The 144179-nt window shown below is 39.7% G+C and overlaps 1 protein-coding gene across 1 annotated transcript; it reads right to left on the bottom strand.

The window, feature by feature from the left end:
- Positions 1-18180: 18180 nt before the first annotated feature.
- On the bottom strand, positions 18181-19031 carry LOC110602081 (cathepsin L-like). The gene is made up of 4 exons (XM_043951398.1): positions 18849-19031; positions 18585-18680; positions 18298-18495; positions 18181-18201 (listed from the first exon to the last, which is right to left on the bottom strand). Exons 1-4 carry the CDS (start codon positions 19029-19031, stop codon positions 18181-18183), a joined length of 498 nt encoding a protein of 165 aa, XP_043807333.1.
- Between the last annotated feature and the right edge of the window lie 125148 nt (positions 19032-144179).

Below are 144179 nucleotides of genomic sequence, written 5' to 3'. Positions count from 1 at the left end.
TACAACCGGTCTTTCCCTTAACATAACATATCATACAGTCCAACTGTGCCAGGGACGTAGAATGGGTACAACCTGGACTTCCTCTTACATCGTGCCAGGGACGTAGAATGGGTACAACCTGGACTTCCATACCATATCATGCCATAACATCATCATATCATATGAGGACTAAATGATCATCCAATAACCAATCCACATCAACATTAATATCATAAATGCAATGCGACATATTCGTGAATACTAATGCAAACAACCTACTATATCTCATGGCATTCATGATGCATGGATCATGCTCAAAATTTACATTTCATTTAATTTAAAACTTAAGGTTTATTCCACTCACCTCTGGCTAGCTCTGACAAACTCTGTAGCAGCTGGCTCACTGCTGGGGTCCTCGGTTCCTTGGGTCCGAACCTACACAGGTGGACTCCAATGAGGGACCAAACATCGTGAACATAACTCTAATCTACTTCCCAAAAACCCCCTAAAACATCATGAAATAATCATAGAAACACATGCATGAAATGGCTGGACAGGGCACTTTCGGCGGCAGGTTCGGCGGCCGAAAGTCCCTCCAGAGCCGAAAGTCAGGCAGGTTCGGCGGCACCTTCGGCGGCCGAAATTTCCAGACAGAGACGAAAGTCTCCTTTCGGGGGCAACTTCGGCAGCCGAAAGGCCTGCCTCACCAGCCATGTTCGGCGGCCGAAAGTTCCTTCGGCTGCCGAACTTGGTTTCTGCCAAAGGGCAGAAACTTGGCTCCCTTATGCATTTTTGCCTCCAACTCACCAATCATGCATAAACTTGTTCTAAAACATGCATACATACTATACATTACACCTAGGGGTCTCAAACTAGCATATACCCCAACTACAACACTTCAAACACACAAAAATCAACATACATTGTTCATCAAAACATCAAAACCCATAAACTCATCAACAAGCCTAAACATGCATCTCTACCCATAAAACAACTTAAATGTTTGTTTAAAACACATAACAAGGGTGGATCCGAGCTTACCTCTTGAAGAAACGAGAGGAAAGGCGATCCTAGCTTGGAGATGGAGAGATTGAGCTCTTTGAACCTCCAAGTACCCAAAATTTGCTCTTTACTCACAGATCTTCAAAAAAGAAGTTAAAACCCGTGAAAATCATGGAAGATCTAAGGAAAACACTCAAGATCGAGGGAGGGGTGGCAGAGACTCACCTTGGCCGACAACGGGGGAGAAAAAGCTCGCCCGTGCGGACCTAAGGGACCCTTTTATAGTGGCTGGCCAGGCCACGTTCGGGGGCCGAAAGTGCCTCCGCATGCATGCCATGTTCGGCGGCCGAACTTGGGTTTCGGCGGCCGAACCTGAACTTCCCTCACTCATGCTTTCGGGGGCCTAACATGCCTCCAAAACGCATGCATGTTCGGCGGCCGAACCTGGGTTTTCCTCCAAAGACTTTTCATGCAAAAACTCATTAAATTTTTATACTTAAAACCATGAAATACCTTAAAACATTTTATGAAAACATGTTTCTACCCTACTAGAGGCTTCCGACATCCGAGATTCCACCGGACGGTAGGAATTCCGATACCGGAGTCTAGCCGGGTATTACAAATCCAGTCAAAGGCAGAAACAGCAACCTATGGAGAAATTCAAGGTACCTCCTCCCTTCCCAAAGAGATTTGCAAGGTCCCAAAAAGAGAAAGAGGAAAAAGAGATATTGGAGACACTTTGCAAAGTGGAAATCAACATACCCTTACTTGATGCTGCAAAGCAAATTCCAAGGTATGCCAAGTTTCTCAAAGAGCTATGCACCAACCGAAGGAAACTTGCTGAACGTGAAAAGGTAAGTGTGGGGGAGTGTGTTTCAGCTGTCATCCAAAGGAAACTTCCAGTCAAATGCAAGGATAGAGGGATGTTTGCAGTTTCATGCAAGATAGGCAATGTGGGAATAAAGAAGGCCATGTGTGACCTTGGAGCTTCAATTAATGTCATGCCCCTTTCTATTTTTAACTTGTTAAATGCAGGTACACTCAAGGGCACCAGCATCATAATCCAATTGGCTGACCGATCCATTGTCTACCCTAACGGAGTGCTTGAAGATGTGTTAGTGCAAGTGGACCAACTAGTCTTCCCAGCTGATTTTTATGTCATTGACATGGAGGAAGATAAGAGCAACATCACCTCTGATATCTTACTTGGGAGACCATTCTTGAGCACAGCAAGAACAAAAATTGATGTGCATGATGGCACATTGACCATGGAGTTTGAAGGGGAAATTATAAAATTTAATGTTTATGATGCCATGAAATTCCCCAATGATGTTTCTCCTGTTTATGGCCTTAATATAATTGATGATTTAAGTCAAGAAATTTTTGATTTTGATCAAGAAAACTTACTTTATGAAGGTCTTTGCAGGAGAGAAGAAGTGGACAGCAACACCAAGACAGACCAGATGGAGTACTGTTCACAGCTGGTTACAGGTGATTTGCCCAGCGATCTGCCCAAATCACCCAGACAATCTGTCCAAATCAGTGAGCAGACAGACTTAACAGAAAGTGATTTGACCAGTGATTTGCCCAAATCACTGGGCAAATCAGACAGCAAGCAGACAGAAAACCAGCAGACAGAGAAAGCACCAGATCTGAAACCCTTGCCTAGCCACCTCAAATATGCCTACTTGGGGGCTGGAAATACACTTCCAATAATTATTTCCAACCAGCTCAGCCAAGAAGAAGAGGAAAAGCTCCTGGATGTGTTGAGGAAGCACAAGAAGGCAATTGGGTGGACATTGGAGGACATAAAGGGTATCTCACCCTCAACATGCATGCATCGGATACTTATGGAGGATGAGTGCAAACCTATTCGTGAGGCACAAAGAAGGCTGAATCCACCAATGATGGAGGTTGTGAAGAAGGAGATAGTGAAGCTCCTAGACATTGGAGTAATCTACCCCATTTCTGACAGTAAGTGGGTGAGTCCCATCCATGTGGTACCAAAGAAGACCAGGATTACCATTATCCCTAATTCTGAAGGAGAGCTAGTACCCACTCGTGTGCAAAATGGGTGGAGAGTTTGCATGGACTACAGGAAGCTCAACACAACCACAAGGAAGGACCATTTTCCCTTGCCCTTCATGGACCAAATGCTTGAGAGACTTGCTGGAAAAAGTCATTACTGCCTCTTCGATGGATATTCGGGATTTATCAAATCCCCGTTGCACCTGAAGATCAAGAGAAGACCACTTTCACTTGCCCATTTGGCACCTTCGCATTTAGGAGGATGCCCTTCGGTCTTTGCAATGCACCAGCCACTTTCCAAAGGTGCATGATGAGCATTTTTTCTGACTATGTGGAGAAGATCATTGAAGTCTTCATGGATGACTTTACGGTGTATGGCAACTCATTCCATGAATGCCTAGCCAACTTGGAGAAGATACTTCAAAGGTGTTTAGAGACAAACTTGGTTCTCAACTATGAGAAGTGCCACTTCATGGTCAGCCATGGCTTAATCTTAGGCCATATTGTTTCAGCAAAAGGGATTGAGGTGGACAAAGCCAAAATTGACACCATCAAAAATCTGCCCTACCCAACCAGCATTAGGGAGATTAGATCATTCCTTGGACATGCTGGTTTTTATAGGAGGTTCATCAAGGATTTTTCCAAAATAACTCAGCCTTTGTGCAGGTTGTTACAGCAGGAGGTACCATTCAACTTTGATGGCAGCTGCAAAACAGCTTTTGATTTGATCAAATCACTGCTGATTTCTGCCCCAGTCATCCAGCCACCTGATTGGACTCTTCCATTTGAGATCATGTGTGATGCCAGCAACTTTGTTGTAGGTGCAGTATTGGGACAACGTAAAGGTAACTCTCCTCATGTTATTCACTATGCTTCACGCACCCTAGATGCTGCACAATGCAATTATTCAACCACGGAAAAAGAATTGCTGGCTGTTGTGTTTGCATTGGAGAAGTTTCGGTCCTATCTACTTGGGACAAAGGTGATTATATACTCAGATCATGCTGCACTAAGATATTTAATCAAGAAAAAGGAGTCCAAACCTAGGCTGGTGCGATGGATATTGCTGTTGCAAGAATTTGACTTGGAAATCCGCGACAAGAAAGGAAAGGAGAACCTTATGGCTGATCACCTCAGCAGAATTCTGACCGAGATGGAGACATGCCCCATCAATGAGACCTTCCCTGATGAGCACCTCTTTGCTGTCTAAGAAGAGGAACCATGGTATGCTGATATTGTTAATTACCTTGCCATAGGTGATTTGCCCACTGATTTGCCCAAACATATGAGAGACAAGATCAAGAAAGAGGCAAGGTATTATGTGTGGGATGAGCCTTACCTATGGAAGCATTGTGCAGACCAAGTCATAAGGAGATGCATCCTAAACCATGAGATCACTTCTGTCCTAACTTTCTGCCACTCTTACAGCTGTGGAGGTCACTTTGGGCCACACAAGACAGCCTTGAAAGTTCTTGAAAGTGGGTTATTTTGGCCTAACATATTTAGAGATGCTTATTTATTTTGTAGGTCATGTGCAAGATGCCAACAAACAGGAAACCTTGGCAATAGAAGTGAAATGCCACAAGCCCCCATCATGGTGTGTGAAATCTTTGACATATGGGGCATTGACTTCATGGGACCATTCCCACCTTCCTTTGGCAATACCTACATACTTCTTGCTGTAGATTATGTGTCCAAGTGGATTGAGGCCAAAGCAACAAGGGCTGATGATGCAAAAACAGTGTGTGATTTTGTAAAATCCCACATTTTCTCAAGATTTGGACTGCCCAAGGCCATAATCAGTGATCGAGGCACCCATTTTTTCAACAAGGTGGTAGAAACTCTCCTAAAGAAGCACCATGTCATCCATAGAACCTCTACCGCCTATCATCCTCAAACAAATGGGCTGGCTGAAGTGTCAAATAGGGAGATCAAGTCAATCTTGGAGAAAACAGTCTGCCCAAATCGCAAGGACTGGAGTGTGCGCCTAAATGATGCCTTATGGGCATATAGAACAGCATATAAAACTCCAATTGAGATGTCTCCATCTAGGCTGATTTATGGGAAAGCATGCCATCTACCTGTTGAACTTGAACACAAAGCCTATTGGGCTGTGAAGAGCTGCAATCTTGATGAAAAAGAGGCTGGAGTTCACAGAAAATTGCAAATCCAAGAGCTTGAGGAGATTCGGCGTGATGCATATGAAGCTTCATGGGATTATAAAGCAAGGACCAAAGCCTTCCATGACAAAAACATCTCCAGAAAACACTTCCAGGTTGGTGATAAGGTTTTGCTTTTTGATTCAAGGTTCAAATTATTCCCTGGAAAGCTTCGGTCTAGGTGGATTGGGCCATTCTTGGTTGAGCATGTCTATCCACATGGAGCTGTTAACATACGGAGCCCACAAACAAGCAAAGTTTTCAAAGTTAATGGGCATCGTTTGAAGAGATTCTATGAAGGTTTTACTGTTCATGTTGTGGAGGAGGTTCCCTTGGATCCCCCTTCCCAAGACTGCTGAGCAAGACACTGAAGTCCAACCCAAGACAAAAAAACAGGGCGCTACTGGGAGGCAGCCCAGATGTGGTGATTTGCCCAAATCACCGGAGTGATTTGCCCAAATCACTGGGCATATCACCTGACTGTAGAGTAGTATCAAGTGATTGGGGCAGTGATTTGCCCAAATCGACAGGCCACATCGACAGGAACAAAACACGATCAATCAGGCAGTTGCACCAAAGAAGTGATTTGCCCAGGTGATTTGACCAAATTACCGGCCAAATCACCAAATCAAGCACATCATCAGGAAAGGCGTGAACAGTCACGTGAACAGTACCAGCCAAGCAACAGCAAGGAAGAAAGTGATCGGGGCAGTGATTTGCCCAAATCACTGCTCAAATCACCCTGTCAAGAATCCAAAGAGCCAACATTGAATGATCAGGGCAGTTCACCTACCCAAATCACTTTAAGTAATTTTTCTCTTATTTTTTACTTTTTACGCAATTTACTGTTTTCATCTCTTCTTCTTCAAGATTTTCTTCTCCAACCACCACTCACCCACCGGCGAACTCAAGACCACCATGGTCCGAATCAAGATGAAGGCCACCGGCGGACCATTCATGTGGAAGAAATTAGGGCTACCGAGACCACCCAGTCCCTCTGACAGTGATGACGAAGCATGGGACGCACCACCAGTCCACACCAGCACCGAAACGCCACCGGCTACGGAAACAGCATCAGGACGCACCGACTCACCGGCCGTCCAGACATATCGCCGGCTAAAGAAACGGCCAAGGACGCCGACACCACCTCCACCATCCACATCCCCAATAGCAAACCTTGCAGGCGAAACGCCACCAGAAGCCACCACTTCATCCGGCCACGGAAAGAAACGGCCAAGAACGCCGTCACCACCCTCACCGTCACACCCAGAACAAGAAACAGAGACTGCCATTGCCATACATCCCGTAGGACACAAAGAAAGTGGTGCGCCCAGTGATTTGACCAGCAATGTGCCCAGCACTATGCCCAGCAATATGCCAAGCACTATGCCCAGAAATGTGCCCACTGATGCGCCCAGCGATTTGCCCACTGATACGCCCAGCACTATGCCCAGCAATGTGCCAAACGCTATGCCCAGAAATGTGCCCACTGATGCGCCCAGTGATTTACCCACTGATACGCCCACTGACTTGCCCGCTGACTTGCCAACTGATGCGCCCAGCGATATGCCGAGTGATTTGCCCAGCGATCTGCCCAGACCAACATGCCCTGATCACATCACTCAGGCCCTGAAATTCAACAAAATTTCTGAGCAGACCGGGCTGGCCAAAATATCATCTCTTCCATATCATCCAGGTAAGTACATCCATCATGGCACCCTTCGTGCACTGAGACTCCAGAATCAGGTATGCTCCCTCATTTCTGCTGTTGGTTGGGAGAAATTCTTCTTCCTTCGCATGCCCTCATTCCTTGAACTCACACAGGAGTTCTTCACCACATTTTATTTTAACAGACCTGCCATGCACAACCTGCACACACAAAGCACAGTGGGGTTCAGATTATTGGGACAGCGATTTCGCTTGTCCCTGCAGGAATTTAGCAATGCCATGGGCTGTGAATACCCCCAGTCTACTTGGGACTTCCCTGCTGAGTTCAAACCAAGTTCTGCATACTTGGAGTTAAGTGATAATCCCCCAGACACATACTCACCCACTAGGTCCAAGGACTTATACCTCAGCAACCCCAGCCTGAAATACATCCACAGATTTCTGGCTTACACATTTTCTGGGAGGAAGGATGCTTCCAACATCCTGACCAAAACTGAGTTATATATTCTTTGGTGCATGCACACTCACAGAAAAATCCATCTTGGATATTGGGTTGCCACCCAAATATCCAACAGCATACAATACCACAGGCCTCTGATTTTTGGCCCTTTGATCACTGCCATTGCAGTGAATCTCAAATTATTGCACTCAGAACATACTGACCTTTCCCCCACCCCCAAAACAACCCCCTTAGACCTATGCACATTAGATGACATGGGGTTGCTTTGCAAAGTGGGGGATATTTTTTCCATTGCACCTGCAGGTCCAGTAACACCACGCCACGAGCGTATTTTCAGAAGAAAGAAAGCCAACAATACCACCACCTAACAGCCAGCCTCCATCGCTGCCCTAGCAGATGGGACAACACAGGAAACAGGGCAGGAACCAGCACCAGCACAGGAAGCACCCCCAGCAGCCCCCCAGCAGGATGCCCATCAGCCAACTGAAGACGAAGCCCCCAACCAGACAATAGAGGCTCGTCTCACTAGAATTGAGGACCGAATGCAACGGATGGAGCACCTATTGGACCTACTGGTAGACCATTTTCTGCCCCAGTACCGTGACAGACAGTGATTTGACCAGTGATTTGCCCAAATCACTGGCCAAATCACCCACAGGCCAGGAAATCCCTTTCCCTTTCCTCATTCATTCTTTATATATATATGCTTATACATTGAGGACAATGTTTGCCATAGGTGTGGGGGTATTGTTAGGTTATTTTTGCATTGATTCCATCATCTATTTGTTTCTTTTTGTTCCTTTTTGTTTCTTTTTGCATTGTTTTTACCCCTTTTTGCACACACCAAAATTTTTTTTCACACTTCTTGCACACACACACAGAATTTTGTCTTAGCTAATTGCTCTACTTAACATAGATAACAAGGTTAAAAGAGCTTCCTTATCTCATGACCCCATTGATTTGCCACCCCTTTAAGCCTAAATTGAATCATTCACAGTATGTTACCTTCACTTAGGGAGTTTTTTTCTCTTGAACTAAATCCTTAAATTTGCTATGGTCAAGGGAAATAAAAATACAAATACATGCAAACAAAAAGTTAGTGTAACTCCCTATGAGCTGATTTGCCCAAACTATCATGAAAAACCAGCACAAAGCACAAATCATAAACCTGTTCCAATGGTCTAAGACTATGAACTGAGCCTAATAGCCACTTGGAGAAGTGACTGACTGAGTAACCGGGGGTGTATCACCCATGTACACAATCGCGTAAAAAGGACAGTGATTTTTTTCAAGCAAATAAGTTTCGATGGTCTAGACTATGAACAGAGCTAGTAGCCACTTGAACAAGTGACTAACTGATTAACCGGGGGTGTATCACCCATGTACACAATCGCGTAAAAAGGTTAGTGACTTTTTCAGGCAAGGATAAGAATAAGTGCTGCTGAAAATAAAAATAAAAATAAAAAGAAAGAGAGAAAAAAAGGGGCAAGTCACTCCTAGGGGTTGCATTAAAACTAACATAAAGGAATAAGCATGATTGAGCCATAAACCTTTCTCTTGACCATGGTAGGTGAAGGGAAACAAGGAAAGGAGAGGATGACCTTGGTGCATGTACTATATACTGTGATACTTCAGTTTAGGAGTCTGGGGGGGCTGATTAAGTGGTATTTAGGATCAAAAGAAAAGGGGGGCTTGATTAGCTAAGTTATTGTTTGCTTGAGGACAAGCAAAAAGCTAGGTGTGGGGGTATTTGATCAAGCATAATTTAACCATGTCTTTAATATATTATTTACTGTTTATTTACACATTTTTCTAGCTTAAATTGTGTTTTTGTTATGGTTTTGTAGAAAAGGAAGAAATTGAAAAGATTGGAGAAAAAGTGCAGAAAAGGACAGCAAAAGTGATTGGACCAGTGATTTGCCCAAATCACTGCCCCGATCACAATGACAGCAGAAAATACAGCAGAGCGGGAAATTGTTCAGGAAACCGAATTTTGAGTTTTCAGAAGTCCAAATCCAACTCAATCACTACCAAAATAATTCCAAGAGCCACGAAAGAGTTTCTCACTTAAGGAATTCCAGTTGCAATTAAATTCAACATCAAAAGAGGAATCACAAGCCAAATTAAAAAGGGATTTCAAAACCCTAGAAGGATGGAATTCTTCAGCTATAAAAGAGCAACCTCCAAACCAGCAAGGGGCATCTTCTGATAAGCTACTCAGCATCTTCTCACCTCGCCAGAAACTCTGCCGCCTCTTTTCTTCTTTCTTTTCTTTTCTTTTCATCTTTTTGTGTATTTAGTCCACCATGAGTGGCTAAATTCCTTCTTTTCTAGTTGAAGTTGGTGAATTTCAGATTTTTGTGATGAATTGGGAGATTTAAATCTCTATTGTTAAACTTCTATTTATTTTCAATATTTATGCAATTTGAGCTTTCCATAATTATTACTTTGCTTTTAGAATCAATAAGGGCCCATTGCTTTTAAATTGCTTAAGTAATATTGTTTGAATGATTTAGGTCCGTAATTGCTTAGGTTGTTCAAATACACATTTAATCAAATTGCATAATCTAAACTTGACCACGCGGTTGGCAAGGATAGAATTAGGTTTCTCTAAGTCTTAATGCAGTTGACAGTTGTTCGATGCCAAAGGCTCCAAGGACGTTCCTTGGCAACTTGTTAAATAGTGTTTGATTAGCGAACGTTTCCTAATCAAACTAGAACTAAGGAGGAATTTGGATTGTGAGAAGCGTCTTCCACATCCTAAACTAATTTATTGGAATAAATAGGAGTGTTAAAAAATCAATGATCAATTCTAAACAATCTGAAATAAATCCATACTTCAACTAGAAGCTTTTCTCTTATTGATTTACTCATCTTTAAATTATTGCTTTCTTTTGCTATTTAGTTTTAATTCATCAAATCAAACCCCCCTCTTTTAATTACTTGTTATTTACTTGATCTAGTCATTATTAGGAAAATCATTGGTGTCAATTCCCTGTGGTTCGACCCTATTGCCACTATCTACAAGTTTATTGTTGATTGTTTAATAGGTTTATTTTTGACGGCTTCGATAACCGCTTATCAATAACCTAAGCAATTACGGACTTAAATTATTCAAACAATATATTACTCAAGCAATTAAAAGCAACAGGCCTTAATTGATTTTAAAAGCAAAACAATAATTATAGAAAGATCAAGTTGCATAAATATTGAAAATAAACAAGAGTTAATAATGGAGTATTAAATCTCCCAACTCATCACAAATCTGAAATTTTCAACTTCAACTAGAAAGGAAAAGTGTTTAGCCACTCATGGTGGACAAAATACACAAAAAGAGAAGAAGAAAGAAAAGAAGAAAAGCTGCTGTGTTTTTGCAGAATTTTCGAAGGTGAAGAGATGATTCTGCTGGTGTAGATGCTGTCCTCTTTTATAGCTAGAGAATCCAAATTCAATTAGGGTTAGGAGATCCCAATTTTGACTTGGTCTTTGTGGTCTTTAATTCCTCTTTTCTCTTTGAATTTTATTGTGGATGGAATTCCTTTGGTGAAAGATATTCCCGTGGCTCTTGGGACTGGTCTGGTGGTGTTTGAAATGGATTTGGACTTCTTTGCTTTTGAATTTCAGTTTTCTGCACTTTTCTCGCTTCTGCTGTCTCTCTGCGTCAATGTGATTTGGGCGGGTGATTTGAGCAGATCACTTGCCCAAATCGTTTCTGTGTGTTGCCTCCAGATTTCTGCTTTAGCTTTCTGCTTCTGATTTCTGCGGGTGATTTGGCCAAATCGCTTTGACCCAATCACGTTTCCAGCTTTTTCTGCACTTTTTCTCAAACTTTCCATTTTCTTCTTTTTCTACAAAAACATAACAAAAACATAAATTAAGCTAGAAAAATGTGTAATTAATCAGTGATAAATATAATAAAAATGTGGCTAAATTATGTTTGATCAGCAGCCTTGGGGAGCTGCATCTTTATGTCCTTTTTGGGGGTTGGACCTAGCTCCTTCTGTTGAATCGAAGCGCTGGTGAAGAATGGGAAGAATAGAACCCTGCAAGCCATTTAGTTGGAGAGTGGCATTGGTCACCAATGGCGTCTTTGGAAATGGGCTCCCTATTGTGCAGCAGAGGTTAGGTTCAATGGAGGAGATCAAAACTCAGAACGCTTTCCTGCATCTTACGCTCAGATCTAACACGTTCTAGACCAATTTCTTTTCCCAATGCATAAAATCCTTTTTTTCATTACTACATTTAATTATTCCACGCGGATTTTTTAATTTATCCAAATTTCTTCACTGAGAATTTCCAAAATGCACCTTTTCTTTTTGCGAACATAGTGATTTTTTGTTCTTTTTTCACCAGAACTTTTACCCCAGTACAGAATCATGAATTCTTTACCTTAATAGAATAATGTGTTGCAAGTTTGTAGTGTTATCTTTCATTATTTACACAAATAGTTCAATTAATTTCTCAGAGTTGACCATTTTGTGCTCGTCCCCTCGTCTCGAAGAAAATTGCAGAACAAAATGGTGGATGAAGTTGCTGTATATGCAGTGCAATGAACTTGAACACATGCTTCCATTGCACAGATTGGGGAGGTATGCATGTTCTATATATATATATTTGCAGTTGATGCAAATTCCTGGAATTGCCCCATTTGTCTTAATCTTATATATAATGAGTATTACAGATTTTGTTGTGTTCTTAGAATATTTTGGTCCTGCAGCTGATTATGTTGTGGGATCAGGACCTTTTTCTCATTTTCTTGCTTTGTTCTAATGTTACTTATTCTCTAATCAATTGTGATGCACCAAGAGCAGTAGTTCATGAATTGAGAACTTCCATGAATTTCACTGACCTTTGTAGTATGCTTTTAATTGGTTGCATCTAATTGTGATATTTCTTAACTATGTATCAATTTCGCTCAATTTTTTTTCCACAAAATGTTAGCCTGATGCAGATTATCTTGAATAAATAAGTTATAAGTGTGAAGTCCATGAGTAATTACCTTACATGAAGCAAGCATTTATATGGAGATGTATATACTTGGTCGGTAGGCAAGAAGTCAATGAAGCTGATATATGTGTAAAGATTTTTAAATTTGCCAGCGTCGAAAATTCTTACAGGTTCGAGATTATTGCAAGTGTATTTCTTTGCAAAAGACTAATATTCCATTTGGAGAATATAGTAAAGTATATCCCAATAATCTCAGATGATTCCTGGACTTATGGTGATTTGATGGCAGGTGTCATTTAACAAATATCTTCCTTGGAAATTGATTGTTTTATCAATACTGTAGAAAGTGGAATCCTGGAGATTGAAAGCCTAGGAACCAACAACTTTTTCTAGACCCTACTCCCAAATTGCACAGGCTTTGTAATGATGCAACTCCCATAGCTCAATTCGGGTATGTGTGGCTTGCGGAGGAAAAGATTGAGACAGACGCCTGAAACAAGATATTGTAACATCTAGTAGTAGAATCCATAGGAAAAAAGTTTGTATAGATCGAATACCAAAGAGTCAAGCAGCAGGTTAGGAGATCCTATAATTATTTCTGGCAATGCAATAATAGAGACTGTCAGGGAGGATCTAACAGCTCGAAACCTTGCTCAAGCAACATATGTTTTGCTATTTACAAAATTTTTTTAGTAATCTCAATAACAATTGCAACAGACTCATATGCACCTATGGGTGAAGGTAGCAGGAATAGTATTTCGAACGAGAACATTCAAAACGAAAATAAAATTGTTTCTTAAGTGGAAGCAGAAAAGATAATTGACATGTATCTACCACAAGCATCTAACTATAAGCAAGAATTGGAGAGTAAATAATAATAGACAATTTCCTAGTCCACCATATAGTCTACGATAGTTTAGAATGGTTCATTCTAAAATTATAAAAGGACTACTTGATACTAATGTGCTAATATATCGAGTTTAAAATAAAGAAGCCATCAGTATAAAGAATTGCTTTGGCTAGAAATAAAGGAGCAAGAGGATCAAATGCTGACAATAAAAAGTGATGCCCAAAAAAAAATTTCATATATCACTTTAGCCAAGTTTATTAGAATTTGAACTCGAAGACAATTATTTTTTTGTTGAGAGATAAGTAATGTTATGAATAATAAATATATCAAATTCATTAGCCTCTAAATATTGAGGAAGTCTTTTCAAAATGTTGTTCAGATTTGGATGAATGTTTTTTTTTATTATCAATATTTATTATTATTTAGATAGGATAAACATTTTAGTTATATTAATATTTGTTATTTTATTATTATTTAAATTAGAATAAATTTTCTAGTTATTAGTAAGGAGGGTAGTACTTTTAATTTATTAGAATTCTTTTGCTATTGTAAACCTTTCGTCATATATATGATATTAATTTATGAGTAATAAAACAAGTTAAAGAGCTCCTCATCACGTGATGCAATCCACCATTAAAACTTATTAAAGAATGGATAGAGAAGGAGTTTATCCGAAGGGAGCTCTTTAACGCCTCATATTGATTAATGGAGAGTTTTAAATATCAAATTTGATTTAAATTATTAAATTTTTTTAATCGTCATTGCTCTCATATTTTAATTTTAATTAATATTATGAAATATCTTATTAAGAAAGTAGGATTAGAATACATATATTTCTTTTATTATTATTATTAGTATGTGTTTATGTTTTCTTAGAGAGTGATTGCAATATTCGATATGTTTTGCATTGAACATTTATGCATGGGTACTGTAAATATTGTTTCTACGGCATCGCAGGGTAAGTTTCTAGTGATAGTATATATAAAATAATAATAATAATAAAGTGTACATGTCTTCCTGCACAGTGGAGGAAGTTGCTTCCACGCCATTCGATTCTTTCAATTATATGTATTTTCCTCTTGGTAGGATCTTTCTTGTTTGTTTAAAATAAAATGCTAACATACTTGGAAGCTCTAGTGATGTTACTTTTAGTATTTTTCTTTGAAATGAATATCTCAAAGCAGTTATAATTAATTACATAATTTAACCCAATAATCATAATAACGGATTTATAAGTATTACATTCATAAATTGTATATAAAAAATTAAAATAAATATAATATAAAATTAATTTTTATATGAAAATGAGTAGAAATTATTTAAAAGTCTTAACAAAAGTTTTAGTTAATGTGACTAAGAATTTTAAACCTCCTATCAAAGATGGTGTAGGACCTTCACTTTGAATTGGATGTGGAATTGAAATCCTATGTCGGCAATTCAGTGGAATTAAGTGTAATATATATATCCAACAATAACTTTGATAAGCTTCTGTTTAATTTTATATCAAACAAATTAATAAAATGGGGCTAAATGGATTGGCAAAGTCATAAATTGAGTGATTTCACTTTTCATCTCCCCTCCATGTATTACATCATCCTAGCTGCTTAGAATATCCTCCCTTACGCCACCATCATAAGGAAGCCTTGCTGTTGGAGAAGATTTGATTAGCTCTGTTTTATCGAGTCTTGAGCAATATTAAGAATAAAATGACAAAGCACAGTTCATGGAAGATGATTATGTGTACTGGGGCATAGGTAATTATTAAACCTGGAAATGTTGATAAATTCCCCATTTTAAGAATATAAAATAAAATTGAAAGAAAATCTAATGTTGTGATTTAGTATTGTGCTTGGCCCTAATGTTAGTTGTAATCCCTTTTTACATGATCTTTATGTAAATGTTTTACTGATGAGTTATGATGGAACCAAACTTGAGGCATGTGATGTTTACCATGCTAGAGTATTTGATGAGGACTCTAGTGTGGGTTTTATGTATACAGTTGATGCATGCACAGGTCAGGTTTTGGTTCGTTAAATGTTCAAAGTTTTATGAAAATGTATGATCATGTATGGAATTTTATCAGGTACACAGGATGCATAGTAGGCTTGCTACGGGTCCCGATGACCTTAAGTCGATCTGGATCCTAGCGCCGGTAGCGGTCCGATTTCCGGGTCGTTACACGATCTCTCCCATTCGGCCATATAAGGGCAGTCGCACCTCTCCATCTTCTCCAAGGCTTCGGCCTCTTCTCTTTTTCTTCTTTTCTTCTTTTTTTTAGTTTTATTTCAGCCATGAGTGGCTGAAACTTTTTATTCTAGTTGACGATTTGTTGAAACTTTAGTTGTTTTATGGATTGGGAGATCTGAACATACATTGTTTAACTTTTGTTTATTCAATATTTATGCAATTTCATACTTGATTCCATTATTGCTTTATTATTTTGATCAATGTGGCCAGCTGATTCTTGATTGCAAGGTGATATATTGTTAGTTTGAATAGTTTTAAGTCCGTAATTGCTTGGATTATTCAAACACAAAAACACTTGGTGTAAAACTAAGGAAATTGCATGATCTAGTGATATCTCCATGCGTTTGGGTAGCTAGAATTAGATCTCTCTATTTCTTAATACAATTGACAGTTGTTTTGATGCCTAAGGCCTAAGGACGTTCCTTGACAACTTGTTGATTAGTGATTGGTTAGAGGACGTTCCCTAATTAATTTATGCTTAAGGAGAGACATGGTGGTGAGAAGCGTCTTCCATCTCCATAACTAATTTATTGAATCAAACAAAAGACCTAAGTATCAATGATCAATCCCAACAACTGAAGTGGATTCAATTCTTCAATTAGACCTTTCTCATATTTGATTATCTTTATTTTAATTATTTGCTTTATTTTATTGCTTTCATCGTTAGATTAACGGAATCAATCTCAAAACCCCTCCCTTTTACTTAACTTGCAGTTTATTTTATTTTATTTTCAGTTTGTTCTCTTGGTCTTGATAAGAAAGATAAGTGAGTATCAATTCCCTGTGGATTCGATTCTTTCACCACTATCTACAATTGTAAGATTGTTGATAACCAGAAAGGTTATTTTTGACCGGTCTCGACAACCGCACAGTCAGCGGTCGAACTTGAAGGTTTGGCAGCCGAACCTTAGAACTCCTCTCTCTTCTTTTTTTTTTCTTTTTTTTAACACATTTTAAAAAATGCTTTAAAATCGTTTTATAGAAACCCTATTTTACCCTTCTAAGGATTTCAGTTTCGATATTATGAATTTCAACAGAAATTCAGTTGAAAAGTTAGAATTTCGACACTGGATTTTAGCCCGGTATTACAAAAGCGATAATTAAAAGAGAGTAAAATCAATGTAAGTAAATTCTAGTTGAAGATTAGGATCTATTTTAGCTTTGGAAATTGATCATAGAAACAAAAATACCTTTATTCGTTCTAATAAATTAGTTTTAATTATGAAAGACGCTCCTCATAATCAGTCTCTCCTTATGTATAAATTAACTAGGAAATGTTCGCTAATTAACTATAGTTAACAAATCGCCCAAAGAATGACTTTGGAATTTTAATTTATCAACTACCTTAAGAAATAGAGAGACTAGATTCTAACCAATATAACAAACCGCGTGGTGAGTTCAAACTAGATGATGCAATTTCTTAGTGGGTTACACTAATTGTTACTTGTTGAATAACCTAAGTAACTACGGACTTCAAGTATTCAAACTAATACTATATTACTTTGAAAATATGAACAATGAGCCCAACTGATCAAATAACAAAGCAATAATAATATGAAGAACTGAATTTGCATAAATATTTGAAGAATAAAAAATGAAAAATTATATTTAGATCTCACAATCCAAGTATAAAGTGAAATTTGAACCTAACTCCAACTAGAAATAGAGAGTTTAACCACTCATGGTTTTGAAAGAAAATACAAAAGAAGAAGAGAGAGTTGGTCGTTGAGAGAGGCAGAAGATCGGTGTTGATGATAGATGTTGCGACTGTCCACAATGGTGGGTTTAAATAGGTGCTCAACCCTAATAGAATCCTTTTGGAAATAGGAAATTTTCATTGCTTCAATTTAAAAATCCTACTTTAATATGTTTCCATTCATGAGAGGACTCATTGATGTAAGGAGAATATTATGCTGCATTTAAGAAGGAAAAAAATCGTGTGAGATCCCATGGCTTGAATGAGGAGATTTGATATTTTATTTCAAATTTAAATTAATTTCTCGCTCACTGTTAGGTCTGTCTCTGCTGCTATTGTTCGGTAGTTTGCCCAACGACTTGGGAAAATCATTGATCAAATCGGTTCAGTCACTGCACATAATCAACTCCTTTTCTCGTGATTTGCTCATCTTTTCTATTCTTTGCTTTTTGTTAAGTCTTTATGCAGACTGCTGATTAGGCCATTGGTTTGAGCAAACAGCTGCTCCAATCTTTCAACTGGAATATGGTGAACTCAGCTCGAGAATTTGGACAGTTCTTGATTCTGTAAAACACGATCATCTAGTCGGTTTGGCCAAATCGTTGATCAAGTCAATTTCATCACTTTTTACCACATTTTTATTAAATTCACTTCTCTTTTGTTTTTTTTGAAATATCACCAAAAAATTTAAAATTAATTAAAAAAAACTCAATTTAATGCTAAAAGTAGTATGAAAAATGTGTTGAAATTACGTTCGATCATAGGGCATCTAGTATGCTATCAATGATTGAAATATTCAACTTGGTAGCTTTACTACAAAGAAAAAGATATATATAGTCGACCTCAATCACTAATTTTAAAGAAAGCTAATGAGAGAAGGAGGCCTTTTATTTCAAAGTTTCATTACGATGAACGTATGATCCAAAAGCGCGCACACAATAGTAATTTCAAATGTGGACTAAGGTTTCAAGCTTTGAAGTATAGATGTATTGTGTCCACTTTTCTCCGTAAAGTGAAATTTGAGGCCGCAATTTCCATTATGCAGTCAAATGGTTGAACATCCTGAGTTATGATGGTCTATGTTTTTAGATGTGAAGACCACTTCTCACCAGCCAAGATTCTAAACATTACTTGATTCTCCGGCTTAATCCACCAACTCAATTCCCTTCAATTATTAAAGATATAGCAAATTAGAATGACTAAACATAAAATTAAAACTACAATTACATGAAATGATTGTAAATAAATAATATTTTCCAACCTCAGGATACCATATATAGACAAAGATTGATTTCCCTGATACTCTTATTATTCTTCCATGTCCTTCATTACCCCAATTTCTTCCATGAGAATTTATGAACTTCCAATATTTGGTATCATCTTTATCAACTCCAAATCCAACAATAACTACGAAATGCAGTAGACCTTCCTCTGATGTTTCATATCCTCTATATATATCCTACATTATTGTAATATGTATAATTAATTAGTTATTTTAAAATAAAATGATAGTCAATAAAAGCAAAATTTAATTGTAATTATAGTTACCTCTTTTTTCAATTTTGCAAAAATATTTGAAATACGAATGACACCCATTATAGGTCCTTCAGTAACAATTTTCTCCAATTGTGCTTCATTTATCTCCTTCTTTATCAACCGAGTTTCACCAATTGTGCTTCATTTATCTCCTTCTTTATCAACCGAGTTTCAGTGATTTTGGCTGTTATACCTCTTCGTATCTGAATAAATGAAGCATAATTTTAGTGTTATTTAATTTGGCTTGAATTAATGAGAGACATGTTAGACACTTACCTGTCTTATATGACAAGGCTTTTTTCCTATGTAAGGACATTCCTCTTCCATATATAGCCCATCGTTGACTAATACTTCATGTAGGGATTTAAAATTAGTAAGGGTAAGATCACCTAGTAGGTTAATTAACATCTGAGTAGATAAAGAGAGCCAAGAATTTTTGTTCTCTTCTGTAAGAACCATGTTACATCATGCTTCAATTACAGCCGCTACTGAAATAGCCCAACATGTATCTGGATTCAAAAAAAACTTTAATAATCACATAAAAATTAAATTAACACCTATAATAATTCAAAAAAAAAAAACTTTAATAATCACATAAAAATTAAATTAACACTTATAATAAAAAAATTTGATACTTGTAGCCTGTGACCGGATTGGAGATATTATATATTTACTCCAATCAACGCCTCGTGCTTTTCCTAATATATAAATTTCTAAAATGTTATATTAATAAAATCTAAAATCAATCTATATAAATAAACACACATTACCTTGTTGTCACGTGACCGTTTATCATGATCATGTTTACTACTTTGACCATATTCTCATTTAGGTGCCATTTATATTATGATAAAACTAGAAAAATATCATGTGTAAATTAAAAGTAAAATATAAATAATAATATGTCAATAAACATGCCTACATGATAAACAATAAGTTGAGAATTTGAGGATAACTCTAAATAAATACCTAAGAAAAATAAAATATTAGCAGTATCAATAATATATCAAACTATAGCTAAAAAAAGTTAATGTATCAACAAAATATACTAAAATAAGACGGCCTCTTGAATATATCCCTTACACTTATAAAATAATAAATAAATTAAAGGAGTTAATTAATATTACTATTGACTCACATATCTACATTGTAAACCATTGCTGTAATACCCGGCTAGAGTCCGGCACCGGAATTCCTGTTGTTTGGTGGAATCCGGGGTGTCGAAATTCTAGAAAAAGGTAGAATTTATTTTTACTATGTGGTATGATTTGTAGTGATGTTTTACGGTTAATGGAAGTGAGTTTTGAGTTGAAATAACCTAAGGCAGTTGAGCCAAGTTCGGCCGCCGAAGGTAAGTTCGGCCGCCGAAGGTGTTCGGCTTCCGAAGGTGAGTTCGGCCCCCGAATGTTGCATGGTTTTGCATGCGTTTGGGCAGCCGAAACTGAGTTGGCCAGCTAGCTTTTGGGCATCCTTAGTCAGCATTTTGGACAGGTGTTATGTCCCCTTTGTTGCCAGAAGTTTGGCCACGTCTCCCTTGGTTTATTTGCTGAGTTTGAGCAGCTCATGCAGGAGTTTGCTCATTTACCAAGTGTTGAAGATTGTGAAGCAAAAAGTGAGTTTGAGAGAGTTTAAGAGTGTGAGAGGAGGTGATCCGTTTTCCCTTGTTCAGAGTGTGTAGCTTCTTACTACAGGAGGTAAGTGATGTTCTTGAATATGTTTTCTGAAGGTTTTAGGGGGATTTGTGGAAGGAGATGCATGTTTAGGTTCTTAATGATAGTTTTGATGAGTTATGCATGTATACATGTTTATGTGTTATGTTGGATTTGTTGTTTGGGGTTATTAGATAGTTTTGGACCCCTGTGATCATATACTTATGTATATGTGTGTTGAGGAGTTGGTATATGCATGTATGGAGAGCTTGAAGGGAAGGAGGAGATGTTTTGCCGTTGAAGCTGAGTTCTGGATGAACTCAGGTTCGGCAGCCGAAGGTTCATTCGGCCGCCGAACCTCTTGCATGGTAGCTTAGGCTGCCACAGCTTGCCCCCGCGAGTTGTGCATGTTCGGCTCCGTTTGGGGGATTCGGCCGCCGAAGGTGCTTGAGTTTCGTCTCTGGAGAGGACTTTCGGCCGCCGAACCTGCCGCCGAAAGTGTTCTGTCCAGCTTTCCTTTGCATGCTTTGCATGGATATTAGAGTGAGTGTAAGGGGATTCTTGGGGAGTTTAATAGAGTTGGTCATAAGCTTGTTTGGTCCCTCATTTGAGTCTTTATGTGCTTATACAGACCAGAGGAACCAGAGAGAGCAGCAGTGAGTACTGCTCCAGAGGTTCAGAACCTGCAGAGTCAGTCAGTCCAGACAGCCAGAGGTGAGTGGAACTAAACTTAAGACTGATGATTTTTAATTGAACCACAAACTGCTTTTAGCATATCTCATGCATCATGATTATGCCATAGGTTGATTGCATTAGTATACACGAATATGTTGCATTGCATTGTTATTTGGTGATGTGAGTGAATGCTGAATGATCCAATAGTCTCAGACAGGAAGTCCAGGAGCCTTTGACTACGCCCTGGCAATGATAGCAAAGTCCAGGAGCCTTTGACTACGCCCTGGCAGGTATAGCAAAGTTCAGGAGCCTTTGACTACGCCCTGGCAATGGTAAGTACAATGGTGTTATATACACATATACATATATGACAGGAAGTCCAGGAGCCTTTGACTACGCCCTGGCACAGAGTTACTGGGACTATGTGGTGACAGGTTTACTCTTGATGTGGCTTGTCTGTGATATGGTGCATTCCATGAGATCATATTTTACTGAGATGTTTTACTGTTCTACTCACTGGGCTATAGAGCTCATCCCACTCCCTTAACCCCAGTTTTGCAGGTTCAGTGTACAGTGTACAGGGACAGTCCAGCAGAGTACAGGAAAAGTGAAGAGATCTGTAATAGCTTAGAGTGGACATGTAATATTAAAGAGATGTAATAGTTGTTGCTTGACCTAGACCTAGTGATGTATGTTGTGTACATGATCTGTATATGTATATATGTTTTCCTGTATGTGAAATCCAGGCTTAACAGGTATGAGTTAACCCATCTAGAGCAAGCTCTAGTCAGGGATACAGAGTACAGAGTACATGAGTACAGAGTACAGAGATAGTGCATGCACAGGTTGAGCCTTGGTTCAGAAAAGAGTTTTATTTTCACATAAAATGTATGATCATGTATGAGGTTTACAGGTACACAGAGAGTATAGCAGGCTTGCTATGGGTTCTGGCGGCCTTAAGCCGACCTGAATCCTAGCGCCGGTGACGGTCCATTTTGGGGTCGTTACAGATTGGTATCAGAGCCCTAGGTTCACATGATCGGACCTATAGAGACAGTGTTGGGCTCAGACAGGTTAGAAGTGGTCAAGCACAATAGGAAATCATGTCCACTAGGATAGGGTCTTGAGTCCTATCTGCTATGATATGCCATGAGTGTTGTATGTGTATGATATGTGATGTTTAAATGCTAAAGTGGTATGTTATATGTTGTGTTTCCAGAGAGTAAAGATGCGAGGAACTCGTCGATCAGCTCGATTGACTGGAGTCCCACCAGAGAGTGAAAGACCAGCTGCTCGTCCTCCTGCATTGCCAAGGGCAAGGTCTCAGAGATCTAGCAGGGAAGGCATGTCAATAGACCCTAGAAGGTCTGTAGACGAGAGCAGAAGAGGAGTGGTTAGAGGAGGAAGATCAGAGGAAGAGAGGGAGGCTATGGAAATTGATCAGTCTAGAGATGATAGCATGGGTATAGGCAGTTTTGAGGAAGGTATGGGAGAGTCGCAGGGAGGTGCTCAGACCTCAGGTTTTGGTTATCCAGAGTATCCGATGGGAGGTATGTCGGAATACTCTCGTTTTGACCCATATCCTACATACATGCCATATATGCCATATCCTCACTACTATCCACCATATCCTATGTATCCATCTTCCCCTACCCGTCCAAGTGCAGCACACCTAGAGCTAAATGACCCAGTATTACCACCAGAACCAGTAGCCCCTGTTGTTGATAGACATGAACCTAGCTCATCTGGAGGTAAAGTCCAAATGACGGAATACTTGAAATTGGATGCTCCTAAATACAACACGGGAGATGATCCATTTGATTACCTCAGAGCAGTTAGGATGATCACCAGTGAATTGGGAGCAGATGATAGGAGAGCCATTGAGATGGCAGGTTTCACAATAAAGTGCAGGAAAGCCAGAGAATGGTTTAAGAATTATGTGGAGCCTAGAATGGACAGCATGTCATGGGGAGAGTTCGCCAATGAGTTTGCAGGGTGGGCTTTTCCTGATAGTTCCAGAGAGATGAAGATAATTGAATTTGAACAGTTGCGACAAACAGATGAGATGAGTGTTGATGAATTCACAGATAAGTTCCTGGATCTGCTTCAGTACGTGGGTCAAGCCTATTGTAACGACCCGAAAATCGGACCGCTACCGGCGCTAGGATCCGGGTCGACTTAAGGCCGCCGGGACCCTTAGCAAGCCTGTCATATAACCTGTAAACCTGTATAATCCCATACATGATCAACAACATGCATAAAAATTTAAACTTTTCTTTCATTTCTCATACACCAACTCAACCTGAACATACATGTACATAGTCATGATCATAATCATGATCCCTCTGTGGGATCTCATCAATGCCCCAACGGGCGATACCACATAAGATGAGTTGGCTTAAACATAAACATTATAAAACATTTCTATAGATCATGTATCAAGGGATTACAATACTCATAGGGTCAAGCACATCTATAACCTCAATATACCTCATTACATAACATTCTGAATATTTTTACATTACATCATAGTACAATCGTCATGTCCACAATCTAGCTATTACAACATAAGACATACTTCAAAAACTCTGGCTAACCTTCTGATCTACCCTGTACCTGCACATCTGGGGTTAGGGGAGAGGGGTGAGCTACAAAGCCCAGTGAGCAGAATAGTATAAAACAATATATTAAAATTTCATGCTTTCATGGAATGCAACAAATCACATCTCGGATGGTATTGTCACCTATAGTCCTCTACATAGGTCCAACTGTGCCGGGACGTAGAATGGGTCAACCGGTCTTTCCCTTATCATAACATATCATGTGGACCAACTGTGCCAGGGACGTAGAATGGGTACAACCTGGACTTTCTCTTACATCGTGCCAGGGACGTAGAATGGGTACAACCTGGACTTCCATACCATAACATGCCATAACATCAATCATATCATATGAGGACTAAAGGATCATCCAATAACCAATCCACATCAACATTAACATCATAAATGCAATGCAACATATTCGTGAATACTAATGCAAGCAACCTATTATATCTCATGGCATTCATGATGCATGGATCATGCTCAAAATTTATATTTCATTTATTTAAAACTTAAGGTTTATTCCACTCACCTCTGGCTAGCTCTGACAAACTCTGTAGCAGCTGGCTCACTGCTGGGGTCCTCGGTTCCTCGGGTCCGAACCTACACAGGTGGACTCCAATGAGGGACCAAACATACATGAACATAACTCTAATATACTCCCCAAAAACCCCCTAAAACATCATGAAACAATCCCATAACAACATGCAAGAAATGGCTGGACAGGGCACTTTCGGCGGCAGGTTCGGCGGCCGAAAGTCCCTCCAGAGCCGAAAGTCAGGCAGGTTCGGCGGCACCTTCGGCGGCCGAAACTCCCAGACAGAGACGAAACTCATGCATGTTCGGCGGCACCTTCGGCGGCCGAAAGTCCCAGACAGAGACGAAAGTCTCCCTTCGGGGGCAACTTCGGCAGCCGAAAGGCCTGCCTCACCAGCCATGTTCGGCGGCCGAAAGTGCCTTCGGCTGCCGAACCTGGTTTCTGCCGAAGGGCAGAAACTTGGCTCCCAAATGCATTTTCGCCTCCAAACTCACCAATCATGCATATACCTCAGTTAAAACATGCATACAAGTTCCTAGGGGCCTCAAAACATCAAATACCCCAACTACAACACTTCAAACACACAAAAACAACATACATTGTCCAAGACATCAAGATTAACCCATAACTCCACATATAACCTAACATGCATTTCTACCCATAGATCTAGCATAAAACTTACTTAAAACATATGAGGAGCTTAAGATCGGCTCTTACCTCTTGAAGATCGAGAGGGAGACGACCTAAACTTGGAGATCCACGAAGATGAGCTCCTGAGTTCCCAAGGCTCCAAAACTTGGTTTAAAAGCTCAAAACTTGCAATGTGAGTTTAAAACTCAAGAAAAATGGTGGAGATTTGGAGGAAGAACACTAGGTTTGCAAAGGGAAAGTCGGAAGCTTGCTGTGGCCGAAAATGGGAGAAAGCTCGCCCATTTCGACTAAGTGCCCCTTATATAGTGGCTGGCCAGGCCACGTTCGGGGGCCGAATGTGCCTCCGCATCCATGCAAATGTTCGGCGGCCGAACTTGACTTTCGGCGGCCGAACCTGAACTTCCCTAACTCATGCTTTCGGGGGCCTAACGTGCCTCCAAAACGCATGCATGTTCGGCGGCCGAACTTGGCTTTCGGCGGCCGAACCTGGGTTTTCCTCCAATCCTATTTTCATGCAAAAACTCATTTAGTTTCATACTTTAAAACATTAAAATTCATGAAAACATTTTATAAAACATGTCTTTACCCTTCTAGAAGTTCCCGACATCCGAAATTCCACCGGACGGTAGGAATTCCGATACCGGAGTCTAGCCGGGTGTTACATTCTCCCCCCCTTAAGAACATTCGTCCCCGAATGTTCCTCAACTAGCACATGCATAGCAAACAACACAACATATATAAGCACATAAACACATAGGGATCTAACCTTAAAAGAGATGAGGGTATTGCTGGAGCATGGACTCCCGTGTCTCCCAAGTGCATTCCTCCAAATTGTGGTGGTTCCACAGGACTTTCACCATCGGGATTTCCTTGTTTCTTAACTTTCTAATCTGGGTGTCTAAGATCCGCACTGGCTGTTCAACATAGGTGAGATCCTCTTGGACCTCCACATCAGGCTCACTAAGAACCTTGCTCGGATCTGACACAAACTTCCTCAACATTGAAACATGGAAAACCGGATGGATTCTCGCCATTGAAGCAGGTAAATCCAGCTTGTACGACACATTCCCAATCTTTTGCAAGATTTCAAAGGGTCCGATGTATCGTGGGGCTAGTTTACCTTTCTTCCCGAAGCGAACCACTCCCTTCATTGGAGACACCTTGAGCAATACCAGATCCCCCTCCTGAAACTCTAACTGTCTTCTGCGGACGTCTGCATAGCTCTTCTGTCTGCTTGAAGCAGTCTTGATTCTCTCTCTGATTATGGGTACCACCCTGCTAGTGATCTCTACTAACTCAGGCCCTGCCAAGGCCTTTTCTCCTACTTCCTCCCAGCAAACAGGTGATCTGCACTTCCTTCCGTACAAAGCTTCATATGGAGCCATCCCGATGCTAGCATGATGGCTGTTGTTGTAGGCAAACTCCACCAAAGGTAGATGCTGCCTCCAAGAACCGCCAAAGTCCAGCACACACATTCTGAGCATATCCTCGATAGTCTGGATGGTCCTTTCTGACTGTCCGTCGGTCTGGGGGTGGAAGGCAGTACTGAAATCCAACCTAGTACCCATGGCATTCTGCAGACTCCGCCAAAATCTGGAGGTGAACTGGGGCCCTCTATCTGACACTATCGAAACAGGAACCCCATGCAACCTGACGATCTCATCCACATATACCTGCGCCAACTTGTCCACAGAGTAGCCACTCCTGACAGGGATGAAGTGAGCAGATTTGGTGAGTCTGTCCACAATCACCCATATGGAGTCCAATCTGTTGGACGTCGCCGGTAACCCCACTACGAAGTCCATAGCTATATTCTCCCATTTCCACTCTGGAATAAGTAGCGGGTTAAGCATTCCAGCCGGCTTCTGATGTTCCAGCTTCACCCTCTGACACACTTCGCAGGCGGACACAAACTGTGCCACTTCTTTCTTCATGGCTGGCCACCAATAAACTTTCTTCAAATCTTGATACATCTTGGTGGCTCCGGGGTGAATGCTGTATCTCGCATTATGAGCTTCTCTCATAATGTCTCCTTTTAGCCCAATGTCATCTGGTACACATAGTCTGCTCCCATAGCGGAGGATCCCCTTACTGTCGAATCTATACTCGCTATCATTGCCTGACTGAACAGTCCTGGCAATCTTTACTAACTCCGGGTCCTCATGCTGTTTCTGAGCCACCTGCTCTAGAAACACGGGTGCCACTCTCATCTGGGCCACCAAGGCACCTGTACCAGATAACTCCATCTGTAGACCTTCCTCAATAAGCTTATAGAACTCCTTCACCACTGGCCTCCTCTCTGCCGATATGTGGGATAAACTACCGAGTGATTTCCGGCTTAAGGCGTCTGCCACAACATTCGCCTTACCCGGATGGTACTGAATCTTGCAATCATAGTCACTCAGCAGCTCCACCCATCTCCTCTGTCTCAAATTCAAATCCCTCTGACTCAAGATGTACTGCAGGCTCTTATGATCTGTAAAGATCTCACATTTCACTCCATAGAGGTAATGCCTCCACATCTTGAGTGCAAAGATTACTGCTGCCATCTCAAGGTCGTGTGTGGGGTAATTCAACTCATGCTTCTTCAGCTGCCTAGAAGCATAAGCAATCACCTTCTCATTCTGCATCAGTACACAACCCAGTCCCACACGGGACGCATCACAAAAGACTGCAAAGTCCTCTCCACTAGATGGCAGAGCTAACACTGGTGCTGAAGTCAACTTCTTCTTAAGCTCTTCGAAACTCTCCTCGCACTGGTCGGTCCACAGAAACTTCTGACTCTTCCTGGTTAGTCTGGTTAGAGGAGCTGCTATTTTTGAGAAGTCCTGAACGAACCTCCTGTAGTAACCTGCCAAACCCAAGAAACTTCTAATCTCTGTCACTGATGTGGGTCTAGGCCAGTTAGCCACAGTTTCTGTCTTCTTGGGGTCCACCTCAATCCCATTCTCTGACACTACATGCCCCAAGAACGAAATGCTCCTCAGCCAGAACTCACATTTAGAGAACTTGGCATACAGGCCATGTTCCCTCAAAGTCTGCAAGACCAACCGCAGATGATGGGCATGCTCCTCTGCATTTCTGGAATACACTAAGATATCATCTATGAAGACAATAACAAAGTGATCCAGGTATTGACTAAATACTCTGTTCATGAGATCCATGAATGCTGCAGGGGCGTTGGTTAACCCGAACGGCATTACAAGGAACTCAAAATGCCCATATCTGGTCCTGAAGGCTGTCTTCGGCACATCCTCATCCCTTATCCTTAGCTGATGGTACCCCGATCTTAGATCTATTTTGGAGAAACAACCTGCTCCGGCTAGCTGGTCGAATAGATCATCGATCCTTGGCAATGGGTACCTATTCTTGGTAGTGACTTTGTTCAACTGCCTGTAGTCGATACAAAGTCTAAGGGATCCATCCTTCTTCCTCACAAACAAGACCGGAGCACCCCAAGGTGAGGTACTCTGTCGGATGAAACCCTTTTCTACCAGCTCCTGCAATTGCTCTTTTAACTCCTTTAACTCTGCTGGGGCCATCCTGTAGGGAGGGATAGAGATCGGTCTAGTTCCAGGCACCAACTCTATCTCGAACTCTATCTCCCTAGCAGGTGGTAAACCTGGAAGCTCATTCGGAAAAACATCCTGAAACTCTCTGACAACTGGCACCGAGGCCGGCTCCCTGACCTGACTGTCTAGCTCTCTCACGTGAGCTAAGTACCCCTGACATCCCTTCCTAAGCAACCTACGAGCCTGAAGAGCTGATATCAGACCTCTAGGTGTGCCCCTCTTGTCTCCTCTGAAGATGACCTCTGACCCGTCCTGATCTCTAAACCTGACTACCTTGTCCCTGCAATCCAAGGTAGCACCATGGGTAGATAGCCAATCCATCCCTAGAATGACGTCAAAGTCTGTCAAATCTAGAACCACAAGGTCGGCGGAGAGGCATCTTCCCTCAACAAAAACTGGACTGTACTGGCAGACTGACACTGCCACTGACGGGTCACACTTGGGTCCACTGACCCATAGGGGACACTCTAACCCAGAGACTATCAAACCCAACCTCTCAACGGCTCTCGGAGCAATAAATGAATGAGATGCACCCGGGTCCATTAATGCATACACATCAGAACACCCAATGACGATATTACCTGACACCACGGTGTTGGATGTGTTAGCCTCCTGCTGTGTCATGGTGAAGATCCTGGCTGGAGCTGATGGACCTTCACCTCGGGAACCAGAAGAAGAGGCTGCCCCTCTCCCTCTACCTCTGCCACTGCCCTGAGTTGTGGCTGGAACTGCTGGCTGTGCCACACTACCAGAAGCTGTCTGCTGGGGCTGGCCCATAAAAGGTGCTCTAGGACAATCCCGAGCCATGTGTCCCTCCTGTCCACATCTGAAACATGTGTTAGTCCCAGCTCGACACACTCCCCTGTGCGGTCTTCCACATCTCTGACATTCTGTACCATCTGAGCCTGAGCTCGAGCCACCGCCGAATCCCAAACCAGATTTCAACTTGTTCCAAAACTTATTCTTCTTCGACTTCCTGGTGGTGTTATCCCACCTCTTCTTGCCTGAACTCTGAGAAGAGAACCCTGGTCCTCCTCTGCCTGGGGTCTTAACCCCTGAAGACTGGGTCACTGACTGCTTCACTGACCCCTCAACTATAGCACTTGCCTCCATTCTTCGAGCCATATCCACCACAGTGTGGAAACTTTCTCTCTCAGCTGACTGAACCAACGAGGAGTACCTGGAATGCAGCTTCATAACATATTTCTTGGCTTTCTTCGTATCTGAATCTAGAGCTTGCCCTGAAAAAGGCAATAGCTCCAAGAATTTATCTGTGAACTCCTCTACACTCATGTGCTCTGACTGCCTCAGTTGCTCAAACTCAATCATTTTCAGTTCTCTAGAACTGTCTGGAAAAGCCCATCCAGCGAACTCATTCGCAAATTCTTCCCACGTCATACCGTCTAGTCTCGGGTCCACATAACACTTGAACCATTCCCGTGCCTTCTTGCACTTTAAAGTGAACCCTGCCATCTGAATGGCCCTACTGTCACTTGCCCCTAGCTCATCAGTTATCGTCTTCACCACTCTCAGATACTCAAAGGGGTCATCCCCTGACTTGTATTTGGGAGCATCTAACTTGAGGTAGTCTGTCATCTTTACCTTGCTCCCATCAACTGAGCTAGGTCTAGGAGGTTGAGTAACTGGGGCTGCTGGTTCTGTAGGTGGTGGAGGTGGAGGTGCAGCATTCCCCGAGGTGGGGTTTGCCGGGTTTGGATAGAAGGGTGAGGGTGGATAAGCTGGGTACTGTGTGTAGGGTGGATAGAAAGGTGGATAAGGCATGTAGGTAGGGTAGGGGTGAAAGCTGGAGTAATCCGATGTACCTCCCATCGGATATCCTGAACCCTGTGGGAAGGGTGGATAATGGGGTGGAAAACCATACCCCGAGGCCTGAACGCCTCCGTGTGACTCCCCTGTCCCTTCTTCCTGCATGCTCACATCCAGGTTCCCATCCCTCCTCTGATCCTCTTCCATAACCTCCCTCACATCTGAAGAACTTCCTCCTCTATCAGTCCCCCTTCTGCTAGCATCAAAAGACCTTCTAGGGTCCCTTGACACTCTTTCTCTGTTGGCTCTACAAGACATTGCCCTAGGCAATGTAGGAGGACGGGCGCTCGTGCCCTCATCCTCAGGTGGCACTCCAGTCAACCGTGCAGATCGACGAGTTCCTCTCATCCTGTTTTCTGAAAACAGTACACAACATACAAACATTAGCATCATATGGTTCATGTGAGCACACATGAACCCTCATCACATACATCACATAGTATATCATATCATTAATGCACATGCATAAAGTCATGGCATTTCACATCATCATGCAAGACAGGACTCAACATCCTATCCTAGTGGACATGACTTTCCTATTGTGCTTGACCTTCTATAACATCCATGAGCCCGACACTCTAGGTCCGACCATATGAACCTAGGGCTCTGATACCATTCTGTAACGACCCGAAAATCGGACCGCTACCGGCGCTAGGATCCGGGTCGACTTAAGGCCGCCGGGACCCTTAGCAAGCCTGTCATATAACCTGTAAACCTGTATAATCCCATACATGATCAACAACATGCATAAAAATTTAAACTTTTCTTTCATTTCTCATACACCAACTCAACCTGAACATACATGTACATAGTCATGATCATAATCATGATCCCTCTGTGGGATCTCATCAATGCCCCAACGGGCGATACCACATAAGATGAGTTGGCTTAAACATAAACATTATAAAACATTTCTATAGATCATGTATCAAGGGATTACAATACTCATAGGGTCAAGCACATCTATAACCTCAATATACCTCATTACATAACATTCTGAATATTTTTACATTACATCATAGTACAATCGTCATGTCCACAATCTAGCTATTACAACATAAGACATACTTCAAAAACTCTGGCTAACCTTCTGATCTACCCTGTACCTGCACATCTGGGGTTAGGGGAGAGGGGTGAGCTACAAAGCCCAGTGAGCAGAATAGTATAAAACGATATATTAAAATTTCATGCTTTCATGGAATGCAACACATCACAACAAATCACATCTCGGATGGTATTGTCACCTATAGTCCTCTACATAGGTCCAACTGTGCCGGGACGTAGAATGGGTCAACCGGTCTTTCCCTTATCATAACATATCATGTGGACCAACTGTGCCAGGGACGTAGAATGGGTACAACCTGGACTTTCTCTTACATCGTGCCAGGGACGTAGAATGGGTACAACCTGGACTTCCATACCATAACATGCCATAACATCAATCATATCATATGAGGACTAAAGGATCATCCAATAACCAATCCACATCAACATTAACATCATAAATGCAATGCAACATATTCGTGAATACTAATGCAAGCAACCTATTATATCTCATGGCATTCATGATGCATGGATCATGCTCAAAATTTATATTTCATTTATTTAAAACTTAAGGTTTATTCCACTCACCTCTGGCTAGCTCTGACAAACTCTGTAGCAGTTGGCTCACTGCTGGGGTCCTCGGTTCCTCGGGTCCGAACCTACACAGGTGGACTCCAATGAGGGACCAAACATACATGAACATAACTCTAATATACTCCCCAAAAACCCCCTAAAACATCATGAAACAATCCCATAACAACATGCAAGAAATGGCTGGACAGGGCACTTTCGGCGGCAGGTTCGGCGGCCGAAAGTCCCTCCAGAGCCGAAAGTCAGGCAGGTTCGGCGGCACCTTCGGCGGCCGAAACTCCCAGACAGAGACGAAACTCATGCATGTTCGGCGGCACCTTCGGCGGCCGAAAGTCCCAGACAGAGACGAAAGTCTCCCTTCGGGGGCAACTTCGGCAGCCGAAAGGCCTGCCTCACCAGCCATGTTCGGCGGCCGAAAGTGCCTTCGGCTGCCGAACCTGGTTTCTGCCGAAGGGCAGAAACTTGGCTCCCAAATGCATTTTCGCCTCCAAACTCACCAATCATGCATATACCTCAGTTAAAACATGCATACAAGTTCCTAGGGGCCTCAAAACATCAAATACCCCAACTACAACACTTCAAACACACAAAAACAACATACATTGTCCAAGACATCAAGATTAACCCATAACTCCACATATAACCTAACATGCATTTCTACCCATAGATCTAGCATAAAACTTACTTAAAACATATGAGGAGCTTAAGATCGGCTCTTACCTCTTGAAGATCGAGAGGGAGACGACCTAAACTTGGAGATCCACGAAGATGAGCTCCTGAGTTCCCAAGGCTCCAAAACTTGGTTTAAAAGCTCAAAACTTGCAATGTGAGTTTAAAACTCAAGAAAAATGGTGGAGATTTGGAGGAAGAACACTAGGTTTGCAAAGGGAAAGTCGGAAGCTTGCTGTGGCCGAAAATGGGAGAAAGCTCGCCCATTTCGGCTAAGTGCCCCTTATATAGTGGCTGGCCAGGCCACGTTCGGGGGCCGAATGTGCCTCCGCATCCATGCAAATGTTCGGCGGCCGAACTTGACTTTCGGCGGCCGAACTTGAACTTCCCTAACTCATGCTTTCGGGGGCCTAACGTGCCTCCAAAACGCATGCATGTTCGGCGGCCGAACTTGGCTTTCGGCGGCCGAACCTGGGTTTTCCTCCAATGCTATTTTCATGCAAAAACTCATTTAGTTTCATACTTTAAAACATTAAAATTCATGAAAACATTTTATAAAACATGTCTTTACCCTTCTAGAAGTTCCCGACATCCGAAATTCCACCGGACGGTAGGAATTCCGATACCGGAGTCTAGCCGGGTGTTACACCTATGATACTGATCAGAAGAAAGCAAGGAGATATACTATGAGACTGCATCCCAGGTATGCTTCCTTGATTCTTCCAGCAGAAAAGGAGAGTTTCCATACCATAGTAGACGTAGCCAGGAAAATGGAAGCTAGTGCCAATATTTAGAAACAGTCAAGGGCACAGGCTTTGGGTGCTAAGGCCCCCAGTTCAGGTTCAACAGGCGGTAAGAAATGGGATAGAGCAAGAGGAACAAAGAGTAAGTTCTGGAATAAAGTTAAGTCAGGTCTGGGAATAGGTAGTGGCTCAAGCTCTGGCACAGCTCCAGTCTGCAGACGATGCGGAAAACCACATGGAGGAGTTTGTCGGTTGGGATCTACAGCTTGTTTTCGATGTGGACAGGAAGGGCATATTGCTCGGGATTGTCCGCAGATGACTTTTGCACCATCCCAGCAGATGAGTTCAGGCAGTGTGGTACAGCCAGTTGTACGGCCAGCAGCTCCAGTCATGCCTCAGACTAGTGGCAGAGGTAGAGGGAGAGGGGTAGCCTCTACTTCAGCAGCAGGTTCCCGAGGTGGAAATCCGGTAGCCCCAGCACGGATTTTCACAGTGACACAGGAGGAGGCTAACACGTCGAACACAGTGGTGTCAGGTAATCTCATCATTGGGTGTTCAGATGTGTATGCTTTGATGGACCCCGGTGCTTCTCATTCCTTTATTGCTTCGAGAGCCATAGAGAGGTTGGGTTTGATCAGTTCTGAGTTAGAGTATCCTCTCTGGGTCAGTGGACCTAGATGTGACCCATCAGTGGCAGTGTCAGTCTGTCATTTCAGTCCAGTGTTTATAGAGGGTAGATGCCTTCCAGCTGACCTTGTGGTTCTAGATTTGACAGATTTTGATGTCATTCTAGGGATGGATTGGCTATCTGCATATAGTGCTACGTTGGACTGTCGAGAGAAGCTAGTGAGTCTCAGAGACCAGGATGGGTCAGAGTGTGTCTTCAGAGGAGACAGGAGAGGTACACCCAGAGGTATGATTTCAGCCCTTCAGGCTCGTCGTTTGCTTAGGAGGGGTTGTCAGGGGTTTCTAGCTCATGTGAGAGAGCTAGATAGTCAGGTTAGGGAACCAGCCACAGTACCAGTAGTCCGAGAGTTTCTCGATGTGTTCCCAGACGATTTGCCAGGACTACCACCTGATAGGGAGATAGGGTTTGAAATTGAATTACTGCCAGGTACCAGACCTATCTCTATTCCTCCCTACAGGATGGCGCCAGCTGAGTTAACAGAGTTAAAAGAACAGTTGCAGGACTTGGTAGATAAGGGTTTCATCCGCCCTAGTACCTCACCTTGGGGTGCTCCAGTGCTCTTTGTCAGAAAGAAGGATGGATCCCTGAGACTTTGTATCGACTACAGACAGTTGAACAAGGTCACTATCAAGAATAGGTATCCCTTACCTCGGATTGATGATCTATTTGATCAGCTAGCTGGAGCAGGTTGTTTCTCGAAAATAGATCTGAGATCTGGGTATCATCAGTTGAGAGTCAGAGAGGCAGATGTGCCTAAGACAGCTTTCCGGACCAGATATGGGCATTATGAGTTCTTAGTGATGCCGTTCGGGTTGACTAACGCCCCTGCAGCATTTATGGATCTCATGAACAGGGTATTTAGTGAGTTTCTGGATCACTTTGTCATTGTGTTTATCGATGATATCTTAGTGTATTCCAGAGATGCAGAGGAGCATGCCCAGCATCTGAGGATTGTTCTGCAGACACTAAGAGAGCATGGTTTATATGCCAAGTTCTCAAAGTGTGAGTTTTGGTTACGGAGCATTGCCTTCTTGGGACATGTGGTATCAGCAGAGGGTATTGAGGTAGACCCCAAGAAGATAGAGGCTGTAGCTAACTAGCCCAGACCCACGACAGTGACTGAGATTAAAAGCTTTCTGGGACTGGCAGGTTACTACAGGAGGTTCGTTCAGAACTTCTCAAAGATAGCAGCTCCTATGACCAAATTGACTCAGAAGAACCAGAAGTTTATCTGGTCAGACCAGTGTGAAGAGAGCTTTGAGGAGCTCAAGAGGCAATTGACAACAGCACCAGTGTTAGCTCTGCCTGTCAGTAATGAAGAGTTCACAGTGTTCTGTGATGCATCTCGAGTGGGATTGGGTTGTGTATTGATGCAGAGTGATAGAGTAATAGCTTATGCTTCTAGACAGTTGAAGAAGCACGAGTTGAATTACCCTACCCATGACCTAGAGATGGCAGCAGTTATCTTTGCACTTAAGATGTGGCGGCATTACCTCTATGGGGTTAAATGCGAGATCTTCACTGATCACAAGAGTTTACAGTACATCTTAAGTCAGAGAGAGCTGAATTTGCGGCAAAGAAGATGGGTTGAATTGCTCAGTGATTATGATTGTAAAATCCAGTATCATCCGGGTAAGGCGAATGTTGTCGCAGACGCCCTAAGCCGGAAGTCACTAGGCAGTTTGTCCCATATAGCAGCAGAGCGGAGACCAGTTGTGATGGAGCTTTATAAGCTCTTTGACGAGGGATTACAGCTAGAATTGTCTGGTACAGGTGCGTTGATAGCACAGATGAGAGTGACACCTGTGTTTCTGGAACAGATAGCTCAGACACAGCACGAGGACCCTGAGTTGATGAAAATTGCCAGGACTGTTCAGTCAGGCAACAATGCAGAGTTCAGATTTGACAGCAAAGGGATCCTTCGCTATGGGAGTCGACTTTGTGTACCAGATAGGGGCAGTATGAAGGAAGACATTATGAGGGAAGCTCATAATGCGAGGTACAGTGTTCACCCAGGAGCTACCAAGATGTATCAGGATCTGAAAAGGGTTTATTGGTGGCCAGCCATGAAAAAGGAAGTGGCGCAGTTCGTGACAGCCTGTGAGGTTTGTCAGAGGGTGAAATTAGAGCATCAGAAACCAGCCGGAATGCTTAACCCATTACCGATTCCAGAGTGGAAATGGGAGAACATAGCCATGGATTTTGTAGTGGGTTTACCAGTAGCATCCAACAGGATAGACTCGATATGGGTGATTGTGGACAGACTCACGAAATCTGCTCATTTTCTTCCAGTACGGAGTAACTATTCTGTGGATAAGCTGGCACAGGTCTATCTGGATGAGATAGTGAGATTACATGGAGTCCCAGTGTCTATAGTTTCAGACAGAGGACCACAGTTTACCTCTCACTTTTGGCGAAGTCTGCAAAGTGCGATGGGCACGAGATTAGAATTTAGTACTGCTTTCCACCCACAGACTGATGGACAATCAGAAAGGACCATCCAGACTATAGAGGATATGCTTCGACTATGTGTGTTAGACTTTGGCGGTTCTTGGAGGCAGCATCTACCTTTGGTGGAGTTTGCCTACAATAACAGTCATCATGCTAGCATTGGGATGGCTCCTTATGAAGCTTTGTATGGGAGGAAGTGCAGATCCCCTGTTTGTTGGGAAGAGGTAGGAGAGAAGGCTCTTGCAGGGCCAGAGTTAGTAGACATTACCAGTAGAATGGTGCCCATGATCAGAGAGAGAATTAGAACAGCTCAGAGTAGACAGAAAAGTTATGCAGACGTTCGCAGAAAACAGTTAGAGTTTCAGGAGGGTAATTGGGTATTGCTGAAAGTGTCTCCAATGAAAGGAGTGGTTCGTTTTGGAAAGAAAGGTAAATTGGCTCCACGGTACATTGGACCCTTTGAGGTATTGCAGAGGATCGGAAATGTGTCGTATAAGCTAGATTTACCTGCTTCTATGGAGAGAATTCACCCGGTATTTCATGTTTCTATGCTACGACAGTTTGTGTCAGATCCGAATCAGGTTCTGAGTGAGCCTGAGGTGGAGATTCATACAGATCTCACCTATATAGAGCAGCCAGTGCGGATTCTGGACACGCAGATCAGACAGCTAAGGAACAAGGAGATTCTGATGGTGAAAGTGTTGTGGAACCACCATAACCTAGAAGAGTGCACGTGGGAGACGCGGGAGTCTATGCTCCAGCAGTATCCACATTTGTTTTGAGGTTAGTTTCCTCCTTGTGTTTTGTTTTTGTATGTTTTAGGAACATCCGAGGACGAATGTTCTTAAGGAGGGGAGAATGTAATACCCGGCTAGAGTCCGGCACCGGAATTCCTGTTGTTTGGTGGAATCCAGGGTGTCGGAATTCTAGAAAAAGGTAGAATTTATGTTTTACTATGTGGTATGATTTGTAGTGATGTTTTACGGTTAATGGAAGTGAGTTTTGAGTTGAAATAACCTAAGGCAGTTGAGCCAAGTTTGGCCGCCGAAGGTAAGTTCGGCCGCCGAAGGTGTTCGGCTTCCGAAGGTGAGTTCGGCCCCCGAATGTTGCATGGTTTTGCATGCGTTTGGGCAGCCGAAACTGAGTTGGCCAGCTAGCTTTTGGGCATCCTTAGTCAGCATTTTGGACAAGTGTTATGTCCCCTTTGTTGCCAGAAGTTTGGCCACGTCTCCCTTGGTTTATTTGCTGAGTTTGAGCAGCTCATGCAGGAGTTTGCTCATTTACCAAGTGTTGAAGATTGTGAAGCAAAAAGTGAGTTTGAGAGAGTTTGAGAGTGTGAGAGGAGGTGATCCGTTTTCCCTTGTTTAGAGTGTGTAGCTTCTTACTACAGGAGGTAAGTGATGTTCTTGAATATGTTTTCTGAAGGTTTTAGGGGGATTTGTGGAAGGAGATGCATGTTTAGGTTCTTAATGATAGTTTTGATGAGTTATGCATGTATACATGTTTATGTGTTATGTTGGATTTGTTGTTTGGGGTTATTAGATAGTTTTGGACCCCTGTGATCATATACTTATGTATATGTGTGTTGAGGAGTTGGTATATGCATGTATGGAGAGCTTGAAGGGAAGGAGGAGATGTTTTGCCGTTGAAGCTGAGTTCTGGATGAACTCAGGTTCGGCAGCCAAAGGTTCATTCGGCCGCCGAACCTCTTGCATGGTAGCTTAGGCTGCCACAGCTTGCCCCCGCGAGTTGTGCATGTTCGGCTCCGTTTGGGGGATTCGGCCGCCGAAGGTGCCGCCGAAGGTGCTTGAGTTTCGTCTCTGGAGAGGACTTTCGGCCGCCGAACCTGCCGCCGAAAGTGTTCTGTCCAGCTTTCCTTTGCATGCTTTGCATGGATATTAGAGTGAGTGTAAGGGGATTCTTGGGGAGTTTAATAGAGTTGGTCATAAGCTTGTTTGGTCCCTCATTTGAGTCTTTATGTGCTTATACAGACCAGAGGAACCAGAGAGAGCAGCAGTGAGTACTGCTCCAGAGGTTCAGAACCTGCAGAGTCAGTCAGTCCAGACAGCCAGAGGTGAGTGGAACTAAACTTAAGACTGATGATTTTTAATTGAACCACAAACTGCTTTTAGCATATCTCATGCATCATGATTATGCCATAGGTTGATTGCATTAGTATACACGAATATGTTGCATTGCATTGTTATTTGGTGATGTGAGTGAATGCTGAATGATCCAATAGTCTCAGACAGGAAGTCCAGGAGCCTTTGACTACGCCCTGGCAATGATAGCAAAGTCCAGGAGCCTTTGACTACGCCCTGGCAGGTATAGCAAAGTCCAGGAGCCTTTGACTACGCCCTGGCAATGGTAAGTACAATGGTGTTATATACACATATACATATATGACAGGAAGTCCAGGAGCCTTTGATTACGCCCTGGCACAGAGTTACTGGGACTATGTGGTGACAGGTTTACTCTTGATGTGGCTTGTCTGTGATATGGTGCATTCCATGAGATCATATTTTACTGAGATGTTTTACTGTTCTACTCACTGGGCTATAGAGCTCATCCCACTCCCTTAACCCCAGTTTTGCAGGTTCAGTGTACAGTGTACAGGGACAGTCCAGCAGAGTACAGGAAAAGTGAAGAGATCTGTAATAGCTTAGAGTGGACATGTAATATTAAAGAGATGTAATAGTTGTTGCTTGACCTAGACCTAGTGATGTATGTTGTGTACATGATCTGTATATGTATATATGTTTTCCTGTATGTGAAATCCAGGCTTAACAGGTATGAGTTAACCCATCTAGAGCAAGCTCTAGTCAGGGATACAGAGTACAGAGTACATGAGTACAGAGTACAGAGATAGTGCATGCACAGGTTGAGCCTTGGTTCAGAAAAGAGTTTTATTTTCACATAAAATGTATGATCATGTATGAGGTTTACAGGTACACAGAGAGTATAGCAGGCTTGCTACGGGTTCTGGCGACCTTAAGCCGACCTGAATCCTAGCGCCGGTGACGGTCCATTTTGGGGTCGTTAGAATTGCATTTCCTATAACAGCAATTTTATTCATACATGGAACAAAATGGTTTAAGCAGTAAAAATGAAAAGTATATATATAATCCTCTTATTGTAGATCTGTTTGGATGTGATCTTATAAAGGTGCTTCTTAGTGTGCACTTAAGATAACATATAATTCAGTGACTTCTTGGTGTTTGTGTAATGCACCCAGAGAAAGAATCAAAGAAGTTTATCCGTCATTTGAAACTTTTCCTCTCATATCACCTCTACTTCCAGCTAATTAATCAGAGTCCTCCGATCCATATGCATGCTGCTTCTCTATTTCCTTCTTTGTTTTATTTTCTTTTGGTTTTCACCTTAAATTTAGAAATATGATAGATATTTCAACATTTCCTGTGGTATCATTGAAAGTAAAAGTGTTCCAAAACATTTCTTAAATTTATCACGTAATTAATTTTTATGAAGTTCTTGGGTTTTTCTTACTAAAAACTCCATTTTCAGAATCTTCAACATCTTTACCGTGTTTAAGCTTATACTTAGTTGGCACGACACTTACTTGACAAATTGGTTCACAGAAGTATTAAACTAGATAAAATCATGCACAGTATAATGGTAACCAAATCATTTAAAAGACCTCCAGCATCTTCCCATACTTGATGATTATCATCAACTATCGTTTCCATTGTTTACAAAGAGTCATAGACCATAAAAAGTTTAGATGGGCAAGGTTGTAGATGAAAAATTGTAACAGATAGACAACAAAAACAAAAAAAAAAAAGACTTACCAATCTTGATGAGAAATAAAAGAAGAAATGCAGTCCAACAAGTGCAGCACTGGGATGGAAAAATGGAACAGCAAAAGCTCCTTGACAGGCCAAATGAGAGCTATGTTGCAGTGGCAAAAGGAACCGCAGGGAGAAACTAAAATTGCAGGGACAAAAGGCAAATGCTGGGCGTATGGGTTTTGTCTTTATCTAGAAATAGCAGAAAACATAAAAGGGTAATAACCAGTTTTTAAAAATATTATGTAATTTAAATAATTATTACATAATTTCCTAAAAAATTACTACAAATACAATACAACACATGATATAAATATATTGATATATTTCTTAAAAAAATTTGATATAAATATAATAAATTTAATTACATAACTATATATATATACACATTATATCATCGATTATCCATTCATATTTAAATTATAAAAATATTTTATTTCATAAAATAATAATAATAATAATAATGGTAGTGGCGACTGTTAGTTATTAAACTTGTTTTGTTTATTTTATTTGCTGTCATAAGCTTCTGCTAAAAAATGGCAGCAGTAAGCATTTAGTTTTATTTGTTTGTTATTTCTCCATAATGTTAGGATTAGTTTGTTATGAAGTTGAACTAGTTTTTAGGAAGTGGAATTAGTGGAAGTAGTAATAGCTGAATTATAGCAAAACCTGTTTTGTTTTTCTATTATATAAAGAAAACGGTGTCAGTTGCATTGGAGTAACACACCACAAAAAGATTGAAAATATTGATAGTCTTTGCTTGTTCTTAGTCTTTGCTTGTTCTTTATTTATGTTATTGCTAACAGTTGGTATCAGAGCCACAAGATCAAGGCCTGATTTTCATTAATGTCTCATTTAGAAATTGAGCGGTCAAGAAGAGAGCAAAGAGAAAGAGAACAAAAACAAAGAGAGGAAAAGAGTGATACTGGAGATGGTACCTCGAATGAAGTAAGTGTGAGGATTCAAGAGAAGGAAGGGTCAGTCACGCTCAAATACCCAATGCTGACCAGAAGTAATTATGCAGCTTGGGCAATTAAGATGGAAGTTTTCATGATGGCACAGGGTGTTTGGGAAGCAATCGAAACACCTGAAATTGTAGATAGCCGCAGAGATAAGATGGCTTTGGCAGCCATTTATCAAAGCATAAGTGAAGATGTGCTGCTACAGCTGGGAGCTAGGAAAACTGCCAAGGAGGCATGGAACATGTTGAAAAACATGAATTTCGGTGCAGAAAAGGTGAAGGAGGTTCGAACGCAGACTCTCTGGCGTGAATTTGACGATCTCAAAATGGGTGACTCAGAAAGTGTTGATGAGTATTCTGGGAAACTCACTATCATTGTTAACAAATTAAGAGGCCTTGGAAATACTGTGGAGGACGTTAAAGTGGTAAAAAAAACTTCTGCGATCTACCTCTGCAAAATTTCTTCAAATTACCTCTACAATTGAGGAGTTTAGTGATCTCAATTCGAAAACTGTCGATGAGATCATTGGATCCCTCAAATCACATGAAGAAAGGTTGCAAGGTTTTGGAGATAAGGATGAGACTGTTCTTTTCACTCGTGCAGAATGGAAGGCACGAGAGAACTCAAATTCCTCGAAGAAAGAAGTGAGGGATCAAGGCAGTTCGCGAGGTGGCAGGGGTAGGGGTCGTGGAAGAGGAGGAGGCCGAGGAAGAAGTGATTCATACCAAGGAGCTGAAGGAGGGTCACAAACTCAGAAGAAAAAGTTTGATAAAAGTAAAATCAAATGCTACAGTTGTAAACAAATGGGGCACTTCGCATCGGAGTGTTCTAACAAGACTGAACAACTGAATCTGGCAGAAAAACAGAAGGATGAGGAGTCTTCACTGCTGATGATAGAAACGTGTGAAGTGCAAAACACACATGACGGACAAGCTGAGTTTGTGATGTTGAATGAAACGATCGTACCTCCACCTTCAAATACTGGAGCCGAAAATTCCTGGTTTTGGATACAGGTGCAAGCAATCATATGTCTGGAGAAAGGAAGATGTTTCATGAGCTCGACACATCGATTGTGGGAAAGGTATGATTTGGAGATAATTCTATAATAGAAATCTGTGGTCGAGGGATAGTGCTCTTTAAATGTAAAACTAATGAGCACTTGATCTTGTCACAAGTCTATTACATACCCAAACTTAAAAGCAATATAATAAGTTTAGGTCAGCTAGATGAGAGTGGAAATAAGGTAGTTATTGAAAATGGTATAATGAAAGTTTATGATAAAGCCCGGAGCTTAATTATCATGGTGAACAGGCAATCTAACAGATTGTATGTAGCGAAGCTGAGTCTTGCAGAGCAGGTGTGTTTAATGGCAAAAAGTGAAGATGAAGGATGGCTCTGGCATGCTCGATATGGCCATCTGAATTTCCACTCATTGAGACAATTGACTAACAGAAGATTGATAGAGGGGTTGCCGAAAATAACCCAAGTTAATCAGTTCTGTGATGGATGTTTAATTGGGAAGTTGCACAGAATTCCTTTTCCACGAACAGCAAATTATCATGCAAAGGAACCGCTGGGCCTCATTCATGGAGATTTGTGTGGACCGATTTCGCCAATAACATTTGGAGGTAACAGATATTTTTTATTATTGGTGGATGATTTTTCTCGTTTCATGTGGGTGTTCTTTTTGAAGTATAAGAGTGAAACGCTGGTTGTGTTCAAAAAGTTTAAAACCAGTGTTCAGGTAGAAAAGGGCAAGAAGATTAAAAGTTTCAGGACAGATCGAGGAGGAGAATTTGTGTCCACTGCCTTCAAAGAATTTTGTGAAAAGGAAGGCTTGAAGAGGTTCCTTATAGCACCATACTCGCCGCAACAAAACGGTATGGTGGAAAGGCGAAATCAGACAGTTGTGGAAATGGCCAGGTGCATGCTAAAGAGCAAGGAGATGCCCGCAAAATTTTGGGGAGAAGCTGTTAAAATTGCAGTCTACATCTTGAACAGATCAACAACAAAAGCTGTTGAAACAGGTACTCCATATCAAGCTTGGTATGACAAGACACCAAAGGTTTATCACTTTAAAATCTTTGGTTGTCTTGCTCATGTCAAAAATATCACTACACATCTTCCTAAACTTGCTGATAGGAGTATAAAGACAGTCATGTTGGGATATGAAGAGGGTAGCAAAGCCTATAGACTGCTAGATCCATTGAAGAACATAATAATGGTAAGCAGAGACGTGGTGTTTGAAGAGGAGAAGCAGTGGTCTTGGAATAAAGACTCAACTGGCATTGAAAAAGAAAGTGGAACGTTCACTGTTCATTTTTCAGAAAAACAGAGTAGAACAGAGGAGGAAAACAGTGAACAAATCGAAGTTGATCAAGGTGAAAGACAAACAGAGTCATCATCGTCAACTTCGGCAACGCCAGAAATCACTACATCAGCTTCATCCTCAAGCTCATCAACACCGAAAAAGTTCAGATCTATAGAAGATATTTATAGAGAGCTGAACGAAGCAGAAGAGGCAGCCGTTGGTCTTTGTTTTCTTTCTATAGAAGAACCAACCTCATATGAGGAAGCTTCTAAGAACGAAAACTGGGTAGATGCAATGAAATCAGAAATTTTTTCAATTGAAATGAACGGTACTTGGGAGCTTGCAGATTTGCGGAAGAATCAAAAGCCAATTGGAATGAAATGGGTTTTTAAGTTAAAAAGAAATCCAGAAGGGAAGATTGTGAAGCACAAGGCGAGACTTGTGGCGAAGGGATATGCACAGCAGTTTGGTGTAGATTATGGCGAAGTCTTTGCACCAGTGGCCAGGTTAGAAACAGTGCGTCTAATTTTGGCATGGATGTAAAGATAGCCTTTCTGAATGGCGATTTAAAAGAGGAGGTGTATGTTGTTCAGCTAGAAGGGTTCGTTGATAAGGAAAATCCAAACAAGGTATTAAAACTCTATAAAGCCTTGTATGGATTAAAACAGGCTCCTAGAGCCTGGAATTTTAAACTTGATCAAAGTTTGCAGTTTCTTGGTTTTATTAGATGTCCACAGGAACATGCACTTTATAAAAGAGTAAATGGAGATGAAATGTTGATGGTTGGTACATATGTGGATGATCTAATTATAACTGGCTCAAATAAAAAAGTTATAGCTCAATTTAAGAAGGAAATGCAGAAGCAATTCGAGATGAGTGACCTCGGATTATTGAGCTATTATTTGGGCATAGAAGTACATCAGAATAGTGATTCAATCACTCTATGTCAGGCTGGTTATGCAAAGAAAATACTGGAGAAGCTAGGATTGGGGGAGTGTAATTCTTGTTCAATTCCCATGGAGCCGAAAGTGAAGATGAGCAAGCATGGGAATGGAGAACCTGAAGTTGATAAAACTCTCTATAGAAGTGTGATTGGAAGTCTACGCTATCTGGTTAGTACACGGCTTGATATAGCCTACTCTGTTGGAGTTGTGAGTAGATACATGGAGGCACCTACAACCTCATATCTTGCAGCAGTAAAGCAGATTTTGAGGTATATTAAAGGTACTCTGAATTTTGGTTGTATCTATAGCAAGAAATTGTCAAATTTGGAGTTAGTAGGATTTAGTGATAGTGATATGGCCGGAGATATTGATGATTGGAAAAGTACAACTGGTGTATTGTTTTATTTGGGTGAAAATCCTATAACCTGGGTGTCACAGAAGCAGAAGGTGGTAGCCTTGTCATCTTGTGAGGCTGAATACATAGCTGCCACGGCTGGTACTTGTCAAGGAGTTTGGTTGAGCAGAATTTTAAGTGATATTAGTCAACAACAGGTGAAACTGAAGCTTAATGTAGATAATAAATCGGCAATAGCGTTGGCTAAAAATCCAGTCTATCACGATTGAAGTAAGCACATCGATACCAGGTTCCATTTTATCCGTCAATGTGTTCAATCTGAAGTTATTGAGCTAGAGTATGTAAATACAAATGAACAGTTAGCGGACATTCTGACCAAGCCATTAGCAAGACAACGGTTCTTGGAGTTGAGGGAGAAAATTGGTCTGAAGAAGATTGAGACAGTATAGCCAACAAGTTTAGGGGAGTGAATGTTAGTTATTAAACTTGTTTTGTTTATTTTATTTGCTGTCATAAGCTTCTGCTAAAAAATTGCAGCAGTAAGCATTTAGTTTTATTTGTTTGTTATTTCTCCATAATGTTAGGATTAGTTTGTTATGAAGTTGAACTAGTTTTTAGGAAGTGGAATTAGTGGAAGTAGTGATAGCTGAATTATAGCAGAACCTGTTTTGTTTTTCTATTATATAAAGAAAACGGTGTCAGTTGCATTGGGGTAACGGGTCTAAGTCGAAACACACGCAGCGGAACAAAACACTTAGAAACCTGCTAGGCAACCAAGAAATCCCACTTGGCTCAGCCACATGCTCTCATAAAGTGAGGTTCGAAAGGCACAGAATCTCAACCAACAAAGTGCAAGACAACAGTATTTACAGGAAATAACTTTCCCAACCTTTTATTCACTAAAAGGAAATAATACAAGAGACAACTCTCACAAAACTCTTCCCACAGAGTTTCAGCAATCTCTCTTTTTAGCTCTCTCCCTAGCTAATGGGGTCTCCTCTCCCGGGGTTCCTTTGCACGATAATTTGCTGTTCGTGGAAAAAGGAATTCTGTGCAACTTCCCAATTAAACATCCATCACAGAACTGATTAACTTGGGTTATTTTCGGCAACCCCTCTACCAATCTTCTGTTAGTCAATGTTTAATTGGGAAGTTGCATAGAATTCCTTTTCTACGAACAGCAAATTATCGTGCAAAGGAACCGCTGGACCTCATTCATGGAGATTTGTGTGGACCGATTTCGCCAATAACATTTGGAGGTAACACACCACAAAAAGATTGAAAATATTGAGAGTCTTTGCTTGTTCTTAGTCTTTGCTTGTTCTTTATTTCTGATATTGCTAACAGTTGGTATCAGAGCCACAAGATCAAGGCCTGATTTTCGTTAATGTCTCATTTAGAAATTGAGCGGTCAAGAAGAGAGCAAAGAGAAAGAGAACAAAAACAAAGAGAGGAAAAGAGTGATACTGGAGATGGTACCTCGAATGAAGTAAGTGTGAGGATTCAAGAAAAGGAAGGGTCAGTCACGCTTAAATACCCAATGCTGACCAGAAGTAATTATACAGCTTGGGCAATTAAGATGGAAGTTTTCATGATGGCACAGGGTGTTTAAGAAGCAATTGAAACACCTGAAATTGTAGATAGCCGCAGAGATAAGATGGCTTTGGCAGCCATTTATCAAAGCATAAGTGAAGATGTGCTGCTACAGCTGGGAGCCAGGCAAACTGCCAAGGAGGCATGGAACATGTTGAAAAACATGAATCTCGGTGCAGAAAAGGTGAAGGAGGTTCGAATTACCTCTACAATTGAGGAGTTTAGTGATCTCAATTCGAAAACTGTCGATGAGATCATTGGATCCCTCAAAGCACATGAAGAAAGGTTGCAAGGTTTTGGAGATAAGGATGAGACTGTTCTTTTCACTCGTGCAGAATGGAAGGCACGGGAGAACTCAAATTCCTCGAAGAAAGAAGTGAGGGATCAAGGCAGTTCGCGAGGTGGCAGGGGTAGGGGTCGTGGAAGAAGAAGAGGCCGAGGAAGAAGTGATTCATACCAAGGAGTTGAAGGAGGGTCACAAACTCAGAAGAAAAAGTTTGATAAAAGTAAAATCAAGTGCCCCATGTATCTACTCACAACTCCAATAGAGTAGGCTATATCAGGCCGTGTATTAACCAGATAGCGTAGACTTCCAATCACACTTTTATAGAGAGTTTTAAAAACAAAACAGGTTCTGCTATAATTCAGCTATCACTACTTCCACTAATTCCACTTCCTAAAAACTAGTTCAACTTCATAACAAACTAATTCTAACATTATGGAGAAATAAAAAATAAATAAAACTAAATGCTTACTGCTGCAATTTTTTAGCAGAAGCTTATGACAGCAAATAAAATAAACAAAACAAGTTTAATAACTAACATTCACTCCCCTAAACTTGTTGGCTATACTGGCTCAATCTTCTTCAGACCAATTTTCTCCCTCAACTCCAAGAACCGTTGTCTTGCTAATGGCTTGGTCAGAATGTCCGCCAACTGTTCATTTGTATTTACATACTCCAGCTCAATAACTTCATATTGAACACATTGACGGATAAAATGGAACCTGGTATCGATGTGCTTACTTCGATCGTGATAGACTGAATTTTTAGCCAACGCTATTGCCGATTTATTATCTACATTAAGCTTCAGTTTCACCTGTTGTTGACTAATATCACTTAAAATTCTGCTCAACCAAACTCCTTGACAAGTACCAGCCGTGGCAGCTATGTATTCAGCCTCACAAGATGATAAGGCTACCACCTTCTGCTTCTGTGACACCAAGGTTATAGGATTTTCACCCAAATAAAATAATACACCAATTGTACTTTTCCGATCATCAATATCTCCGGCCATATCACTGTCACTAAATCCTACTAACTCCAAATTTGACAGTTTCTTGCTATAGATACAACCAAAATTCAGAGTACCTTTAATATACCTCAAAATCTGCTTTACTGCTGCAAGATGTGAGGTTGTAGGTGCCTCTATGTATCTACTCACAACTCCAACAGAGTAGGCTATATCAGGCCGTGTATTAACCAGATAGCGTAGACTTCCAATCACACTTCTATAGAGAGTTTTATCAACTTCAGGTTCTCCATTCCCATGCTTGCTCATCTTCACTTTCGGCTCCATTGGAATTGAACAAGAATTACACTCCCTCAATCCTAGCTTCTCCAGTATTTTCTTTGCATAACCAGCCTGACATAGAGTGATTGAATCACTATTCTGACGTACTTCTATGCCCAAATAATAGCTCAATAATCTGAGGTCACTCATCTCGAATTGCTTCTGCATTTCCTTCTTAAATTGAGCTATAACTCTTTTATTTGAGCCAGTTATAATTAGATCATCCACATATGTACCAACCATCAACATTTCATCTCCATTTACTCTTTTATAAAGTGCATGTTCCTGTGGACATATAATAAAATCAAGAAACTGCAAACTCTGATCAAGTTTAAAATTCCAGGCTCTAGGAGCCTGTTTTAATCCATACAAGGCTTTATAGAGTTTTAATACCTTGTTTGGATTTTCCTTATCAATGAACCGTTCTGGCTGAACAACATACATCTCTTCTTTTAAATCGCCATTCAGAAAGGCTGTCTTTACATCCATGTGATGTACCTCCCAGTTCTTCATTGCTGCAAATGCCAAAATTAGACGTACTGTTTCTAACCTGGCCACTGGTGCAAAGACGTCGCCATAATCTACACCAAACTGCTGTGCATATCCCTTCGTCACAAGTCTCGCCTTGTGCTTCACAATCTTCCCTTCTGGATTTCTTTTTAACTTAAAAACCCATTTCATTCCAATTGCCTTTTGATTCTTCGGCAAATTTGCAAGCTCCCAAGTACCGTTCTTTTCAATTGAAAAAATTTCTGATTTCATTGCATCTACCCAGTTTTCGTTCTTAGAAGCTTCCTCATATGAGGTTGGTTTTTCTATATAAAGAAAACAAAGACCAACGGCTGCCTCTTCTGCTTCGTTCAGCTCTCTATAAATATCTTCTATAGATCTGAACTTTTTCGGTGTTGATGAGCTTGAGGATGAAGCTGATGTAGTGATTTCTGGCATTGCCGAAGTTGACGATGATGACTCTGTTTGTCTTTCACCTTGATCAACTTCGATTTGTTCGTTGTTTTCCTCCTCTGTTCTACTCTGTTTTTCTGAAAAACGAACAGTGAACGTTCCACTTTCTTTTTCAACGCCAGTTGAGTCTTTATTCCAAGACCACTGCTTCTCCTCTTCAAACACCACATCTCTGCTCACCATGATTATGTTCTTCAATGGATCTAGCAGTCTATAGGCTTTGCTACCCTCTTCATATCCCAACATGACTGTCTTTATACTCCTATCAGCAAGTTTAGGAAGATGTGTAGTGATATTTTTGACATGAGCAAGACAACCAAAGATTTTAAAGTGATAAACCTTTGGTGTCTTGTCATACCAAGCTTGATATGGAGTACCTGTTTCAACAGCTTTTGTTGTTGATCTTTTCAAGATGTAGACTGCAATTTTAACAGCTTCTCCCCAAAATTTTGCAGGCATCTCCTTGCTCTTTAGCATGCACCTGGCCATTTCCACAACTGTCTGATTTCGCCTTTCCACTACACCGTTTTGTTGCGGCGAGTATGGTGCTGTAAGGAACCTCTTCAAGCCTTCCTTTTCACAAAATTCTTTGAAGGCAGTGGACACAAATTCTCCTCCCCGATCTGTCCTGAAACTTTTAATCTTCTTGCCCTTTTCTACCTCAACACTGGTTTTAAACTTTTTGAACACAACCAGCGTTTCACTCTTATACTTCAAAAAGAACACCCACATGAAACGAGAAAAACCATCCACTAATAATAAAAAATATATGTTACCTCCAAATGTTATTGGCGAAATCGGTCCACACAAATCTCCATGAATGAGGTCCAGCGGTTCCTTTGCACGATAATTTGTTGTTCGTAGAAAAGGAATTCTGTGCAACTTCCCAATTAAATATCCATCACAGAACTAATTAACTTGGGTTATTTTCGGCAACCACTCTACCAATCTTCTGTTAGTTAATTGTCTCAATGAGTGGAAATTCAGATGGCCATATCGAGCATGCCAGAGCCATCCTTCATCTTCAATTTTCGCCATTAAACACACCTGCTCTGCAAGACTCAGCTTCGCTACATACAATTTGTTAGATTGCCTGTTCACCATGATAATTAAGCTCCGAGCTTTATCATAAACTTTCATTATACCATTTTCAATAACTACCTTATTTCCACTCTCATCTAGCTGACCCAAACTTATTATATTGCTTTTAAGTTTGGGTATATAATAGACTTGTGACAAGATCAAGTGCTCATTAGTTTTACATTTAAAGAGCACTATCCCTCGACCACAGATTTCTATTACAGAATTATCTCCAAAGCGTACCTTTCCCACAATCGATGTGTCGAGCTCATGAAACATCTTCCTTTCTCTAGACATATGATTGCTCGCACCTGTATCCAAAAACCAGGAATTTTCGGCTCCAGTATTTGAAGGTGGAGGTACGATCATTTCATTCAACATCACAAACTCAGCTTGTCCATCATGTGTGTTTTGCACTTCACACGTTTCTATCATCAGCAGTGAAGACTCCTCATCCTTCTGTTTTTTCGGCAGGTTTAGTTGTTCAGTCTTGTTAAAACACTCCGATGCGAAGTGCCCCATTTGTTTACAACTGTAGCATTTGATTTTACTTTTATCAAACTTTTTCTTCTGAGTTTGTGACCCTCCTTCAGCTCCTTGGTATGAATCACTTCTTCCTCGGCCTCTTTCTCTTCCACGACCCCTACCCCTACCACCTCGCGAACTGCCTTGATCCCTCACTTCTTTCTTCGAGGAATTTGAGTTCTCTCGTGCCTTCCATTCTGCACGAGTGAAAAGAACAGTCTCATCCTTATCTCCAAAACCTTGCAACCTTTCTTCATGTGCTTTGAGGGATCTAATGATCTCATCGACAGTTTTTGAATTGAGATCACTAAACTCCTCAATTGTAGAGGTAATTTGAAGAAATTTTGCAGAGGTAGATCGCAGAAGTTTTTTTACCACTTTAACGTCCTCCACAGTATTTCCGAGGCCTCTTAATTTGTTAACAATGATAGTGAGTTTCCCAGAATACTCATCAACACTTTCTGAGTCACCCATTTTGAGATCGTCAAATTCACACCAGAGAGTCTGCGTTCGAACCTCCTTCACCTTTTCTGCATCGAGATTCATGTTTTTCAACATGTTCCATGCCTCCTTGGCAGTTTTCCTGGCTCCCAGCTGTAGCAGCACATCTTCACTTATGCTTTGATAAATGGCTGCCAAAGCCATCTCATCTCTGCGGCTATCTACAATTTCAGGTGTTTCGATTGCTTCCCAAACACCCTGTGCCATCATGAAAACTTCCATCTTAATTGCCCAAGTTGCATAATTACTTCTGGTCAGTCAAGCCATTAGCAAGACAATGGTTCTTGGAGTTGAGGGAGAAAATTGATCTGAAGAAGATTGAGACAATATAGCCAACAAGTTTAGGGGAGTGAATGTTAGTTATTAAACTTGTTTTGTTTATTTTATTTGCTGTCATAAGCTTCGGCTAAAAAATTGCAGCAGTAAGCATTTAGTTTTATTTGTTTGTTATTTCTCCATAATGTTAGGATTAGTTTGTTATGAAGTTGAACTAGTTTTTAGGAAGTGGAATTAGTGGAAGTAGTGATAGCTGAATTATAGCAGAACCTGTTTTGTTTTTCTATTATATAAAGAAAACGGTGTCAGTTGCATTTGTGTAACACACCACAAAAAGATTGAAAATATTGAGAGTCTTTGCTTGTTCTTTATTTCGGAAGTAGTGATAGCTGAATTATAGCAGAACCTGTTTTGTTTTTCTATTATATAAAGAAAACGGTATCAGTTGCATTGGGGTAACACACCACAAAAAGATTGAAAATATTGAGAGTCTTTGCTTGTTCTTAGTCTTTACTTGTTCTTTATTTCTGTTATTGCTAACAGCGACAACATTTAAACTTAATTAAATTAAACAAGATGAATTTGAAATGAGTTGAGCTGACAAGTTTTAATGAGTTGAATAATTTTAAGTTAATAAGAAACTATTATTCATTTGTTAAACAAGCCTTTTGAGGCAGCTAAATTGATCTTTAATTGCAATTCTTGGATTGGAAGTTTGTTATAGCAATAAGGATCCCAGCTTTTCATCCAAGCCTTTAATTTTCTGTGTAAAGATAAATCTAGACCATCAGATAAGAAATGAGAGACAAATGTGTACTACATTTATCTCTACCTTTAATTTTTTACACTAAATCAGCACCATCTATTTTAGGGCTTCTAAGTACGTTAGCATTTCATATAAACAAAAAATGCTACGAAGGGGAAAATATATATAATTGAAAGATGCAGGAAGATATGTTGGATTACTAAATAACTATTCAGCATCTATACTTAAATTTAGCAAATCAATTTCTTTATTATTATTATTATTTTATATATACCATCACTAGAATATATTCAATACAAAGCATGTCAAATATTGCAATCACTGTAATTATTTATCTTCTTAAAAATATTTTTTTTCCTGCAATAAAGCAAAGTGGCAAATTAACATATATAAGCCAAAAATAAACATAATAATATAATAATAAAAGAAACATATGTACTCTAATGGCGCTTTCTTAATTGCTTATTTTTTTTATTGAAAAGAACAATAAGTGATGAGAAAATGCATGAATCACTTTCTCCTTTGTATGAATGAGCAGTATTCGGTTCAAACCGAAAAAACCGATCGAATCGAATCGATTTGAAAATTTGATTCAATTTTTTATACATTTCGGTTCGGTTCGGTTTTGATAAAAAAAAATCAAAAAAATCAAACCGAACCGATTAGTGATAATAATATGTTTTTTCAATAATATTGAGAAATTAAATCATATTAAGGTTAAAATATTTTAATTAAATTTTAAAATATTAAAAATAAAGTGTAAAAAATAAAAAATTTATTAAAAATCGAAACCGATCAAATCGAACTGAATCGAACCAAATCAGACCGGTTCGATTCGATTCTGTTTCTGACCAAAATCAGTTCGGTTCGATTTTTATAAACACTAAAATTTTGATTTTCAGTTTATTGGGTTCGGTTCGGTTCAAAACCGAACCGACCGAATGCTCACCCCTACTCCTTTGTCATTTTATAAATCTGAGTTTTTTTTTTATTCTCTCTGTTTTTTTTCAATAGAAATTTTACACAAGTATTAGATTTTGAAATGGCGAAAGAGTGATACATTTTTTAAAATCTGAGGCATTCTAAAGAAATAATATGATATGTGTCCGATCTTTAAATTTAGAATGATTTTATAATTTTTTTGCAATAATATATTTTGTCTACCAGAAGCCAAAGTCGATGCAGAAAGTCCTCTCAATTCTGAAGCTACGCGGCAAAAAGCAACAAAACTAGCAACTCATGTTGGATCTTGAATGATAATATTATATTTGATTCGCATCTATATATCATTTTTATAATAAGTAAGAATAATCAGAAATTTATTATATAAATGGTCTAAAATAAAAAAAGTCTATAAATAAAAAAGAATAAATAAATAAATATTATCTATAGTTTTGAATAAAGGTAAGTCTGAATTTTGTGATGTTGCATTTTGGAAATGATCTGTTTTAAATTTCTAAATACACATAAATTGAGGGTATTTTCTGTCTCTATGCAACCATGCATACTTATTTTTTACATGATATAATGCCTTGTATTAAATGCATTATTCAAACATTCTATGCCTTATTAAATTACGTCTCTATACCTTAATTTGTTTAACAATTTTGATATATATATATATATATTATGTTTTAAAAAAAATTATCATTTAGTCCCTATAATATGGAGAAACTCACTAGTTGGCCTCTTAATTTTTAAAAATGCATTAAAACGTTTTTAAAAAGTCTACTAGTTAGCCTTTTCGATTGTTTTAGCCGTTAAATATTGTAAAAAAATCTAAAATGCCCATGATACGAAAAGACTAATTAGTAAATTTTTTAAAAATTTGAGAGATCAACTAATAAGTTTTTTCAAAACTATAGAGATTAAATAGTAAAATAATAAATGGAGGGACTAATTAATATATTTTTTAAAACGTCAAGAAGATTTTAATGCATATTTTAAAAATGGAGAAACTAACTAGTTAGTTTTCCTGTACCATAGATCAAGCCATCCCTAAATTCTTGACATTTTAATGCATATTTTAAAAATCGAAAAACTAGCTAGTGAGTTTTCCTGTACCATAAATCAAGCCATCCCTAAGTCTCAATCCTGTAATGTTAGACTAAGCTCGTGTCATACAGTTTAGGAGTACTTGGTATTTCAAAGTTACAGAAATGATCAATCCCAAATCAACAGCCTTCCAAAAGTAACTATATCAACAACCAGTGAAGGTTTTAACTACGAGTCAGATCTTCACAGGCTACTGCATTCTTCTTCATTACCTCAACCGTATGAAAGCAACAAATGAAGTGTCATCATGACAGAAATTCACTCGAATCCCAACAGGAAAAATCTGAATTTATATGTGACTTGTTTATTTGAAAATTATTACACTATCTTAAAATAAATATTAATTTGTAAAAGTATTCCATAGTGTGATTCCTGGTAATAACGACAAGACTACATTCCATATTTTCAGGTTAAAGAAACCAACAAAGGAAGGTAATTTTAAAAGTTTACTTCAGTTTGAAATTAATTATAATTGATTTTTGTTGTTTTTCAAGCTAATGGATGCTTATTTGTTTATTTATTGTAGATGATATTTTTGTAATGAAAGTAACTCAACTGATAAAAATAGTGCTTGATGATCATTTCTTTTTCCAAGGATTTGTACGAGTAGAAAAATATTTTTTAAAAAAATGGTTAATTTCTATCAATAAGAACAAAGAATATGCTTCACTTGATCAGAACTTATCCTCAACCCTAACTAATAATTCACCATTTCTTGGCAAACATATGATGGGGACTTAGACACGGTGACCCATGAGAGGAATGCTGGCAAAGGGTTTCATTAGATCTCACTAGTAGAACGCATAGCATTGACAACTCAGACAGCAGCAACACTAGAGACAGTGGAAGTGGCACTTATCTCTCTTGTCAAGTGACTTGCCATACAGAAGATTCTGGACCGCCTTCACTGCATGGTTGGTAACTTGTCTTATGATTTTGCATGGATATTAACCAATGCTTGGATCACAATGGGACAAGTCAGCTCAACCAAAGCTTGGACCCATTGAAGCTCTTACATTTTGTGGCTTTCTTGGCCTCATTTTCATCATTCTGTCTCATTAGTGTGCGAGAATAGCATACTTTTACCTCTATGATTCTTCTTCTTTTAGACTGTAAAAAGGTGGGGACAAACATAGCATTTTTCAATTATCCTGTGTTGATGTGACTGACTGCTTGATAAGAGATATTACCGGCCAAAAGGCTAGCAATCCTGCGATTACAAGCCTAATAGGGATGCACTGGACTGTGCCTACTAAAGGTAACTTCATGCCGAAGCTCGCCCTATCGAGGGAAGGGCGAGTCTTTGATGATGAAATGGGTGTTAAGGTGTTCGGATCTTCCTTCCCTTGGATTGAAAAGTATTTTCCACTTTACCATATCTTTGCCATGTGGCTCTGTCTTATGGTAACAACTTATAGCTTACTTTGGGCGATTGTTATGTAGCATCACTTACCTCACTTGCACTCCTAGGAACATCTTCTTTCATGCCATACTACTTAGAGTTTTCAGCCATTTTTTAGATCAGATTTTTGTCATCCTTGGGTTCCATTTCTGAGATAACTCCTCCATTAGCAACATCAATTGATTATGGAGGCAAATAATAAGGTTGAGTTGTTTTGGTGTGATTTTCAGCCACATGATAATTGATCCTAGAGGCAAATAATAAATCCAATCTTTAGCGAACTCAACCAAAGTAAAAGGGAAATCTACTAATCGGTTTTATTCATCAGTTATCCTTGTGGCCTCATACTTGAATAAATGACATAAAACTCCTTTAAATGGCGATGTAGATCTTTATTTTCCAACCCACGAAACTTCTGTAGCATGTGGATCATGTCAGTTCCCAATTCTAGGGGTGCATTCAATGCCGGGTAGGCGATACAGAACGGTCGCTCTTTTTCAGCCATTCTTTCCTCTCGATTAATTCTACTAGGATTTCCTGAGTGTTCAGCCATCCTTGTAGATTCAGAATTTTCTGTATTCTCATTTGCAGAATCTCGACTAGTTGATTGGGAGGCACTTGAAACTACTTGTTTTTTCAATGTAGTTGCTTGTTTTAAGCATTTTGCGGTCTTCTCTATCTCCAGACTAAATTGAATTATACTATTTTCAGACTTGATCATAAAATAAAAATAAATTAGTACAGGTCTCCAGTAACGGCACCAAAATTTAACAAGCGTCAAATTCGCTAATTTTTTTTTAAAGCAAAACTACTGATTGTATTAATAAAATTCCATCAAACAAAGAGAGATATCATCCCAAATAGAGAGACGATCATGTCTAATAGATTCTCTAGCCAAAGTATGAGCAGCTAGAGTGGCATAACGACGAACCCATCTAACAGAAATATCAGTTCTAGGGTCTAACAAAAATTTACAATCATTCAAAATCAAACCCAGTTCAGAAATATCTAAATGTGGAGACTGAAGAGATTGAACCACTTGCAAACAGTCCATAAAAATGCAACCATTAAAAGGCAAAAATTTCGTCGCAAAGAGCAAATAGTACCGGAGAGCTAAAACTTTTGTTTCCATCAAAAATAAAATGTCCGACTTGTAACTAGTAACCAAATCCTTCAATGCATATTTTTATTTTAATTTCAACAATTGTGTAGATAGGATGAATAAGTGTCGATCCCTTAGAGACTTACTTTTAAATGTCAAGTAAGAAAAGAGAAGAAAAATTAAATTGAGATGAAAAAGAAAATAAAAGAAAATTGCAATTGAAAATTTTGTTTAAAGAAAGCTAAAAAATAATTATTAAATGAAATAAATAATTAATAATAAGAATTCAGCTGATGATAATTCAAGTTAAAAGGTTTCATTAGTTCATCATTGATATTAAAGATAATTCACTTAATTTTTCATTGTTTGATTAAAGTGTTCAAACAAGTGAATCCCACCAATTTTTCCTTATTATTAGATTAATTTGCAAAGTGTTAAACTAACCCCTAATTAATTGATAACCTCAACCAGCATGTAGATTTAATCAATTAGTTACATTAAGAGGATAAGAATCCAAACTTGATTAATAATTACAAGTAAATTATTTAAATCAAATCATTCAATTCCTTAATATAAATCACTATATTAATTGCTACTTGTATTAATCTAATTAAATAATTACATATTTAATTGAATTAATTAGCAATATGTTGTTTAAATAGAATATTCAATAGACTTCTTAAATATCTAGAAAGACAACAATGGAGGTGGTGTTACTTACTGTAACGACCCGAAAATCGGACCGTTACCGGCGCTAGGATCCAGGTCGGCTTAAGGTCGCCGGGACCCGTAGCAAGCCTGACATGCAACCTGTAAACATGTTTAATCCCATATATGATCAACAACATACATAAAAATTAAAACTTTTCTTTCATTCATACATCAAACTCAACCTGTGCATGCACTGTACATAATCATAATCATAATTATGACCCCTCTGTGGGATCTCATCAATGCCCCAATGGGCAAAACAACATATGTTGAGTTGGTTTACATAAACATCATAAAACATCTAAGATCATGTATTAATGGGATAGTAACATTCTATGGTCAAGCACACCTCTATCATCCATAAGCCTCATTGCATTACATGTCTAAACTGTACTTTTACATAACATCAAATACATTTATCATGTCCACACTATCTATTACATAAACAAGACTTCAATACTCTAGCTGACCTCCTGGTCTACCCTGTACCTGCAAACCTGGGGGATTAGGGAGAGGGGTGAGCTACTAGAGCCCAGTGAGCAGAATAATAAAACATTTAAAACATATGATAACATGGAATGCATCACATCACAGCTAATCACATCAAGGATGAACTTGTCACCAATAGCCCTCTACATAGTCCAACTGTGCCAGAACGTAGAATGGGTCATTGTCTTTCTCTTACATAACATAGCATAACATAACAGTCCAACTGTGCCAGAACGTAGAATGGGTCCTGGTCTTCCTCTTACATAGTGCCAGCGAACGTAGAATGGGTCCCACTGGTCTTACATTCCGTACCGTACATATCACATCGTCACATCATAGATCGAGGGCTATGGATCATCCAACGTTCATCCACATCAATCAACAATAAAGTATGCAATGCAACATATTCGTGAATTCTAATGCAAATAACCTAGTACATCTCATGGCATTCATGATGCGTGAATCATGCTAAAATGTCCATTATTTGCTTTAAAACGTAATGAGTTATTCGACTCACCTCTGGATAGCTCTGACCAGACACTGGAGCAGCTGACTCATTACTGGGGTCCTCGGTTCCTCGGGTCCGAACCTACACAGGTGGATTCAAATGAGGGACCAAACATACATGAACATAACTCTAAACTACTCCCCAAAAACCCCCTAAAACATCATGAAACAATTATAGAAAAATATGCAAAGAAAGGCTGGACAGGGCACTTTCGGCGGCAGGTTCGGCGGCCGAAAGTCCTTCCAGAGCCGAACGTCAGGCAGGTTCGGCAGCACCTTCGGCGGTCGAAACTCCCAGACAGAGACGAAACTCATGCATGTTCGGCGGCACTTTCGGCGGCCGAAATTCCCAGACAGAGGCGAAAGTCCTCTTTCGGGGGCAGGCTTCGGCAGCCGAAAGGCGTGCCTCCCAGGCAGGTTCGGCGGCCGAAAGTCCTTCGGCTGCCGAACCTGGTTTCTGCCAAAGGGCAGAAACTTGGTTCCTCATGCACATTTTCCTCTCAAACTTTTCAAACATGCATATACCTATTCTACAATATTCCCAAACAAACACAAACAAGCATACAAGCTCCTAGGGGCTTCAAACCATCAAAAACCCCAACTACAACACATCAAACAACTCACATTATTCATAAACACATATAAAACCCATAAACTTAACCATGAGCTAAACATGCATTCTACCCCATAGATCTACTTAAAACTTACTTAAAACATGCCATAAGCTCAAGATCGGCCCTTACCTCTTGAAGATCGAGAGGAGAACGACCCTAGCTCGGAAAATGGGAGAGAGAGAGTTCCTTGAACCTCCAAGCTCCAAAACTTGCTCAAATGCTCAAAATATTCAAAATAAGGGTAAAACTAATGAAAATCGAGAAAGATTTGAAGGAAAGAACTCAAAACCCGCGAGGGATGGCGGAGAGCTCACCTTGGCCGAAAATAGGGAGAAAACTCGCCCGTTTTCGGCTAAGGGACCCCTTTATAGGTGGCTGGCCAGGCCACGTTCGGTAGCCGAAAGTGCCTCCGCATGCATGCCATGTTCGGCGACCGAACATGAGGTTCGGCGGCCGAACCTGGACTTCCCTCACTTATACTTTCGGGGGCCTAAGGCACACCCGAAGCGCATGCATGTTCGGCGGCCGAACTTGAGGTTCGGCGGCCGAACCTGAGTTTTCCTCCAAGGTTGTTTTCATGCAAAAACTCATTTCCTTTTTACTTAAAACCATGAAATACATTAAAACATTTTATGAAAACATGTTTCTACCCTACTAGAGGCTTTCGACATCCGAGATTCCACCGGACGGTAGGAATTCCGATACCGGAGTCTAGCCGGGTATTACATTCTCCCCTCCTTAAGAACATTTGTCCCCGAATGTTCACCAACTAACACACAGCATGGCATAAACAAAACATACATATAAGCACATGGACTCACGGAGAACTAACCTTAGAAAAGATAAGGGTATTGCTGGAGCATGGACTCCCGTGTCTCCCAAGTGCATTCTTCCAAATTGTGGTGGTTCCACAGGACTTTCACCATTGGGATTTCCTTGTTTCTCAGCTTTCTGATCTGGGTGTCTATGATCCGTACTGGCTGCTCAACATAAGTGAGATCCTCTTGGATCTCCACATTAGGCTCACTAAGAACCTTGCCCGGATCTGACACAAACTTCCTCAACATGGAAACATGGAAAACCGGATGGATTCTCTCCATAGAAGTAGGTAAATCTAGCTTGTACGACACATTCCCAATCTTTTGCAAGATTTCAAAGGGTCCGATGTATCGTGGGGCTAGTTTACCTTTCTTTCCAAAGCGAACCACTCCTTTCATAGGAGACACCTTGAGCAATACCAGATCCCCTTCCTGAAACTCTACCTGTCTTCTGCGGATGTCTGCATAACTCTTCTGTCTGCTTGCAGCAGTCTTGATCCTTTCTCTAATTATGGGTACTACTCTGCTGGTAATCTCTACTAGCTCAGGCCCTGCCAAGACCTTTTCTCCAACTTCTTCCCAGCAAACAGGTGATCTGCACTTCCTCCCATACAAAGCTTCATATGGAGCCATCTCGATGCTATCATGATGGCTGTTATTGTAGGCAAACTCCACCAAAGGTAGATGTTGCCTCCAAGAACCGCCAAAGTCCAGCACACACATCCTGAGCATATCCTCTATGGTCTAGATGGTCCTTTCTGATTGTCCGTCCGTCTGTGGATGGAAAGCAGTGCTAAAATCCAACCTGGTACCCATGGCGTTCTGCAGACTCCACCAAAATTTGGAGGTGAACTGGGGCCTTCTATCAGACACTATCGAAACGGGAACCCCATGCAGCCTGACGATCTCATCGACATACACCTGCACCAACTTGTCCACAGAATAGCCACTCCTGACAGGGATGAAGTGAGCAGATTTGGTGAGTCTGTCCACAATCACCCATATGGAGTCCAATCTGTTGGACGCCGCCGGTAGCCCCACTACGAAGTCCATAGCTATATTTTCCCATTTCCACTCTGGAATAGGTAGCGGGTTAAGCATTCCAGCCGGCTTCTGATGTTCCAGCTTCACCCTCTGACACACTTCGCAGGCTGACACAAACTGTGCCACTTCTTTCTTCATAGCTGGCCACCAATAAACCTTCTTCAGATCTTGATACATCTTGGTGGCTCTGGGGTGAACGTTGTATCTTGCATTATGAGCCTCTCTCATAATGTCTCCTTTTAGCCCTATGTCATCTGGTACACATAGTCTGCTCCCATAGCGGAGGATCCCTTTGCTGTCGAATCTGAACTCACTATCTTTGCCTGATTGGACAGTCCTGGCAATCTTCACTAACTCTGGGTCCTCATGCTGTTTCTGAGCCACCTGCTCCAGAAACACGGGTGCCACTCTCATCTGGGCTACCAAAGCACCTGTACCAGACAACTCCAATTGTAGACCTCCCTCAATGAGCTTGTAAAACTCCTTCACCACTGGCCTCCTCTCTGCCGATATGTGGGATAAACTGCCGAGTGATTTTCGGCTTAAGGCGTCTGCCACAACATTCGCCTTACCCGGATGGTACTGAATCTTGCAATCATAGTCACTCAGCAGCTCCACCCATCTTCTCTGTCTCAAGTTCAAATCTCTTTGACTCAAGATGTACTGCAGGCTCTTATGATCTGTAAAGATCTCACATTTAACCCCATAGAGGTAGTGCCTCCACATCTTGAGCGCAAAGATTACTACTGCCATCTCTAGGTCATGTGTGGGGTAATTCAACTCATGCTTCTTCAGCTGTCTAGAAGCATAAGCAATCACCCTTTCATTCTGCATTAACACACAACCCAAACCCACTCGAGATGCATCACAGAAGACCGTGAAGTCCTCACTATTAGCTGGCAAAGCTAACACTGGTGCCGATGTTAATCTCTTTTTAAGCTCTTCAAAACTCACTTCGCACTGGTCGGTCCACACAAACTTCTTATTCTTCCTGGTTAGTCTGGTCAGAGGAGCTGCAATCTTTGAGAAGTCCTGAACGAACCTCCTGTAGTAACCTGCCAAACCCAAGAAACTTCTAATCTCTGTCACTGAAGTGGGTCTAGGCTAGTTAGCCACAGCTTCTATCTTCTTGGGGTCCATATCTATTCCATTTTCTGACACTACATGCCCCAAGAATGAAATGCTCCTCAGCCAGAACTCACACTTAGAGAACTTGGCATACAAGCCATGTTCCCTCAAGGTCTGCAGAACCAACCTCAGATGATGGGCATGCTCCTCTGCATTCCTGGAATACACTAAGAATCATCTATGAAGACAATAACAAAGTGATCTAGGTATTGGCTAAACACTCTGTTCATGAGATCCATGAATGCTGCAGGGGCGTTGGTTAACCCGAACGGCATCACAAGGAACTCAAAATGCCCATATCTGGTCCTGAAAGCTGTCTTTGGCACATCTTCATCCCTTATCCTTAGCTGATGGTACCCCGATCTCAGATCTATTTTGGAGAAACAACCCGCTCCTGCTAGCTGGTCGAATAGATCATCGATCCTTGGCAGAGGGTACCTGTTCTTGGTAGTGACTTTGTTCAACTGCTTGTAGTCGATACAAAGTCTGAGAGATCCATCCTTCTTTCTCACAAATAAGACTGGAGCACCCCAAGGTGAGGTACTCGGTCGGATGAAGCCCTTTTCTACCAGTTCTTGTAACTGCTCTTTCAACTCCTTCAACTCGGCTGGGGCCATCCTGTAGGGAGGGATAGAGATCGGTCTAGTTCCAGGCATCAAATCTATCTCGAACTCTATCTCCCTAGCAGGTGGTAAACCTGGAAGCTCGTCTGGAAAAACATCCTGAAATTCTCTGACAACTGGCACCGAGGCTGGCTCCCTGACCTGATTATCTAGCTCTCTCACATGAGCCAAATACCCCTGACATCCCTTCCTAAGCAACCTACGAGCCTGAAGAGCTGATATCAGACCTCTAGGTGTACCCCTCTTGTCTCCTCTGAAGACGACCTCTAACCCGTTCTGATCTCTGAACCTGACTACCTTGTCTCTGCAGTCCAAGGTAGCACCATGGGTAGATAGCCAATCCATCCCTAGAATGACGTCAAAGTCTGTCAAATCTAAAACCACAAGGTCGGCGGAGAGGCATCTTCCCTCAACAAAAACTGGACTGTACTGGCAGACTGACTCTGCCACTGACGGGTCACACTTGGGTCCACTGACCCATAGGGGACACTCCAACCCAGAGACTATCAGACCCAACCTCTCAACGGCTCTCGGAGCAATAAAAGAATGAGATGCACCCGGGTCCATTAATGCATACACATCAGAACACCCAATGACGAGATTACCTGACACCACGGTGTTGGATGTGTTAGCTTCCTGCTGAGTCATGGTGAAGATCCTGGCTGGAGCTGATGGACCTTCACCTCGGGAACCAGAAGAAGAGGCTGCCCCTTTTCCTCTACCTCTGCCACTGCTCTGAGTTGTGGCTGGAGCTGCTGGCTGTGCCACACTACCAGAAGCTGTCTGCTGGGGCTGGCCGATAAAAGGTGCTCTAGGACACTCCCGAGCCATGTGTCCCTCCTGTCCACATCTGAAACATGTATTAGTCCCAGCTCGACACACTCCCTTGTGTGGCCTCCCACACCTTTGGCATTCTGTACCGTCTGAACCTGAGCTCGAGCCACTGCTAAATCCCAGATCGGATTTCAGCTTACTCCAAAACTTGTTCTTCTTCAGCTTCTTGGTGGTGTTATTCCACCTTTTGCTACCTGAGCTCTGAGAAGAGAGACCTGGCCCTCCTCTGCCTGGGGTCTTAACCCCTGAAGACTGGGTCGCTGACTGCTTCATTGACCCCTCAACTATAGCACTCGCCTCCATCCTTCGAGCCATATCCACCACAGTGTGGAAACTTTCCCTCTCAACTGACTGAATCAAAGAGGAGTACCTAGAATGCAGTTTCATAACATATCTCTTGGCTTTCTTCGAATCTGTATCTAGAGCTTGCCCTGAAAAAGGCAATAGCTCCAAGAATTTATCCGTGAACTCCTCTACACTCATGTGTTCTGCCTGCCTCAGCTGCTCAAACTCAATCATCTTCAGTTCTCTGGAACTGTCTGGAAAAGCCCATCCAGCGAACTCATTTGCAAATTCCTCCCATGTCATACCGTCTAGTCTCGGGTCCACATAACACTTGAACCATTCCCGTGCCTTCTTGTACTTTAAGGTGAACCCTGCCATCTGAATGGCCCTGCTGTCATCTGCCCCTAGCTCATCAGTTATCGTCTTCACTACTTTCAGGTACTCAAAGGGATCATCCCCTGACTTGTATTTGGGATCATCTAGCTTAAGGTAATATGTCATCTTCACTTTGCTCCCACCGGCTGAGCTAGGTCTAGGAGGTTGAGTAACTGGGGCTGCTGGTTCTGTAGGTGGTGGAGGTGGGGGTGCAGCATTCCCCGAGGTGGGGTTTGCCAGGTTAGGATAGAAAGGTGAGGGTGGATAAGCTGGGTACTGTGTGTAAGGTGGATAGAAAGGTGGATAAGGCATGTAGGTAGGGTAGGGGTTAAAGCTGGAATAATCCGATGTGCCTCCCATCGGATACCCTGAACCCTGCGGGAAGGGTGGATAATGGTGGAAAACCATACCCCGAGGCCTGAGCGCCTCCCTGTGACTCCCTTGTCCCTTCTTCCGCCATGCTGACATCCAGATTCCCATCCCTCCTCTAATCCTCTTCCATAACCTCCCTCACATCTGAAGAACTTCCTCCTCTATCTGTCCCCCTTCTGCTAGCATCAAAAGACCTTCTAGGGTCCCTTGACACTCTTTCTCTGTTTGATCTACATGACATTGCCCTAGGCAATGTAGGAGGACGGGCGCTCATGCCCTCATCCTCAGGTGGTACTCCAGTCAATCTTGCAGATCGACGGGTTCCTCTCATCCTGTTTTTTGAAAAACAGTACACATCACACAACATTAGCATCATATGGTTCATGTGGAAACACATGAACCCACATCACATATATATCATTCATATCATAGCATCAATGCACATGTATATAATCATGGCATTTCACATCATCAGACAAGACAGGACTCAACATCCTATCCTAGTGGACATGATCTTTCCTATTGTGCTTGACCTTCTAAAACATCTATGAGCCCGACACTCTAGGTCCGATCCTATGAACCTAGGGCCCTGATACCATTCTGTAACGACCCGAAAATCGGACCGCTACCGGCGTTAGGATCCAGGTCGGCATAAGGCCGCCGGGACCCGTAGCAAGCCTGACATGCAACCTGTAAACCTGTTTAATCCCATACATGATCAACAACATACATAAAAATTAAAACTTTTCTTTCATTCATACATCAAACTCAACCTGTGCATGCACTGTACATAATCATAATCATAATTATGACCCTTCTGTGGGATCTCATCAATGTCCCAATGGGCAAAACAATATATGTTGAGTTGGTTTACATAAACATCATAAAACATCTAAGAACATGTATTAAAGGGATAACAACATTCTATGGTCAAGCACACCTCTATCATCCATAAGCCTCATTACATTACATGTCTAAACTGTACTTTTACATAACATCAAATACATTTATCATGTCCACACTATCTATTACATAAATAAGACTTCAATACTCTTGCTGACCTCCTGGTCTACCCTGTACCTGCAAACCTGGGGGATTAGGGAGAGGGGTGAGCTACTAGAGCCCAGTGAGCAGAATAATAAAACATTTAAAACATATGATAACATGGAATGCATCACATCACAGCTAATCACATCAAGGATGAACTTGTCACCAATAACCCTCTACATAGTCCAACTGTGCCAGAATGTAGAATGGGTCCTGGTCTTTCTCTTACATAACATAGCATAACATAACAGTCCAACTGTGCCAGAACGTAGAATGGGTCCTGGTCTTCCTCTTACATAGTGCCAGCGAACGTAGAATGGGTCCCACTGGTCTTACATTCCGTACCGTACATATCACATCGTCACATCATAGATCGAGGGCTATGGATCATCCAACGTTCATCCACATCAATCAACAATAAAGTATGCAATGCAACATATTCGTGAATTCTAATGCAAATAACCTAGTACATCTCATGGCATTCATGATGCGTGAATCATGCTAAAATGTCCATTATTTGCTTTAAAACATAATGAGTTATTCCACTTACCTCTGGATAGCTCTGACCAGACACTAGAGCAGCTGACTCACTGCTGGGGTCCTCGGTTCCTCGGGTCTGAACCTACACAGGTGGACTCAAAGGAGGGACCAAACATACATGAACATAACTCTAAACTACCCCCAAAAACCCCCTAAAACATCATGAAACAATCATAGAAAAACATGCAAAGAAAGGCTGGACAGGGCAGTTTCGGCGGCAGGTTCGGCGGCCGAAAGTCCTTCCAGAGCCAAAAGTCAGGCAGGTTCGGCGGCACCTTCGGCGGCCGAAATTCCCAGACAGAGACGAAACTCATGCATGTTCGGCGGCACTTTCGGCGGTCGAAACTCTCAGACAGAGGCGAAAGTCCTCTTTCGGGGGCAGGCTTCGGCAGCCGAAAGGCTTGCCTCCCAGGCAGGTTCGGCGGCCGAAAGTCCTTCGGCTGCCGAACCTGGTTTCTGCCAAAGGGCAGAAACTTGGTTCCTCATGCACATTTTCCTCTCAAACTTTTCAAACATGCATATAGCTATTCTACAATATTCCCAAACAAACACAAACAAGCATACAAGCTCCTAGGGGCTTCAAACCATCAAAAACCCCAACTACAACACATCAAACAACTCACATTATTCATAAACACATATAAAACCCATAAACCTAACCATAAGCTAAACATGCATTCTACCCCATAGATCTACTTAAAACTTACTTAAAACATGCTATAAGCTCAAGATCGGCCCTTACCTCTTGAAGATCGAGAGGAGAACGACCCTAGCTCAGAAAATGGGAGAGAGAAAGTTCCTTGAACCTCCAAGCTCCAAAACTTGCTCAAATGCTCAAAATCTTCAAAATAAGGGTAAAACTAATGAAAATCGAGAAAGATTTGAAGGAAAGAACTCAAAACCGGCGAGGGATGGCGGAGAGCTCACCTTGGCCGAAAATGGGGAGAAAACTCGCCCGTTTTCGGCTAAGGGACCCCTTTATAGGTGGCTGGCCAAGCCACGTTCGGGAGCCGAAAGTGCCTCTGCATGCATGCCATGTTCGGCGGCCGAACATGAGGTTCGGCGGCCGAACCTGGACTTCCCTCACTTATGCTTTCGGGGGCCTAAGGCACACCCGAAGCGCATGCATGTTCGGCGGCCGAACTTGAGGTTCGGCGGCCGAACCTGAGTTTTTCTCCAAGGTTGTTTTCATGCAAAAACTCATTTCCTTTTTACTTAAAACCATGAAATACATTAAAACTGTAATACCCGGCTAGACTCCGGTATCGGAATTCCTACCGTCCGGTGGAAACTCGGATGTTGGAAGCCTCTAGTAGGGTAGAAACATGTTTTCATAAAATGTTTTAAGGTATTTCATGGTTTTAAATATGAAAATTTAATGAGTTTTACATGAAAAGTCTTTGGAGGAAAACCCAGGTTCGGCCGCCGAAAGTCAAGTTCGGCCGCCGAACATGCATGCGTTTTGGAGGCACGTTAGGCCCCCGAAAGCATGAGTGAGGGAAGTTCAGGTTCGGCCGCCGAAACCCAAGTTCGGCCGCCGAAGATGGCATGCATGCGGAGGCACTTTTGGCCCCCGAACGTGGCCTGGCCAGCCACCTATAAAAGGGTCCCTTAGGTCCGCACGGGCGAGCTTTTCCTCCCCCGTTGTCGGCCAAGGTTAGTCTCCGTCACCCCTCCCTCGATCTTGAGTGTTTTCCTTAGATCTTCCATGATTTTCACGGGTTTTGACTTCTGTTTTGAAGATCTGTGAGTAAAGAGCAAGTTTTGGGTACTTGGAGGTTCAAAGAGCTCAATCTCTCCATCTCCAAGCTAGGATCGTCTTTCCTCTCGTTTCTTCAAGAGGTAAGCTCGAATCCACCCTTGTTATGTGTTTTAAACAAGCATTAAGTTGTTTTATGGGTAGAGATGCATGTTTAGGCTTGTTGATGAGTTTGTGGGTTTTGATGTTTTGATGAACAATGTATGTTGATTTTTGTGTGTTTGAAGTGTTGTAGTTGGGGTATTTGCTAGTTTGAGACCCCTAGATGTAATGTATGATGTGTATGCATGTTTAGAACAAGTTTATGCATGATTTGAGGTTTTGGGAGGCAAGAGGCTCATGGGAGCCAAGTTTCTGCCCTTCGGGAAGAAACCAGGTTCGGCAACCGAAGGAACTTTCGGCCGCCGAACCCCCTTGTGGAGGCAGCATTCGGCTGCCGAAGTTGCCCCCGAAAAGAGACTTTCGTCTCTGTCTGGGACTTTCGGCCGCCGAAGGTGCCGCCGAACATGCATGAGTTTCGCCTCTGTCTGGGAGTTTCGGCCGCCGAAGGTGCCGCCGAACCTGCCTGACTTTCGGCTCTGGAGGGACTTTCGGCCGCCGAAGCTGCCGCCGAAAGTGCCCTGATCAGCCATTTCTTGCATGTTTTTCTATGATTGTTTCTTGATATTTTAGGGGGTTTTTGGGGAGTATATTAGAGTTATGTTATGTATGTTTGGTCCCTCATTGGAGTCCTCCCGTGTAGGTTCGGACCCGAGGAACCGAGGACCCCAGCAGTGAGCCAGCTGCTACAGAGTTTGTCAGAGCTAGCCAGAGGTGAGTGGAATAAACCTTAAGTTTTAAATTAAATGAAATATGAATTTTGAGCATGATCCATGCATCATGAATGCCATGAGATATAGTAGGTTGTTTGCATTAGTATTCACGAATATGTTGCATTGCATTTATGATGTTGATGTGGATTGGTTATTGGATGACCCTTTAGTCCTCATATGGCATGATGATGCTACGGCATGATACGGTATGGAAGTCCAGGTTGTACCCATTCTACGTCCCTGGCACGATGTAAGAGAAAGTCCAGGTTGTACCCATTCTACGTCCCTGGCACAGCTGGACTGTATGATATGTTATGTTAAGGGAAAGACCGGTTGTACCCATTCTACGTCCCGGCACAGTTGGACTATGTAAAGGACTATTGGTGACAATACCATCCGAGATGTGATTCGTTGTGATGTGTTGCATTCCATGAAAGCATGAAATTTTAATATATTGTTTTCACTATTCTGCTCACTGGGCTTGTTAGCTCACCCCTCTCCCCTAACCCCAGATGTGCAGGTACAGGGTAGACCAGAAGGTTAGCCAGAGTTTTTGAAGTATGTTGATGTAATAGTTAGATTGTGGATATGACAATTGTATTATGATGTAATGAGGTATATTGAGGTTATAGATGTGCTTGACCCTATGAGTATTGTAATCCCTTGTTGATACATGATCTTGATGTCTATTGATGTTTATGTTTAAGCCAACTCATCTCATGTTGTATCGCCCGTTGGGGCATTGAGGAGATCCCACAGAGGGATCATGATTATGATCATGACTATGTACATGTATGTTCAGGTTGAGTTGGATGATAAAGGAAAAGTTTAAATTTTTATGTATGATTGTTGATCATGTATGGGATTAAACAGGTTTACAGGTTACATGTCAGGCTTGCTACGGGTCCCGGTGGCCTTAAGCCGATCTGGATCCTAGCGCCGGTAGCGGTCCGATTTTCGGGTCGTTACAAAAACATTTTATGAAAACATGTTTCTACCCTACTAGAGGCTTCCGACATCCGAGATTCCACCGGACGGTAGGAATTCTGATACCAGAGTCTAGCCGGGTATTACACTTACAAACAGAAAAAGAATGAAAATAGAAAAATTAATATGAAAATAAAATGGGATTAGATTTTACAACTTGATGAAAACTTCAATTAGATTAACCTTCAACTAAATAAGAAAATTTAGCTATTAAGAGCCATTACAAACATAGAGAAATATTAAGAAGGGGAGAATTATGTTTAACTCAAGATTATTTTCCACTCCTAAAAAACAGCCTTTTAAACAGGGTTTTTTCCAAACTAAAAGACAGAGAAAAATTCAAATTTAAGAGAATACTTTGAATCTTTGCTTTTTCTATTGTTGTCATCCTAATCCTTGATCTGATCAAGAATTTTACAGTTGCCAAATATAAATTTCTACTATCTGTCCGTTCGAGCTTGGGTCCTATTTTGGGTATCTCAGTCCAAAACAGTTTTTATAACACCCCTTACCCATCTATAAAATAGTTGAGTAAAGAATGTCACATACTATAATATATGCAATTATATATGTGAACTTAAATTAGCTTTTACATTATCAATTCTTATTTAATTTGTTTAAATATATGTTAATTCACAAAAATAATTTTAAATGGAGAAATTATAAGAGTCTCCTCTATTTATTAGCAATTATCCCTATGGGAAACAATCATAAATTCTCAATATTTACTCAATTCACATTATTAAACCCATAAATAAAATATTTTAACTTAAAGTAGTAAACACATTTATTTATATTTTTACTATTTTCAACACTCATTTATAGAATCCTGGTGGACTACTTATGTACATGCCAAACATAAACAACCTCTGTATAAAACTTGTGAATAACTAATTATAATGATGTTTCCGTACTGATGCAGAATCAGATCTCTTGATTGTTGCTTTCTTTATCTATTACCTACGCACGGAAAAGTCCAATGCGCTGAGTTTACGCCCAATGGGTGAATAATAATATATTTATTCAAATATAAATAAGAATACACATGACAGCTATAACACAATCATGTTATAAAAACGAGTGGAATTTTTTTTTTTTTTGTGGGTGAAAAGTGGGCAAATTAGGTCATACAAATGTATACATATAAGGCCATTCATATTATGTTAACCATCTTGTATGCATGCTTGTAAGGTATTAACAAGTCATATAATTAAATCTTGACCCCTATAAACTCTTAGCAGGATCAAATAGTTATATAAGGAAAAACTGTGTCTGTAGAGTATAAAGTGCCAAACTGTATAGCCTGGGGGCTGAATGTTGTGCCTGTATGGCTCAAAAGCCAAGAAACCATATGACACATGGTGTGTTGAAAATATCATATCATGTACCTCATTAGACCACAATACTGCTAAACTATATATGGCATGCCATATCCTTATTCTGTTTATAACTCTCACCGAGGTTTAATAGGGCCAAGAATGTATATTTACTTGTTATTTAGTTGTACTAAAATTATCCATGTAGTTGCTTAACATATTGAAACAAGAAAGCATGTCAAATTATACATTCATAAGCAAGCATGTTGATAAAACGAGTCCTTAAAAGCATACATATGTGTGGTAGACCATATTTAGTCATGAACATAATATTCAATCATGAACATATAACTATTTCATTAAGAAAATGTATGTAAAGTTTTAGTTTATTAAGTTATAGTTTATTAAGTTAGCAAGTGCATAAAGCAGGCACGTCAAGTTAGCACGTGCGTAATTTAGCTGCAAAGCTAGTATGTCAATCCCTTTTAGGTCAATATTTAGATTTAGGTTTGTTTTTGCTTGAGATTATGTCATATTTCTGAGTTTCTTATGGATAGAATTAGACTCACCTTTCCCATGAACTTTGTGTATTTATTCATAGCTTTCTAACAAGATATATTACATCTAATTCTGGCATTCCTAATTCAACTAATGAATTTTTCTTTGTAAGCTGCCCAATCAGGTACTAACCAGTACAGTTTTGGCATCTTTTTTTTTAGTTTAAAAAAACATATCATATGCATATATTTTTATACAAATTTAAGCTTAAGTTTCTCAAAACATTTTTAAGTATATTTCTCAGGATTGATTTGGCATTGGTCTTAACTCATTTCAATGAGTAAAAAATTAGTTATGGTATAAGCAATACAGACTGTTTCGAATGTACTATCCCTGTAACCAGTTTAAATTCACTAGCAATTTATATATACTTAGCTATAGATTTAAAATTCGACCACTCATAAAAGTTTTAGTTCTTTTTCTCATCTTTCTTTTGATATATGTTAGGCTCAATTTCAACGATTACACAATAAGTTATGAAGTTTCCAACAAAAGCTATCCTGTTGGAACTTATTCTGTCAGTTTTGCATTTTTAGCTCCTGTGTTGTATTTATTTACTTTAAACCTTCCAAACATCATTTCAACTTTCATATTACACATCCATACAATTAAAAAATATTTCCAGCAGTCAAAACCAATATCTAATTTTACATATTTATGAGAAAATCAAAGGAAAAATAAAAATTCATACAAAGACCAAACCTTTTGCACAATTCTTTTCAAAAGCTTTATGTGTACCTTAGTTACTCTTTTTCCTTGCCTTTTCTCTTTGATGTACCTTTCTCCTTTTGAATTTGTTCTTTACAAAGAATAAGAGAAATAGAAGTTTTAATTCATTTAACAACATAAAATTGATTGAAAACATGGAAGAATATGTTTGTCTAACCTAATTTTCAATTTCTATCACTTACCATTTAAGCACCTAAATTTCTCTCCTTCTTTCCTCTTCTTCTATGATTCCTTTGCTAGTTATTTCACTTAGGAAAGGATTTTTCATGGATGGAGATCTATTTAGATGGAGAAATAAGATGGGAATGGAAAAAAGAAGAAAACTAATTTTGTCTTTCTTTTTGGTGTATGTTCAGCTAACATGGAAAAAATAGAAGACACCTTTTTGTTTTTGCTTAGTCATTTCTTTCATGTATAGCTAGGTGACACACAGAGGGTTTAGGTTAAAAGATGGAAAAAAATGGAGGACCAAACTGAAATTTACTTTTAAACTTTTCATATTCACACTTTAACCTACTAAACTTTTTTCCATGTTTCAATTTAGTTTTTAAACTTTTAATATTCATAGATTGACCTACTAAAGTTACACTTCTAACATTTAGAAGTCCATTTCATATAGGTAAGCACGTCGGTTTTAACAAGCACCTCAAGCTAATATGTCGGAAAACCTTTAAGCATCTCCCGAAAGCTACTTGATTTCGACTTACTTATCACATTAGATGCTTTATTTTAAGATATGTCTGTTTTCTTATTTGTGCTTTCTATAATTTAGTTATTGCAGTTTAAAGATATTAAAATTTTATTACTGGTCATTTTTATTTTAACTTTATCTTTGCATGTATAACTCTATATGAAATGCAAGATAGACCTTTAAACAAAACTTTTAGTACTCTACCTATAAGCGAATTGCGTGTCAAGCGGTTATGGATAAGCTAGCACCTCCCCTAATTAGCTCGGGGTTAAGCTAAGACCTCCCTTGAAATTAATTACCCTAACTTTAGAATGATACAATTTAAGTCTAATAGTTCCTCTATTTTTATCCGTAGGTCTTGGAATGTGACAATTTTAAAATAGCTTTTATTGGTTCCTTCTAGTACATTGAGCTTCAAACCTGACCAAAATTAGAAATCCAAATAAAAATCCTCTTTTTTTCCATTTAGAACAAAGTAAAATCAAGAAATTAACGTAGAAAAAGGAGTGAGTTTGACAACTCTTCACAACCCTTTATAGGCTCAACGTTAAAAGGATACTAGAAGAAAAACCAACATTATAGTATTTACAATCTTGTACAGTCACGAAGGGGTCATATTGAGACATCATATAATTCAAGGCCTATTCCACTGATATTTACAGATATCTAGTAATTATCGATAAAAGTAAGAGACAACATTCCAACAAACATTCAAACATACAACACCATACACAAAAAATATTATTAATAAAGATCAGCAGATATATAATAATGTCCATAAATCCTAAAACCTATAATTTTTAACATCACTTTAATAAAAATTTACAGTATTATTATATATGATGTTATACATATCACTTATGTTGATATCTAAACATGTTATCTTGATATTATTTATTATATTGACATCATACACAAAAGTATATTAAAAGATTATCATTTAAGTCTCAATTAAATATTAAATTTCATTTAAATATAAATCATTTTAAATTTCATACAAATTGAAATAAATTATGATTATTTTGAGTGTAATAGCACTACTACAAATATGGATCTAAACTTCCATTTGTTTGTAGAAAATAACTTGTATTTGAAAAATATTTTTCGTAGAAAATGTTTTACAGAAAATATTTTTCAATGAGGTAACTTATTTTTCATTTCTTAATTTTAATTTAAAAAATAAGATTTATATATAAAGGCCTTAACAAAGATGTTAATGGATGGAAAATAACTTTCTTTTTTTAAAAGAGAAAGTCATTTTCCTTAAAATGGTTTAATTTTTCCTTTGATCAGCAAAACATTTTCCATTGACTAAATTTTCTGAGTGCTTCAAACACTAGAAAACACAAAAAATATTTTCTTGAAAAATATTTTCCGTGAAACAAATAGAACCTACGGCAGCAATTGTAAATTATTATCTTATATACTTTAATTATAACCATAGATCAATAGCAATAGTTTGAAATATGCTACATCTGCCTCTCCTGTTAAATATACTGTAGCGGTTTATTTATTTTTTGGTAATGGATCAAAGGCGCAGCTAAAATTATAATTTTATTAAATAAAATAAATTTTTTGTTAAAGTATATTATTATATGATACGAGCACAAGAATGACATGATTCTTCAATAACAAATTGTGTATTGAAGTATTCACACTCTTCAAAAATTTAAATGGAAAGCTCTAAATTATGAAAAATCAAGTTACCATCGCTTAATTCCATATTTACAAGATGAGAACTATATTTGGGAAGTATGAGAGAATAAAAAAATAAGCAACATATTTTTCAACACATGTGGACGCGCAACATAATTTCAGATCACGTAATGCATGTATGGCCGAATTGCACTTAGGCCAATTTTGTTATTTTGAAATTTTAATATTTTGTGGGATTTATTTTAAATTAATTTGGCCTAAATTAGAAGTAAAATTCATGCTGTCCATTTAGAAAGGTGATTTCTCTAAGAAAATTTAGAAAAATAATTTTTAATGTAGTCTAGATTTAACTATTTGACTAGATACATTTTTTATATTGTAATTATACCTTTCTATACTAAAATTAGGGTGTAGAAGCTATAAAAACACCCTTAAGGTGGCAATCAATATTATAAAATGAATAGAGATAATGTTATGAATAATATTTTGATTTTCTTAATACAAAGATGAGTTTTCTTTGTGTACCTCTGTATTTAGCAAACTTATAAAGATTTTCCTTGTGGTGTTTTTAACTGGTTTATTGCTCCATACTCTTCGTTTTTAATTACATTGGTTGGTTACGGGTGTAGTAGACCAACCTTCTGAAAGATATCTTTGCCTGTTCTTTGTCAAGTTGTGTAACAGGATTTTTGATCACGAATTGATCCTGAATTACACATCAGTTGGTATCAACCTTGATAAGTTGCTAAATAATAAAGAAAAACCAAAATATTATTCATAATATCATCTTTCTTAATTTTATAATCGTGCTTGCCACCTTAAGTGTGTTTTATAGTTTCAAAACCCTAATTTTAGTGTAGAAATGTGTAATTATAGTATAGGAAGTGTATATTTGAAGAGATAGTAACTTGATTTGTCATGATTTGAAACTTCTTATATTAAATTTTTGAAGAGTGTAAATATTTCAATACACAATTTATTGTTGAAAAATCGTATTATTCCCGTACCCTTATTATTATATATAGTAAAAAAATAATTTTTTTATAACAATTTTCAATTGTTATCACACTATTATCTTAAAAGTGTTAAGATAATAATTTCATAATTACTATTAAAATATTGTTATATAAAATTTAAAATATAGTAGAATGTAATACCCGGCTAGACTCCGGCGTCGGAATTCCAATTTTGGCGGAATCTCCGTTGGAACCTAGAATCCCAAAGCTGGAATCTCCTTAGTAAGGGTAAAATAAGGTTTTTATAAAATGAATTTTTTTAAAAAAAAATCTTAAGGTTTTAAGAAAGAAAGAAAAGAGTTTTGAAGAAAATAGTTTTGGAGGGGGAAAACCAGGTTCGACCGCTGAAGGTGGTGCCGCTGCGGGACCTCTTCTTTCGGCCCCTGAAGGTGGTTTATCCAGCCACCTATAAGAGGCCTTCAGCCCGAAAATGGGAGAGCTTTCTCTCCATTTTCTGGCAGAGGTAGGTTCATGCCCTCCCTTTGTAGTTCTTATCGTTTTTCCTTCAAATCTTTCAGAAAATTCATGAGTTTTGCCTTGTTTTTGAAGATTTGAACTTGAATCCAAGTTTTGAAACCTTGGAGACCTTCAGAGATCATTTTACCTCATCTTCACGTTGGGGTTGCTATCACCTTTAGATCTCCAAGAGGTAAGCCTAGATCCTTGCTTTTCTTATGATTTAATCAAGTTTTAAGAAGGGATAAAGGGTTAATAATGCATGAAATGGTTAGATCTAAAGTTTTAAGATTTGTGTTAGTTTTGATGATGAATGTTTGATCTTATGAGTTTTTATTGTTGTTTGTTGGAGTTTAGTCTAGTTTTTTATGTCTCTTATGCTTGATGAGTGTGTATGCATGTTTTGAGGAGTTGAGTGTGAGGATTTGAGAGTTTTGGTGGCTGATTTTTTAGGGCAGAATCGGGTTCTGCCTTGCTAGAGAACCCAGGTTCGGCCACCGAAGCAAGATTCGACCGCCGAACCTGCTGGTGAAGGCAGCCTTTTGGCCACCTAACCTACCCCCAAAAGCATGGACTTTCGGATCTGTGAAGGGGTTTAGGCCGCCGAATCTGCCTCCGAAAGTCCTTGACTTTCAGATCTGTGAGGGACCTTCGGCTGCCGAACCTGCTGCCGAAAGTCCCTTGTTCAGCCTTCCTTTGCTTGTTTTATGTGCATGTTTTATGTGCATGTTTTGTTATATTTTAGGGGGGTTTTTGGGGAATTGTTTAGAGTCATGTAATAGTTATGTTTGGTCCCTCATTTGAGTCCATCTGTGTAGGATCGGACCTGGGAGACCATAGAAGCCTGCAGTGGATAACTGCACTAGTTTTAGGCGAGCGTCAGCCAGAGGTGAGTGGAATTGAACTAAACTATTGTTTTAAAGTAATCAAACTTTTAAGCATGTTCATGCATCACAAATGCCATGTTTATGTATTAGAATGTTTGCATTAGAATTCACGAATATGATGCTTTGCATAATTTACTATTGATGTGGATGGATATTGGATGACCCACTAGCCCTCGAGATGATATAATACAATACGATACAGAAGTCCAAGTGAGGCCCATTCTACGCCCCTGGCATTTTGGATATGTTATGTTATGTTTAAGTGAAAGTCCTGAGGAGCTCTGTCGAGGGCTGTGCACATTGGAATATGTAGAGGGTTACTGGTGACAAGTCCATCTTGATGTGAATTGTTTGTGTTGTGATGCATTTCATACGAGCATATGTTTATTAAACTGTTTTTATGTTCTGCTCACTAGGCTCTTGTAACTTATCCCTTTCCCCTAACCCTAGGTTTGCAGGGTCAAAGATAGCTCGGGAAGCCGACATAGTAGCTGGTATTGTCTGATGTAATAGAATAGTGTGGACATGTAAAGTTTAATGGATTAGAATTGTGCTTGGCCCTAGTTTTCTTTACCTTTGTAATTTCTGTTAACATAATCATTATGTAAAAATTTTTAATTATGAGTCATGTTTGAACCAAGCTTGAGACATGTGATGTTAACCATATTAGAGCATTTGATGAGGGCTATAGTATGGGTTTTATGTTTATAGTTTTGATACATGCACAGGTTGAGTTATGGTTCATGAAATGTTTAAGTTTTGTTATAATGTATGATCCTGTATGGGATTTTATCAGGTACACAGAATGTATAGTAGGCTTGCTACGGGTTTCGATGACCTTAAGTCGATCTAAATTCTAGCGCTGGTAGCGGTCCGGTTTCTGGGTCGTTACAGCATAGATTAGAATCATGTCAAAAAATTAGACAAAAAAATATGTCATTAAATCTATCTGCAGTTTAAAATTTAGCATCAAAGTCAATTATAGCAGCCGATTTTAGTCGATTACCACAATTAATTTTTGTAAGATATATATTCAGTACCTTACTATTTAGAATTATGATGAGATAAAAAAGCCACTAGTATGATAATATTTTTATTATTATAAGAAATTAATTTTACATTTCATATATATATACATATAATACATAATTTTTTTCTTAAAAAAAATTAGTTTGATGATTTTTATGTTTGACCAGGAGTTTTCCTCCAGTTTTAGAACTAATTAGCTCAGTTTATGATCAAATATAAATTAGCCACATTTTTATTATCTTTATTATTGCTTATTTACACATTTTTTAGCTTAATTTATGGTTTTTATCTTGTTTTTACAGAAAAGGAAGAAATTGGAAAATTGGAGAAAAACTGTAGAAAAGGCTGAAAAAGTGATGGGTCAAAGTAATTTGGCCAAATCACTCGCAGAGACTGGTCAAATCACTCGCAGAGACAGAAAGCTAAAAACTGGACTGACTCACAGAAAGCGATTGGGGCAAGTGATTTGCCCAAATCACCCGCCCCAACCACATTACAGCAGAAACCGACAGCAGAGCGAGAAAAAGGGAAAAATCAGATTTAAAAAGAAAAGAAGTCCAAATCCATCTCAAACACCACCAGCTCAATTCCAAAAGTCACAAAGATGTCCTTCTACCAAGAGAATTCCATCTACAACAAAATTCAAAGATAAAAGAGGAATTAAAGACCACAAAGACCAAGTCAAAATAGGGATTCCAAACTCTGATTGAACTTGGACTCTCCAACTATAAGAAGGCAGCCTCCAGACCAGCAAAACATCCTCTCCACCTTCGGAAATCTGCAGAATTCAACAGGAAGCCTGCGGCAGTCCCTTCTTCTCTTCCTTTCTTCTTTCTTTTGTGTATTTTGCCCACCATGAGTGGCTAATTTCATTCTTTTCTAGTTGAAGTTGAGGAAATTCAGATTTGTGATGAATTGGGAGATTTAAAACTCCATTGTTAAACTCTTATTTGCTTTCAATATTTATGCAACTTGATCTTTTCTATAATTGTTACTTTGCTTTTAGAATCAATAAGGGTCCATTGCTTTTAAATTGCTTGAGTAATAAATTGTTTGAATGATTTAAATTCGTAATTGCTTTTATTATTTGAACACAAATATAATCAGTTGCATAATCTAGACTTGACCACGTAGTTGGCAAGGATAGAATTGGATTTCTCTAAGTTTTAATGCAGTCAACAGTTGTTCGATGCTAAATGCCCCAAGGACGTTCCTTGGCAACTTATTGATTAGTTTTTTATTGGCGAACGTTTCCTAATCGAACTCGAACTAAGGAGGAATTTGGTTGTGAGAAGCGTCTTCCACAATCAAAACTAATTTATTGAAACAAAATAGGAGTCTTAATTAGTCAATGATCAATTATGAACAAGCTGAATTAAACTCATATTTCAACTAGAATCTCTTTCCCATTGAAATTCTCATTTATTTAAATTATTGCTTTCTCTTGCTTTCTAGATTTAATTCATCAAAACAAAACCCCACTCTTTTATTAATTTATCATTTATTTGCCTTAGTCATTATTAGAAAAATCTTTGGTGTCAAATTCCTGTGGTTCGACCCTATTGCCACTATCTGCAAGTTAATTATTGATTGTTTAATAGGTTTATTTTTTACGGCTTCGACAACCGCTATCAGTTTAAATCTATTAAATAGATCATAGCAGCAGGTCATTGATTAGTAGAATACTTTGATGTCTATATCATTAGACAATTAATAACTGCATACCAGATAAATCAAATTATACTTCGTTGCAATTTAATTCTTTAATATTCTCTTGTAACTCCTCACAAACTAGAAATTTATCTGATGATAGACTCCTATTGGGAATAAGAATCCAAACTTTTTTGAAAATAGACTCTTACTCGAAGGCTCCATTTACTCTGCAGAAAATATTTTTTAGTCAATGAAAAATATTTTTATTATTAATATTATTTTAATTAAAAAAATTAAATAATTTAAAAAAAATTATTTTTTTAATATTTTGATATTTTTATTAAGAAATCTATATATAAATTTATTAATATATTTTATTTTTAAATTAAAATATAAAAAATAAATTATTTTATTTAAAAATATTTTTCATAAAAAATATTTTTTACATAAAATATTTTTTAAATATAAATTATTTCCAATAAATAAACGGCCTGATTATGAATTTGAGTCCCAAGCTGTGTAGCAGTAGAGTTTATACTTGAATAGAATCTAAATGCCTTGCCCCTAATTCAAACCATGTGCCGTATATTTTGGTCATTGGATTTCCCAGCTCAGTGTATAACTAGGTTCTATCCTAATTAGATTTAGATCCATTCTTATAATTTGGATTATTAAATAGCACTCAATTTAGATTGTACATGCACTTAAATATTTTATATGATAGCATCAATTTTTGATATTACACGATAAAACTGAGTCACATGATAGGATCTAATAAATTAATAGGCTTTTTTAACCATAAGAAAAAAACTCAAATAACCATAGTGCTTAGATCCAAAGAGAAAAAAAATTTGGGCGCTTCAGAATAGATCAATCTCAAGACAGAAAAGACTCGCTCTCGTAATTTCAGAACGAGTCTCTATAAGGAAGTTAGCGTTGACAACTACAATCTAACATATTTTTTCGCGCTTTCGATTACGGGATTTTCGATCAATTAGCCGAAAAAGATTCTTTATTAAAAAGTCAATCACATCATTACTGGATTTATTAAAAAGTCAGTAACATCATTACTGAATTATCAATAAATATTATATTTACCTATTTTTTATGGTACAAAAGGAGAATGATTATAGAGGTAAAATTACGGTATTTTTAAACACTACTCAAGTTCTATACAGTTCATTGCATTCTCTCTATTCTTTAATATACTAACTTGAATATCGAAATAGCTGCCGTAGACCCTCACTTTCATTCCATCCACGTTATTATTTTATTTTGAACAATATCAATATTAATAAAATTTGAAGCAGTAAATGTAATGAAAATGAATTGACAATTGATCACTCATTTTTGTCCTCTAAAGACCCAAAATAAAAAGATAAAAATGTAAATAGTGACCCATATGCCTTTACGCTTCAATTATGCTATTAGGATCTTAATAATTAAAAACACTGTTTAACGGTGACGTTTTTGCATTACCTTTACGCTTCCTAATATTGTCCATTATATGATTTCACACATTAATCATGCTTCAATTAGTCTGTTGTTATTAGCGTCTTTTTTACTACTTATAAACACTTGAAATTTTCCTAGTTTCTTCAATAATGACTATGACAGCCACGACTTTTTGTAAAATTAAACTCTACCAAGATTAGATTTCAAAACCTTATCATCTCAAATGGAACTAAAATATCATTAATATTATTCACAAAAAAATAAAATATTTATTTTAAAGGATTATTTTCTTAATAAACAATTCGAAAAATCATGTTGTAATTTACTATTAATATTTTTTAATTTAATTTATTCTATTGACTAAAATAATGAACAATTTTATTGTTTTGAATTTATTATAAAAAAATAAAAATAAAATATAAATATATATTTTTTTTATAAATATTTAAATTATTTTATCCAGTAAATTATAAATATGAATATATACGTACGCTAGTTCTTTAGGGCAGTGTTTTTAAAATTGATTGGAGATTTTGAAATTATGCAACTGCCCATATCTTTATGATTTTCCGTTTGTGTTATTTGAGGGAGATTTAACTTTTTGCTTTTGTTTGATGAAAAAAAAAAAAAAAAAAAAAAAACCACTTGCCACTTCCGTTGCATCATCACATTATTTCTTTACACGATTTTTTTTTTACTTCAAATCATCGTTTGCATTATATAGCTGTGGAAATAAAATATAGGGATAACTATCAACGTGTTCTTATAATATTATTTAACTAATTAAAATATTTTCATATTTTTAGAATTATATTAAAATATTTTTATAATTTAATTTCGTTAATGCAAAAGGACATTCATTAATTTTTGTTACTCTTATGTTAGTCTTCTGGTCAAAGTTGTGAAAAATTATTTTTATGCTCAAATTATCCTTTTTATAACAAACAAAAAACTATTTATCTCAAACTCCTCTTTTAAACTATGTGATTGCTGTTGAGATTTTTAACTATGTATTACTTTTTTCTTCTGCTTTTGTACGAAAATGTATTCATATTATGGGTTTTACTTATGATTTATACTTGTGAATTTTATGGGTTTAGTTCTAACCAAATAGATTTACAATAGTGAGTTTTAGGAAGTACACACTTGTGGCTACGGATTTTGGCATAATATTTTCTTGGATAGAGGCGATATGCAAGAGAAAATGAGATGTAGATAGATGGGACAGAATAGAGAGAGGAAAGAGATCAGTTTTATTTATTATAAAAAGGGTAATTTAGTCATAAAAATAATTTTTCACAAGTTTAACTAGATGACTAACGGTAAGTGTAATACTCGGCTAAATTCCGGCGTCGAAATTTTAAATTTTCGACGGAATCTATATCGAAATCCGGAATCTCAAAACTGGAATCCTTAGATGGTTAAAATATGGTTTTTATAAAATGAATTTGAAACTTTTTCTTAACGTGTTTTTTTTTTTATAAAAAAAGAAGAAGAAGAAGAAGAGTTTTTCAAGTCACTAAGGCTCGGCCGTCGAAGGTGGCTTCTTCGGCTGACGAAGAAAATGAGCTCTATTCGAAATGGAGAGAACTTTCTCTCCATTTCGAGCAGAGGTGAGTCCCGTGCCCTTGTCCTCTCAAAACCTCATTTAAAGCAGCCCTCTCATGGATTTTAATTGTGGTTTTGAAGAATCGAAGTCATCCTTTTAAGTTGAAGCTCTTTGAAATCCTTGGAGCTCATCCCCTCTTCTCCCCCAAATTTCTCTTCATGGTCACTGTGTTGGTGTTTCCAGGTAGAGGTAAGTCTGATCCTCACCTCTCTTCTGTTATTTGGAGTTGTTAAAAGCGACATCAGCTTTGCTATGGCTTGATGTTACGTGCAAGCCCTTTTATGCTTTAAATTTAAATTTCTGATTTTTGGGTTAATGGATGATTTCTCTTGCATTATTGTTGATGCATGTTGAGGTTTAAATTAGTTTTAAGTGTCCCTTATGTGTGTTGAGTGTGTACATTGGTTTTTGGGTTGTCGCATGTGATTTTTATGGAGTTTTGGTGGCTGTGATTTGAGGCAGAATCAGGTTCTGCCTTGCTGGAGAACCTAGGTTTGACTGCCGAAGCAAGATTCGACCACCAAACTTGCTTGTGGAAGCAGCCATTTGGCCGCCTAACCTGCCTCTGAAGGTTTTGACCTTCGAATCTATAAGGGACTTTAGGCTGCCAAAAGTCCTATGTTTAGCCTTTTTCTGCTTGTTTCCTACGAGTGTTCTTGTGTGTTCTTAAGGGTTTCTTGGGGGTTATTTTAAGTATTGTAAAAGTTATGTTTGGTCCCTCATTTAATTCTATCTGTGTAGAATCGGACTTGAAAAACTGTAGAGGCTTGCAGTGAGATAACTGCATAATATATGTAATTAGGTTATTTTGCATTAGAGTTCACGAATATGATGCATTGCATAATTTATTATTATTGTGGATGGATGTTGGATGACCCACTAGCCATCGAGTATGTTATGATATGTTATGATGGATATAGAAGTCCAAGTCGAGACCCATTCTACGCCCCTGGCAATATGTAAGAGAGAGTTCAGGTCAAGGTCCATTCTACGCCTCTAGCACTATGGATATGTTATGTTATGTTTAAGATGAAGTCCTAAGGAGCACCCGTCGTGGGCTGGACACTATTGGAATCTATAGAGGGTTACTGGTGATAAGTCCATCTTGATGTGAATTATTTGTGTTGTGATGCATTCATACGATCATATGTTTTATTGAACTGTTTTTTTTTTATGTTCTGCTTACTAGGCTCTTGTAGCTTATCCTCTTTCCCTTAACCTCAGGTTTGCAGGATCAAAGTTAGCTCGGAAAGTCAGCTGAGTTACTAGTATAACCTGTTGTAATAGTATAGCTGTGGACATGTATTAATTTGTGGATTAGAATTGTGCTTTGCCTGGGTTCTTCCTTGTAATCCCTACTTCATAATCCTTTTACGTAAAAGTTTTTAAGTATAAGTTATGTTTGAACCGAGCTTGTAACGACCCGAAAATCGGACCGCTATCAGCGCTAGGATCCAGGTCGGCATAAGGCCGTCGGGACCCGTAACAAGCCTAACATTCAACCTGTGAACCTAATTAATCCCATACATGATCAACAACATACATAAAAATTTTGAACTTTTCTTAATGGTCACTCATTCATTCTTTCATTCATTCACCAAACTCAACCTGTGCATGCACTATAGATAAACATGATCATAAACATTAACCCCTCCTTGGAGTCTCATCAATGCTCCCATGGGGTGACATAACATGTATTGAGTTTGGTTCATATAAGCATCATTACACATCTAGGATCATGTACTAAAAGGGATTTACATCATACTATGGTCAAGTACAACTCGAACATCTATAAACATCGTTACATAACATTTCTATACTATACTTTTATATTACATCATATTCATGTCCACAACTATCTATTACATGCATCATGACTCTACTCTTGCTGACCTCCTGGTCTACCCTGTACCTGCAAACCTGGGGGTTAAGGGAGAGGGGTGAGCTACTAGAGCCCAGTGAGCAGAAAAGTAAAAAAAAAAACATATATTAACGTTCATGCTTTCATAAAATGCGTCACATCACAGACAATTCACATCAAGGGTGAACCTGTCACCAAATAGTCCCAGCATCATATCCATGCCAGGCCGTAGAATGGGGTCCTGGTCTTCCTGTCATATCATAACATTACTTACCATTGCCCCAGGGCCTCATCTGGCACCTGGTCTTCGCGTTCCATACCGTGCCAGGCCGTAGAATGGGGTCCTGGTCTTTCCTCAGGGACTAATTGGATCATACAGCATTCACCCACAACTACAACCAAGAATGCAGTGCAACATATTCGTGGATTCTAATGCAATAACCTATTATATCTCATGGCATTCGTGATGCATGAATCATGCTGAAACATTTATTATTTACTTTAAAACATAAAGAGTTATTCCACTCACCTCTGGTTAGCTCAGACCTGACACTGGGGCAGCTGACTCACTGCTGGGGTCCTCGGTTCCTCGGGTCCGAACCTACACAGGTGGACTCAAATGAGGGACCAAACATCTATGAACATGACTCTAAAAATACTCCCCAAAAACCCCCTAAAACACCTTAAAACATCCATAGAAAACATGCAAAGGAGGGCTGAACAGGGCACTTTCGGCGGCAGGTTCGGCGGCCGAAAGGCCCTCCAGAGCCGAAAGTCATGCACCTTCGGCGGCACTTTCGGCGGCCGAAGGTTCCCTCCAGAGACGAAACTCATGCATGTTCGGCGGCACCTTCGGCGGCCGAAACTCCCTTCCAGAGCCGAAAGTCCTCTTTCGGGGGCAGGGTTCGGCAGCCAAAATGCTTGCCTCACAGACAGGTTCGGCGGCCGAAAGTCCTTTCGGCTGTCGAACCTGGTTTCTCCCAAAAGAGCAGAAACTCAGCTCAACATGCATAAACGCCTCCCAACTCATCCAATCATGCGTTATCCTATTCTACAACATGCATACTCAAGCATACAAGCTCCTAGGGGCTTCAAACTATCCTAAACCCCATCTACAACACATCAAACATGTATATCCAACATTCATTGCTCATAAACACACATTTAACCAAAAACTCAACATAAACATACACATGCATTTCTACCCCAAGAAACTTCATAAAACTTACTTAAAACATGAAAGGAACTATGGATCTACTCTTACCTCTTGAAGAACAAGAGGAGAGATGATCTTACTCGGAGATGGGAGAGATCCGCTCTTTGGTCTCCAAGTTTCCAAAACTTGCTCTTTTTGCTCAAATCTCTTCAAATCAACATAAAGCTTATTAAAACATGAAAGATCGGAGGAAAACCATCAAAAACGAACCAAAGGAGAGCATGAACTCACCGTGGCCAAAAATGGGGAGAAAACTCACCCGTTTCGGCCATGGAGCTCTTATATAGGGCTGGCAGACCACCTTTCGGCAGCCGAACGTGCCTCCACATCTCATGCAAGTTCGGCGGCCGAACCTTTGAGACTTTCGGAAGCCTAACATGCCCCCCTAAACCATCCCACGTTCGGCGGCCGAACTTGAGGTTCGGCGGCCGAACCTGAAAATGCCTCCTTGGTCTTTTCATACAAAAACTCAATTTCTTTTTTACTTAAAATCATAAAATACATTAAAACATTTTATAAAAACGTGATTTTACCCTTCTAGAGGTTTTCGACATCCGAGATTCCACCGGACGGTAGAAATTTCGATACCGGAGTCTAGCCGAGTATTACATTCTTCCCCCCTTAAGAACATTCGTCCCCGAATGTTCACCAAACAAACATGGCAAAGCATAAAACATAAACATTCATACAAAGCACATAAAACTCACCTTAGAAGAGATGAAGATATTGCCGGAGCATAGACTCCCGTATCTCCCAGGTACACTCTTCAATGTTGTGGTGATTCCAAAGGACTTTCACCATCGGGATTTCCTTGTTCCTTAGCTTTATGATCTGGGTGTCTAGGATCCGTACTGATTGTTCAACATAGGTGAGATCCTCTTGGATCTCCACATCAGGCTCACTAAGAACCTTGCCCGGATCTGACACAAATTTCCTCAACATAGAAACATGGAAAACCGGATGGATTCTCTCCATCGAAGCAGGCAAGTCCAGCTTGTACGATACATTCCCAATCCTTTGCAAGACTTCGAAGGGTCCGATGTACCGTGGAGCTAGCTTACCTTTCTTTCCGAACCGAATCACCCCTTTCATTGGAGACACCTTGAGCAACACCAAATCTCCCTCCTGAAACTCTACTTGCCTTCTGCGAATATCTGCATAACTCTTCTATCTGCTTGCAGCAGTCTTGATCCTTTCTCTGATTATGGGCACCACTCTGCTGGTGATCTCTACTAGCTCAGGCCCTGCCAAGGCCTTTTCTCCTACTTCTTCCCAACAGACAGGCGACCTGCACTTCCTTCCATATAAAGCTTCATATGGGGCCATCCCTATGCTGGCATGATGGCTGTTATTGTAGGCAAACTCCACTAAAGGTAGATGCTGCCTCCAAGAACCGCCAAAATCCAACACACACATTCTGAGCATATCCTCTATTGTCTGGATGGTCCTCTCTGATTTTCCGTCCGTCTGAGGATGGAAAGCAGTGCTAAAATCCAACCTGGTACCCATAGCGTTCTGCAGACTCCACCAAAACCTGGAGGTGAACTGGGGCCCTCTATCAGACACTATTGAAATAGGAACCCCATGCAACCTGACAACCTCATCAACATACACCTGCGCCAACTTGTCCACAGAATAGCCACTCCTGACTGGGATGAAGTGAGCAGATTTGGTCAGTCTATCCACAATCACCCATATGGAGTCTAATCTGTTGGACGCTGCCGGTAGCCCCACCACGAAGTCCATAGCTATATTCTCTCATTTCCACTCTGGAATCGGTAGTGGGTTAAGCATTCCAGTAGGCTCCTGATGTTCCAGCTTCACCCTCTGACACACTTCACAGGCTGACACAAACTGTGCCACTTCTCTTTTCATAGCTGGCCACCAATAAACCTTCTTCAGATCTTGATACATCTTGGTGGCTCCAGGGTGAACACTGTATCTGGCATTATGAGCCTCTCTCATAATGTCTCCCTTTAGCCCTATGTCATCTGGTACACACTGTAACACCCCTTACCCTATCAAAGAGTAGATAGAGCAAGGAATGTCACAAACTATACCTTTTTAGATATATCAGGACTAAACAATTTCTTTTATCTGTAAATACCAAGTTTTTAGGTAATGCATGTAACTTTCATCAAGTGATTAAAATAAATGTGAGATTTCTAAACCAAAATTTTTCGGCAGAATTTCCTCTGTTTCATTAGCACTTTAACCTGTAAGACATATGAACATCACACTTATAATTACACTAACAACTGTCATTTGATATCTTACTATTTTTTATTACATAATCTTTACAACTCACTCTATTTAATATGTACATGCCAAAATAAAACTGTACTATGACTCAGAGACTCAAAAGAACCAGCTATGATAATGGCCTTGATATCTGATGTAGACCTTTGATGAACTTCGCGTGCCTACTTTATCTACAACCTGCGTGAGGTAAAAACCAACACACTGAGCTAATGCTCAGTGGGTGATAATAACAAATAACAAAATAGCGTAAATAAGTTCACGTTTACAGATAATCAGAATAAAAACATCTTCTTTTTCCTTTATTGCACATTTTCTATTCATAGCAAATCACCACAGCTTAGTGCATGTAATAGATGCAAACATATTAACACTCACTAATAAGTTCACAAAATCAAGTATCAATATTAACTAAGATCTTAGCCCTTATAAACACATAGTAGGATCGCCCTTATAAACACATAGTAGGATCGACTAGGTAGATAAGGAGTTATAACGGTAGGCACAGAGTGCCGAACGGTAGGCTCAGAGGCCAAATCTGTGATAGCAGAGCTCTGTGGCCATGCTTATGAGGTACCAGATATGTAACCTCAAATATAGATCATGTATCGGTAGCAGTACTGCGAACTCTGTATGTTTATATGGCATGCCATACCCTTAAGCTAACCCCGACTCCTATTATGTTTACCAGGGCCAAGCACTATTAATTCAATGTATCAATGTAAAATGCATGCCAATTGAAGCTATTTGAATTCATTTTATACCAATCTGTAACAGCCCGCTTACCGGACCATCACCGGCACTAGGATCCAGATCGGCTTAAGGCCGCCGGGACCCGTAGTAAGCCTACTGTCAACTCTGTGTACCTGATAACTCCCATACATGATCATACTTAAGCTTAAAACTGTTACTTACTCTATTTTTTTTTCTTTGCTTGACTATCTTTTCTTTCTGTATAACTTCCACTAAGCCTGGACTATGCATGCTCTGTCTGTATGCACTCGAAGAGTGATACCTGCTATGGTACCATACAGTGACTACAGAGATAGAAAGACTACCATGCACCAAGCTTAGCTCATCATCATCACAACATTATCTCAATCATATATAACATAAAAGGATCATGTGCAAAGGGATAACAAGCACTAGGGCCAAGCACAATTCTATAACTCACTATATAACTTACTATTACATCATTTCTATACATTACATAAACTCTGTACTGTACATCATTATCATGTCCACTATTCTCTACTAGCACATATGCCTTTTACCCTTGCTATCTCTTTCTCTTTCTCTTCTCTGAGGCCCTGAAAAAATGGGGTTAGGGAGAGGGATGAGCTGCTAAAGCCCAGTGAGCGGAATCTATAAAACAAATCACATTTAAAACATGCTATCATATGATGCATCACTGCACAAACATTTCACATCTCGGATTGGACATGATCCCAAAACTCCCTCTGTCAGTGCCCGGCCCCCAAAGGAGCTCACACAGGTCTTTCACTAACTACTCATGGTGCCCGACCCTATAAGGGCTCTCACAGGACTCATCCAAGGTAAATGCCCGGCCCCAAAGGAGCTCACACAGGACATACAATAATGACAGACTTATGGGCTATTGAGATCGCCTCGGTCCAATCCACATATACAAGTAATAATGCAATGCATCAACTTGGTGAATACTAATGCAAAGCATCCTACATAAACATGGCATTAATGATGCATGAATTATGCTAAAACAGTTCTTAACTTTTAAAATAAAGTTCTGTTCCACTCACCTCTGTCAACTGCTGAGCAGTCTCTGTAACTCTAACTCTGTGGGCCTCCTTGGTCTCTCGGGTCCGTACCTACACAGGTGGACTCAAATGAGGACCAAAATTACTTAAACATAACTCCTACTATCTCCCCAAAACCCCTCTAAAACATCATAGGCATGCATGGAAAAATGGGCAAAAGAAGGCTGGACTGGGCACTTTCGGCGGCACCTTCGGCGGCCGAAAGTCTCATCCAGAGACGAAACTCATGCACTTTCGGCGGCCGAACTCCCTCTTTCGGCGGCCGAACTCCCTCTTTCGGCGGCCGAACTCCCTCTTTCGGCGGCCGAAAGCCCCTTTCTCACCCAAAAGCCTAGCTTTCGGGGGCAAGGTTTGGCAGCCGAAACTGCCTCCACAAGGGGTTCGGCGGCCGAACCTTGCTTCGGCGGCCGAACCTGGATTCTCCAGAAAGGCAGAATCCGAGCACAACTCATGCTCTCAGCCTCCAAACTCCTATCAAACACCCAGAACATGCATACCAACACTTCTCAACTAACATATAACATAACTCATGCATATAGAGGCCTAAAAACTAGTTCAAGCCCCAAAAACAACAACAAAACGCATATGAGCAACATATGCTCAAACTCATGCTTATACCCCAAAACATGCCATAAACCTCTCCAAAACTTCTAAAACTTGCTTTAAACATAAGGGGAGGTGAGGATTCATGCTTACCTCTTGAAGAACTAGAGGATTGATGATCCAAGCTTGGAGATAGGAGAAAACTCAAGTAAACTCTCCAAGTGCTCAACTTTGCTTCCTTTTGCTCAAATCTCTAAAACAAAGCTCAAATCAAGTTAAAACATGCAAGATTTGAGGAAAACATGAGAAATCACACCAAGGAGAGCTTGAACCTACCTTTGACCCAAAAACAGAGTGTTTAACACTCAAGTCTCGGGCAAAAGGGGCTTTTGTAGTGGCCAACCGACTCTTCCTTCGGCGGCCTAACGTGCATGCGAAACCATGCAACTTTCGGCGGCCGAACTTCACCTTCGGCGGCCGAACCTGGCTTTTGTCCCCTTGGCCTTTTCATTTCAAAACTCAATTTTCTTAACTCAAAACAGGCAAACATGATAAAAACACTTAAAAAACATCTTAAAAACCTTTCTTATACCCTTAGGGCAAGCTCTGACATCCTCGAATCCCGACTTCCAACGGAAAATCCGCCGGAACGTAGGAATTCCGATACCGGGGTCTAGCCGGGTATTACATTCTCCCCCCCTTAAGAACATTCGTCCCCGGGTATTTACACTTTAACCCACTAAACTTTTTACCATGTTTCAATTTAGTTTTTTTAAAATTTCAATAATCATAGATTGACCTACTAAAATATGCTTTTATCCTTTAGAAGTCCTTTTCACTTAAGCAAGCATGATGAATATAAACAAGCACCTCAAGCAAGCATGTCGGAAAACCCTAAGCACCTTTCGAAAGTGACTCGTTCCCGACTCGCTAATCACACTGTCTGCTTTATTTCTGAATACGTCTGTTTCTTTATTTGAGTTTTCTATGATTCAGTTATTAGCAGTTTAGAGTTATGCTAGCACATTCCCTAAGGCCACTTACTCTAGTAGTGAAATAGCCTAGCCCTACCTAGTGATGTCACTGCTCTAGCTATGTGTTTGAGGATGTTACGCACACAATCTGCTCCCATAGCGGAGGATCCCCTTGCTGTCGAATCTGAACTCACTATCCTTGCCTGACTGAACCGTCCTGGCAATCTTCACTAATTCTGGGTCCTCATGCTGTTTCTGAGCCACCTGCTCCAGAAACACGGGTGCCACTCTCATCTGGGCAACTAAAGCACCTGTACCAGACAACTCCAACTGCAGTCCTTCATTCATGAGCTCGAAAAACTGCCTCACCACTGGCCTCCTCTCTGCTGAAATATGGGACAAACTGCCAAGTGATTTCCGGCTTAAGGCATCTGCTACCACATTCGCCTTACCCGGATGGTACTGGATCTTACAATCATAATCACTAAGCAGTTCTACCCATCTTCTCTGCCTCAAATTCAAATCTCTTTGACTCAGGATGTACTGTAGGCTCTTATGATCTGTGAAGATCTCACATTTAACCCCATAAAGGTAGTGCCTCCACATCTTGAGTGCAAAGATTACTGCTGCCATCTCTAGGTCATGTGTAGGGTAATTCAACTCATGCTTCTTCAGCTGCCTAGAAGCATAAGCAATCACCCTTTCATTCTGCATTAGCACACAACCCAGTCCCACATGGGATGCATCACAATACACTGAGAAGTCTTCATTACTAGATGGCAGAGCTAACACTGGTGCTGAAGTCAACCTCTTCTTTAGCTCTTCAAAGCTCTCCTCACACTGGTCGGTCCACACAAACCTCTGGTTCTTCTTAGTCAGTCTGGTCATGGGAGCTGCAATTTTAGAGAAGTCCTGAACGAACCTCCTGTAGTAACCTGCTAAACCCAAGAAGCTCTTGATCTCTGTCACAGTAGTGGGTCTAGGCCAGTTTGCTACAGCTTCCACTTTCTTGGGGTCTACCTCGATTCCATTTTCTGACACCACATGCCCCAAGAATGAAATGCTCCTCAGCCAGAACTCACACTTGGAGAACTTGGCATACAAGCCATGTTCCCTCAAGGTCTGCAAAACCAACCTCAGATGATGGGCATGCTCCTCTGCATTCCTGAAGTACACTAAGATATCATCTATGAAGATAATAACAAAGTGATCCAGATATTGGCTAAATACTCTGTTCATGAGATCCATGAATGCTGCAGGGGCATTGGTTAACCCGAACGGCATCACAAGGAACTCATAATGCCCATATCTGGTCCTGAAGGCTGTCTTCGGCACATCCTCTTCTCTTATCCTTAGCTGATGGTACCCCGATCTCAGATCTATTTTGGAGAAACAACCTGCTCCGGCTAGCTGGTCAAATAGATCGTCGATCCTTGGCAACGGGTACTTATTCTTGGTAGTGACTTTGTTCAACTGCCTGTAGTCGATACAAAGTCTGAGAGATCCATCCTTCTTTTTCACAAATAGCACCGGAGCACCCCAAGGTGAGGTACTCGGTCGGATGAATCCTCTATCTACCAACTCTTGCAACTGCTCCTTAAGCTCCTTCAATTCTGCTGGTGCCATCCTGTAGGGAGGAATAGAGATCGGTCTGGTTCCAGGCATCAGTTCAATTTCAAACTCTATCTCCCTAGCAGGTGGTAAACCTGGCAACTCGTCTGGAAAAACATCTAAGAACTCTCTGACTACTGGCACTGAGGCGGGCTCTCTGACATGACTATCCAGCTCTCTCACATGAGCTAGAAAACCCTGACAACCCCTCCTGAGTAGCCTACGAGCCTGAAGGACTGATATCAAACCTCTAGGTGTACTCCCCCTGTCTCCTCTGAAGACAACCTCTGACCCATCCTGACATCTGAACCTGACTACCTTGTCTCTGCAATCCAAGGTAGCACCATGGGTAGATAGCCAATCCATCCCTAGAATGACGTCAAAATCTGTCAAATCTAGAACCACAAGGTCGGCGGATAGGCATCTTCCCTCCACAAAAACTGGACTACACTGGCAGACTGACTATGCCACTGACGGGTCACACTTGGGTCCACTGACCCATAGGGGACACTCTAACCCAGAGACCATCAATCCCAACCTCTCGACGGCCCTCGGAGCAATGAAAGAATGAGATGCACCAGGGTCCAATAATGCATACACATCTGAACAACCAATGATGAGATTACCTGACACCACAGCGTTGGATGTGTTTGCCTCCTGCTGAGTCATGGTGAAGATCCGTGCTGGAGCTGACGGACCCTCACCCCTGAAACCTGCTGAAGAAGAGGCTGCCCTTCTTCCTCTGCCTCTGCCACTAGCCTGAGTTGCGGCTGGAGCTACTGGCTGTGCCACACTACCTGTAGCTGTCTGCTGAGACTGTGCCCCAAAGGCTGCCCTAGGACACTCCCTAGCCATGTGGCCCTCTTGCCCACATCTGAAACAGGCTGCCGTCCCAGCCCGGCAGACTCCCTTGTGTGGCTTACCACACCTTGCACATACTGCATTATCTGCACCAGAGCTTGAGCCACTACCTAATCCCAGACCTGACTTAATCTTGCTCCAGAACTTATTCTTCTTAGACTTGGCCTTACCCCATTTCTTACTGCCTGAGCTGAGAGAAGAAGGGTCTAACTTTCCCCCACCTAGGGTCTTGGAACTAGAAGGCTGTGCCACTGACTGCTTGACTTTCCCCTCGATTATTGCACTAGCCTCCATCCTCCGAGCCATATCCACTATGGCATGGAAACTCTCCCTTTCTGCTGACTGAATCAAGGAGGAATACCTGGAATGGAGCTTCATGATATACCTCCTTGACTTTTTCTGATCTGTATCCAGATTCTACCCAGCAAACGGTAACAGCTCCAAGAATCTGTCAGTATACTCATCCACGCTCATCTCATCTGTTTGCCTCAACTGCTCAAATTCAATCATTTTTAGCTCCCTGGAACTGTCAGGGAAAGCCCATCCTGCAAACTCATTTGCAAATTCCTCCCATGATAGGCTGTCCAACCTCGGGTTCATATAGTTCTTAAACCACTCACGGGCCTTCTTGCATTTTAGTGTGAACCCAGCCATCTGAATGGCTCTACTGTCATCAGCTCCTATCTCATCTGTAATTGTCTTGACCCTCTCGAGGTACACAAACGGGTCATCACCGGTTTCAAACTGGGGAGCACCCAGCTTCATGTAATCGGTCATCTTGACCTTACTCCCCCCAGATGAGCTAGGTTTAGGCATTTGGGTTTCTGGGACAGTAGGTGCTGCTGGTGGTGGAGGAGGTGCAGCATCCCCTGGGGTAGGGTTTGCTGTACTTGGATGGTAGGGTGGGGGTGGGTACATAGGGTACTGTGGGTACGGTGGGTAGAAAGGTGGGTATGGCATCTGAGAGTGATAAAGGTTAAAACTGGGGTAATCTGATGTACCTCCCATCGAATACCCGGGATTATGTGAAAAGGGTGGGTAGTAAGGTGGCTGAACAAATCCCGAGGCCTGAGTGCCTCCTTGGGACTCTCCCATTCCCTCTTCCGACATACTTACTCCGAGACTGCCATCCCTCCTCTGATCCATATCCATTTGATCCCCCACATCCTCTGACATATCTTCTTGCACTGTTCCCCTCACTGATCTGCTTCTACCCAGATCCAAAGACCTTTTAGGGTCTCTTACTGCTCTTTCTCTGCTGGACCTACTTGACATTGCCCTAGGCAATGCAGGAGGACGGGCATCTGTGCCCTCGTCCTGGGGTGATACTCCAGTCAATCGTGCAGATCGACGAGTTCCTCTCATCCTGTTTTCTGAAACATAGCATACATCACATGGAACGTTAGCATCAAATGGTTCATGTGCAAACACATGAACCCACATCACATACATCACATACATAGCATATCATTAATGCACATGCATATCCTCATGGCATTTCACATCATCATTCAAGACAGGACTCTACATCCTATCCTAGTGGACATGATTTTTCCTATTGTGCTTGACCTTCTATAACCTCTATGAGCCCGACACTCTAGGTCCGACCATATGAACCTAGGGCTCTGATACCAATCTGTAACGACCCGAAAATCGGACCGCTACCGGCGCTAGGATCCAGGTCGGCATAAGGCCGCCGGGACCCGTAGCAAGCCTAACATTTAACCTGTGAACCTGATTAATCCCATACATGATCAACAACATACATAAAAATTTTGAACTTTTCTTAATGGTCATTCATTCATTCTTTCATTCATTCACCAAACTCAACCTGTGCATGCACTATAGATAAACATGATCATAAACATTAACCCCTCCTTGGAGTCTCATCAATGCTCCCATAGGGTGACATAACATGTATTGAGTTTGGTTCATATAAGCATCATTACACATCTAGGATCATGTACTAAAAGGGATTTACATCATACTATGGTCAAGCACAACTCTAACATCCATAAACATCGTTACATAACATTTCTATACTATACTTTTACATTACATCATATTCATGTCCACAACTATCTATTACATGCATCATGACTCTACCCTTGCTGACCTTCTGGTCTACCCTGTACCTGCAAACCTGGGGGTTAAGGGAGAGGGGTGAGCTACTAGAGCCCAGTGAGCAGAAAAGTAAAAAAAAACATATATTAACGTTTATGCTTTCATGAAATGCGTCACATCACAGACAATTCACATCAAGGGTGAACCTGTCACCAAATAGTCCCAGCATCATATCCGTGCCAGGCCGTAGAATGGGGTCCTGGTCTTCCTGTCATATCATAACATTACTTACCATTGCCCCAGGGCCTCATCTGGCACCTGGTCTTCGCGTTCCATACCGTGCCAGGCTGTAGAATGGGGTCCTGGTCTTTCCTCAGGGACTAATTGGATCTTATAGCATTCACCCACAACTACAACCAAGAATGCAGTGCAACATATTCGTGGATTCTAATGCAACAACCTATTATATCTCATGGCATTCGTGATGCATGAATCATGTTGAAACATTTATTATTTACTTTAAAACATAAAGAGTTATTCCACTCACCTCTGGTTAGCTCAGACCTAACACTGGGGCAGCTGACTCACTGCTGGAGTCCTCGGTTCCTCAGGTCCGAACCTACACAGGTGGACTCAAATGAGGGACCAAACATCTATGAACATGACTCTAAAAATACTCCCCAAAAACCCCCTAAAACACCTTAAAATATCCATAGAAAACATGCAAAGGAGGGCTGAACAGGGCACTTTCGACGGTAGGTTCGGCGGCCGAAAGGCCCTCCAGAGCCGAAAGTCATGCACCTTCGGCGGCACTTTCGGCGGCCGAAGGTTCCCTCCAGAGACGAAACTCATGCATGTTCGGTGGCACCTTCGGCGGCCGAAACTCCCTTCCAGAGCCAAAAGTCCTCTTTTGGGGGCAGGGTTCGGCAGCCAAAATGCTTGCCTCACAGACAGGTTCGGCGGCCGAAAGTCCTTTCGGCTGCCGAACCTGGTTTCTCCCAAAAGGGCAGAAACTCAGCTCAACATGTATAAACGCCTCCCAACTCATCCAATCATGCGTTATCCTATTCTACAACATGCATACTCAAGCATACAAGCTCCTAGGGGCTTCAAACTATCCTAAACCCCATCTACAACACATCAAATATGTATATCCAACATACATTGCTCATAAACACACATTTAACCAAAAACTCAACATAAACCTACACATGCATTTCTACCCCAAGAAACTTCATAAAACTTACGTAAAACATGAAAGGAACTATGGATCTACTCTTACCTCTTGAAGAACGAGAGGAGAGACGATTCGACTCGGAGATGGGAGAGATCCGCTCTTTGGTCTCCAAGTTTCCAAAACTTGCTCTTTTTGCTCAAATCTCTTCAAATCAACATAAAGCTTGTTAAAAAATAAAAGATCGGAGGAAAAATATAAAAAACGAACCAAAGGAGAGCATGAACTCACCGTGGCCGAAAATGGGGAGAAAACTCACCCGTTTCGGCCATGGAGCTCTTATATAGGGCTGGCAGACCACCTTTCGGCAGCCGAACGTTCCTCTACATCTCATGCAAGTTCGGCGGCCGAACATGAGGTTCGGCGGTCGAACCTTTGAGACTTTCGGAAGCCTAACATGCCCCCCTAAACCATCCCACGTTCGGCGGCTGAACTTGAGGTTCGGCGGCCGAACCTGGAAATGCCTCCTTGGTCTTTTCATACAAAAACTCAATTTCCTTTTTACTTAAAATCATAAAATACATTAAAACATTTTATAAAAACGTGATTTTACCCTTCTAGAGGTTTCCGACATCCGAGATTCCACCGGACGGTAGAAATTTCGATACCGGAGTCTAGCCGGGTATTACAGAGCTTGAGGCATGTAATGTTGACCTTACTGGAGCATTTGATGAGGGTTCTAGTATGGCTTTTATGTTTTCAATTGTGATGCATGTACAGGTCGAGTCTTGGTTCATGTAATAGTTATGTTTTTGTTGTCCATGTGATCATGTATGGGATTATATCAGGTGTAACAGGATGTATAGTAGGCTTGCTACGTGCTCCAGCGACCTTAAGTCGATCTGAACTCTAGCGTTGATAGTAGTCCGGTTCTCGGATCGTTACAGTAAAAGTAACAAAAATTAATGAAAATCCTTTTGCAGAGAGCAACGCTACTATTCATCAGCCTCAGGCAGCAGTGGTGTTCCAGAAGACTCCACTCTGCAAGTTAGACTTTCTTGTATCCATGGGCTGGGGCTTTGCATAGACTTGAGGTTGTGGTATCCTTTTTTCTCTTGCTTTGTTTTCTTAGGCTAAAAAGCCTTTCTGTTTATAAGCCAAGAATTGTATTGGACCTTGGTGCTTTTTTTCAACGAAGATCCTAACTATTGACAAAAAAAAAAAAAAAAAAAACAGTAAGCATACGTATGTTCCTTAAGGCATGTAAGATTAAGGCGCTTGGAGTAAAGATCGTAATTTTTTGTGAAAGTTCTTATAAGGTTTTTAGTAGATATTCATACTCTTGCAAGGCACCTAATAAGGAAGAGTTTCACTAGGAAATATGTTCGCAAGGTGATGGTGTCACATTAGAAATTTTATAATATAATCATTGTATGTACAACGGTATTATTATAGCCATTGATCATGTTGGATATAGTTAGTAAATTTAAATAATCTCAATTCCACATTTAAAGTTAATAGATCATAATAGTGAGTCTCATGTAATTTCTATCATAATCTAATATATAATAATTGTACATATTCTGATTGTACAAAATAATTTTTCGTATCGCCACTAATAAGATGATTCGGTGATTCTGTTAATTCTTATTGGAGACATAACAAAATATATAGATCTATAATGCTCTATGCATATAGAGGATAACTTCCGTTCAAAATCCACTCAATTCTTAGTGTATTTTTAATTTGATCACTTAATTTTAATTTTTTTCTTAAAACGCCTCAACCTTTAATTTATTTCATTAAATCCCAGTTTATCTACTATAAGTTTTCAGATTAACATAAATAAATTTTTTTTTTTCTATCTTATTGTCATCCAGTTTCCATTTTTGTTCTCTCTTCCCTCTTTTATTTGACTTTTCTTTTTTATATATTTATTCACACAACTTATCGATTATTCATTATTTTATATTAATAATTTAATTAATATTTTTATATTTTATTTTTAATCACACTAAAAAAATTTATTAATAATAAAAGTATTAATTAGCTACAATTTTATTTTAAATATTAATAAATAATTTTTAAATATTAATTTAAATAATTTTATGGATGAAGTTTTAGCATTTAATTTATTTTAAATATATACTATTTTTATATTTAAAATAACAATATAAAATTTTATCAAAAATAAATTATTTATTAATTATCATTTTTATTTTAAAGGTTAATGAATAATTTTTTAAATAATTATTTACATAGTTTTATACATATTTATAACAAAATTAATTTTAGATAATTATAAAATTAAAAAATATTTTAAAATAATAAATTATAAAAAAATAATAAAATATAATGGAACCTATACATTATATATATTTCTGCAACTTTATTACAAAAAATGTAATAAGTGATATATATTTATTAAAAAGGTGATGTTACTTTTAATTTTTTTTTATTAATTTAGCATAAGAAGTATTGGTTTAAGAAAAAAAAAAAGAAATTATTTTATCTTCAACGTTTTTACACTTTTGTTATGGGTAGCTGTAATGATTTTAGGCAGCTCTAAATTTATCTATTTTTTGATATATTGTAAAATAAAATTATATATTTTTAAGAAAAAAATATGTAATTTTTTTCTATAAATAAAAAGAGAATAAAAATATAAAATAACAATAAAAAAGAGAATTTTTTTAATTTATATTAACCTAAAAATCTATAATTATAGATAAGAAGGAATTTAATAAAATTTAATTAAAATTGAAAAAATTTTAAAAAAAATAAAAAAAAAATATTAAAATAAAAATATATTAAAAATTAAGTCACTTTCAATGAAAATTACCCTCCATATAAATAACCTCTTTTCATATAACTGTTTGTAGGGGTGAGCATTCGGTCGGTTCGGTTTAAAATCGAATCGAACCGAATAAATTGAAAATCGAAATTTTAGTGTTTATAAAAATCGAATCGAACCGATTTTAAACAGAAATCAAATCGAACCGAACCGGTCTGATTCGGTTCAATTCGGTTCGGTTTGATCAGTTTCGATTTTTAATAATTTTTTTTTTATTTTTTACACTTTATTTTTAATATTTTAAAATTTAATTAAAATATTTTAATTTTAATATGATTTAATTTCTCTATATTATTGAAAAAATATATTATTATCACTAATCGGTTTGGTTCAATTTTTTCGATTTTTTTTTATCAAAACCGAACCGAACCGAAATAACTAAAATTTCTGAAATTAAAAATCGAACCGAACTGAAATGTATAAAAAATCGAACTAAATTTTTAAATCGATTCGATTCGATCAATTTTTTCAGTTTGAATCGAATACTGTTCAGTCCTAACGGTATGAGCAACCTCTGCATGGGGCCTGAAAGCTGGAGTGGCTTCTTAGATAAGGAATTTATTAACGTTACTATGGGTGTTGATTACGAACGGAAAATGCTAAATTCATTGTTTTATTTCGTACAAGGCTTTTTCTTTATTGGATGAATATTTTTATATATTAATATTAGGGAACGAAATTTTAGTGCTCATTAATTGCTGTCAATTTCAGATCAAACCAACCAAGGAAGCATTGAAAAAGGGTTCTTATAGGAAAGCTTTCAATTATATATGAGAAGCGTTCAATCCAAGGTGGACATAGTTTATTGCTCCTTTATATCAACAAATTTTCATTGAAAAATCAAGATCAACATTGAAAGCTTGGAAACTTCAACCGCTCATTTTGATTGGTGATTCTACTTCATCTTGTCAGCGTCTACTCCATTTCAAATTTGCTTCTGGCATTTGTGCTTTTTTTTTTTTCTCAAAAAAGCATGTACGACTGATTTTTTTTTCTCTGACAATGCTCACAGCATTTTACAAGAAAAGACAACCATTAAGAATAGAGTTGAGAGATTCAATTTCTACTCTAGACCAGATGATTGTGACAACTGATATTTTAGTTAAAATAAGTTATTAGACATTTTTACTATTTTTTTTGAAGTTGCGAATATATGAAGGTGGTGGAGGATAATGAAACTAATAGAATTAATATTTGATTTATTTCATGTAACATTTAAAAAATTTAAATAATAGAAAATATTTTGTTGAGTAAAGAAAAAATAAATCATTTTAAAGTAAATGACTTGTTTTTTATTAAAAAAACTATTTTATGTATTTTGAAAATTTTATTAAGACTTCTATATATAAATTTATTAATATATTTTATTTTTAAATTAAAATTAAATAATAAAAATAATTTATTTTATTAAAATATATTTTTAAAAAAATATTTTCATAAAAAAATATTTTCAAAATGGATGTTGCAGAGATTAAATTGATGACGTAGCCGGAACGGAGCCGTATTGTGATTAGCTAGAATTTGTAAGAAAGAGAACTTGAAGTGGTGGGTGCCTATGGCAGCCACTCCGACGCTCAAGTCAATATATTGGAGGGTAGGACGAATATAGAACTTGAGAGTATTTGTATTAGAGAATAGCATACATTTACCTCTGTGATCCTTCTCCTTTTATACTGTAAAAAGATGGAGATAAATATAGCATTTACTGATAATCCGACGATGATGTGGTCGGCTGCCTGATAAGGGACATCGCCAGCGGATAGGTCGGTGATCCCGCGATTATAGGTGTAATGGAGACATGCTGGACTGTGCTTGATAGCGGAAACTTGGTGCTAAGACTCAACCTATCCAAGGGAGGACGAGTATTGGTGAAGAATTGGTTGTTATGGTATCCGGCTCTTCCTTTCCTCAGATGAGACCGTGCTATCCTTTTATCATATCCCTGCCATGTGGACCTATTCTGTGGTGACAGTTCATTGCCTACTTTGGGTGAGTCTTATGTAACATCAGAGGTCTCCTGCTGGTTTTCGATTCTTTAGATTCGAAGGTGACAGTCGTCTTCATAATCTGGGTCATATGGCTTTGTTCATTGATGAGTGATATAGTAATGCCTTGACGAGCTTCCGGCATTTTTCAGCCCTGACGTACTTCCGAACATTTTCTTGCCCCTGACGAGCTCCTTAGCCTTTTTGAACTTTGTCGAGCTTCAGGGCATTTTTCTAGTCCTTGCGAGCTCCTTGGCCTTTTTCAGCCTTGTCGAACTTCTAGGCATTTTTCAGCCCTGGCAAGCTTCTTGGCTTTTTGTAGCCTTTATGGGCATTTTTTCTAGCCCTTGCAAGCTCCTTAACCTTTTCCAACCTCGTTGAGCTTCCAAAAATTTTCCAACCATGACATGCTTCTAGGCTTAAAGCCTTGACAAGATTTCAGGCATCAAATGCCTTTGTGAGCTTTCGGGCATTTTTTTAGCCCTTGCGAGCTTCTAGGCTTTCTCTAGCCCTGACGAGCTTTCTAGCATTAAATGCCTTTGCAATCTTTCAGGCTTTCTCTAGCCTTGTCGAACTTTCTGGCATCAAATGCCTTTGCAAGCTTCTGGGCATTTTTCTAGCTCTTACGAACTTTTTGTCCTTTTCTAGCTTTTACGGTCTTTTTTCTAGCACTTGCAAGCTCCTTGACCTTTTCTAGCCTTTGTAGGCATTTTCTACCCCTGTTCTTAGCCCTAACGTGCTTCTAGGCTTTCTCTAGTCTTAACAAGCTTTCAAGCATCAAATACCTTAGAAACTTCTTGTGAAGCAGGACTAACACCCGGTAGGTCGACCTAGCATATACCCGCCTTGCGGCCTGCCATCAAACGCCTTAGAAACTTCTTGTGACCAGGGCTAACACCTGGTCTCCTGGCCTGGCGTATACCTATCTTGAGGCCTAGCGTTCAATGCTTTAGAAACTTATCATGAAGCAGTACTAATACCCGATAGGTTGGCCTAGCGTGTACCTGCCTTGAGGCCTGGCATCAAATGTCTTAGAAACTTCTTATGAAGTGGGACTAACGCTCGGTAGGTCGACTTGATGTTTACTTGCCTTGCGGCCTGGCATGAAATGCCTTTAAAACTTCTCATGAAGTGGGACTAACACTCGGTAGGTTGTCCTGGCATGTACTTGCCTTGAGACATGGCATTAGATGCCTTAAAAACTTTTTGAGAAGCGAAACTAACGCTCGGTTGGTTGGCTTGGCGTGTACTTGCCATACGGCCTGGCATGAAATGCCTTAGAAACTTCTTGTGAAGCTGGATTAACACCTAGTAGATCGGCCTGACATGTACTTTCCTTGCGGCCTTAGCATCAAATGCCTTAGATACTTCTCAGGATTAACACCCAGTAGGTTGGCCTGGCATATATCCGCCTTGCGGCCTTGGCATGAAATGCCTTAGAAACTTCTTGGGACTAACACTCGGTCTTCTAGCCTAGCGTACACTCGCCTTGTGGCCTGGCATGAAATGTCTTAGAAACTTCTCAAGACTAACACCTGGTAGGTCGGCCTGACGTGTACTTGCCTTGCGACTTGACATGAAATGCCTTTGAAACTTCTCATATAGGGGGACTAACACTCGATAAGTCGGCCTAGGGTGTACCCGCCTTGATGCTTGGCGTTAGATGCCTTAGAAAGTTTTTGAAAAGCGGAACTAATGCTCCATTGGTTAGCGTGGCGTGTACTTGCCTTGCGGCCTAGCATGAAATACATTAGAAACTTCTTGTGAAGCGGGACTAACACTCGGTAGGTAGGCCTGACATGTACTCGCCTTGCGGCCTTGGCATGAAATGCCTTAGAAACTTCTCGGGATTAACACCCGGTAGGTCGGCCTAGCATATACATGTCTTGCAGCCTTGGTATGAAATGTGATAGAGCATAATTTAGTCCAATTTATATTAATATTATTAATAAATATTTACATGACTTCTGCTTAATTTACTGCTTTTAATATTATTTTGTAGAAAATAGTATAAAAGGACATTTTGGAAAAAATCCCCCTAAAACTGCCTTATTTGGAGCAAAAGAGAATAAGCCTGCCAAAATTGGATTCAAGACCAGTTGAGTGAGGAAAATATTGTGAACTTTAAATCTTCAAGCACTTGGGCCAAGTACATGAACCAAACTCACCCGATGGACCCGCCAAAGCAAACTCGCACATGGGCCAAGCAGCACACACCCATTCCTATGCACACGGACAGCGCACGGACTGCGCTTCTTCACATGGACCAGGGACCGCACGATCATCAATTCTCGCACGCGAGACCGCAATTTTCTAATTAGTGCGTCCCTCTGCACTCTATTTAAGGGACCTCAAGTGGTCAGACAATAGACAATTCCTCCTCTCGGCAATTTCCGCAAGCGAGCTCCTTCGGTTCTTTCTTTTTCCTTTTTTTTATTTTATTTTTTTATTTTATTTTTCTGTTTTTAATTCAGCCAATGAGTGGCTGATTTCTTTTATCTAGTTGAATATTGGTTGAAGCTTTAGTTGTTTAATGGGTTGTGAGACTTGATCAAATATTGTTTAATTTTGGGAATTCAATATTCATGCAATTTCATATTTAATTCTCATATTATTTTGTTATTGAAATCTACGTTGATTTTTTATTGCAAAATAATTATTTGTTAGTTTGAATAATTTAAGTCCGTAATTGCTTGGGTTATTCTTACATGAGAACACTTGGGATAAAACCCAAGGAAATTGTTTGATCTAGCGTTATCTCCATACATTTGGGTAGTTAGGATTGGATCTCTCTATTTCTTAATGCAATTGACAATTGTTTTGATGCCTAAGGCCCAAGGACGTTCCTTGGCAATTTGTTAATTAGTAATTAATTAGAGGACGTTCCCTAATTGGTTTAATCATAAGGAGAGATAATGGTGGTGAGAAGCGTCTTCCATTCCCATAACTAATCTATTAAATCAACCCAAAAGAACAAAGTGTCTGTGATCAATCCCAATGACTAAAGTGGATCCAATACTTCAACTAGAGATTTCTTATTATTTATTTCTCTTTTATTTTATTATTCGCTTATTTTAATTGCTTTTAGTAGTTTATTAATCAAATCAATCTCAAACCCCCCATTTTACTTTTACTACAATTTATTTTTATTCCGCTTTCGGTTTATCTCATTTTTGGTTTATCTCATTGTTTCAGTTTATTTTATTGGTTTTGTTGAGAAAAATAAATAGGTAATCAATTCTCTGTGGATTCGATCCTTTCACCACTATCTGCAGTTGTAAAATTGTTGATAACCAGAAAGGTTATTTTTGACCGGCTTCGACAACCGCACTGTCAAAAATTTGGCGCCGTTGCCGGGGAATTGATCTAACTCATTTGTTTTTCTTTCAGGACCAGATCTGAACATTAAAAAAAAAAAAAAAAAACAAAAGGGGAGAGCACTTTGCGCATAATCATCTTCTGAAACATCTCAATTGCACATCTGAATCATGGATGAGGTAAGTAGATCTGATTTTTCTTTTCTGACATCTTTTATGAAAGACCTTGCCATAGACATAGTGCAACAGGTTCAAGCATCTCAGCTACCAACACCATGTGGGAATTATGCATACGTAGGATATCCAACTAATCAATGCTCTACACGTTATGAGTATGACCAGCCTAGACATACATTTGGAGGATACTATGAACAGCCAAGGCATGATCCATACTATAACATATACAGTCCATATTGGGGAGACCAACCGAACTATGGCTATGTTGAGGCTAACAACTACCAGGATTATCAAGAATATCAAGCCCAACCAGCACCTCCAAGTTCCAATATGCACCTTGATGAAGATAAGACGAGAACATTGGCAGTTACTTTGCAAAGTATGCAACAACAAATGGATCAAATGGCCATCTCATTGAATGCACTCATGTTAAGAAGAGAGCAAGAACTTCAAGATGTGGAGGATGATGAGGAAAGTTGGCAAGTACAAGAACAAGCCTCTGAAGAAACACAACCAGAATACTGTTTGTCCAAACAAACTGATCAAACAGAACCTGTTGTTGATTTAGATATCATTGATTATTTGAGCAAAGATATTTTTTATACAAATCAAGATGATATACTAAACAATGATTCTTGCAGGGAAGAGAGCCAAAAAGAGCCAGAACTGAAAGAAACTAACTGTTACATCCAACAGGTGGACTGTGAACACGCACAGAACAAAGGAGAGCCAATCACACCTCTTCAGATCAATCTTGCGCAGTCAGAAGGAACTCCAACTGAACCACCTCAGCTTGGACCGCAAGACAGTCCTGCAACTCTTCTAGTTGCACCTCTTCAGCTTCCATCGCATGAAACTCCTTTCATTCTTCCATTGCAGATCAATCTTGTGCAAGAAGGAGTACCTGAAATCCTCTCGGGCGTGTCCTTTCAGCTTCCAACATAAATCAGTCTTCCACCTCAGTTAGGTCCTATGCAGAAGGAGGAAACTGAAACTCCTTTCATCCTTCCAATGCAAACAGTCCATGCCCAGGAGGAACAAATGGTAGTCCAATGGCCCAAACCAAAGGATCATGTGGATCAATGCCTTCCCAAACCTCCGGATAAGGTAGAGTTTATTTTGCCTGAATTCAGTACTAAATTGCAGCTAGCCATAGAGAAACATGAATTGGAGTTCAAAGTTCTTCTCAATCATCTCAAAAATGCAAACATAAGGGCTAGAGGCACACCTCATCTGAAAGAGGAGAAGCTAATCATGTTACTTCATGAGTACATGGAAAAAGTAGGATGGGCTATGACAAAATCAAAAGGAGTGCTACACTTTTTGCTCAATGCAGTTGGGACTCTTTTCCCTTCCCCAATTACTTGAGCCTTGATCAAGTGGATCGCACCATGCACACTACACCCAGGGGAGTACTCAGTTTCCTTTGTTCTTTTATGTTTTTTACACATTGAGGACAATGCATGATTTAGGTGTGGGGGTGCATATTTCTTAATTTTTAAATTTTTGCTTTGAATTTTTTTTTTCATTTTTCAGTATGATTTTCAATTTTTCGTTTTGCTTTCAATAACACACACAGATAGCCACAGTTTTTTATTTATTTATTTTTGTTTCCGTTTTTGAGATGCTTTACTCATCATATAGACTATGTTGGATGAGCTTTTCTTTCCATGACCCCATTGATGTTATGACTCTTTAAACTTATGTTGAATCAATTGCAGTGAGTTATATTCATGTTTGAGAATTGCCTTTTGAATTGAATCTTTGAGTTTACTATGGTGAAAAATATATTGATGACCCTCAATTGATGAGAATAAATTTAAAAAAATTATGTGAATGAACTTAATGTGACTTGATTAAGCAATTGGTGTTGATTTGCCCAAATCATTGAGAGAAAGAAAATTCAGCAAAGGCAAAGACCTCAAAAGCACAAATCAAAAATTGTTCCAATGGTCAAAAGACCATGAACAAGGCTACTAGCCACTTGGATAGGTGACCAACTGAAAAATCCAAAAGTGTACATCAAAAATAGGTTGGTGACCTTTCCAAGCAAGATCTAAAGTGCAAAAGGCTGAATAAAGTACTTCAAGGTAAGGGCAAGTCACTCTGAAAGCTAGAAAAAGTCTTAACAAATAATGTGCATGTATGGTCTCTCTTGAGGAAAATAAATCCTAGCCATGGTAAGCAAAGGGAAACAAGGAAAGGAGGTAAGTAATCTTCATGCATATATTCTTCACTGCAATGCTTCAAAATAGGGGTCTAGAGTAAGAGCTAAAAGTAGTAATAAGGATCTAGAGCAAAGAAAGCTTATTTGACTATGTTTATTTGCTTGAGGACAAGCAAAAGGCTAGGTGTGGGGGTATTTGATAGAGCATAATTTAGTCCAATTTATATTAATATTATTAATAAATATTTACATGACTTCTGCTTAATTTACTGCTTTTAATATTATTTTGCAGAAAATAGTATAAAATGACATTTTGGAAAAAATCCCCCTAAAACTGCCTTATTTGGAGCAAAAGAGAATAAGCTTGCCAAAATTGGATTCAAGACCAGTTGAGTGAGGAAAATATTGTGAACTTTAAATCTTCAAGCACTTGGGCCAAGTACATGAACCAAACTCACCCGATGGATCCGCCAAAGCAAACTCGCACATGGGCCAAGCAGCACACACCCATTCCCATGCACACGGACAGCGCACGGACCGCGCTTCTTCACATGGACCAGGGACCGCACGATCATCAATTCTCGCACGCGAGACCGCAATTTCCTAATTAGTGCATCCCTCTGCACTCTATTTAAGGGACCTCAAGTGGCCAGACAATAGACAATTCCTCCTCTCGGCAATTTCCGCAAGCGAGCTCCTTCGGTTCTTTCTTTTTCCTTTTTTTATTTTATTTTATTATTTTATTTTTCTTTTTTTAATTCAGCCAATGAGTGGCTGATTTCTTTCATCTAGTTGAATATTGGTTGAAGCTTTAGTTGTTTAATGGGTTGTGAGACTTGATCAAATATTGTTTAATTTTGGAAATTCAATATTCATGCAATTTCATATTTAATTCTCATATTATTTTGTTATTGAAATCTACGTTGATTTTTTATTGCAAAATAATTATTTGTTAGTTTGAATAATTTAAGTCCGTAATTGCTTGGGTTATTCTTACATGAGAACACTTGGGATAAAACCCAAGGAAATTGTTTGATCTAGCATTATCTCCATACGTTTGGGTAGTTAGGATTGGATCTCTCTATTTCTTAATGCAATTGACAATTGTTTTGATGCCTAAGGCCTAAGGACGTTCCTTGGAAATTTGTTAATTAGTAATTAATTAGAGGACGTTCCCTAATTGGTTTAATCATAAGGAGAGATAATGGTGGTGAGAAGCGTCTTCCATTCCCATAACTAATCTATTGAATCAACCCAAAAGAACAAAGTGTCTGTGATCAATCCCAATGACTAAAGTGGATCCAATACTTCAACTAGAGATTTCTTATTATTTATTTCTCTTTTATTTTATTATTCGCTTATTTTAATTGCTTTTAGTAGTTTATTAATCAAATCAATCTCAAACCCCCCATTTTACTTTTACTACAATTTATTTTTATTCCGCTTTCAGTTTATCTCATTTTTTATTTATCTCATTGTTTCAGTTTATTTTATTGGTTTTGTTGAGAAAAATAAATAGGTAATCAATTCTCTGTGGATTCGATCCTTTCACCACTATCTGCAGTTGTAAAATTGTTGATAACCAGAAAGATTATTTTTGACCGGCTTCGATAACCGCACTGTCAAAATGCCTTAAAAACTTCTCAGGAGTAACACCCGGTCTTTTGGCCTAGCATATACTTGTTAGGAAACACAGAGATTACTGCAACCCAAAACACGCAGCGGAAAATAAAAATCTCTGTTTCCCTTCCAGGATCCAAGTGCTTCGTTTATTTCGAAAGGAATGATAAGGGACTAACCTATTAATCTCATCGAGAAGTTACGGTTCCAAACTGATGGTGCTGCTTCTGAAACGAACACCCTTAATGGTATCCACACGAATGTATTTTATCCTTCTAGAGTGCTATCTCTCTCAAAGATGGATAAGCTATGTGCTCCCCAATCTGCAACTCAGAAAAATGATTTCTCTAAAATCTTACTCCCATAATTCGCAGAAGAAGTTTTATTCGTTTTTCAGTCTTTTTGTTTTTCCACACTTCTTTTCATAAAAGAGTTATGTTCATAACCAACTATCACAATCTCGCAGATACTCAAATATCTTATGTGATAGTTTGTTTTGAAAAGAGAACCGAAAATTTTTTTATCTGTAACAGTTACAAATAGACTACAGATCTTTTAAATATTATTATCTTATATTAATAAATAATTAATATTAATAATAATAATATCTTTATTATTATTAATTATACTAATGGGCTTTTAGCCCATTAATATGACATAGCACATCAACAACGTTCTCTTGTGTGTGACCCAATAGGCTCACATTAATTAGCAATAGGCCCAGTCCCATAAGACCCATAAATGATAAGCGGCCTCTAGCAAGACATTATGACTACCCAACTAATATGAGGATTGATAGTCCGATAAATCTTAATAAATAGAACATGTATTAATCCCTTTGTCACACGATATCTAGTTTGAACATAAGTCATGGTCAATGTCAAACTTATAATGTTCAAACTTGTCATTTCTCGAACTCTAAGTAGACTGATAAACCAAATGGTATTGATCACACTATCAATTCATTTAAGCACGACCATGCATTTCTCAGTCTCACTTATCGAAGGTCCCAGAAGATATCTCTCTTAAAGAGAGTGACAAATTCTATCTTAATTGTTCTATATCCTCTACATAATTTATATTATACTCAATCATAACCTTTATGATTATCCGATTAAAGACAATGTTTGGATATGTCAAAACATAACAGTTCTTATGTTGGAAACTATGACAATCTCAAGTCAAAGGATTAAGACATAACTACTTTGAGATTCACTTATGACAATAACTTATGTAATGATCTCAATGCGGGTCCATCCAATACTTTGTTCTCTAACAAGTGTCTATGATTATTGAATTATATCAACATATACATAATCATCTCATGATTATCAATCAATAATCATACTAGTCATATTTTATTATTATCACCATAATAATAAGTAATCAGAGATGTTAATCATTATTATGTAACATGCAAACAAATAATAATGATAATAAAACCTCTTTTATTAATAACCAAAATGACATACAAAAAGGTCCAAGATAAAGACTTAGGGCAAATACACTAACAATACCCGCCTTGTGGTCTACCATGAAATGCCTTAGAAACTTCTCGGGATTAACACTCGGATTTTTGGCCTGGCGTATACCTGTCTTGTGACATGGCATCGAATGCCTTATTGTAAGGAACTAATGTCTGAATGGCCTTGTAGCCTTTTATGGATTTGTTTCTGTAGACCAAACGTAGCTTATGTGCGGGACCCATGCCTGGAGTATATGCGGGACCCATGCACAGAGTATATGCGAGACCCATGCTCGGATGGCCTTGTGGTCATTTTTTGAATGTGTTTCCGCAGTCCAACGCTCGGATTTTGGACTGGTGATTGCCTTGTGGCTTGTCATAAGATGCCTTATTATACGGGACCTATGCCTGGATAGCCATGTGGCCGTTTTATGAATGTGTTTCCATAGACCAACATTCGAATTATGTGTGAGACCCATGCTCGGATGGCCTTGTGGCCAGTTTTTTAATGTGTTTTCGCGTACCAATGTCTGGATTATATGTAGGACCCATGCCTGGATGGCCTTGTGGCCATTTTGAATGTGTTTCTGCAGTCTAATGCCTAGATTTTGTGCGGGACCTATGCCTGGAGTATATGCAGGACCCATGCTCGGAGTATATGCAGGACCCATGCCCGGATGGCCTTGTGGCCATTTTCTGAATTTGTTTCCACGGTCCAATACCCGGATTTTAGCCTGACGATTGCCTTGTAGCCTTGCATAAGATACCTTATTACGCAGGACCCATGCCTGGATGGCCATGTGGCCTTTTTATGAATGTGTTTCTACGATCCAACGCTTGAATTTTGGCGTGGCGATTACCTTGTGGCCTTTGTACTTGTTTCCACCCTTTCATCCATCCAACGTTTCTGACTTTCCTATCAAAAAGAAGCTTGAAGAATGCAGTCTAGTTCTATGACCTTTCCATAAATCACAAACATTTTTCTAAGGGTAAAATAAAAGACTCGGTCATCCGACTTGACCGTTTTCAATGGAGTTTGACTCAAGAGTTGGGCATCTGTGATATTCTCCTTATTGTCACCCCTATTAACGCTCGATCCTCTTGCAAATACATGAGTGACACCCACAGGTTCACTACCAGGGGTGGTTACGAAAATTGTTATCTCGCGCTCAGGTCTCCTATCCCTTCTACCCTTTCTGATGAACATTCAAAGTATGGCGTTTCTTATTAACTTCTCAATCTTGTTTTTTAGATGCTGGTACTCTTCCATTGTATGTCTATGGTCTTCATGAAAATGGCAGTGCTTGGTCCTATTTCGTTTTTCAGCTTTCTTAGGGTTGAGCTCAAGAGGCCACTTGATATTCTTTTCATTTTTCCTAATCCATATTAGAATCTGCATTCATGAGTCATTGAATGGGGTATATTTCTTATACTTATCTCGGCCATTCCTTCCTTGGGAGACCGGGTAACTTCTAAAGTCTCCCTTATCCTTGCTTCTCCGAATTTTGGACTTGCTTCTGACCCATCCTTTTATCCTCTTCCCATCCTTTCTGGCACCTTTGGGCAACCTGTACCAGCTTCTAGCCAGTGTCCTTGGGAACATCATCTGATGACTCCTTTTCCTCGAACTTGTCTTTCCCTTTGGACCGAGTCTAGATTTCCTCTGTCCAAGTCTTTGAGGTCTCTTCGAAAACTTTCACCCTCTCCTTAGGAGCCATTAGTGGCCTCTTGCCAAGGTTTGTATTGCTCGAAAATAACCTGCAACCTTTTGATGTACTGAGCATTTGCTTGATGCTCAGATTGTTCAAATCTGCCTCGTTGACCATAGAGTATGTATTTTATCCACTGACAAGAGTGGAAGAAATGATAACATCCTCATATATAGTAACCTTAGCAACAGCTCATGAATTATCGGCCATTTGTAAAGATAAAAGAGAGATTTCTTTTTAAGAGAAAAGGGATAAGAGACCGATTTTAATCCAAATGAACAGAGAGAATTCAATGGATTTTCCAACGTCAGAACCAAATGATATTGCAGAGATTAAATTGATGATGTGGCTGAAATGGAGTTTCATTGTGATTGGCTAGAACCTATAAGAAAGAGAATGTGAGGTGGTGGGTGCCCACGGCAGCCACTCCGATACTCAAGTCAGTATACTAGATGGTAGGGCGAAGATAGAACTTGAGAGTATTTATGTTAGAGAATAGTATACCTTTGCCTTTGTGATCCTTCTCCTTTTGTACTGTAAGAAGATAAAGATAAAGATAACATTTTCTTATAATCCAGCAATGATGTGGTCGGCCACCTGATAAGGGATATCGCAAGCGGATAGGTCGGTGATCCCGCGATTATAGACATAATAGTGATATGTTAGACTGTGCTTGATAACAGTAACTTGGTGCTGAGACTCGACGTATCCATAAGAGGGTGAATCTTGGTAAAGAACTAAGTATTATGGTGTCCTGATCTTCCTTTCCTCCGATAAGACCATGCTATCCTTTTATCAGATTCTTGCCACGTGGACCTGTCTTGTGGTGACAGTTCATTTTTTACTTTAGCTGAGTCTTATGTAGCATCAGAAATATAAATTGTATTCCGCAAACAAAAACTTTCTAAACATAAAATTACATTAATCCTTATTAGATTTGGATAATTGTTATTGAGTAGGAATATCTTTTCTTTTTATTTTGTAAACAAAATTGACTTGCACTTTGGGTTGACAAAAAGTTCATGGCCTTTATTGTTTATTATTATGAAATCCAATGCGAAAATAGGAGCGAACGTGCATAAGATTGTACTCTTTTTTAAAAAAAATTAAAGTGTGAAAGTAATTAAATCATTTATTACTGAATGTTGTTTTTAACTAACAATAACAATATTTAAAATATTAATGATGTTTTCGAAAATATCTTTATGTGATTTGGCAATTTATAAAAAAAAAATATAAGTTGATTGGTGTCTAGAGGCAGTCATTCTGATACTTAAATCAGTAATTTTCTCATATGGGCGAGTGTAAATAATAAGGTAGAACTAGTAGAACTAAGTAATAGAATCTGTATCTTAAACCATTCGACTACTTTGCTTTTATACTGTAATAAAATTGAGTTAGTTGGCGATTTGCCTTAAAAATTCAATTTGTTTCAGCTAGTGGATAAGAGATTCCGCGATAATAGGCATTCTGCGGATTTATTTTGTAATGTCCTATAATAATAACAAGTTGTCCCTAGAGACTCGGCTAACTCTTTTAGATAAGCCTTTACTAAATCAGAAATTTTACATACGGTTTGCCTTAGCTCCTCATCTTAAGTGGTCAAGCCATGGCGTCCGTATATTTTAGGTTTAAAGGCATCACCGGTCAACGCATATAATAATTTAGACGAATATTAAGTCATATTAATTAACAATTTTTTTTTCTGTTATATATATATATATATATAATTTGTTATGTCTATATTCATGCGCAATAGTATCTATTTAAAAAAATTATTTTGAAAAAAATATATATTAGGGTTAAATTTTTATAAAAACAAGTTGATGATGTTCTAGTGAGAAAAAAAAAAAGGAATGTCATATATTAGTGGTATGTCAAAGAAGAATAATTTACGTTTTATATTTGCACATGTACGTATTCAACAAATGTTTTATAATAGTTGTTATTTGAAATTCGCAGGCTTAGTTATCCTCCTATATATATATATATATATATCCCACAGTTATGGGGCGATAGAAATTAGTATTATGCTATCTTCATTTCATAAATATGTGTCGTCTAAAATTCATTCATCTAAATCAATGAAATTAATTCATAGCATTAATTTTAAAAAAAATTATAATAATATTGTAAAGATATTTTACTTCTTTGTCCATTTTATTCGTTATGCTGGATTAGACGTAGTGCGAATAAGGCTGCTCATCTGTTAGCAAGACAGTCTATTCGTTTTGATCGTTTTAAACTCTGGGTTGATATGCCTGAGTGTCTGTTTGAGTATTATAGTTCTAGATAATAATATTTATTTTCTTGACTTCAAAAAAAAAAATAATTTATATAAAATACCTTTTAGATGGGTAAACTTTTTCTACATATTAGTATTAAATGACTTAAAAATTTATAAGAGTATATATGAAAAATAAAAATAAATTAAAATTACTTTAAAATTCTCAAAGTGATGAATAATTTAAAGTAAAAAAATTTTTAAAATGACAGGGATTGAAATATCATGATAGTTACTAATATTCCTAATAATATTATAAGTATTATTTTGCTTTTTATGATTTAATTTCAACCTCTAAGCAATGTGAGAGATTAAAGATATAATAATGCCATCATTCATCTAGCCTAGCAATATGCTAAGCATTTTTTTTCATTATTTAATTTACACATGCCATCGAATTTATTTTTTTTTATTTTACAAAGGTAAATATATTAGGTAAATATTTAATATATATTTATTTTTATATTTTTGGTGAGAGGAACAATCTATTTTTGTTATTATTAAATTAACTTAATTATAATATTATACAAACGTAATATTAATTTAATTTATAATATTTTACAAATAAAGGCGTTATAAGATCCATACAAAAGGAAGACTATTAAATAAAAAAAAAATGAATAATACGTTTACTTCAGGTGTTTAACATCTGAATTGAAAACATGTTAGGTAAAAAATATTTTTGAATCTGTTTATCTCCTATGTGGTTCCTCTGTGATTTGATGATTTTGTAAACCATCTTTCACTTCTATTTTTATCTGTGGGAGAGAATCTCAAACACCTTTTCATTGACGAGGAGGAAAATATTGTGGTTCCTGTTAAGAGTTTTAGGGATGCACCAACAGTAACCTATAATTTTTGCATGGTGGGAATGTTTCTCACATACAACTCCATCAATCTTCAGAATATGAAATATTCTCTTACAGATCTATGGCACCCTATTGGGGGAGTTGCTATCATGGAGTTGGGAGGCAAAACGATATCTGTTTCGTTTTTCTAATATTCTAGACTTTGAATGTATTGTGGGAGGTGGTCCCTGGCTTTTCAATATATTCTTGCTAGTTTGGAAAGAGATACAAGGTACTGATAACCCACTTCATATCCCATTGAGTCATTCTTATTTATGGGTGTGGGTAAAGAATCTCCCTCCTGGTTGTTACAATGAAACCGTGGCTCAATTAGCTGGAAATTTTGTTGGAGAATTCAAAGAGTATGATACGAGGAATTTCTCGGCTATTACTATTGATCCAATGAAGTTTAAGGTTTTCTTAAATATTCGGCAACCTCTGAAACGTTAGAAGTTTGTAGGCGATAATGACAATATTTTCACGGTGAATTTCCAATATGAAAAACTGATCATTTTCTGTTATCTCTATAGAAAATTGGGTCATGTTGATGCTTTCTGTGATTTGAGACTTAGAATGAAGAAGGAGGATATCCAATTTGGATGGAGTGATTTCCTTTGAGAACCTATTCCCCGAAATTTGAGGCTAATGAGCTTGTGGCTACGTGATTATGATAAGTCTGATACTACTGGATTGGAGGTAGGAATGAGATTGATTAGCGGATATCAAGCTCCTAATTTAGTTGCTCATAATATGCATTTTTCCTTATTTGGCACAAGTCATATGATACTGGATAAGGACATTGAAGACGCTCCTATGGATACAGAAAAGAATTTAGTGGGCCGTAATAGCTCAGTTGGGCTTAATGAGGAGATTGCAGCCCTATTGCTGATCAGGGTAAGGAAAGACGTAGAAACTTTAAAACTAGTTGGTAGTGGTTTTCCTTCAACACAACAGGATGCCTCTAACAACACTGCTGCAATTAACACGTTTCCAGGACAGCATGGAACAACTCATCCCGTTAAGTAGGATAGCCAAAAACAATGATTATCATGTATTCGAACTACCGGGGTCTCAGAAATCCTCGAGTAGTAAATGCATTGAAGGACTTGGTTACTAGTTACAAGCTAAATATTATATTTTTAATGAAAACAAAAGATCTTAGTTCTCGTATAAAAGTTTTTCACAGTATGTTACAGTTTGATGGTTGCTTCTCAATTAATAGACAAGGACTGGAAGGTGCTCTCTCATTAATGTGGCGACACCAAGTTTCGGTTACTGTGAATGGTTACTCTTCTAATTTTATGGGTTGTACTATGTCTGAAGGAAGTTTTTGGTGGCGATTTACGGGTTACTATGGCTTTCCGAAGAGGCAGCAATGTAGACAGTCTTGGAATCTCATTAGAGCTTTATCTCAAAGAAACTCTCTTCCATAGCTATGTTCGGATGACTTTAATGACTTGTGTTTTAGAGATGAAAAGGATGGACGTGTCCCACAGCCTGCATATCTTCTGCAAGGCTTTAAGCAAGCACTTAAAGATACTAATTTAGCTCAAATTCCTACAATGGGTTCTTTCTTTACATGGAAAAAAGGAAGGGAGTCGAACAATTTGGTTCTTGAAAAGCTGGATAGAGCTCTTGCAACAGAGGATTGGGCTAGGAAATTTTCAAAGACAGTTTTCTCGGTTGTACTTGTACAGCTCCAAAGGAAAATCGTAGAAGTAGTAAGTGATTTCATTTTGATAATGCTTGGTTTTTTAATGAGGGCCTGGTGGAGGTTGTCAGGCAATTGTGGTGTCACTATACGCTATGCAACTTGATTTTGAAGCATGATAATTTGATCAAGGATGTCTCTGAATAGGGTAGTCATAGGAATAAAGAGTTCTGGCAGAAGAAGAAGACTATTTAAAGACCATTTAGATAGTGGGCCAGTAATATTTCCCATGCTATGTTGAAGGAAGACTGGAACCAATTACTTGTGCAAGAAGATGCTACAATTAAACAACATGCTAAATGTTTTTGGCTAAAAGATAGGAACTGCAATACTAAGTTTTTTCACTCGCAGATCAAGGGAACAAGGAGAATGAATCGTATTTCTAGATTCAAAGACTTTGCGAGTATGTGGTTGGAGGACGAGCAGGATAGTAATAGTCATATTCTTCATTATTTTCGGTTGATTTTTGCTGGAGGTTCTGCTGATTGTGCACAAGTTTTGGAGTTGGTTCAAAATTTAATTAGTAGGGAGGATAATGACTTATTATGTGCACCATTTTCGAATGAGGAGTTTAGGAGTGCCTTATTCCAAATGCATCTTGATAAAGCGCTCGGTCTGGATGGCTTGAACCCTGCTTTTTATTAGAAATTTTGGCACTTGATTGGTAATAATGTTTCTGATCATTGTTATAATATCCGACTAAATTTTAGCGTCGGAATTTCAACTTTCTAACGGAATCCCCATTAGAATCCGGAATCTCAAAACTGAAATCTTTAGAAGGGTAAAATAGGATTTTTAATAAAATGAATTTAAAACTTTTTCTCGACATGTTTTATAAAAAAAAATGGTTTTCAAGTCATTAAGGTTCGGAATCTCGAAATTAGAATCTTTAGAAGGGTAAAATAGGATTTTCATAAAATGAATTTAAAACTTTTCTTGACGTGTTTTTTAAAAAAAATAGTTTTCAAGTCATCAAGATTTAGCCACCGAACCTCCCATGTTCGGCCTTCGAACATTAGCTGGCAGACCCAGCTATAAAAGGGTCTTAGCCCGATTTTGAGAGAAATTCTTCTCTCTTCTTCCGGGCAGAGGTAGGTCTATGATTCCTTAAAGTTCTTGCTGAGATTTCTTCAAATCTCTTAGAGAATTCATGAGCTTTTCCTTTGATTTTGAAGGTTTGAGTTGAAATTTCAAGTTTTAACCTTTAGAGACCTCAGGAGATCGATTGCCCTCTTCTTCAAGTCTTGGTTGCTGTCACCATTGTGTTTCCAAGAAGTTCAAATTCTTGCCTTTCTTCCAATTTCTGAGGGTTTTCAATAAGTTTTATGGGTGTTTTAAATGTTTGGAGAATGCATGCTAAGTTTAGGTCCCTTTTCCCCTTTTTGCTTTGAATCTTAAATGCTGAGGTGCTATAAGTGATTGCATGTAGTTTTTGGGGCCTTCTAGTTGCTTAGAGGCCTCTAAAGTTATTTTGGGATGTTTGAGAACTGTTTTATGTGAGAATCGGAGCATTTAGTGGCTGTGAGTATAGGGCAGAATCGGCTTCTACCTTGTTGGAGAACTCAAGTTCGACCGCCGAAGCAAGGTTCAGCCGTCGAACCTGCCTATGGAGGCAGCCATTTGGCCGCCTAACCTACCCCTGAAGGATTAACCTTCGGATCTGTAAAGGGACCTTTGGCCATCGAAGTTGTCGCCGAAAGTCCCCTGTTCAGCCTTTTTCTACTTGTTTCCTATGAGTGTTCTTGTGTATTCGTAGGGGTTTCTTATAGAGTTATTTTAAGTGTTGTAAAAGTTATGTTTAGTCCTTCATTTAAGTCCATTCTATGTAGGATTGGACTTGGGAGACCTTAAAGGCTTACAGTGAGATAACTGATTTAGTATTAGGCGTGCGTCAGCCAAAGATGAGTAGAACTAAAATGAATCATTATTTAAAGAAATCAAACTTTTTAAGCATGCTCATGCATCACAAATGCCATGTATATGTAATTAGGTTGTTTTTCATTAGAGTTCACGAATATGATACATTGCATAATTTATTGTTGTTGTGAATGGATGTTGGATGACCCACTAGCCCTCGAGTATGTTATGATATATTATGATGGATATGGAAGTTTAGGTCGAGTCCCATTCTATGCCCCTTGTAATATGTAAGAGAAAGTCCAGGTCGAGACCCATTCTACGCCCCTGATACTATGGATATCTTATGTTATGTTATATTTAAGAGGAAGTCTTGAGGAGCACGCGTCGTGGGCCGGCATTATTAGAATTTGTAAAAGATTACTGGTGGCAAATCCATCTTGATGTGAATTATTTGTGTTGTGATGCATTCATACGATCATATGTTTTATTGAATTTTTTTTTATGTTCTGCTCACTAGGCTCTTGTAGCTTATCCCCTTTCACCTAATCCCAGGTTTGCATATCAAAGTTAGATCGGAAAGTCGGTTGAGTTGCTGGTATAGCTTGTTGTAATAGTATAGCTGTGGTCATGTATTAATTGTGGATTAGAATTGTGCTTTGCCTGGGTTCTTCCTTGTAATCCCTGCTTCATGATCCTTTTATGTAAAAGTTTTTTAAGTATGAGTTATGTTTGAACTGGGCTTGAGGCATGTAACGTTGATCATACTGGAGCATTTGATGAGTGTTCTAGTATGGGTTTTTATGTTTTTAGTTATAATGAATACACAGGTCAATTCTTGGTTCACGTAATGATTATGTTCTGCTGTTCATGTGATCATGTATGGGATTATATCAGGTGTAACTGAATGTATAGTAGACTTGCTACGGGCTCCGACGACCTTAAGTCGATCTGAACCCTAGCGTCGGTAGCAGTCCGGTTCTCGGATCGTTACAGTTGTTGTCTTTGGCTACAACAAGGTACTTTCCTTTCCTCTCTTACTGAAACATTGATTGTTTTAATTCCTAAGGTGGAAAGTTCAAAAACCATTAAGGAATTTCGCCCAATTGCACTGTCTAATGTGTTGTACAAAGTTATTGCTAAAACATTGGCTAATAGATTTAAAAGAGTCTTACCTGCAATTATTTCTAAAAATTAGTTCGCTTTTATTTTAGGTAGGCTAATTACTGATAATATTATGGTGGGTGTTGAGATGATTCATAACATGAAAAATAATAAGGATGGGAACGATGGGAATTGTGCTCTTAAAATTGATATATCTAAGGTGTATGATATGGTTCAGTGGGATTTCTTAATGGGTATGCTTCTACGTTTTGGGTTTGCATTGCAATGGGTAAATTGGCTTGCTATGTGTTTTTTTGAAGTCACTTATCATATCAACATCAATGGTGAGTGGATTGGTCCCATTGTCCCTAGTAGGGGTTTGCGACAAAAAGACCTTATATCGCCCTACTTATATTTGGCTTGTGCAGAGGGTTTATCTCTTTTATTTAAAGATGTTGAGACAAAGGGTTGGTTGCAGGGTTGTAGGGCTAGTGCCAAGTACCCTAGGATTTCAACTTGTTCTTTACAAATGACTCCTTGTTGTTTTTTAATGCTAGACTGGAGAAAGCAAACAGAGGTAAATCAATTCTTGCCTCTTATACAGTTTCCTCGGGGCAAGTGGTTAATTTTAACAAATCCAGTACTTTTTTTGGTCTTAGTGTGGTTTCTAATGTGAAGTCTGCTATGTGCAATGTCTTGGATGTTCACTCACTTTTAAGTCATGGTGCTTACTTGGGCTTACCCTCTCTTATTGGGCAGAATAAAAAGCAAAACTTTGATTTTTTTAAAGGAGAGACTATGGAAGAGAATTAACTCATGGAATAGTAGATTTCTTTCTAAAGTAGTCATGGAGGTTCTTATCATAGCACAAGCAATTCCTACGTATTGCATGAGTATATTTTTGATACCCATAACTATTCTGAATGAGGTGCACATGATGTTAAATGGTGGGGTGAAAAAAGAGAAGGAAAGAGAGGCATCGATTAGCTTGCATGGGAGAGAATGTGTGGGAGTAAGAGGGATAATGGTATGGGTTTTCATAATTTTAGAAGCTTTAATTTGGCTTTGCTTGGCAAGCAAACATCGAGGTTATTAACAAATACTAATACTCGTTGCTATAAAATTTTTAAAATGAAGTACTTTCCTAATGGGGATTTACTTTCGGCTAGTGTGGGCAATAATACTAACTTTGTTTAGAAGAGTGTGGCTTCTTCTCGGGAGATGATTAGACGTGGTTTTAGATAGAGGATTGGAAATGGTGAGAAAATTATGGTAGTTTCATATCCTTGGATCCCAAAAGATGATTCTTACTATGCAGATGAGAGCTTGGAATTTACAAACTACATTTGAGGGTTTGTGATCTTTTTTACGATAGTGGTAAAATGTGGAATGTTGCTCTTCTTATGGAGCTCTTCTTATCTCGTGATATTAGAGCTATTATAAGTATTCCTACTAGCATTTCTAATAAGAGGATTTTTTTGTGGCATTTTGATAAAAGGGGTGTTTATACCGTCAAGTTCGCTTACTATGTGAGCATGGATATTTTAGGGCGAGCTCCTAATAGATTAAGGGGTGATGTTTGGGCTTGTAGAAACATCTTGCCTACAAAGGATAATTTAAGACATAGGGGGGGTGGATGTGAATACTATTTGCTTATGGTGCCATGAAGATGAGAATATTAACCATGTCCTCTTGCATTGCTCTTTGTCTATGAAAGTTTGGAAGATAGGGGGAGTAGTTGATGTGCAGCCTATGTAATACCCGGCTAGACTCCGGTACCGGAATTCCTACCGTCCGGTGGAATCTCGGATGTCGAAGACCTCTAGAAGGGTAGAATCATGTTTTATAAAATGTTTTCATGTATTTTAATGTTTTAAAGTATGGAATTAAATGAGTTTTTACATGAAAAGTCCTTGGAGGAAAACCCAGGTTCGGCCGCCGAAAGTCAAGTTCGGCCGCCGAACATGCATGCGTTTTGGAGGCACGTTAGGCCCCCGAAAGCATGAGCGAGGGAAGTCAAGGTTCGGCCGCCGAACATTTGCATGGATGCGGAGGCACATTCGGCCCCCGAACGTGGACTGGCCAGCCACTATAAAAGGGTCCCTTAGCCGAAAATGGGCGAGCTTTTTCTCCCCATTTCGGCCAAGGTGAGCTCTCCGCCATCTTTGCTCAATCTTGAGTTTTTCCTTCCTTTTTCCATGATTTTTACGAGTTTATAACTTTGGTTTTGAAGATCTTTGAGCTTAGAACGAGTTTTGAAGCTTGGAGACCAAAAGTTGGAACTTCTACCATCTCCGAGTTTAGATCTCCTCAACCCTCGATCTTCAAGAGGTAAGAGCCGATCTTAAGCTCAATGTATGATTTAAACAAGTTTTATGAAGTTTTAAGGGGTAGAATGCATGTTAGGGTATATGTTGAACCTATGGGTTTTTGATGATGTTTTGAACAATGTAGCTTGCTTGAGTATATTTGAAGTGTTGTAGAGGGGGTTTATGCATGTTTGAGGCCCCTAGGAACTTGTATGCATGTTTTAGTTGAGATATATGCATGATTGGTAGGTTTGGAGGCGAAACGGGCAAAGGGAACCAAGTTTCTGCCCTTTGGCAGAAACCAGGTTCGGCAGCCGAAGGTACTTTCGGCCGCCGAACATGGCTGGGGAGGCAGGCCTTTCGGCTGCCGAAGGTGCCCCCGAAAAGAGACTTTCGTCTCTGTCTGGGACTTTCGGCCGCCGAAGGTGCCGCCGAACCTAGCTGAGTTTCGTCTCTGTCCAGGACTTTCGGCCGCCGAAGGTGCCGCCGAAAGTGCCCTGTTCAGCCATTTCATGCATATTTTCTGTGATATTTTCAGGATGTTTTAGGGGGTTTTCGGGGAATATTTTAGAGTTATGTTCAGGTATGTTTGGTCCCTCATTTGAGTCCACCTGTGTAGGTTCGGACCCGAGGAACCGAGGACCCCAGCAGTGAGTTCAGCTGCTTCGGTGTTGTCAGAGTCAGCTAGAGGTGAGTGGAACTAAACTTAATCTTTTAAATTAAATGTTTTACCATGTTTCACGCATCATGATTATGCAATAGGATGATTGCATTAGTTTCACGAATCTGCCGCATTGCATCAATTGTTGTTGATGTGGGTGAATGTTGGATGACCCAATTAGTCCAAGACAGGAAGACCAGGACCCCATGCTACGGCCTGGCACAGAGTAAGAAAGACCAGGCCCCAGTCTACAGGCCTGGCATAGAGTAAAGCACAGTTATGGGACTCGAAGACCAGGAGCCCAGAGGAGGCCCTGGAAAATGGTAAGTAATGTATGTATGACAGGAAGACTAGGACCCCATGCTACGGCCTGGCACAGAGTTAACTTGGACTATTTGGTGACAAGTTCACCCAACCCTTATGTGAATTGTTTGTGTTATGATGCATTTCATAGAGCATAGTGTTAACGTGTTTTAATAGCTCTGCTCACTGGGCTTTTAGCTCACCCCTCTCCCTTTACCCCCAGGCTTGCAGGTACAGTATAGTGCGGGAGTCCGGATAGAGTAAAGAAGTCATGCTTATGTAATAGCTAGCAATGGACATGATCAAATTGTAATGTAAAAGTACAGTATAGTTATGTAATGAGTTTTATGGATGATTAGTGTGTGCTTGACCATAGAATGTTGTATCCCTTTTACACATGATCTTGGTTATTTTTATGTCGCTTATGTAAACCAACTCAACAGATGTATGTTACCCATTGAGGGCACAGAGGAGATCCCACAGAGGGATCAAGATTATGTTTATGTTTATGCAGGTTGAGTTTGGTTGATGTTCCATGGAAAGAAAAGTTTTAATTTTTATGTATATTGTTGATCATGTATGGGATTAAGCAGGTTCACAGGATGCATGTTAGGCTTGCTACGGGTCCCGGCGGCCTTAAGTCGACCCGGATCCTAGCGCCGGTAGCGGTCCGATTTTCGGGTCGTTACAGAATGGTATCAGAGCCCTAGGTTCATATGGTCGGACCTAGAGTGTCGGGCTCATAGAGGTTATAGAAGGTCAAGCACAATAGGAAAAGATCATGTCCACTAGGATAGGATGTGGAGTCCTGTCTTGCATGATGATGTGAAATGCCATGATTTTATGCATGTGCATTAATGATATGCTATGATATGTGATGTATGTGATGAGGGTTCATGTGTGCCCACATGAACCATATAATGCTAATGTTTATGTGTTGCGTACTGTTTTTCAGAAAACAGGATGAGAGGAACCCGTCGATCAGCAAGATTGACTGGAGTACCACCTGAGGATGAGGGCATGAGCGCCCGTCCTCCAGCATTGCCTAGGGCAATGTCTAGTAGGTCCAATAGAGAAAGAGCAGCAAGAGACCCTAGAAGGTCTTTGGATCTGAGTAGAAGTAGATCAGTCAGAGGGACAGTTCAGGGAGGAGCGTCAGAGGATATGGGGGATGACATGGACGTAGAACAGAGGAGGGATGGCAGTTTGGGAGTCAGTATGTCAGAAGAAGGGATGGGAGAGTCCCAAGGAGGCACTCAGGCCTCGGGATTTGTTCAGCCACTTCACTACCCACATTTCTCACCACATCCCGGGTATTCGATGGGAGGTACATCGGATTACCCTAGTTTCACCCCTTATCCCACACAGATGCCATACCCACCATACTACCCACCATACTCTCAGTATCCAATGTATCCACCTCCACCCTACTATCCAAATCCAGAAAATGTTACACCACCTCCACCACCTGCAGAACCAGCAGCCCCAGTTACTCAACCTCCTAGACCTAGCTCAGCCAGTGGGAGCAAGGTTAAGATGACAGACTATATGAAGCTGGGTGCTCCCCAGTTTGAAACCGGTAATGATCCGTTCGTGTACTTGGAGCGGGTCAAAGCAATTACAGATGAGATAGGGGCGGATGACAGTAGAGCCATTCAGATGGCCGGGTTCACGCTTAAGTGCAAGAAGGCACGGGAGAAGTGCAAGAAGGCACGGGAGTGGTACAAGAATTATGTGAACCCGAGAGTGGACAGCATGACTTGGGAAGAGTTTGCAAACGAGTTTGCAGGATGGGCATTCCCTGATAGTTCAAGGGAATTGAAGATGATAGAATTCGAGCAGTTGAGGCAAACTGATGACATGAGTGTAGACGAATATACTGACAGGTTTATGGAGTTGCTGCCATTTGCAGGGCAAGACCTTAGCACAGACCAGAAGAAGTCAAGGAGGTATATCATGAAGCTCCATCCCAGGTATTCCTCCTTGGTACAGTCAGCAGATAGAGAGAGTTTTCACGCCATAGTAGACATGACTAGGAGAATGGAGGCTAGTGCCATCATTCAGGGGACAGTTAAGCAGACAGTGGCACAAGCTTCTGGTTCTAAAACTCCGGGTGGGGGAAGGTTAGATCCCTCTACCTTGAGTGCAGCAGCTTCAGGCAGTAAAAGATGGAGTAAACCCAAGGGTAAGAAGAATAAGTTCTGGAATAAAGTCAAGTCCAGTCTGGGATTTGGGAGTGGCTCAAGCTCTGGTGCGGATAATGCAATTTGTGCAAGGTGTGGTAGGCCACACAAGGGAGTATGTCGGTTTGGGACGAACACCTGCTTCAGATGTGGTCAGGAGGGGCATATAGCTCAAGACTGTCCAAGAGCGGCTCCAATGGCTCAGTCCCAGCAGACAGCTTCAGGCAGTGTAGCGCAGCCAGCAGCTCCAACCATGACTCAGGCCAGTGGCAGAGGCAGAGGGAGAGGGGCAGCCTCTTCTTCAGCGGGTTTCAGAGGAGAAGGTCCATCAGCTCCGGCACGGATCTTCACAATGACACAGCAAGAGGCAGATGCATCTAACACCGTGGTGGCAGGTAACTTAATTATTGGTTGTTCAGATGTATATGCCTTGATGGACCCTGGTGCATCTCATTCATTTATTGTTCCGAGAGCCGTTCAGAGGTTGGGGTTGATGATCTCTGAGTTAGAGTGTCCTCTCTGGGTCAGTGGACCCAAGTGTGATCCATCAGTGGCAGAGTCAGTCTGTCAGTGTAGTCCAGTTTTTGTTGAGGGGAGATGCATGTCCGCCGACCTTGTGGTTCTAGATTTGACAGATTTTGACGTCATTCTAGGGATGGACTGGTTATCTACCCATGGTGCTACCTTGAACTGCAGGGACAAGGTAGTCAGGTTCAGAGGTCAGGATGGATCAGAGGTTGTCTTCAGAGGAGACAGGAGGGGTACACCCAGAGGTATGATTTCAGCTCTTCAGGCTCGTAGGTTGCTTAGGAAGGGATGTCAGGGGTATTTGGCTCATGTGAGAGAGCTAAATAGTCAGGTTAGAGAGCCCGCCTCGGTGCCAGTGGTTAGAGAGTTCTTAGATGTGTTCCCAGACGAGCTGCCAGGTTTACCACCTGCTAGGGAGATAGAGTTCGAGATAGAACTGATGCCTGGAACCCGACCGATCTCTATCCCTCCCTACAGGATGGCGCCAGCAGAATTGAAAGAGTTGAAGGAGCAGTTGCAGGAGCTAGTAGACAAGGGCTTCATCCGACCGAGTACCTCACCCTGGGGTGCTCCAGTTTTGTTTGTGAGAAAGAAGGATGGATCTCTTAGACTTTGTATCGACTACAGACAGTTGAACAAAGTCACTACCAAGAACAAGTACCCATTGCCAAGGATCGACGATCTATTCGACCAGCTAGCAGGAGCGGGTTGTTTCTCCAAAATAGATCTGAGATCGGGGTACCATCAGTTGAGGATCAGGGAAGAGGACGTACCAAAGACAGCTTTCAGGACCAGATATGGGCATTTTGAGTTCCTTGTGATGCCGTTCGGGTTGACTAACGCCCCTGCAGCATTCATGGATCTCATGAACAGAGTGTTTAGTCAGTACCTGGACCACTTTGTTATTGTCTTCATAGATGATATCTTAGTGTATTCCAGGAATGCAGAGGAGCATGCCCATCATCTGCGGTTGGTACTACAGACCTTGAGGGAACATGGCTTGTATGCCAAGTTCTCTAAATGTGAGTTCTGGCTGAGGAGCATTTCGTTCTTGGGGCATGTAGTGTCAGAGAATGGTATTGAGGTAGATCCCAAGAAGACAGAGACTGTGGCTAACTGGCCTAGACCCACTTCAGTGACAGAGATCAGGAGTTTCTTGGGTTTGGCAGGTTACTACAGGAGGTTCGTACAGGACTTCTCAAAGATAGCAGCTCCTCTGACCAGACTAACCAGGAAGAATCAGAAGTTTCTGTGGACCGACCAGTGCGAGGAGAGTTTTGAAGAGCTCAAGAAGAGGTTGACTTCAGCACCAGTTTTAGCTCTGCCATCTAGTGGTGAGGACTTTACAGTCTTTTGTGATGCGTCCCGAGTGGGACTGGGTTGTGTGCTTATGCAGAATGAGAGGGTGATTGCTTATGCTTCTAGGCAGCTAAAGAAGCATGAGTTGAATTACCCCACACATGACCTTGAGATGGCAGCAGTAATCTTTGCACTCAAGATGTGGAGGCACTACCTCTATGGGGTAAAATGTGAGATCTTCACAGATCATAAAAGCCTGCAGTACATCCTGAGTCAAAGAGATTTGAATTTGAGACAGAGGAGATGGGTAGAGTTGCTGAGTGACTATGATTGCAAGATTCAGTATCATCCGGGTAAGGCGAATGTCGTGGCAGACGCTCTAAGCCGGAAGTCACTAGGCAGTCTATCCCACATCACGGCAGAGAGGAGACCAGTGGTGAAGGAGTTTTACAAGCTCATTGAGGAAGGTCTACAGTTGGAGTTGTCTGGTACAGGTGCCTTGGTCGCTCAGATGAAAGTGACACCCGTGTTTCTGGAGCAGGTGGCTCAGAAACAGCATGAGGACCCAGAGTTAGTGAAGATTGCCAGGACTGTTCAGTCAGGCAAAGACAGTGAGTACAGATTTGACAATAGGGGGATCCTCCGCTATGGGAGTCGTTTATGTGTACCAGATGACATAGGGCTAAAAGGAGACATTATGAGAGAGGCTCATAATGCAAGATACAGCATTCACCCCGGAGCCACCAAGATGTATCAGGATCTAAAGAAAGTTTATTGGTGGCCAGCTATGAAGAGAGAAGTGGCACAGTTTGTGTCAGCCTGCGAGATATGTCAGAGGGTGAAGCTGGAACATCAGAAGCCGGCTGGAATGCTTAACCCGCTACCTATTCCAGAGTGGAAATGGGAGAATATAGCTATGGACTTCGTAGTGGGGTTACCGGCGACGTCCAACAGATTGGACTCCATATGGGTGATTGTGGACAGACTCACCAAATCTGCTCACTTCATCCCTGTCAGGAGTGGCTATTCTGTGGACAAGTTGGCGCAGGTGTACGTCGATGAGATAGTCAGACTGCATGGGGTTCCTGTTTCTATAGTGTCAGATAGAGGGCCCCAGTTCACCTCCAGATTTTGGCGGAGTCTGCAGAACGCCATGGGTACTAGATTGGATTTTAGCACTGCCTTCCATCCACAGACAGACGGACAGTCAGAGAGGACCATCCAGACCATAGAAGATATGCTGAGAATGTGTGTGCTGGACTTTGGCGGTTCTTGGAGGCAGCATCTACCTTTGGTGGAGTTCGCCTACAATAACAGCCATCATGCTAGCATCGGGATGGCTCCATATGAAGCTTTATATGGAAGGAAGTGCAGATCACCTGTTTGCTGGGAAGAGGTAGGAGAGAGGTCCTTAGCAGGACCCGAGCTAGTAGAGATCACCAGCAGGGTGGTGCCCATGATCAGAGAAAGGATCAAGACAGCTGCAAGCAGACAGAAGAGTTATGCAGACATCCGCAGAAGATTAGTAGAGTTTCAGGAGGGGGATCTGGTATTGCTCAAGGTGTCTCCAATGAAAGGAGTGGTTCGGTTCGGGAAGAAGGGTAAGCTGGCTCCGCGGTACATCGGACCCTTCGAAGTCTTGCAAAAGATTGGGAATGTATCGTACAAGCTGGATTTGCATGCTTCAATGGAGAGAATCCATCCGGTTTTCCATGTTTCTATGTTGAGAAAATTCGTGTCAGATTCGGGCAAGGTTCTTAGTGAGCCTGATGTGGAGATCCAAGAGGATCTAACCTATGTTGAGCAGCCAGTACGGATCCTAGACACCCAGATCAGGAAGCTGAGGAACAAGGAAATCCCGATGGTGAAAGTCCTTTGGAACCACCACAATATTGAGGAGTGTACCTGGGAGACACGGGAGTCCATGCTCCAACAGTATCCCCATCTCTTTTAAGGTTAGATCTTTATGTGTTTATGTATGTATGTTATGTTGATTGCTATGCATGTACTAGTTGAGGAACATTCGGGGACGAATGTTCTTAAGGGGGGAGAATGTAATACCCGGCTAGACTCCGGTACCGGAATTCCTACCGTCCGGTGGAATCTCGGATGTCGGAGACCTCTAGAAGGGTAGAATCATGTTTTATAAAATGTTTTCATGTATTTTAATGTTTTAAAGTATGGAATTAAATGAGTTTTTACATGAAAAGTCCTTGGAGGAAAACCCAGGTTCGGCCGCCGAAAGTCAAGTTCGGCCGCCGAACATGCATGCGTTTTGGAGGCACGTTAGGCCCCCGAAAGCATGAGCGAGGGAAGTCAAGGTTCGGCCGCCGAACCTCATGTTCGGCCGCCGAACATTTGCATGGATGCGGAGGCACATTCGGCCCCCGAACGTGGCCTGGCCAGCCACTATAAAAGGGTGCGTTAGCCGAAAATGGGCGAGCTTTTTCTCCCCATTTTGGCCAAGGTGAGCTCTCCGCCATCTTTGCTCAATCTTGAGTTTTTCCTTCCTTTTTCCATGATTTTTACGAGTTTATAACTTTGGTTTTGAAGATCTTTGAGCTTAGAACGAGTTTTGAAGCTTGGAGACCAAAAGTTGGAACTTCTACCATCTCCGAGTTTAGATCTCCTCAACCCTCGATCTTCAAGAGGTAAGAGCCGATCTTAAGCTCAATGTATGATTTAAACAAGTTTTATGAAGTTTTAAGGGGTAGAATGCATGTTAGGGTATATGTTGAACCTATGGGTTTTTGATGATGTTTTGAACAATGTAGCTTGCTTGAGTATATTTGAAGTGTTGTAGAGGGGGTTTATGCATGTTTGAGGCCCCTAGGAACTTGTATGCATGTTTTAGTTGAGATATATGCATGATTGGTAGGTTTGGAGGCGAAACGGGCAAAGGGAACCAAGTTTCTGCCCTTTGGCAGAAACCAGGTTCGGCAGCCGAAGGTACTTTCGGCCGCCTAACATGGCTGGGGAGGCAGGCCTTTCGGCTGCCGAAGGTGCCCCCGAAAAGAGACTTTCGTCTCTGTCTGGGACTTTCGGCCGCCGAAGGTGCTGCCGAACCTAGCTGAGTTTCGTCTCTGTCCAGGACTTTCGGCCGCCGAAGGTGCCGCCGAAAGTGCCCTGTTCAGCCATTTCATGCATATTTTCTGTGATATTTTCAGGATGTTTTAGGGGGTTTTCGGGGAATATTTTAGAGTTATGTTCAGGTATGTTTGGTCCCTCATTTGAGTCCACCTGTGTAGGTTCGGACCCGAGGAACCGAGGACCCCAGCAGTGAGTTCAGCTGCTTCGGTGTTGTCAGAGTCAGCTAGAGGTGAGTGGAACTAAACTTAATCTTTTAAATTAAATGTTTTACCATGTTTCATGCATCATGATTATGCAATAGGATGATTGCATTAGTTTCACGAATCTGCCGCATTGCATCAATTGTTGTTGATGTGGGTGAATGTTGGATGACCCAATTAGTCCAAGACAGGAAGACCAGGACCCCATGCTACGGCCTGGCACAGAGTAAGAAAGACCAGGCCCCAGTCTACAGGCCTGGCACAGAGTAAAGCACGGTTATGGGACTCGAAGACCAGGAGCCTAGAGGAGGCCCTGGAAAATGGTAAGTAATGTATGTATGACAGGAAGACCAGGACCCCATGCTACGGCCTGGCACAGAGTTAACTTGGACTATTTGGTGACAAGTTCACCCAACCCTTATGTGAATTGTTTGTGTTATGATGCATTTCATAGAGCATAGTGTTAACGTGTTTTAATAGCTCTGCTCACTGGGCTTTTAGCTCACCCCTCTCCCTTTACCCCCAGGCTTGCAGGTACAGTATAGTGCGGGAGTCCGGATAGAGTAAAGAAGTCATGCTTATGTAATAGCTAGCAATGGACATGATCAAATTGTAATGTAAAAGTACAGTATAGTTATGTAATGAGTTTTATGGATGATTAGTGTGTGCTTGACCATAGAATGTTGTATCCCTTTTACACATGATCTTGGTTATTTTTATGTCGCTTATGTAAACCAACTCAACAGATGTATGTTACCCATTGAGGGCACAGATGAGATCCCACAGAGGGATCAAGATTATGTTTATGTTTATGCAGGTTGAGTTTGGTTGATGTTCCATGGAAAGAAAAGTTTTAATTTTTATGTATATTGTTGATCATGTATGGGATTAAGCAGGTTCACAGGATGCATGTTAGGCTTGCTACGGGTCCCGGCGGCCTTAAGTCGACCCGGATCCTAGCGCCGGTAGCGGTCCGATTTTCGGGTCGTTACAGCCTAACATTGATTTTACAAACTTTTTGATGCAGGTTGTGATGTCTCAAAATATAGAAAAGGCTGCTATTGTTGTTGTTTGTGCGTGGAAGATTTGGTCTGCAAAGAACATGTTATTGTGGCAATAAAGAACTCCTTTAGCAACACAGATTGTGGAGGAAGCCATATAGTAGTCCTCGGACTGCGAAGCTATTCAACACTAGTTTACTGCTCTAGCTACTGATTCTACACAAAGTTCCTAGCTGAGAGGTCAATTCTACTCCTCAAATTCTGCTCGTGATCCAGATGTTATTCAGCTCCAAGTTGGTAGTTAGTTGTGGTTTTAGATGATTTTGAATGGCCTTGTTAGGTTGATTGTACTCTTTTTCAAGCCCAAGATTCCATAGGTTATGGCTATGTTATGGAAAACTCAGAAGGTATTTTGCAATGTGCCATCTCTAGTTTCTCGGAAGGTGGTGGCTTGCCAGTTATTGTTGAAACTCTAGCTCTACGTCATTACTTACTTTTTGCAACGAAATTTTTATCATTTAATGGTTGCAGTTTCATGGATTCTCTTTAAGTTGTTCAACCTCTTCACACTTCATCTTCGGACTTCTCGAAACTTAGTTTAATTTTGCAAGATTGCAAGGTTTTATTAGAGTCTAGAATTGACATTTCAGTTCGTTGGGTTCGTCGGCATGCTACTCTAGCCGCTCATACTTTAGCTAGAGCTTCCATTAGTCATGCTTGTCTTTCTATTTGGGATGAAATCTCGCCTTATTTGTTGTTTTTTTTATTGATATAAGCATCTTTATTTGCTTTAAAAAAATTAAAAAAAAAATATTTGGCTTAAATTAGGAAAGAAATCAATTACATGCATATATTTTAGGAACAGTAAACTATGCACCGTTTATGGAAAACAAAATTAAGTAATCTTTCTAGAAAATCAAATCTCTCTTACTATGAAATAGTGTAAAAGAAATGGAAGAGAGAAGAGGAAGCGAAGTAGTGAAGTCCGAAAGAGGAAGCACTAAGAGGGTTGGTCTATGAGAGATACGATCAATAGATGTATGGATAAAATGAGAAAAATATATTGGGGATGTTAAAATAAATACTATCCGATGTCGTTAAAATTAAATTGATGACGTGGCCAAAATGAAACTATGTTGTGATTAGTCAATTTTGTAAGAAAGAGAGAGTGAGGGGGTTGGCGCCTAGAGTAGCTACTCTGACTCTCAAGTCAGTAAGATGAAGAAAGGCGAGAGTATTGTAATCTTATAACTCAAGCGTAATGGCTTTTATACTGTAAGAGGGCGGAGTTAATTATAGTATTTCTTGGGAATCCAGTAATGATGTGGCCAGCTCGTTGATAAGGAATCTTGCCGGCTAATTAGTCGGGGATCCTGTGATTACAGGCATAACGGGAGCCTACTAGATTGTATCTGCTAATGGTAACTTTATGTGAAAACTCATCCTACTCAGGAGAGGGCGAGTTCTTGATGAAGAGTTAGGCACCTACAGCGTCTAGATCTTCTTTTCTACGTGTGTGACTTCATATTGGCTAACCAGACTCTTACCACATAGCCTTGTCTCATAATGACAGCTCATGGTCCACTTTGGGTGATTGTTGTGTAGCATCAGAGGTCCTCCCGCTGGTCTTCGATTCTTTAGATTTGAAGGTGACAGTTATCTTCATGATTTAGGGCATGTGGCTTCTTTAGATTGGCCTTCCATATTCGCATCGCTTTGCCTGCTCCTGCACATAAATGATCATGGCCTTATGGCTATAAATAATAAACCAAGCTTAATACCTGGTCATGAATTGGGAATATTATTAATCCAGACTTGACACCTAGTCGTTATCCTAGCGTGTACCTTCCTGGTGGCTTGGTCGTGAAATGTGACATGGTCCTGAAGTGTAAATCATACCAGTTGTCCTAAATGTAACCATGCATCCTTAGCTCAGTCTGTCGAACTAAGTCAGCTTCTATCCGAGTAGGGCGTGTGCTATCCTTGCTTTCTTCTTACTCACCCTACTAACTAGTCCGATCCGAGATCTTGTCCAATGTTTTGGCTAGAATTGATCCAAGAGATATAGCAACACCTGGGCAAGTTTTCAGGCTTTTTCCAGCCCTATCGAGCTTTCAAGCATTTCTCTAACATTGACAAGCTTCCAAGCCTTCTTTTGCCCTATCACTTCTGGGCATTCTTTAGCCCCGACATGCTTCCCGAGCATTTTTTAGCCTTGGCGTACTTCCGAACATTTTCTTTCCCTGACCAACCAAGAGCTTCTGGTCATTTTCCTCCTTGGGACTTCACTCGAGCTTCCAAGCATTTTCCAGCCCTATTGAACTTCTAGGCATTTTCTAGCCCTTGCGAGCTCCTTGGCCTTTTTCGGTCTTAACGGGCTTCCGGTCCTTTTCCTCCTTGTGGCCTCCTCTCGTTCGCTTAACAACCCATCTTCGCGAATCGCCAAAAAGTCTCACCCACCTGTAATGGGCCTTCTTCCCTTGCAAAATAGTTTTGGATTTTCGGGGAGTGCTACTAAGAGCAGTGACAAATGCCTCGGAGACTTGCTGTGAATCGGGACCAATATTCGATCGCGTGGTCTGGCTCATACCTATCTTGTGGCATGGGCATGAAGTGCCTTAGAAACTTTTTGTGAAAAGGTACTAACATTCGGTTGGTTGGCTTAGCATATAACCGCCCTGTGGCCTGGCATCCAACGCCTTGGTTAGCGAATCCAACGCTCGGTCTTCTGGTGGATTCCTGTCTTGAAACTTTTTGTTTAGTGGGTCCAATGCCTAATCTTCTATCTTGATGGATTCAAGACTTATGGCCTTGTTTTTAGTGGGTCCAATGCCTGGTCTTCTGGCCTGAAGGATTTTCGACTTATGGCTTTGTTTTAGTGGGTCCAATGTCTGGTCTTATAGCCTGACGAATTCTCGACTTACGGCCTTGTTTTAGTGGGTCCAACGCTCGGTCTTCTGACTTGACAGATTTCTAACTTATAGCCTAGAAGCTTTTGTTTATATGGGTTTGACGCCTGATCTTTCGGCCTGACGGATTCCCAACTTATGACCTTTAACTAATGCTCTTTAATCTTTTTTGAATAAGGCAACCTCATCGTTCCTCATCATTGAAGAGCACAACATATGAAAAAAATACATTGTTAATTGTTTATTGATAAAATTTCCTCATATTACTAATATTCCAGGAATGGGAAATGACTCATGCCATCTAACTTCACCAGCTTATAGGACCCTAGGTGAATGACCTTCGAGACCTTAAACGGTCCTTTCTAGTTTTTGCCTAACTTACCAGACTCGGCACTACCGCTTGTTACATATGTTCTTTTAAGGACTAGGTCTCCCACGTTGAAGGTACGCGGCCGGACTTTCCTGTTAAACATTTTGGACATTTTGTTTCTATAAACTGCTATTATGATTGCGACCTTTCCTCATAGGAATTCGGCTTCATCCAAATTGAATTGCATTTTTTGGGATTTCCTAAAATCTCAGGGTATTGTATCTTGAAACTATTTACTTGGATTTCCATAGGGATATATCAAAGAAAATGGGTTTCTCCTATGGTTGTCTTTGGTGTTTGATAGAGCATATTTTAGTCTATATTATCATGATCTTATTAATGTTTATTTACACCTTTTCTACCTAATTTTGTGGTTTTAATCATGTTTTGCAGATATTAGGTGTAAAGAGACAATCTGGAGAAAATGCTCTTAAAACTGCCAAAAAGTGCCAAATATGGAAAGTGCCCAAAAAGGAAAGTTTTCAAATATGGAAAGTGCTAAATAAGGAAAGTTTTCTGATAAGGAAAGCGCCAGAAAAGGAAAGTGTAATCAACAGATTCTTTGAAATTCAAATTGCAGGTTCTTCTTTCCTTATTCAGAAGGTGAAGCCAATTATGGAAAATGTCAAATAAGGAAAGTTTTCAGAAAAGGAAAGGGCTCAAATAAGGGAAGTGCAGAAGCAAAAGCAAATAAGGAAAGCTCAGTCAGAAGATTATTTGAAATTCAAATCGCAGATCTTTCTTTCCTCATTCAAAGATATGCACACACTGCAGCAGTCAAATCTTCCTATTTAGGCAGCAAGATTTCGTAAAGATGCACTTGTCTCTTCTTCATTCAGCATTCAAAATTCAAACGAAGGCTCCACCTAAAAAGGAAAGACTGGACAGATTTCTTTCCCTTCTGCATTCAATGACTGCACTCCACTTCCTCTTCTACAATCCGCGCGCATCCTTCCTCTTTTGAAGCCTGATCCACGCACCTCCTTCCTTCTGGAGAATTTGCAACGCGATTCTTTCCTTTTCAGCACTTTGGACAGCCTCTTCACTAATTAGGAAGCAAGTATGACCTAGGGCAGCACTTTCAACTATAAAAAGACACATAAGGAGCCTCCACACAACCTTTAAGCCCCCTTGGGAGGCACCTACGAAATTCACATCTCTTCTTCTACCTTTCTTCTTTTCTTTTATTTTTAATTTTGTTTCAGCCATGAGAGGCTGAAATCTTTTATTCTAGTTGAAGATTAGGTGATACTTTAGTTGTTTTATGGATTGGGAGACTTGATTAAACATTGTTAAACTTTTGGTTGTTCAATATTCATGCAATTTCATGCTTGATTTCAATATTGCTTTGTTCTTTAGATCTACGTTGATTCTTGATTGCAAAGTAATAATATGTTAGTTTGGATGATTTAAGTCCGTAATTGCTTGGATTATTCAAACATAAGAACACTTGGTGTAAAAAAAACTAAGGAAATTGTATGATCTAACGACATCTCATGCGTTTGAGTAGTTAGGATTGGATCTCTCTCTTTCTTCATGCAATTAACAATTGTTTGATACCTAAGGCCCAAGGACGTTCCTTGGCAATTTGTTAATTAGTAATTAATTAGAAGACGTTCCCTAATTGATTTAATCATAAGGAGAGATATGGTGGTGAGAAGCGTTTTCCATCTCCATAACTAATCTATTGAATCAATCAAAAGAAACTAAGTGTCAATGATCAATCCCAACAACTGAAGTGGATCTAATTCTTCAACTAGAGCTTTTTTATTATTTATTTCTCTTTATTTTTATTATTTGCTTTATTTTTATTGCTTTCAGTTTTAGATTAATTAAATCAATCTCAAACCCCCCCATTTTACTTTTACTGCAATTTATTTTTATTCCGCTTTCAGTTTATTTCGTTTTTAGTTTTATCTCATTTCAGTTTATTTCGCTTTCAGTTTATTTTGCTTTCCGTTTATTTCTCTTTCAATTTTATTTTTGTTTCAGTTTTATTTTTGTTTCAGTTTTATCTCGTTTCAGTTTATTCCGCTTTAGTTTTATCTCGTTTCAGTTTATTTTGCTTTCAGTTTATTTCTCTTTCAGATTTATTTTTGTTTCAGTTTATTTTTGTTTCAGTTTATTTTATTGGTCTTGATAAGGAAAATAGGTAAGTCCTCAATTCCCTGTGGATTCGATCCTTTCACCACTATCTGCAGTTGTAAATTGTTGGTAACCATAGAGGTTATTTTTGACCGGCTTCGACAACCACGAGTCAGTGTTGTTATGTATGTCCATAGTATGTGGGGCAATTCCTTAAGCTAGTTGCCCCTGGCTTTGTCAAGCCTTTTCTTGAGCTCTTGTAGGATAGTCCTGTTTGTAACTTCAGTCATCCCATAGGTCTGTGGATGATAGGCCGAGCTAAACCTTAAATTAATCTCCCATTTCCTATAGAAATCTTTAAACCTGAAGCTCACAAACTAAGTTCTGTTGTCGGTGATTACTATCTTTGGGATTCCAAACCGAGTAAAGATGTTTTTGCTGACCAAGGAGATCGCTTGTTGAGTGATGATGGACTGCACTACCTCAGCCTTCACTTGCTGAAATGATCCACTCCTATAGTTACAAACTTTCTCGACCCGGTTGCCTTTAGGAATGGGCCAAGGATATCTATCCCCCACTGAAAGAAAGGCCAGGGGCTTCCAATTACTGCTTGCATTTCTCTTGGGGTCCTTAGGATGTTTGCCTGTACTTGACATCTTCAACACTTTTGGACAAACTGCTTCGCATTTTGCATTATCATTAGCCAGTAATACCCTTGTCTGAATGCTTTCTAGGCGATTGTCTAAGCTTCTTCATAGCTCCCGCAATCGCTCTCATGAATGTCTTTTAGGATTTCTTGGCCTTCCTCCTCCATAATACAATGCAGCTATGGATGAGTTGAGGATCTTCTATACAACCATCCATCAATTAGTGTGTATTTAGAGGATTTTCATATTACCTGTTTGGCCGATAATTCATTGGCTGGCAGATCATCTTGTGTCAAAATCTTGTATATAGGTATCATCCATGATTACCCCTCCTCTATGGGAAAAGACTCTTCTTCATCGGTTGCTAGGGTGTGCAGTTCCTCAAACTGAAACGATTAAGTCAGGTGCTATTCACTCACCGCCATCATTTTGGTTGGAAGATCCACCTTTTCGTTGTCGCCTTTGGCCACCAGGCGAAGCTTGGAGCTGTCTTGCCTGTCTTTGATCCTCTCTATCAAAGTCCAAACCTTTTATTTGTATTTGACAAGATTCGGTTCTCAAACTTTAAATTATCAACTGTGAGTCATTAAAAATAATAGATTTATATATACTTAGTTCCTTGATGATTCTTAGGGCCATTATTACAGCCTTGTACTCGGCTACATTATTGGTAGCATTGAAAGCGAATTTTGCTGCACAATGAAACTTTATACCAATTTGACTCTGTAAAAGGATCCTGATTCCAGAAACCTCGGCTCCGCAAGCTCCATCTGCCCTAACTTTCCACTCTTCCATAGCTGATTTAGGGGATTCCAAAGCCTCTAATGGTGGAGTCATTTCTGTGATAAAATCAGTTACCGCCTGAGCTTTTATGGCCATTCTTGGGATGTACCTGATATCAAAGGCTGACACTATTACTGACCAAGTGAATAGCCATCTTGACAGCTCCAGCCTATGTAGAACTTTTCACAGAGGATAATCTGTCCTAACTTCTATGGTGTGTGACTCGAAGAATGGACGTAGTTTTGTAGCTAACATCAAAACTGCAAACGCTAACTTTTCAAGAGGAGGATAGTTCTGCTCTGCCCCTTTCAAGACTTGGCTGGCGTAATAGGCTGCGATTTGTTCCCCATTGTTCTCACGGATGAGTACCGAGAAAACTGTTTCCTGCATCACAGACAACTATAGAAATAAAATCTTGCCCTCAATAAGTGAGCTTAGCAATGGGGGAGATGATAAAAATGTTTTCAAACTTTCAAATGCTTCTGCATATTCTTTCCCCCACACAAACTTACCTCTACCTTTTAAGGCTTTAAAAAATGGTAGACAATTTCTAGCTGAGCATGATATAAACCGGCTCAGAGCTGTGACTTGTCCATTCAACTTTTATACCTCATTAATGGTTTTAGGAGTTTCCATATTTTTTATGGCATTAATCTTTTATGGGTTTGCTTCTATACCTCTTTTTGAAGCTATATACCTCAAAAACTTTCCAACTTTTACCCCGAAAGTGCACATTTTAGGGTTTAGTTTCATACTTGCTTTGTCTAGTATGTCAAAGACATTTCAAATATCCTTTGAATGGTCTTCCAAGGATCATCTTTTTACTACCATTTCATTCGCATATACTTTGATTGTTGTCCCCACCATTTCTTTAAAGATACTTGACACCAAGCTTTGGTAAGTCGCACCCGTGTTTTTTAGTTCAAATAGAATCACCTTATAGCAGAAAACTCATTCATCTATAATGAACGCAGTCTTCTCTGCATCCTCGAAGTCCATCATGATTTAGTGGTAACTTGAAATGGCATCAAGAAAAGAAACCACTGCATGACTCGAGGTCGAGTCTACTAACCTATTGATAGATGGTAATGGGTAATGATCTTTTGCACACGCTTTATTCAAGTTAGTGAAATCCACATACATTTTCTATTTTTCATTGATTTTCTTCACTAGGACCACATTAGCGAGTCATGTGAGATACTGAACCTCCTTTATCAATCCTACACTTAACAACTTGTTAACCTCTTTTTTGATTACCTGTTACCTCTCTGGTGCAAACCTTCTTTCCTTTTGTTGGACTAGCTTGACTACTTTGCCAATAGACAGCTTAAGAGTGATGAGAGCCGGTTGCACCCCTGTTACATCTTTTGAAGACCAAGCGAAAGTGATCACTCGACATTTTAGCAACTCTATTAAACAGTTCTTTGTTTCACCAGTTAGTGCAGTACCAAACCGTACCTTTTGATCCTTACCTATCTAGACCTCTTCCATCGGGTTTGCTGAGTTTGGCATTATATGAGATTCCAGTTTTTCTAGTAAGTTGATGGGCATTGTTGCTTTTTTGAGGCTTTTTATGGGATATTTGTAATATTCTTTGGCCATCTTCGGATTGCCCCGGAATATGGCTAACCCTCTTGGAACTTGTAACTTAAGACACATTGCATCCTTGTTAATAACTATATTGTGGCAGTATAGAAGTGGCCGGTCGATTATCACATTATACGCAAGTGGGATATCTACGACTGCGAACTCCACATACAACTCCCACTTATGATTCTCATCACCCAACACTAGGGGGAGTTTGATGATACCCAGTATTGCACGGTTTTTGTAATACCCGGCTAGACCCCGACGTCGGAATTTCTACCTTCCGGCGGAATCTCCGTTGGAATCCAGAATTCTTGAATGTCGGAGCCTTCTATAAGGGTAAAATAAAGGTTTTCTAAAATGTTTTTACATGTTTTTATAGTTGACTCGCGGTTGTCAAAGCCGGTCCAAAATAACCTTTCTAGTTATCAACAATTTACAACTGCAGATAGTGGTGAAAGGATCGAATCCACATGAAATTTAAAACTTACCTATTTTCCTTATCAAGACCAAGAGAATAAACTGAAATAAAAATAAACTGAAAGAGAAATAAACTGAAACGAGATAAAATGGAAAGCAAAACAAACTGAAAGCGAAATAAACTGAAAGAGAAATAAACAGAAAGCAAAATAAACTGAAAGCGAAATAAACTGAAAGCGAAATAAAATGAAAGCAAAATAAACTGAAAGCAAAACAAACTGAAACGAGATAAAACTGAAAGCGAGATAAACTGAAAATTGAATAAAAATAAATTGCAGTAAAAGTAAAATGGGGGGTTTGAGATTATTTGATTAACAAACTACTGAAAGCAATTAAAATAAGAAAATAATAAAATAAAAGAGAAATAAATAATAAGAAAGCTCTAGTTGAAGAATTGAATCCACTTCAGTTATTGGGATTGATCATTGACACTTAGTTTCTTTTGATTGATTCAATAGATTAGTTATGGAGATGGAAGACACTTCTCACCACCATGTCTCTCCTTATGATTAAACCAATTAGGGAACGTCCTTTAATTAATTACTAATTAACAAATTTCTAAGGAACGTCCTTGGGTCTTAGGCATCAAACAATTGTTAATTGCGTGAAGAAAGAGAGAGATCCAATCCTAGCTACTCAAATGCATGAGATGTTGCTAGATCATACAATTTCTTAGTTGTTACACCAAGTGTTCTTATGTTTGAATAATTTCAGCAATTACGGACTAAAAATTATCCAAACTAATAATTAATTACCTTGCAATCAAGAATCAATTGGCCATATTGATCAAAACAACAAAGCAACAATGGAATTAAGCATGAGATTGCATGAATATTGAATAACCAAAAGATAAATCATGTTTGATCAAGTCTCCCAATCCATAAAATAACTAAAGCATCACCTAATCTTCAACTAGAATAAAAGAATTCAGCCTCTCATGGCTGAAACAAAAACCAAAAATAAAAGAAAAGAAGAAAGGTAGAAGAAGAGATGTGAATCCCGTAGGTGCCTTCAAGGGGGGCTTGAAAGAGCATGGGGAGGCTCCTTATGTGTCTTTTTATACTTGAAAAGTGTTGCCCTAGATGATACTTACTTTCTAATTAGTGAAGAGGATGCCCAAGGTGTCAAGAGGCTGCCCAAAAGACTTCAAAAGGCTGCCCAAAATGCCCTTGGTCTAAGATGTGTCATCCATGCACATGTGAGAAGGGAAAAACGTGGGGCATGTGTTCAAGTGCAAGGAGTGGGGCCTTTGGTCTTTGCTTGCTGTCCAAGTGTCTTCAAGATGCTGCCCAAGATGCCCAAGACTTGCCTTCACACTCTCCTTGCCGCCCATGCACTAATAAGGAAGGTGGAGCCCCCTTTGCAATTTGAATTTTGAGTGTGCAAGGCATGAGGTGGCAAGCATGTGATCTTTGGATTTAGCTTCCTTAATAAGCTGGATTTTGAAATCCAAAATTTGAATATGAATCTTGAAGATTTGAATTTCAAAATGCTTTCCTTATTTGGCTCTTCATTTATGGCAACTTGAGATTTGGCTTCTTGAATAAGGAAAAGGCTACTTGGAGATTTGAAATTTGAATTTCAAATTGCTTTGGCTGAATGTTCTTTCCTTCTTTGCCACTTTCCTTATTTAGAACTTTCCTTATTTAGAACTTTCCTTATTTAGCTTCACTTGATTTCAACTTGGCAGGCTTGCTCTCCTTTGCTCCATTTAAGGCAGTTTTAAGGATATTTTCTCTAAAATGTCCTTTTTCACCATTTTCTGCAAAATAATGTCAAGAGCACTAAATTAAGCAGAAATCATGTAAATAATCATCAATAATATCAAGATAAAATGGACTAAAATATGTTCTATCAATAGTTTTAATGAAGAAAGAAAATTGAGTTTTGAAAGAAAAAAAACCAAGGAGAAAAACCCATGTTCTGCGGCCGAACTTGAGATTTTGCCTTTCTTTGGTCGATTTTATGTTTTCCTTCAAATCTTTCAAGTTTTTGACAAGCTTTCATCTTGTTTTGAATTTTTTAAGCTAAGATCAAGGTTTTTGAAGCTTGGAGACCCCCGGAGCTCGATTTCTCCTAATCTCCAAGTTTGGATCATCTCTCCTCTCGATCTTCAAGAGGTAAGCGTAGATCCTCGCCCTCTCTTATGTTTTAAGTAAGTTTTGAGGGGTTTTAAGGGTGTTTAATACATGTTTAGAGTAGATGTAAAATGTTAGGGTTTATATTAGTTTAATGGTAAATGTATATTTATGTGATGGTTGTTGGGGTATAGGCTAGTTTTATGGCCCCATATGCTTAAATAAGTGTTTATGCATGTTTTAGAATAGTTGAATGCATATTTTGGGTTGTTTTGGTGGCTGGATGTGAGAGGCAGAATCGGATTCTGCCATTCTGGAGAACCCAGGTTCGGCCGCCGAAGCCATGTTCGGCCGCCGAACCTGCCTGTGGGGGCAGCTTTAGGCCGCCTAAACTCGCCTGTGAAGGTTTGGACTTTCGGCTCTAGAGGGGAGTTTCGGACGCCGAACCCTGCCCCCGAAAGTGCCTGACTTTCGGCTCTGGAGGGACCTTCGGCCGCCGAACCTGCCGCCGAAAGTCCCCTGCCCAGCCTTCCTTTACCTATTTTTCCATGCATGTTTATGATGTTTTATGGGGTTTTTGGGGAGATGTTTAGAGTCATATTAGAGTATGTTTGGTCCCTCATTTGAGTCCACCTGTGTAGGATCAAACCTGAGGAACCAAGGTGATCAGCAGTGAGATAATTGCTTCAGAGTTAGTCCAGAGTCAGCTAGAGGTGAGTAGAACTAAACTAATATTTTTTTTCGAGAAATCAAATATTTTAAGCATGTTCATGTATCATGATATGTAACAGGTTGTTTGCATTAGAATTCACGAATATGACGCATTGCATTATTCATTGTGGGTGTGGATGGATAACAGGACGACCCATTAGCCCTCTAGATATTATGTTATATAACAGAAGTCCTGAGGAGCCCCACTGAGGGCCGGGCACAGAGCTTATGTATGTAATAGAAGTCCTGAGGAACTCCACCGAGGGCCGGGCACAGAGTAGAGGGATTTTTTGGTCAGTCCATCCGTGATGTGAATTGTTTGTACTGTGATGCATTCATGAAAGCATATGTTTATTATGATGTTTTTACAGTTCTACTCACTGGGATCTTGTAGCTCACCCCTTTCCCCTAACCCCCAGGTTTGCAGGGTCAGAGATAGCAGGAAGTCAGCAAGGGTAACGGTTATGTCATGTAATAGAGTTTTAGTGGACATGTAATGCGATGTAATGTAATGAGGATTAGTATTGTGCTTGGCCCTAATGTCTATTGTAATCCCTTTTTGTACATCTTTATGTTAATGTTTTTAATAATGATTATGTGATGAACCAAGCTTAATGTATGTAATGTTGACCCAACTAGAGCATTTGATGAGGGCTCTAGTATGAGGTTTTTATGTTTACAGTTATGATACATACACAGGTCAAGCTTGGTGTATGAAAAGTTTAAAGTTTTTATGAAAATGTATGATCATGTATGGGATTTTATCAGATGTACAGGATTTATAGTAGGCTTGCTATGAGTCCAGGTGACCTTAAGTCGATTTGAATCCTAGCGTCGATAGCGGTCTAGTTTCCGGGTCGTTACAAAGTGGTATCAGAGCACTAGGTTTGTATGGTCAGACCTAGAGTGTGTCGGGCTCATAGATCATTGAAGGGCAAGCACAATAGGAAAAATCATGTCCACTAGAATAGGATGTAGAGTCCTGTCTTGATGATGATGTGAAATGCCATGACTAT

This window comes from Manihot esculenta, chromosome 15 (genome assembly GCF_001659605.2).
Source record: "Manihot esculenta cultivar AM560-2 chromosome 15, M.esculenta_v8, whole genome shotgun sequence".
NCBI lineage: Eukaryota > Viridiplantae > Streptophyta > Magnoliopsida > Malpighiales > Euphorbiaceae > Manihot > Manihot esculenta.
Note: the sequence above shows the minus strand (reverse complement) of the source record. Positions and strands in the feature narration are given on the sequence as shown.

Excerpts from the sequence above, each read along its gene's own strand:
- LOC110602081 (XM_043951398.1), bottom strand. The coding sequence starts at position 19,031 with ATGGTTCTTACAGAAGAGAACAAAAATTCTTGGCTCTCTTTATCTACT. Across the intron at positions 18,496-18,584 it reads TTGCAAAATTGAAAAAAGAG|GATATATATAGAGGATATGA; the intron begins GTAACTATAATT and ends ACAATAATGTAG. Across the intron at positions 18,202-18,297 it reads TCTATATATGGTATCCTGAG|GGAATTGAGTTGGTGGATTA; the intron begins GTTGGAAAATAT and ends TAATAATTGAAG.